Below are 140,278 nucleotides of genomic sequence, written 5' to 3'. Positions count from 1 at the left end.
CACTCTTCTGGGAAGGCTTGCCACTAGATGTTGGAACATTGCTGCAGGGACTTGCTTCCATTCAGCCACAAGAACATTAGTGAGGTCCGCCACTGATGTTGGGCAATTAGGCCTGGCTCGCAGTCAGCGTTCCAATTCATCCCAAAGGTGTTCGATGGGGTTGAGTTCAGGGCTCTGTGCAGGCCAGTCAAGTTCTTCCACACCGATCTCAACAAACCATTTCTGTATGGACCTCGATTTATGCACTTGGGCATTGTCATGCTGAAACAGGAAAGGGCCTTCCCCAAACTGTTGCCACAGAATTGTCTAGATGTAATTGTATGCTGTAGTGTTAAGATTTCCCTTCCCTGGAACTAAGGGGCCTAGCCCAAACCATGAAAAACAGCCCCAGACCATTATTCCTCCTCCACCAAACTTTACAGTTGGCACTATGCATTGGGGCAGGTAGCGTTCTCATGGCATCCGCAAAACCCAGATTAGTCTGTCGGATTGCCAGATGGTGAAGCGTGATTCATCACTCCAGAGAACGCGTTTCCACTGCTATAGATTCCAATGGTGGTGAGCTTTACACCACTCCAGCCAACGCTTGCCGTTGTGCATCAAGATCTAAGGCTTGTGTGCAGCTGCTCGGCAATGGAAACCCATTTCGTTAAGCTCCTAATGAACAGTTCTTGTGCTGACGTTGCTTCCAGAGGCAGTTTGGAACTCGGTAGTGAGTGTTGCAACCGAGGACAGACGATTTTCACTTGGCAGTACCGTTCTGTGAGCTTGTGTGGCCTACCACTTCGCGGGTGAGCCGTTGTTGCTTCTAGATGTTTCCACTTCACAATAACAGCACTTACAGTTGACCGGGGCAGCTCTAGCAGAGCAGAAATGTGACGAATTGACTTGTTGGAAAGGTGGCATCCTATGACGGTGCCACTTTGAAAGTCACTGAGCTCTTCAGTAAGGCCGTTCTACATATATATACTGTAATGGCCAGACAATCTATATAACAAAAAGTATTCAGATCTGAACATGATAAAGATCTGAGAAAGAGGAAGAATGCTGTAAAATGACTCACTCTCCAGTCTCCATTGACTTGCATTGGATTAGTTTATACTGCATTTACTCTATGGGTGTGTGTCGATTTCTTTAGATATTGTTTATATATAAATTGGTCCATCTATATACCAACAAATATTAAGATCTGATCATTTGAACATGTATTCAAATGTGTAAATGTGTCCAAAGACTAAATATAGTATGATACAGAAAGGGCTGTAGTTCACAAACAATGAGTTGAATCATATAGGTAACAACACTATATATTTTAAACAATTTAATTCTAAAATGTATCTCAAAATACATCTACTGAAGTAATTTGAATGATTCTTTAAAATGTTCTCAAAATCCCAACTTTGATTGACACTGGAAGTATGATATTTCAATATTCCAAGTTCCTTTCCATATGACCCTTTCCAATTTGATTTTAACATAAACATTGACAAAGCTGAAGTTATGAGCAGTTCATCAGCCCATCTCTGACTGTCATTGAGTGATTGTTTACCTTTTGTGAAAAATATAGTAGTAGCAATAGTAGTAGTGGCAGTAGGTTTCATTGGTTTCTCGCAGTCATAGACTGAATTGTACACCAATTTACAATCATAACATCAATCGTATATAATTATCAAATAGTAAAATCCTAAACCAGCAACACACTTAATATAATGTTAAAATATGCAATATATACAAAACAACAATACTACAGCGACAAGGTTTGGGTAGCAGCTTTAGAAAATACATATTTTAGAGTTCTTAGGGAAGCGTTTCTAAGGCTCCTGGGCTATACGGTGCGTACATTGATCAGTTTAGTGTGGAATGGGATGGGAGAGTTCTGATAGCTGCCTGTGCGTGTCATGGGAGGGTTCAGTTTGTGGCTGTCGCGGGTAATCTGTTATCTGGTTGGGGCGAGCCAGCCTGCAAATGTCAGGCAGATCTACTCCCGTCTGCTCTCCAAGGACATGATTAGGGTTTCCCGGTAGCTAGTGTATGACCTGTCCAGAATTATTCTGCAGGCTCTCTTCTGGACACGCTCCAGCTGAGCAGTCTGGGTTTGAGGCCAGGCAGGGACAGCATACTCCAGAGCTGGTTTTACGTAGCGGATGTAGATTAACAGTAGGCCTGCTGTGGCTACAGAGAAGCGCTCAATGTGCTTGAGGAGGAACAGCTTCCTGCTCGTAAAATAAAATAAAAGTAAGACTAGACCACCATCTAGTGGAAATGTGTGACATTCTGTAGATTTATTTCACCGCAACAGTTTCAAATACAATAGCCTATAGCTCTTTCAACAATTGCATTTATATTTATTTTGTATATAATGTTTATATTTGAATGTTATAATTCTTATTCATTCTAACAGTCAAACTTCATGTGATGAAATGCTGAAATAAATCATTAATTTCCCATTCTGTGATAATGTAAACATGGACTATATCTCACTGTTTATAAGTCCAAAGAATTTGAGGTTGGTAAAAGGGTCTTCAAAGTACAGACACCCTGAGCTTTTCCCATTGAGATAATATGGACTTCTCCCCAGATTGTTTCAAGCACATACCGGTATATGGTTTTAAATGGACCAGATAGTACATACAACATGCAGCAGGGGGCAGCATTACTCTGTGGAGGAAATTGTACATTCAACTTCGGAAAATTAAGTCTTATATAGTATAATAACTTGTAAGCATTGACCCTGTGCCTGAGGACCACTTTTACCAGCCTGAAATATGCAGGAAACGATTTCAGTGAGGGTATGACTAGCTTGTTCTAGTAAGAAGTAGATTGTTATTCTAGCACCAGATTCATGTGCAGCTAGATCCTTCTAATCAAAAGAGAATGCATTTTAAAGTCAAGACTGTGATGACACATGGATATTAAATGTGAAAGTGAGTCTATTTTCACTGTTTCATTCCCTCATCCCTCTATTTCCCATTCCTCTCACCAACAAACAGCATGTCATGTTCATCCTAAATAACCAGCTGCTCTCCATATTCCCTTTCTTGCTTTCCTTTTTATGTTCTTTGCAAAGCAGGGTCAAAGGGAATGTAGATTGATGTTCTCAAATGATTGAATGAAAGGTCACATATTTTCCCCTTCACTGTTATGACTAATGTACAGTAACCCTGTCACATAGTTTTGCATTATTTATCTTGTACATGTTCACTGACCTCCAAAAAGGAATTTAGTTGGAGAGACTTCCCTCGCATGGGATGTCCATTTCCTACCTGCCGTTCATGTCATTGTGGTGGTGGTGGTGGTACGCCGGCAGGTCATATACTGTAGGCTATGGCCAAACACCTATGTTTGTGCTTCGCCAAAGTGTAGTGGGTTCACCACATGTTGAAAATAAAATCTTCATGTGTTTTTATCATGGGAAAGTTATCACTGTTCTGTGAGGTGGTTAGAGTAAGACTGATTTAGAAGTAGTGAAGTGTACAGGGTACAAAAAGTAACACTATGTTATCACTCCCAGTCCCACCTCCTGCTTTTCCTACATGCCTTAAAACAGTCTCATCAGAGGCTTAAACAGCTGGAGCAACGACAACAGCCTGTAAAGAGAAACTGCGTTGGTACACTTTTGCAAAAAAAAATGATTGGGGTACTTCATTAAAAAACACCCAGAGACGACTCTTAGCTAATACCTGCACTAATCCAAGGTTATGAGACGGTTATAGGGATAGGAGAAGAGAGAGGGAGGACAGAGGACACAGAGAGAGGGAGAGAGAGACAAAGAGAGATGATCTGGCAATCTCTTTATTATCAATCACTAGCTCCTATTAGGATGTTGCATGTGGTTCCAGGACATTACCCATTTCCTCCCCTGTATATCAAAGCCTGCATCCCCTCTCCTCCCTCCCTCCTCCACCCTAATTCACTCCAGATGAGCACAAGGGGACATTTGATTTAGTGTGCAAAGACACATGTATACAGCTGTGTCTGCCTGTCTCAAACAGCTGGTGCCGAGCCCAAAATACAATGGCAGGCAAGCCCCAATCAGGCTTTTGTTTATGTAATTAAAACAGAGAAAATCTGAGCCAAAGAAAGATCTTTATTTTTTTCTCTTTCTGTTCTCATCAGCTGAGGACTGATCTGGTATTTCATTGGGGAAATAGTTATTGGCTTTGTTTGCCACTCATGTAGTGAGTGCTGAAAAGTACAGTTCATGGTCTAATGATATGCAGGAGATATAAGCCATGTGCTGCCATCAGAAGACATTCCAATAGCATATCAACAGTGTAGTCTTGAGCACTGACCCCTTCGTTCCACTTGGGCCCTGACAAGCTCAAACAACGTGTTATATACGTGGAGCAAGTTTATTATGTAGGTCCCATGTAGCTCAGTTGGTAGAGCATGGCGCTTGCAACGCCAGGGTTGTGGGTTCGATTCCCACGGGGGACCAGTAAGAAAAGATGTATGCACTCACTAACTGTAGGTCGCTCTGGATAAGAGTGTCTGCTAAATGACTGAAATGTAAAGGTGCAGCCATCTCTCCTCCAATAACAGAGCATTAATTATTTTGTTAGAAAATGTATTATACACCAAAAGCAAATACTTCCTGACTCCTTGAGTCATCGAGTCCTGAGCTCACCACAACATAGATTGGCTATACAGTGAAGGCTGCTTGTCAGTTGCCTCTATAGCTATGTCTTAGTCACACCAGGATTTCTCCAGCTCCACACAGTTGTACCTTTGTAATGCACTCCTCTCGTGAGTGTCAAGGATTTGATCCAGGGGATTTACAGTTTAGTGCCCCCTCTGCCACCCCTCGAATGGTCATGTCTGGGCACTCTGTCCCAGAACAGCGGGGTGCCCTTAGTCTGTATTTGTCTGGGAATGTTGATTTGAAAACCATAAGGTGTATCAAGGTTCGTGTCTATTCTGTTTCACTCACTGTACCAGATCTTCGTCCCATTGTGGGTTATGGCTGTCTGGCTGCAGAGAGAAAACGTGTGCTGCTGTTTTATGCTTCTATACAATGAACCCTGCATGGCTGCACTGTCTAGTGTCTGCAACATAAATGGTTGTAATTTCCCTTACACAGACTATTATGAGAGAGATAGAGCTAATGTACTTTTCAGAACAGAGGATGGCTCCAGAGTGCTCAGACGGTTGAACAAGCAGCTAATTTGGGAGAGATGGCCAATCTGCCTTTGAAGTGCTGCTTCAGAGTTATAGAGCTCAGAATCTTCCCTGGTATTTACAGGACATGAAAAGGATACTAGTCCTTTTTTTGACACTACTGACTGTCCTCAAGTCACCCAAGCGTTACATTTGTGTTGGTATGTGCAATGTTGTTTAGTAGCCTAATGAATGAAAGAAGGAAAAGATGATGATACTTGTGATGTTGTTTCTGTAGTGCCCTTTGTTTATTTTACCCAGAGAGAGAAAATAACTTGAAGTTGGTAATGAATTAAATAATATTTTCCTCTGAACAACCAACTCCAAATAGTTACAGTTTACAGGAGGACATTCAAGCTTGACATTAGAGGCAATGCAAAGATGCAGAGAGACCCAGTCTCAGCTATACAGTCTACTGCCGCATTTTGGAGACAGAGCAAAGATTATGGGAGGATAACACTGCATACAACATGGCCGTCTGAGCCAGATCAAAGCAGAGACAATGAAAGCCAGAGTGAGAGCTCCAGCCTCAGTAAGCTCCTTTAAATGTCTGCCTCCCCTACCCCACCCACACTGACTGTTACATCACTCTCTTCAACTGTTTCCATACCCAACTTTTCGACTTCTTGGAGAGAGGCTCACATACTCTTGGAGGCCCCTTTTGCATGAAAACTGGACATTGGACAGTGAGGGGCTCAGACATAAATCCTTCCAACGAATGAAAACACCCCAGTAAATGCTCTGCCGAACGGCAATGTCATAAAGCCTATGTAATGCTAATATAGATATGACATGACACCGGTCATAACCATTTATGATGGGATATATATGATGACAAATGGCTTTTCATTACTCATGCAAGGGGTTGAGATAGAAACTAAGCAAGATGTCGGCTCACAGGGTGTCTCTGACAAGAAGTTCAGCTGAAGAAATGTTACCCTGCCTGAGAACTCCACGTGGAATCTCAATAGCCTATCAGGAGCTGACAAATGACTTAATGAGCTCATAGTGTAGCAATTGCCTTTCCTTAACAGCATTAACTGTAAATGATCTGTTATGTGAATAATTTCCCTCCAAACAATTTCTTTCCTACTAATCTGAGGCTAGTGTTGCGATGTCTTGTGTGGGGGAGATTGGATCAGATTGTGGGCCTGAGGCCGTTATGACTAACAGAACACATGTTCGACACCCCTGTCTCAGGCCTTTGATTTCACCTCATTGACTATAATGAGGGCAGGTACAGTAGTATAACTAGTCCCTAGGTGTGGTCACCACTTCCTACTCCTTCCTGAGAGGACCAGATCAAAACAGGACCGTCCATGACACAGACACAGTGTTGCCTTCCCTGCCTGGACTTCTGGACGGACATACTGCGGCAGAACAAACCTGTGTGATTTCTCTTGGCGAGGGAGTCAGTAACGCTAATGATTGAGATCAAACCCCCCGTGACCCGACAACGCTTGTCACTTCCTACAGACAGCCGCTCTCCGAGCACTTATGATGTCTGTGGAGAGAGTGAGGATGAACCTCCTCAGGGGAGGAATCCTCACTTTGATGGTGCTACATTTCATCAAGCCTTTTGAAGCTTTTTTCTCTCTCCTTCTCTCTCGACCCCCCACTCCCCCCTTTCTCTTTCACAGTGGGCTAATGCTTGGTTTGCTAAAGCATTGGTTTTGTATGCAATTATATTAGGTCCTCAGTAGTCCCTACAGTCGATTATACACATGAATATAGAACATCTCCTCGTTATGAAAAAAAATCTGTATAGTCCTCTCTATCTATGCTATTGGATTAGAAGGTGTATGTATGGTTTGCTGCTGGTTTTAGAATTTTGCAAGAATGTGTGAAGCTGGGATGAAAATGGTGGTCTTCATAAGCACCACATACAGTAAATGCTTCACAAAGTATAGGTCATACTTATACTACTGTACTAAGGCAAGTGGAAGTGGCAGATAGGATATGCTGTCCTTAAGCAACATGGCTTACCTTTCTTTAACAACTGTCAGTGTTAATTGGAATGCTTTTGATGACTTACTTTTTATAACTGTTTCATAGGTACACAAAGGTACAGTGTTTTTCTGTAGAGTAAATAGATCCATTCAGCTCTGTCTCTCTTTCTCTCATTTTTATTTGTATTTTTCTCTCTCTCTCTCTCTCTCTCTCTCTCTCTCTCTCTCTCTCTCTCTCTCTCTCTCTCTCTCTCTCTCTCTCTCTCTCTCTCTCTCTCTCTTTCTCTCTTTCTGGATTTTGTTTCCTTCTGTCTGTCAATGTCATTTTTCCAATCACGGTCACCTCACGTCACATGTAGTTAGCCATTTCATACACTGAAAAAAAAGGTTATTCCTTAGCTCTTAAGGTTCCTTGGAGAACTTATGCCCAATAAAGAACCTGAACTTGAGTTAAGTGGGAGGTTCTTGACGTAGGATTTACGGTTTTCTTCAGAATTCTAAAAGGTTCTTGAAATGTATGGAAGCCTGCAGATGTGTCCCTTTCATAGCACATGGCAAATTGACCAGTGTTAATTAGTGTCGATTTTTCAGTGTAACATTTCTAGTGTTGATTTAGGAGTTAAATGAGCACTAATTGGTGTAAAATAAATCCCAGTGTTGGTGTTAATAACCAGAGTTGAACCAAAACCACGCCCACCATTATCATATTTTCCAACATGCTCTATTGCAGGTTGATTTTTTTTGTTACTGTTTGTTTCAATATCTATGTTTTTGGTTGTACATTGATTGATTAATTAATCTTATGCTACTCAAAAATAAATAACTATTCCAATCTGTTACTTGAACATAACTTATTGCACCTATTACTGAAATGGTTGTTCCAGTTTAGATGCTTTAGGTAGTCTCATACACTATATATACGAAAGTATGTGGACACCCCTTCAAATTAGTGGATTCGGCTATTTCAGCCACACCCGTTGCTGACAGGTGTATAAAATCGAGCACACAGCCATGCAATCTCCACAGACAAACATTGGCAGTAGAATGGCCTTACCGAAGAGCTCAGTGACTTTCACCGTGGCACCGTCATAGGATGCCACCTTTCCAACAAGTCAGTTAGTCAAATGTCTGCCCTGCTAGAGCTGCCCCGGTCAAATGTAAGTGTTGTTATTGTGAAGTGGAAATGTCTAGGAGCAACAACTGCTCAGACGCGAAGTGGTAGACCACACAAGCTCACAGAACAGGACCGCCGAGTGATGAAGATTGTAGTGCATACAAATCGTCTGTCCTCAGTTGCAACACTCACTACCGAGTTCCAAACTGCCTCTGGAAGCAACGTCAGCACAAGAACTGTTCGTCGGGAGCTTTATGAATATGGGTTTCCATGGCCGAACAGCCTAAGAACACCATGCGCATTGCCAAGCGTTGGCTGTAGTGGTGTAAAGCTCGCCGCCATTGGACCCTGGAGCAGTGGAAACGCATTCTCTGTAGTGATGAATCACGCTTCTGGCAGTCCGACGGACGAATCTGCATTTTGCGGATGCCAGGAGAACGCTACCTGCCCCAATGCATGGTGCCAACTGTAAAGTTTAGTGGAGGAGGAATAACGGTCTGGGGCTGTTTTTCATGGTTCGGGCTAGGCCCCTTAGTTCCAGTGAAGGGAAATCTTAACACTACAGCATACAATGACATTCTAGATGATTCTGTGCTTCCAACTGTGTGGCAACAGTTTGGAGAAGGCCCTTTCCTGTTTCAGCATGACAATGCCCAAGTGCACAAAGCGAGGCCCATACAGAAATGGTTTGTCGAGATCGGTGTGAAAGAACTTGATTGGTCTGCACAGAGCCCTGAACTCAACCCCATCAAACACCTTTGGGATTAATTGGATCGCCGACTGCAAGCCTGGCCTAATTGCCCAACATCAGTGTCCGACCTCACTAATGCTCTTGTGGCTGAATAGAAGCAAGTCCCCGCAGCAATGTTCCAACATCTAGTGGAAACCCTTCCCATAATAGTTGAGGCAGTTATAGCAGCAAAGGGGGGACCAACTCCATACTAATGCCCATGATTTTGGAATGAGATGTTCAATGAGCAGGTGTCCATACTTTTGATTATGTAGTGTATCTTAGTCTTCCCAACCCTGGCAGTCATTCTGAATCAGGTTGCGGGTGAATATAAATTCAAAATATTGGATATCCACACTGGCTGGATTCCAATAGGAATTACACATCCCTTTTCAAGCCAACATGATGTGACTTGCAGGCCTGATGTGGCCTGTTTACGATGAGTTTCAGGCCACTCTATTAGGGTAAAACTAGGCCCTCAAAATAAGGCCTCATGAAATATGAATTGTATGGTTTTAATGATAATATATTCACTTAGGATCTAATGGTGAAGACCACAGGACTGAAAATGAATGAATACAACAGCCATGTCTCTGTCACTAGCAAGCACAGTCATGAGTGGTATGGTAACTCTAAAATTCACTCTAAAGGATCCCTGGGAAATATGCAAATAAGGCTTAAAACCCTACAGCAGGGCTATTCAATTCCGGTCCTGGAGGGCCGAAAACATTTCTGGTTTGGGATTTTTGTATGGTTCTTCAAAGAACCATCCAATTTATTGTTCTACAGAGGCCCTAAAATGGTTCTCCTATGGCATTGCTCTCAAGAACCTTATTTGGTTCCAACTTGCACCTTTATTTTTAAGAGTGTTTGACAGCTGTAATTGCTGTTTCAATATACTGCTGTTCCACTGCTTGTGTCTCCTAGTTCTCAGCACATCCAGATCTCAGCATACTCTGGGAGAATCCTTAATTGGCGTCAGTGCGGCAGAGTGTGGTGGTGGACTGCAAGCAAATAAAACGACCACTGCCTCAGCCTCTGCTCTCAATATCTGGCCATTGTGATCAACGTTTCACTACACAAGATGTGACTGTGGACTGAACATTCACAAACACCACTCAGATTATCAGAGTTTTAAATGGTAAGAATGTTTTATGAGGTGTTGGAAAAAAATTACCTTTCTCTTTTTTTGTCTTTTGAGATGAGAGGCCAAAACTTTATTAGTGTAGCTGTGTTTGACAGAGAAAACACTGGTAACATTATAGAGTGCATGCGGAAGGCTACAGTATGGCTGACTGGCTGGCTCTCTTATAGATTCATTATTTTAGTCTCAGCACATTCCAGGAGTGTTTTCAATACCCTCTCTTTCTCTCTGAAAAGTATTATGGTCTGTCTCCAATGGACACCAGACAGACCATGACAGTAGGTGTCTCTGGCTTTTTGTTTTATTGCAACTCTGCCTCCTGTGCCTCCTGTGCCAAATGTATATTTTAAAAGTCCACACCGCTCTGCCTTTACCCATTGTAATTAAAAGAAAGTATTCAGAGACAGGAATCAGATGAAAGACCCAGAACGACGGCACCGCTGAGACCAGCCGAGGCAGAGCTCAGTTTCACCCTTAATTCATATTCCTTTTGTTCCCTTTCAGGTGCATAGAGGTGTTTTAAGCAGCCCCGAGGTGTGATGGGCCTAATGATAACTGAACAGGTATAATGTTTTCAACTATTTTCATTGTTACCAACTGGTCAGACAGAGCTAGATTCAAAGACCCCAACCCAGGGTTTTTATGTGAAATGAAACATGTATCATTCTACAGAGGGTATATCATATAGAGCCTTGGGTTATGAAGGACAGAACAGCATACCACTGCTCGCAATATATCTTCCCCATTAGCTTAGCCCACAGAACCACCTGGGGATATTATACTGTAACGCATTAAAGAATAATGTTCAGGCCATTTGTGAAAATGTACAAATCTACTGTAGGTACTGATAATGATGGAGGTTAATTGTAATGAGAATACTTTATATACAGTATTTTGAGCCATTTATATTTTTCCATCCTTCTTTTTCCTAGGGCCCTGGAGTTGGATTGGTAACCCAGGCAATGACAGTTGTATGAAAGAGTATGTTACACCTTTCTTCTCTCTCACTCAGGTTGTGTTGTGTGGGTCTTTTTTAATCTCTGTTTTAGCAGTCTGTTAGAAGTAGCTGTAATTCCAGAACAAACCATGTTGTGGCGCTCTTTACACTCTCGCTGTGACACATTACCCTTTGCGCTCTAGATGCCCTATCACTTGCTACCTCATTAAAATGAGTGATGATAATAAGTCCCAAAGAACCCATGATCGTGCAATGAAGTTGTCTCGAGTTACAGATACACATGCATCAGCTGAATATACATCCTATCAATCCTAGCCCTTATCTCTCCTCTGAAATGACGGCACTGGACTTAGTTACTTATTCCCCACACATTCGCATGCGCACGCACACACAGACGTACAGTCACATGTGCAAACACACACACACACAAACACACACGCAAACACGCACAGTCACATGTGCAAACACACACACACACCACGTTCATCAGTACTGACGTATCAATATTTTCTAAGAAGCCATATTTTACTGTTCTTTTTATACCTCTCATTTCCTAGGTGTGTGAAATGTATTCATTTGTTACTGATTTCAAATAATTAGAAATTGTTTAGAGTCATTTCAAAACCTTGGGCTGGATTCAATCCGTATCACAGAAGTATTGCTGAAGATCCACATTATAGCTCGATTGAAATTTAAAGACAATGTTCCCGCATTCACGGTAAACACTGCATTTTAATGTAAATCTTGCGCGATACTTCTGCGATACAGATTGAATCCAGCCCACGGTTTTCAAATTACTTGAATCCAGACCCTTGTTTTTACAGTCCAGCATCCTTGTAGGTGGTGCTCAGTAGATACACACTGTAGACAACACACCCTCACGGCATGGTTTTGACAAGAAATGCAGACATGCGTCCTTTGTCCTGATCTTGCCGGTTTACACTGATCTAAATAAAAATCTGTTCAGAATGCGTCTTTTCAAATAAATAAATAAATAATAATATTTGTCACATACACGTGTTTAGCAGATGTTATTGCGGGTGTAGCGAAATGATTGTGCTTCTATCTCCGACAGTGCAGTAATATCTAACAAGTAATATCTAACAATTACACAACATATACCCAATACACACAAATCTAAGTAAGGAATGGAATTATGAAAAAAAAATAAAAAATGTATGCACTCACTAACTGTAAGTCGTTCTGGATAAGAGCGTCTGCTAAATGACTAAAATGTAAAAATGTAAAATGAATTAAGAATATATACACATATGGACGAGCAATGACAGAGCGCAATGGACTAAGATACAGTAGAATATTAATCGTCTACACCTGTCAAAAAATGTGGGCACAATCATAATGTGGACAAGTTCAGGACAAAGGACGCATGTTAGAACCAGGTATAAACAGGGCTAAGAAAACACATGTTTAATCAACCAAGGTTAGAGCATTGAAATAGATGGGTTACAGAGCGTTGCTTTGCTATGTTGTTCGAGGAGGTTTAGCAAGAAAGACACATCTGTATTCTCCTCAGATGGCTTGTGTTAGTAGAATCATGCAGATATGGGGCTTTTTCCTCTCCAAATTAAAACCCAGATGTCATGCTAACGGACACACATCTCCTCACAGCAATAAAATATTATTTATGATTCTGCAGTCAGCATGACTAATGCTTCACACACAGTACTGTACTCACTCACTGTGAAAAATGTAAAAAAATGTTTTTGATTTTGGAATTTGATGGCAGTAATCAATTCCTCCCCATATACCAAACTAACTCTGCACCACAAGCCCCCACCTACAATGTTCTGCGTGACAGATTTATGGCACTAGGCCCCATCTTGTTGAACTCATGTTTTGTATGTGGGAGGCCAGCGATGTGTACTAAAATATGCATTGTGCTAATTATTTAAATTTATTGAGTTGAATGTAGCGATAATAATATTATTGTCTAATATAAACCACCCATGCCAAGACTTGCTGCACAACACAAGAATAGGTTTATGTAACGTTACCATCCTCAGAATTGCTCCAGGGTCACCGTTGATAAGTGTCTGGAACTCTATTGAAGGGATTCGACACCATTCTTCTACGAGAAATTCAATCATTTGGTGTTTCGTTGATGGTGGTGGAAAACGCTATCTCAGGCACCGCTCCAGAATCTCCCATAAGTGTTCAATTGGGTTGAGATCTGGTGACTGAGAAGACCATGGCATATGGTTTACATCGTTTTCATGCTTTTCAAACCATTCAGTGACCACTCGTGCCCTGTGGTTGGGAGCATTGTCATCCTATGGGGGCATAGCCATGGTAGCCAATATATTGGGCAACTAGGCCTGCATAGCATTTTTATACATGACCCTAAGCATGATTGGATGTTAATTGCTTAATTAACTCAGGAACCACACCTGTGTGGAAGCGCCTGCTTTCAATATAATTTGTATCTCTCATTTACTCAAGTGTTATTAACCACAAATTAAAGATGAAATAATAATTGATACCTAATTTAAACACTATGTCAATAGAATGAGTGGCTCCTGAGTGGCGCAGTGGTCTAAGGCACTGCATCGCAGTGCTAACTGTGCCACTAGAGATCCTGGTTCGAATCCAGGCTCTGTCGCAGCCGGCCGCGACCGGGAGACTCATGGGCGGCGCACAATTGGCCCAGCGTCGTCCAGGGTAGGGGAGGGAATGGCCGGAAGGGATGTAGCTCAGTTGATAGAGCATGGCGTTTGCAACGCCAGGGTTGTGGGTTCGATTCCCACGGGGGGCCAGTATATTTAAAAAATATATATGTATTCACTAACTGTAAGTCGCTCTGGATAAGAGCGTCTGCTAAATGACGTAAATGTAAATGTAATGAAATCAACATTTTATCACAATTTCATTACACTAGGAAACATGTTTTTAGCATTGCACTTTATCAAGATGAAGTAAGGCAATAAAAAAGGAAATATTGACATGCATTTCCATGGCATAGAGACATCCATAATAACCTTGAGTTAAAATGCATGTATGCACAACCTCATAGAGTATGTATATTTGTTGATGAATTGGACAATATGACATCTCCATGCATTGTGTAGGCTAGTGGCATATTTCCTGTATCCATCCTGAAGTGCCAATTAACAGAGTTGGATATGAAACGGCTGCGGAGAGGAACATTGCCCTTTTTAACATAGAGAACAAAAGCTTTTGATGTCCCCAATGAATTATGCCGCAAAATAACAGTGCCTCAACAGATGTGATAACATATACACATGGAACGCATGAAAAATACATAAGTGATATGACAGTTGTATTTCAAACATAAATGTTTGATTATGCTAATAAGTCAAACAAAGAAGAAGGCCTGTAAAGGAAGCCAGGAAGCCACAGTAAAGCACAAGTAATGTATTTGTGGTGTGGCACAGTTCTTCTGGAGACAAAGGATTGGTAACCATGAAAACATGGCAACAGAAATATGATTTCTACTCTTGAAGAAGGTGATGAAATTGCAAAGCTGTGCCTGGTGATGATGTCAACAAATATAAAACCTGGGTTCAAATAGTTTTTGTTTTCTTTTGAAATACTTGAGGTGTGCTTGATTGAGCTTGTTTGGTGCAATTGAACCAATGGAATAGTCCCAAATGTTCAAACTGAGCCCATCTGGCACTCGCAGGCTCAATCTAATGCCCAAAGTGTTTGGGAAAATTATAATATTTGAACCAACAGGTCTGACAAATACTGCTAACATTTTAACTGGAACTTATGTAGGTTGAAGAAGTGGGAGAATTGTATAGCCTATCCTCACAGGCTACAGAATAAGAAGGCGTGACCCAGTTGTAGCCTCCAGCACATGGATGCCCTTGTTGACAGTGTTTGTCATGTCACAGTTTATGTGCCAAAAACACACAATGTTTCCAGGAACTAGCTAAGCGAAATCTCCTTATTTTTTCACCTTACCTTGTTATTACATCCCCGGCGCTGTCTGTCGTTACGATTACTTACAGCGGAAAAGCATTCTGACTCCATGCCAGCTCACTATGCATAGAATGGAAGACAGAGTTAAATGGAGACATACCTGAAGTGACATAAACTTGGCAGGGCTGAAATAGTTTCCAGATAGTTAATTAAACTTAGCGACTGCCACAGCAGTCCAGGTTGGCCCAGTCAGTCTCAATGAGTGCCTGGATAAATACTAGCATTCATGATGACATGTCACAGTCCATACATGTCATCTGTGTACTGGCCCCCTTAGTTTGCACTTTGTTTAGAGGTGAGCTCACAGGGTATTTTCATCAAGAAAAAAAAAACTAGAACTATGTAAGTGAACTTGGTGTGTTGCCATAATGTTGTGCAAACATACTAAAAGCCATTTGTATAATTAGGTCAAACAAGACTGTATTGTATGCTCAAGATTCCTCAACAATATTTGAGCAGGATGTTGATGGTATGCCATAAATGTATTGGTGACATTACATTATTTAATCTATTTGAAAGGGCTACAATGTAGTGTAATGTATTCACTCTTAAACACTAATCTCATTATTTTATATTCCAATGTTTTACTAGTGTTGTCTTTTGTACAGTAAGTTCTTTATAGGGAGTATCAGTTCAGTTATTTGGCCACAGAGATGGAGGAGGCAGAGGTGGGGGAGGAGGAGGAGGAGGAGTTGGGATACACAATATACACAATAACTCATGTTTCTTTTGAACACTAAATCAAGACCCAGGAGGTGGAAAAAGAGCCACCCATGTTGGTGTATTAGTGGCTTGTAATCTGGTTATAGTACAAAACAGTTCCAGTTCTATATAGTTGCAGATGTAGAAGCATCCAGAATGTAGTAGGACTAAAAGGCAGTGGTCGCTCTGGTAGCCAGTCTTATGTGGGACGTTCTCCTGGTTCTGAACACTTCCGCATTTCCCCCAACATCATTTTACGTTGCGACTCTCTGACAACATCATTAGAAGATACATCTCAAAATCTCAAAACCAAAACGGCGCTGTGAAAGGAGTGAAGACGAAACATCTGGTGGATAACTCCTTTCCTGGGGTAAAAAAAGTAATTACGCTCAAAAGAAAGAGATTGCGTGTGTCATAAAATTAGATATAAGCAATGGTGGAATTGAACCCAAACTGAAAACGGGGTGGAATGTGACACTTGGAGGAGTGTGATTACACAAATGAATAGAAAACAGGTGAAGTCGTCTTTCACACTGGGAGACGATACATGTTAGTAACATTAATCCCTTACAGGTATTTTCGCAGCCATCTTTCAGTACAGCGAAGAAAGTTTCATGTTGGGATTGGCGAAGAAGAGAATCCACCTTAGTTGGAATTTACATTGACCTTCTCAGCCAACAACCTTCTATACTGGGTTCCCAGCTAGTTGTGGTCCGTGGCACTGGGCCACTGGCACATGCAGGTCCGACCATAGAACCCATGCTGCGAAGCATTAAACCCTATTTATCAAGTCTACTGGCTAGGCTCCAGTATGTTTGACAGTGAAGAATCGAGGTGGAAAGTTCAACACCACAGCACTGTCCAAATCCATAAATGGAGTTCTGAGAATTTTGCAAAAAGACAAACAAAACGACTACAAAATTATGTTAACAATTTGTTAGGAAAACGGTTTGGAAAGTTATATTAGCATGACGCTCGATGCCGAAGCCAATCAAGGCTTGACAGGTCCCCACCCTCCAGTGGACGTCATCCTCCATGCCCATTGTCTGCCTTGTAACTGTCAGAACAGCCTCTGGTATTCTGTTTTACTGGTGCTGAGGTGATTTAAGGAACCCTAACAGAAAAATACATGCAGTTCGTATTCTCATGGCTGTCTTGGCCTAAACACATCCAGATTTTTATAAAAGGGTTGTACAGGGGGGTGATTTGCTGACATTATTTACATGGGGAAAGTTTTGTAGCCTTCCTGTCGGCCAGCAGATCAGGATTTTTTTTTGCAGTGACGTCCATCTAGATTTGTGTGCTGTGCTAGCCCCCCCCCCCCCCCCCCCCCCCCCCCGAAGGGAGCCCCATTAAGAACCAATGCCTGAAACGCATTCAGAAGCAGCACTTCCTCAGTCAGGAACACCAACACCCCCAACCCACAACATTCTAAATGTATGCCCTTCAACGTTTCTATCACGTCTATCTTTGGAGGAGAACTCTGCAGACGCTTCCTGTATCCCCTATGAAAAGAGTGGTGCAACGGTGAAGAGCCAGCAGTCCAACAGATTGGGTTCTCTCTTCAGCAGCCATATGGGACCACAGAGAGCCCAGTCTGGTTTTCATCCTCAGTCAAGTCAGTCAGCTGCCCTGCCCTAGCTCTGTACACAATGGATTGGGAGCAGGCCCGTGACTTTGACTTTTAACTCACTTTGCAGATTCCATGCTCTGCCGCCAGTCTGGCCCAATATGCTATGCAGAACCTCCCTTGATGTGTCAGCCAGAGCAGCTTTGAATCCAATCATAAGGCCATAGGTTCCCCTGTAATAGTCCATCCCTGTTCCTGGAGAGGGGACACCAGGGAATTGCGTTTATGGTCAGCAATGTGGAAAAAGACAGATTGATTTTTCGCCACAAATCACAGGTCCCTCAGTGATGTATTTCAGCAGAGAAAGACGGATAAATAATCCAGTAAATCTATACGGTAGTTAATCTGGGGAGATAACAATTTACTCCTGCTCGCACACTATATGGCTGACGGTCGTTTATCACGACCTTTGTGAATGTTTCTTATCGGTTAAAAAGCACTGAATCTAATATGGTGATGGAATAACGCTATTATAATATATTCCCGCACAATTCCTGCCAAGTATATATCTTTCAGTCGAACACTCAAACTCATGGTACAAACTCATAAGAAAGAAGAGGGTCCATTTTGTGCATTTTCTTATCAGTTCAAAAGCACTAAATCTAACATGGTGATTGAATATATATTGCTGTACGATACAGCAAAGTATACTGTATATCTTCCAGAATGCACAATCAAACTCATGCTGCTACTCACGCTACTTCCCAGACAGTTATAGGGAATCAAGAGAGTCCATGTGAATTTTCTTATCAGTTAAAAAGCAATTAATCTAACATAATGATAAAATAATGCCATATCATGTAGGCTATTGCTATAGTGCCAAACATATTCCACAATCAAACTCATGTTACTACTCAAGCTACTGAACAGACTGTTATAACTAAGAAATCGAGAGAGTGAATTTTGTGCTCGTTGGGAATATGATTGAACGAGTTAATGAAAGAAATCTGGACTGAATTGAATGAGTCAGTCTGTCTGTCTGTAAAGCAGGTTGTCAGTCTGTCAAGGTTTTCAAACACCATTTAGCAGGCTGAGCGTCTCAGCAGTCTGTTTTGAGTGGTTTCCCCCGGCCTTCGTATCCGTCACACAAACAGAGGCAGCCGCCAGGTCTAGTCTATCCCTCATCCTTCTCTCCCATATTAGGCTCGGAGCGAAGGAGAGAGAGGGCTTTCAGGCTGTAATTAAATTCCAATCCCAGCTCTCAGTTCTCCACTGGCCGTCCCCGGCTCTCTCGGTGGGAGGTTGAGAAGTTGGGATTGCCGCCTGTTGTGGTTTGTTTGAAAGCTCTCTGGAAGAGTTCTCTGGAAACCCCTGCTATAACGATGGAATTCGCACATGTGGTGCAACAGCAGTGGGAGCCTCCATGCTCAGTCAGTACAGGCGGAATCATAGAATCATAGAATAGAATCATGTATGGTGTTCTCTGTCCTGCTCATTCAAGTGGGCCAAGTCAAGAGCCTCACTGCTTATTGTGTGTGTGTGACCCACGTCGCTCCGTCTCTCTCTGGGGGAATGGTACTCGTGTTCACTGTCACGTCATCTGTCATCGTCTGTTATGAAAAGCCACGATAGCCTGCTTATGATATCACGATTATGATAGCTTGCCGACATATACGCATGATGACACATACCTCGAGTGCTGCATCACTCCATTCTCCACTCTCTTCCACTTTTTCTTCCTAGTACTGCACTCCCAGCTCACTGCCACACTGCCACAGACAACGCCAGATCATTGGCATCGATCCATGTGTACAAACTGGAATCAGCTGCAGCAGCAGGGTGTCAGGCACTGCCCCCTGACAGCGATATGAGGGCTAGACTGCACAAGTCCAGTTGGGCAGGCACGGACTAGTGCTGTAGGAGAGACAGGCAGAGTTCTGCACCACTGATCCACAGTGACAGTGATGGACAGGTTCTGAGAGGAGAGCTGATGGCCGGGCTTTTTCACCGCTCTGGACAGTTCTTTGAAAGGATGGACAAGACAGTGTCAAGGCTTCAAAGTCAGCAGGCGTTTTGTCTAGTGTGTGTGTGTGTGTGTGTGTGTGTGTGTGTGTGCGTGCTTGCGTGCGTGTGTGTGTGCGCAATGGCAAACGGTCAAGCAGAACAATAAATGTTAGAGAGGAGGAACACTTGAATTATTGATTTTGTTGGATTTTTACCCCTTACAAATGTCCATACAAGACATACAAGATTCCATTAGCCTATGTTACTATGATGATTTAGTGACGAAAACTAATTTATAATGTAATTTGGGGTATTATCAACAGTAACATACTGTGAAAGCATTATACTGCACTGAAAAAAAATGTCAAAACTTATTAGATCAAGTCAAGTTAGCAAAAAACAATGTGTTTACTCAACTTAGAAATGTACAACCATGAAGTCAAAACAACTGAAGCAACATAACAGTTGTGTTAACAAAAAACGTCACGTTTATATAACTACAACTTATCAAATTGTCTTAACTTATGAAATCAAGTTGAATCACCTAAGAACTATGTGTTTACTCAACTTATAAATTCACAACCATGTAGTCAAATCTACTGAAGCAACATAACAGTTGTGTTGACATAAAATGTCAAGTTGAGATGACTTCAACTTGTCTAATTGTCTATTAATATATCTAAGTTGAATCAACAAAGATCAACGTGTTTACTCAACATAGAAATTCACAACCAAAAAGTAAAATCAATTGAAACAACATAGCAGCTGTATTGACTAAAAATGTCAAGTTCAGATGACTTCAACTTATTTTTTTGGGGCAGAGCTTATTTGAATAATACCCAGAATGCTTTGCAATCATTAATTGTTACGTTTACATTTTGGTAATTTAGCTGATGCATTTATCCAGAGCGACTTCAATTAGTCAGTGCGTAAAACGTTACAATAAAAACGTTTCTGTAACAGTACTGAGAATGTCATTGTAGTTAAAGTGGTATGTTGGTTGGTTGACATCACTGGTGCGCTGCCAGTTTTGAAACTGGTGAAAAAGCTCACATGAGCAAGAGACAGATGGGAGCATAAAGTTCCCTAATGAAATCTCTATTATATCATTGTTATACTGTAAATATATATATATATTTTTTAGAGTAACTTACAGGTAACTAGCTGCCAGTAAGTTACCGTAAAAAAAAGCATGATTATTTTTACAGTTTAGGTTTGTTTAGTGTACAAAATATTAGGAACACCTTCCTAATGTTGAGTTGCACCCCCCTTTGCCCTCAGAACAGCCTCAATTCGTCGGGCATGGACTCTACAAGGTGTCAAAGCGTTCCACAGGAATGCTTGCCCATGTTGACTTCAATGCCTTCCACAGTTGTGTCAAGTTGGCTGGATGTCCTTTGGGTGGTGGAACATTCTTGATACACACGGGAAACTGTTGAGCGTGAAAAACCCAGCAGCGTTGCAGTTCTTGACACACTCAAACCGTTGCGCCTGGCACCTACTAACATACCCCGTTCAAAGGCACTTACATCTTTTGTCTTGCCTATTTACGCTCTGAATGGCATACATACACAATCCATGTCTCAATTGTCTCAAGGCTTAAAAATCCTTCTTTCACTTGTCTCCTCCGCTTCATCTAAAATAAAAATGAAAATATGCCATTTAGCAGACGCTTTTATCCAAAGCGACTTACAGTCATGCGTGCATACATTTTTTTTGTGTATGGGTGGTCCCGGGGATCGAACCCACTACCTTGGCGTTACAAGCGCCGTGCTCTACCAGCTGAGCTACAGAGGACCACATCTACACTGATTAAGTGGATTTAACAAGTGACATCAATAAGGGATCAAAGCTTTCAACTGGATTCACCTGGTCAGTCTATGTCATGGAAAGAGCAGGTGTTCCTAATGTTTTGTACACTTAGTGTATATATAGTCTACTTAACTTGATAGTAAGTTAGATTAATTGAAAATATGGAGTAATTTCTAAATGGAGGCTAGTTATCTGTACTAACACCTAAATTGATTCAACTATAAATAGTTGGTTATACGGACAAGCTGTAAAGTTGACTTGACTTTCTTTTATTAGTCAAAGTAAATTTGGTGTAAATTACGATAGCTTGAAATTTTAAGTTGATAGAGTTTGAAAAAGTCCATGCAACATTATGACTAGTGGGTGCATACGTTGAACAACAAATATTTTTTTTACAGTGTGCAGCATTGTGGTAAAATGTTGTGGGCGGGGAAAGAATTGCTGTATTTGAAATAGTACTGTAAATCCACCCCTCAGAATACAGTACCGTACCCCATTTTTGGAGCTTTTGGCCACTAGTGGGTGCATGGTATTGTTGTTTCAGGCTCATTAACTTATTTTGATGTTCCTTCTAAAAGGCTATAGTTGTTGCACCCGTTAGTGCTGTAGCAATTTCACTCATATGTGGTTATAATGCCCCATCAATTTAAAATGTATAGGTGCAGCAAGTCTTTAACCTTTAATGGTTGAGTGTTTTGCCATGTCCATTTGGTCTGTTTTGCCCTGTAGTTTCTGCCAGTTTGGAAGCCTTTGTTAAGGCCTCTAGAAGTGCAAGTGATCTAAAACACAAACTATTCATTGATATGCTGTAATGTGTAAGCACATTAACTAGAAGCTAACCTGCTTGCACCAATCCCATGTAATTACGGTAAAATACTGTTAAATGCCCCCCCAATGAATTCATTCATTCATTCATTCATTACGATTACGGGAACGTTCACTTTTTTTTTTACAGTACAATACAGTCAATTTTACAGTATTGTACTGTGTGTCATTACACAGTACTTGCTTTCATTCTATATTAAGATTACAATAGGTGTACTGCAATATGAAATACAGTACAATACAATTACTTTCCAATTTGCTGCCTGTAAATTACTGTCGCATTCATGGCAAGTTTAAAGCTTTGACATTTTAAGTTTACACTTTAACATTTTAAGTTGACACTTTTACATTTTAAGTTTGCATCTGCAGTGCTTACACAGTCAGAAACAAGTCCTATCATGCTATGAACAGGAGTTATGTGTCACAGAAAATGTTCCTCTGCTCCTACCAGCTAATCCAGTGTTCAGGTTCCCTGCTAACTCATTAATTCAAGATTAAACGTCCCCAAGGGCAGAAATTAATGCTAAACTTATTAGACAATATGCTTCCCCTGGGGCCACAGTCTAATCTGGATGGTAGGGCCCCGGGTTGTGTCACTTACCCAGCTGTCAGCTTTGATGACTAACACATACACAAACACTGACGCACGCACGCATGCACGCAAAAACACACGCACACATACACACACACACACACACACACACACACACACACAGACACACACACAGACACACGCACAGAGAGACAGCAAAGTCCCAAAAGTGTTTGTGTTTGTATATGTTTGTCTATGTTAGTTTGTGTGTTTATGTGTGTGTGCGCGTCCGTGCTTGTGTCTGCGTGTGTCTCTGTTTACTGAGTGTGTCTGGGTGAGAGGATCTATAGTGTATAGGATGTACAGTATGTGAGTGTGCATAAGCCTATGTGTGTGTGTGCATGTGCATATTTCTGCGTCTATCTCAAGGACAACTATGACAACCTCCTCAAAAGACACACATTTTACAAACAGGCACACATCTGCGGAGAGCAGACTCGCAGAGGAGAGCTGTATGTCCCCTTTATGACAAAATGAATCTTCTCTGAATATTTATGACTACTTCTTTAAGATTTGTTCTTCCTGTGGAAAATATATAGGTCTATGCCCAAAACATGTAGGACAATTGATGTCTTTTTTTAAATGCCGCACTATGTGTCATCATTGATGCTACAATACCGTAGAAAGGGGCCACATCTTACACATGCTATCCATTGCTGTCCTCAACTACTGGACACCGTGTTGCTGGAGCGCAACTTTTCACCGAGTAGTCCCCTGACTCAAGCCCTTCTATTATGATCTAATTTACGTTTTTAGATGTTGCCTCGATCAATAATTAATGAGACACAATTTACGACAAATAACGACTAGTCTACTGCAAGCACTGGGAATCCTCAGGGGGTTAAGAAGATGGATGTGTGCGTGTGTGTGTGTGTGTGCGTGCGTGTGTTTGTGTGTTTGCGTGCGGTGGTCAGAGACTCAGAGACAGCCCCAGTTTTAGGGGCTTTTGTGAGGTTGTTAAACATGTTCCTGTTCACTTTTCCAGCTGCACCTCTTAAATGGCGCTTTAAACTCCGGTAAACCCTAAAAGTCACCTGGGAAAACATGAAATGCTCTTTGAGCATCAAGTGGGGTCAAGGACAATCCTGTTGCTCTATTCTCTTTTTTCGTATGTGTCATTTTTTAGGGGTACATAGATCGATACTAATAGATCACAAATAGTCATATATCACATAAAAATAAAAGAATGCTTTTTTATTCACTTATGCAAAATAGTTACATCATAGAAATATTGGATCCTTTAATTAAATAAATTGGAAGCCACTAAACTCCATGTTATAATTTTCTATGTGAATCCATAATAGCATACTGCAGAATGGTAAATTCAACATGTTTCAAATATGTTTGTTTTCTGCTATTAGTTGATGTGAGTCATCATGAAGATGAGTCATTGTAATTCTATGCGATATTGTATTATATAATGAATGTATTATACTAAACTTATGTACTGTAATTTCCCCTGCCCCAGACAGATTAGCTGCTACAGGACCCACTGTGTACCAGACGGATAAGGCTAATCAAGCAGACGTGGTTTTAGTGCTAGATGTTACATCTGGTCATATTGTGTTTGGAAGCCTATGACAGATACTGGACCGATAAAGCCTATTGCTCTGAGAGCACTGAAACACGGCTAGTCTACCTTTACACTGTCACGGCCACAATAACACAGCTCCCTCTTATATGTATGAAGAACCCTGACTACCTATTCAATGTAGGCTACAGCTTGGAATGATGCACTTAGCTTTTCATTTTAAGATGAGAATGAACATCATAAAGGGCTATTCAGACCTGTTTTTCAATACATATTGCAATGTTAATACTACGCACAGCCTTGAATCAATACATTTCTGCCCTATAGGAGACACTGACTAACAAAAAGAACACTGAACAGCAAAATGCGAGAAAAAAAAACATTGTGGGGATAATAATGTAACATTGAAATAGGATGTCTTATTCTGTAAAATGAAGGTGACTGTATTATGGAAAAGGTTCACTCAACTGCATTTAGCATTCATATACACAAAATGAGGTGCAGTCAACAGTTTTATCAAAGCATAGTCTAGTAGTTTGCTTGGTTATTAGGGAAACCCTTTATAGGCTGATGGTTTTTCTTCCTTCTTTTCTTACACAAGAAAAACAGATTACTGGAGTTCACACTGACTCTCCTCTTAATGAAAATAGCACGTCTCTTCACCTCCCCTGCTGTTCCCTGCCTCCATTTTTATTTCCCTTCTTTTTTTTTCATGGCAGGTAGTTGCCACGGAAATATGACTTGACCAATATCCTGCACAAAGGCAGTGAGACACAGGGCATTATCATGGTACCAGCTGTCATTTTGAATGTTACATAATTCTCCACATTATGTTAGATATGAATTGCAAAATATTGTCCATAAGGGAAATAAATATAGATGTTCAATTAAACACTTGGTTTCATAAGGTTTCATTGGATACACGATATAGGATAGTCCTTTTTCCAGAAAGCCCACCAGATACTGTATAACCTGGCATTATGTGACTGAGCGATGAGGAGAAACTGAAATGTTTTGTCCATTGTGTATTTCCGTTTGCTGAATTTTTTTATAAAGCCTGGAATAAAAGAAAAAGGGTGACTTATAATTAAATTATACAAATATTTAGCTACATATATATAGCAAAGTGCACATATGTATATATATATAGTGTGTGTAGGCCTCTTTGTGCCAGACAGGGTTTAAATGCCTTCGGTTTTATTTTTATTATATTTACTGCTCTAGGTTTATTATTATTGCTTGGATAACCTCATCTACTATTATGTATTGATTTATTTTCGCACTGTACAGAACACTGGAAGAATTATCACTGAATTATCACTGGTAATCATTGTAATATGTGTCAATTAATCCCTGTAAGGGATGGTGTTGCTAACTGGCGATTTGACAAAAAAAGTATAATCATTCATTCATTTAATTTGTTCATAAGGTTTTGAAGTACCAAAACACTGTCATTGATGTGTTGTTTTTTCACTAAAGCTCTCAACAGTGCTATTCTAAATTTCACAGTTGAAATAATCTCAAATACGCCTACATTTCTACCATTGTAAACACTGTCTGAATAGAATATGGAGGACCCGGCTATCATCTGTGATGTACAGTGGGGAAAATAAGTATTTAGTCAGCCACCAATTGTGCAAGTTCTCCCACTTAAAAAGATGAGAGAGGCCTGTAATTTTCATCATAGGTACACGTCAACTATGACGGACAAAATGAGAAAAAAAAATCCTGAAAATCACATTGTAGGATTTTTTATGAATTTATTTGCAAATTATGGTGGAAAATAAGTATTTGGTCAATAACAAAAGTTTCTCAATACTTTGTTACATACCCTTTGTTGGCAAAGACACAGGTCAAACGTTTTCTGTAAGTCTTCACAAGGTTTTCACACACTGTTGCTGGTATTTTGGCCCATTCCTCCATGCAGATCTCCTCTAGAGCATTGATGTTTTGGGGCTGTCGCTGGGCAACACAGACTTTCAACTCCCTTCAAAGATTTGCTATGGGATTGAGATCTGGAGACTGGCTAGGCCACTCCAGGACCTTGAAATGCTTCTTACGAAGCCACTCCTTCGTTGCCCGGGCGGTGTGTTTGGGATCATTGTCATGCTGAAAGACACAGCCACGTTTCAACTTCAATGCCCTTGCTGATGGAAGGAGGTTTTCACTCAAAATCTCACGATACATGGCCCCATTCATTCTTTCCTTTACACGGATCAGTCGTCCTGGTCCCTTTGCAGTAAAACAGCCCCAAAGCATGATGTTTCCACCCCCATGCTTCACAGTAGGTATGGTGTTCTTTGGATGCAACTCAGCATTCTTTGTCCTCTAAACACGACGAGTTGAGTTTTTACCAACAAGTTATATTTTGGTTTCATCTGACCATATGACATTCTCCCAATCCTCTTCTGGATCATCCAAATGCCCTCTAGCAAACTTCAGACGGGCCTGGACATGTACTGGCTTAAGCAGGGGGACACGTCTTGCACTGCAGGATTTGAGTCCCTGGCGGCGTAGTGTGTTACTGATGGTAGGCTTTGTTACTTTGGTCCCAGCTCTCTGCAGGTCATTCACTAGGTCCCCCCGTGTGGTTCTGGGATTTTTGCTCAACGTTCTTGTGATCATTTTGACCCCACGGGGTGAGATCTTGCGTGGGGCCCCAGATCGAGGGAGATTATCAGTGGTCTTGTATGTCTTCCATTTCCTAATAATTGCTCCCACAGTTGATTTCTTCAAACCAAGCTGCTTACCTATTGCAGATTCAGTCTTCCCAGCCTGGTGCAGGTCTACAATTTTGTTTCTGGTGTCCTTTGACAGCTCTTTGGGCTTGGCCATAGTGGAGTTTGGAGTGTGACTGTTTGAGGTTGTGGACAGGTGTCTTTTATGCTGATAACAAGTTCAAACAGGTGCCATTAATACAGGTAACGAGTGGAGGACAGAGGAGCCTCTTAAAGAAGAAGTTACAGGTCTGTGAGAGCCAGACATCTTGCTTGTTTGTAGGTGACCAAATACTTATTTTTCACCATAATTTGCAAATAAATTCATTAAAAATCCTACAATGTGATTTTCAGGAAAAAAATTGCTCAATTTGTCTGTCATAGTTGACGTGTACCTATGATGAAAATTACAGGCCTCTCTCATCTTTTTTAGTGGGAGAACTTGCACAATTGGTGGCTGACTAAATACTTTTTTTCCCCACTGTATATAAAGTGTAATATTGGGATGCAAACTCTAAATTGAACTAAAAATTGAACTCTATAATTCAAATTTATCTGATATACAGTGCATTCGGAAAGTATTCAGACCCCTTGACTTTTTCCATATTTTGTTACATTGCAGCCTTATTCTAAAATGAATTTTAAAATGTTCCCCCTCATCAATCTACACCCAATACCCCATAATAACAAAGTGAAAACGTAGCAATTTTTTGGCAAATGTATTACAAATAAAAAACAGAAATACCTTATGTACATAAGTATTCAGACTCTTTGCTATGAGACTCGAAATTGAGCTCAGGTGCATCCTGTTTCCATTGATCACCTTTAAATATTTCTACAACTTGATTGGAGTCCACCTGTGGTAAATTCAATTGATTAGACATGATTTGGAAAGGCACACAACTGTCTATATAAGGTCCCACAGTTGATAGTGCATATCAGAGCAAAAACCATGCCATGAGGTCGAAGGAATTGTCCGTAGAGCTCAGAGACAGGATTGTGTCAAGGCACAGATCTGGGGAAGGGTACCAAAAAATATCTGCAGCATTGAAGGTCCCCAAGAACACAGTGGCCTCCATCATTCATGAATTGAAGAAGTTTGGAACCACCAAGACTCTTCCTAGAGCTGGCCACCTGGCCAAACTGAGCAATCGGGGGAGAGGGGCCTTGGTCAGGGAGGTGACCAAGAACCCGATGTTCACTCTGACAGAGCTCCAGAGTTCCTCTGTGGAGATGGGGGAACCTTCCAGAAGGACAACCATCTCTGCAGCACTCCACCGATCAGGCGTTTATGGTAGAGTGGCCAGACGGAAGCCACTCCTCAGTAAAAGGCACATGACAGCCCGCTTGGAGTTTGCCAAAAGGCACCTAAAGACTCTCAGACCATGACAAACAAGATTCTCTGGTCTGATGAAACCAAAATTGAATTTTTGGCCTGAATGCCAAGCTTCACATCTGGAGGAAACCTGGCACCATCCCTACGGTGAAGCATGGTGGTGGCAGCGTCATGCTGTGGGGATGTTTTTCAGTGGCAGGGACTGGGAGCCTAGTCAGGATCGAGGGAAAGATTAACAGAGCAAAGTACTGAGAGATCCTTGATGAAAACCTGCTCCAGAGCACTCAGGACCTCAGACTGGGGCAAAGGTTCACCTTCCAACAGGACAATGACATTTTTAAATTTTTTACATTTTACGTCATTTAGCAGACGCTCTTATCCAGTGCGACTTACAGTTAGTGAGTGCATACATAATTTTTTTATACCCCCCGCGGGAATCGAACCCACAACCCTGGCGTTGCAAATGCCATGCTCTACCAACTGAGCTACATCATTCCCTCCCCTACCCTGGACGACGCTGGGCCAATTGTGCGCCGCCCCATGGGTCTGCCGGTCGCGGCCGGCTACGACAGAGCCTGGATTCGAACCTTAGACCACTGCGCCACTCAGGAGTCATTGTTACTAGCCATCTGACCATTCAGAATCATAACAACGCACGCCTTCCAGCCACGTCGATGTGTGTGCATCATTTACGTGATGTCAGCCAACCCATCTATTGGTCTATTAACCAATTTAGCCAGGCAGGCTAAAATTCCATCCCACCAAAACAGCCTGTCTTTTCAAACAGCTCTTACACTAAAAAGGGCATTATAATTTTCATAGTTTCACAGTATTATTCCAACCTCAGTGTAGAAATATACACTGAGTATACCAAACAGTAGGAGCACCTTCCAAATAGAGTTGCGACCCCCCCCTTTAGCCCTAAGAACAGCCTCAATTCATCAGGTCATGGACTCTACAAGGTGTCGAAAGCGTTCGACAGGGATGCTGGCTCATGTTGACTCCAAGGCTTCCCACAGTTGTGTCAAGTTGGCTAGATGTCCTTTGAGTGGTGGACCATTCTTGATACACACGGGAAACTGTTGAGCATGAAAGTCCCAGCAGCGTTGCAGTTCTTCACACAAACCGGTGCACCTGGCACCTACTACCATACCCCATTCAAAGGGACTTAAAACTTTTGTCTTTCCTATTCACCCTCTGAATAGCACACATACTCAATCATCTCAAGGCTTAAAAACAGTGGAGGCTGCTGAGGGGAGGACATCTCATAATGGCTGGAATGACGCTAATGGAATGGCATCAAACATGGTTTCTACCATTCCACTTACTCCACTCCAGCCATTACCACGAGCCCGTCCTCCCCAATTAAGGTGCCACCAACCTCCTGTGTTTGAAAATCCTTCATTAACTCTTCTCCTCCCCTTCATCTACACTGATTGAAGTGGATTTAACAAGTGACATCAATAAGCGATCATAGCTTTCACCTGGATTCACCTGGTCAGTCTGTCATGGAACGAAGGTGTTCTTAATGTTTTGTATACTCAGTGTATACAAAACACAGGAAAATCACATTTGACTGCACTGGGCCTTTAAGTAAATTACTCAAACTAAATCACAGAATTTTAATGACCCTAAGCCCACTAAGTATTGTGTGTAGATTGTGTGTAGATTGATGAGGGAAAAAAACTATTTAATCAATTTAATCAATTTTAGAATGAGGCTGTAACGTAACAAAATGTGGAAAAAGTCAAGGGGTCTGAATACTTTCCGAATGCATTGTAGTACAGGTCTCTTCTTTTTTCTAAGGCCATAACCATGTGTGTGAGGTGTATACTCTGGTTTCAAAGTAGAGTACCAAGAAACACTCTGTGTAAAACAGATTTAGCCCACTGCTGCAAAGGTTTAATTCTCCATACTGTCCAATGATTATAATGGCGATTCTGATCCAACCATAAATTCATACATTGTGCCCCTAGGCTGAGAGTCAGCAGCACACTCACACACACACAAATCAGAAGCATGGACAGTGACATCATATTTAGCTTACGCTGAATGGACTAAATTGTTTTTGGTATCTTTTAGTTGTCACTGTATTATACTAAGTATAGGTGATTTGATGATGTTGAAATGTTCAAGTTGAAATGGTGCTGGAGTAGTGGAGGCAGCTCCTGTTTTCTTTGCGACTTGCGTTAACTCTCCGTGGTTCTAAATCAATAGTTATTTAGTAATCCGAAAATGTCGGAAACATTTAGTTAATTGATCATAATTTAGGTAATGTAACTGTTTGTTACATGCAATATGCTTTGTGAACTTCACCGGACAGAGGTGGCTCTCCGGTTTTGTGATAAAACAAAGGTGTGGTTGAATTTATTCTGCCACTGTGTCCTCTTATTTTCTCGGCGTTAGGCCTATATATCACGGTCACAAGGCATATGAACTAACAGGTTATAGAGCAAACAACGTAATTATCACAACACATAGATTGTAATATGGCATTTTTTCTGTCTTGGCTTCCCCAGTGTTTTTACCGTCGCACCGCTATTGGGTACTACAAAATTAGAGCAAGCAGGTATGCTTTTCTCTTTCGTTTTGAGCCCACGGAAAGGCACCAGAGCCTGCCGTGATAATCGTTTCACTCTAGATAACACAGCCACAAAGTCTGTGAAGAGCATGCTGCATGGCCGCACGTTCCCCATCTGCTTCTTGTTTACATCACACTTCATGTGATTGGTGGATTGTAGCTCACCACCGCCAACACTTGGTCTGGAATGTAATTAAATGCTAGCATGGCTAGTGAATAATGTTAGCCAGCTTGAGATAGCTACCGTGCTAGCATACGAACTCGGTAGCAGAGTAGAGAAATAGTGCATTCTGGGTAGTTTAGAAGAAATCCCGAAATAAGTTAATAAATATGTAATAACCCCAAAACATAACTATGTTTGTACTTATAGGTAACCAGATCGTGACTTAACTAAGTTACTAAGTCTATGACCACGCTGTGTTGTTACATTGGTGAGTAAACCCTACCCTTTAGCTATCCGGCAGCTATATTCAAAACAAAGTGGATTGTGTAGGCTGACATACACAGGTTTAACGTCTATATGTATGTTTGTATACACACATGTATGTTGTGCATTAATGTAGGCTACTGAATCTGTTAGTGTATAGAACAGATATAGAAGCATGTAGAGCATAATGTACCATACAAAAGCCAATCCTCCTAACCTCATGAAGGTTTGTTGTCGTGCTACAGTATAGTATAATAAAATACAGCTGATGTTGGCTATACTGTCCAGGGTCAAATTACAGTGGCATATCCTACTGCTTGAACAGTGACTGCCTTTATAGCCTGCCACCGTGATCTCGAAACCCCTGTGATTCAATAAGGGAACATTGTTGGGAGTCGGCCTAGGCTTGGAAAGCAACAGTTCCTCACCAGAACATTGATTTCCCAAGCTTGGCGATTATCTCCACATGGTTTTGACTGTACTGTACTTTATTTGTCAAAAGTTGCGGCGCACACTCTCAGTAAATTAGTTGTGAATAAGTCCCTGTAAAAAGTGGAGAATGACTCAGAGGTATTACGCTGCTAAGGGGCTGTGAACTCTTTTCATTTTCTCCAACAGTGGAGTCTAAGAAAATATATAAAAAAGAGGCAAGACAGCACTGTCAGAAGCCGAATATCTACTGTATAACATTTGATTTCATACCACATTTTGAACAATTTATTTTGATTTCATTAGATAGGGTCTTTTTGCAAAAGTCATTGTTGATTAAAAAAGATTAACAGAATTACTGTGCACCTTTTAATGTGCTTATTAATGTAATGGAAACAGGCTGAACCAGGTGTGTGGACTGGACACACACACGCACACACACACACACACACACACACACACACACACACACACACACACACACACACACACACACACACACACACACACAGATTTGTCCTGTTTTTGAATTTTTCAGGTGTTAAATTAATTACTAAACTTCATTTTTAAGCCCACCTTTTATCATAATTATTTATAAAAAGATATGTCAGCTGTATTTTGCGGAGGGGGCACTGACCGTCTGGCCACTCTACCATAAAGGCCTGATTGGTGGAGTGCTGCAGAGACGGTTGTCCTTCTAGAAGGTTCTCCTATCTCCAGAGAGGAACTCTGGAACTCTGAGTGACCATCGGGTCAGTTTGGCTGGGCGTCCAGCTCTAGGAAGAGTCTTGGTGGTTCCAAACTTTTTCAATTTAAGAATTTTGGAGGCCACTGTGTTCTTGGGGACCTTCAATGCTGCAGACATTTTTTGGCACCCTTCCCCAAATCTGTGCCTGGACACAATCCTGTCTCGGAGCTCTACGGACAATTCCTTCGACCTCATGGCATGGTTTTTGCTCTGACATGCATTGTCAACCGTGGGGTATTGTGTGTAGATTGATGAGGGGAAAAAAATAATTTAATCCATTTTAGAATAAGTCTGTAACGTAACAAAATGTGGAAAGAGTGAAGGGGTCTGAATACTTTCCGAATGCACTGTAGACTACTGTACATCAGAATCATGAGTTAGTGTTAGAGTTAGCCCGGGTTAGGGTTAGCCCTAATCCTAACCCTGAAAATCAACCATAAATAACCATGAGAAAGAAGTCCATCATAAATATGAACTAACCAATTTTAATTGACTCAAATATAAAACAACTTGACATCTTGGTGGACAACTCAGGTGTTATAAGCTAAAATGTAAAATGCATCCTTCATATGTCAAAGAACCGTTTACTCCTCAGTTATACGTTTGACAACCACACATCTTCCGAGATGTCATTTTTTAGTGCTGTGCTGTGAACTGAGAATAAAATTAGTCATATTTAAACTTCAAATGTGTTTTTCATATAAGTTTGAAGTCACTTCACATCGTCGAGGCTCTTCTTATCAAATATTTTCCTACAATATTCCACATATTACAGCAGAAGCAGGAGATTTTTGCCAGTGTGTTTATCATGTTGTGCTTCACAATTTTTTTTGCCATGCACTTGATAATATTTCATTAGTAATACAACAATTTAGTTAACATTTTCTTCTCAGTTTCAAACAGAAATAGAGTAAATATTTTCTCCTTTTCAGGGTTGCATATTTTGGAGTCCAATTGCTCACATTTCAGAAAATAAATACTTCACAGTTGGCCTTGCCTGTAAGACGGCTGCTGGTTTGACTGTATTAGCTTTGGTCTAATAGGTGTAATGTGCTGTCACGTCCTTGGCTCAGGGGAATGCATTTCCTCCAACATACAGCAGGGGGAAAGCCCAACAAAAACACAGACACACGGACACACACACACGCGCGCACGCAAACGTAGTGTGGGGAGAGCCTAACGAAAACACACACCCCAGTGCAGTGTTTACAGAGTAATCAGTTTGACAGGTAACTGTAGACCTGTTTCTAAGTCAGTGGAAGTGTTTCATATGAGGACTGACAGTTTTACAATTGTATTTTGCTCAAACTAGGATGGTTTATGACAGATGACACAATGCACAAGCAGGCACACACATACAGTGCCTTCAGAAAGTATTCAAACCCCTTGAATTATTCCACATTTTGTTATGTTACAGCCTGAATTCAAAATGGATTAAATGGATTATTTTCTCACACATCTACACACAATGTTTTTAGACATCTTTGCTAATTTAATCCAGATATATTTGTATTTAATTATCAATAAATCGGAAAAAATTGGAATAAGTCAAGGGGTATGAAAGTAAGTCTTTCTGGGTAAGTCTCTAGGAGATTTGCACACCTGGATTGTACAATATTTGCACAATATTCATTTTTTAATTCTTCAAGCTCTGTCAAGTTGGTTGTTGACCATTGCTAGACTGCCATTTTCAAGTCTTACCATAGATTTTCAAGCTGATTTAAGTCAAAACTGTAACTAGGCCACTCAGGAACATTGAATGTCGTCTTGGTAAGCAACTCCAGTGTATATTTGGCCTTGTGTTTTAGGTATTTGTCCTACTGAAAGGTGAATTTGTCTCCCAGTGTCTGTTGGAAAGTAGACTGAACCAGGTTTTCCTCTAGGATTTTGCCTGTGCTTAGCTCTATTCCATTTATTTTTGTATTTAAAAAAACTCCCTAGTCCTTGCTGATTACATGCATACCCATAACATGATGCAGCAAGCACCATGCCTGAAAATATGAAGAGTGGTACTCAGTAATGTATGGTGTTGTATACAATACAAACATAATGCTTTGTATTCAGGACTTAAGGTTAATTTCTTTGCCACATTTTTTGAAGTTGTACTTTAGTGCCTTATTGCAAACAGGATGCATGTATTCTGTACAGGCTTCCTTCTTTTCACTCTGTCATTTAGGTTAGTATTGTGGAGTAACTACAATGTTGTTGATCCATCCTCAGTTTTCTCCTATCACAGCCATTAAACTCTGTAACTGTTTTAAAGTCACCATTGGCCTCATGGTGAAATCCCTGAGCGGTTTCCTTCCTCTCCGGCAACTGAGTTAGGAAGGACGCCTGCATCTTTGTAGTGACTGGGTTTATTGATACACCATCCAAAGTGTAATTAATAACTTCACCATGCTCAAAGGGATATTCAATGTCTGCTTTTTTTATTTTCACCCATCTACCAATAGGTGCCCTTCTTTGCAAGGCATTGGAAAACCTCCCTGGACTTTGTGGTTGAAATGAAATTCACTGCTCGACTGAGGAACCTTACAGAAAATTGTATGTGTGGGGTACAGAGATGAGGTAGTCATAAAAAAATAATGTTAACCACTATTATTGCACACAGAGTGAGTCCATGCAACTTATTATGTGACTTGTTAAGCACATTTTTACTCCTGAACTTGTTTAGGCTTGCCATAACAAAGGGGTTGAATATTTATTGACTCAAGACATTCCTGCTTTTCATTTTTAATTAATTTGTTAAAAATTCTAAAACATAATTCTACTTTGACATTATGGGTTATTGTGTGTAGGCCAGTGACACACACTCTAAATGTAATCCATTTTAAATTCAGGCTGTAACAAAACAAAATGTGGAAAAAGTCAAGGAGTGTGAATACTTTCTGGAGGCACTGTATATACGCAGCAAACCGGGAACATCCCCAGAACATTAGCTTAGATTCCCATTAAGTTCTAGATAGGGTTTTATCTAATATTAGGATGATAACATCCCAAAAACATTTGATGACAAAATATTTGATGACAAAATATATTTATATATATATATATTTTTTTAATGTTTTAAATGAAATATCCTTTGAATGTTCTACTAACATTCACTAAAATATTGTGCACAACATTTGTAACAACCACCACAGAACATTCCCAAAAGTTCTCATTAGGTTTCCAGGTAATGTTTTCCAAGAAAAATCCCAGAACATTTGCTAGATTACGGCAAATGTTATCATAACACAAAAACTGTCCAGTCGTGCTGATGATTAAACAATATTTGTATAAAACATTTGCATGACGATGCAAGAACGTTCCCAGAACACATTTTGTCTATTCTTTAAAGGTTCCCAGAATGTCTCATTAGGTTGTGGGAACAGTTTGGTGTGAACATTGTGGGGGACATCAGAAAATATATGCTCCCAAAACACAAAAAACTTTCCAGTTGTGCAGATGATTACACAATGTTTCTTTTAGGGTGCATAAAACATTCACCTGATGTTACAACAACGTTCCCAGAACAGATTTTTCTGTTCTTTAAAGGTTCCCAGAATGTTTCATTAGGCTGTGGGAACAGTCTGGTGGGAACATTGTGTGGATATGACAGGAGATAGGTTCCGAAAACACAAAAACTGTCCAGTTGTACTGACATTCAGATAATGTTTGTATCAGGATGCACAAAAAAATCCTTTGATGTTGCAAGAATCTTGACGTAACAGCCTTTGAGTTTCCCAGAACATTTAAATTAGGTTGTAGGAACAGTGTCGGTACATTACAAGAGATAAGGTCCCAAAACACAAAATATGCTCAGTTGACATTCATACAATGTTTAAGTTAGGTTGCACAGGACATTCCCTTAATGTTGTAAGAATGTTGACAGAACATCTGGTCTAAGTTCTTTAAAGGTTCCCAGAACATTTAATTAAGTTATGGGAGTTGTCTGGGATGTTGCAAGAATATTCTTGTGATATTCACAAAGGTTGCACAGAACATTCCCACAATGTTGCACATTGTAAATATCCAAATAATTATGTTTTTATGACATTCATAGCATATTTGTCTTAGGTTTAAAATAATATATCATTGATGTTTACGCAATATATATTTTACCTTGTCTTAGAGGTCCTCAGAACATTTCAAGAACATTTAGAAAATGTTATATTTAAGTTTGACCTAATATTAAGACAACTTTCTCAGCATGCAAATATGTAGCTCCTTAAAGCAGAGGGTAGTGCGTACGGCCCAGTACATCACTGGGGCCAAGCTTCCTGCCATCCAGGACCTCTATACCAGGCGGTGTCAGAGGAAGGCCCTCAAAATTGTCAAAGACTCCAGCCACCCTAGTCATAGACTGTTCTCTCTGCTACCGCACGGCAAGCGGTACCGGAGTGCCAAGTCTAGGTCCAAAAGACTTCTCAACAGCTTCTACCCCCAAGCCATAAGACTCCTGAACAGCTAATCATGGCTACCCGGACTATTTGCACTATCCCCCCACCCCATCCTTTTTACGCTGCTGCTACTCTGTTAATTATTTATGCATAGTCACTTTAACTCTACCCACATGTACAGTGAGGGAAAAAAGTATTTGATCCCCTGCTGATTTTGTAAGTTTGCCCACTGACAAAGACATGATCAGTCTATAATTTTAATGGTAGGTTTATTTGAACAGTGAGAGACAGAATAACAACTAAAAAATCCAGAAAAACGCATGTCAAAACATTTATGAATTGATTTGCATTTTAATGAGGGAAATAAGTATTTGACCCCTCTGCAAAACATGACTTAGTACTTGGTGGCAAACCCTTGTTGGCAATCACAGAGGTCAGATGTTTCTTGTAGTTGGCCACCAGGTTTGCACACATCTCAGGAGGGATTTTGTTCCACTCCTCTTTGCAGATCTTCTCCAAATCATTAAGGTTTGGAGGCTGACATTTGGCAACTCAAACCTTCAGCTCTCTCCACAGATTTACTATGGGATTAAGGTCTGGAGACTGGCTAGGCCACTCCAGGACCTTAATGTGCTTCTTCTTGAGACACTCCTTTGTTGCCTTGGCCGTGTGTTTTGGGTCATTGTCATGCTGGAATACCCATCCACGACCCATTTTCAATGCCCTGGCTGAGGTTCTCACCCAAGATTTGACGGTACATGGCCCCGTCCATCGTCCCTTTGATGCGGTGAAGTTGTCCTGTCCCCTTAGCAGAAAAACACCCCCAAAGCATAATGTTTCCACCTCCATGTTTGACGGTGGGGATGGTGTTCTTGGGGTCATAGGCAGCATTCCTCCTCCTCCAAACACAGCGAGTTGAGTTGATTCCAAAGAGCTCAATTTTGGTCTCATCTGACCACAACACTTTCACCCAGTTCTCCTCTGAATCATTCAGATGTTCATTGGCAAACTTCAGACGGCCCTGTATATGTGCTTTCTTGAGCAGGGGGACCTTGCGGGCGCTGCAGGATTTCAGTCCTTCACGGCGTAGTGTGTTACCAATTGTTTTCTTGGTGACTATGGTCCCAGCTGCCTTGAGATCATTGACAAGATCCTCCCGTGTAGTTCTGGGCTGATTCCTCACCGTTCTCATGATCATTGCAACTCCACGAGGTGAGATCTTGCATGGAGCCCCAGGCCGAGGGAGATTGACAGTTCTTTTGTGTTTCTTCCATTTGCGAATAATCGCACCAACTGTTGTCACCTTCTCACCAAGCTGCTTGGCGATTGTCTTGTTGCCCATTCCAGCCTTGTGTAGGTCTACAATCTTGTCCCTGACATCCTTGGAGAGCTCTTTGGTCTTGGCCATGGTGGAGAGTTTGGAATCTGATTGATTGATTGCTTCTGTGGACAGGTGTCTTTTATACAGGTAACAAGTTGAGATTAGGAGCACTCCCTTTAAGAGTGTGCTCCTAATCTCAGTTTGTTACCTGTATAAAAGACACATGGGAACCAGAAATCTTTCTGATTGAGAGGGGGTCAAATACTTATTTCCCTCATTAAAATGCAAATCAATTTATAACATTTTTGACATGTGTTTTTCTGGATTTTGTTGTTGTTATTCTGTCTCTCACTGTTCAAATAAACCTACCATTAAAACAATAGACTGATCATTTCTTTGTCAGTGGGCAAATGTACAAAATCAGCAGGGGATCAAATACTTTTTTCCCTCACTGTACATCTTACCTCAACTACCTCAACTAGCCGGTGCCCCCGCACATTGACTCTGCAACGGTACCCCCCTGTATATATAGCCTCCCTACTGTTATTTTATTTTACTTCTGCTCTTTTTTTTCTCAACACTTTTTTTGTTGTTGTTTTATTTTTACTTTTTTTGTTAAAAATAAATGCACTGTTGGTTAAGGGCTGTAAGTAAGCATTTCACTGTAATGTCTGCACCTGTTGTATTCGGCGCATGTGACCAATACAATTTGATTTGATTTGATTTGATTTGAACAAAGAAGATTGTAGTATGTTTATCTCCAGATTTACTGGCAATTCACATTTGAGGACTGCATTGTAGGCCCACTAGAAAGTGATATAGACACACAGCATTTTAATTTCATTCATAGGACATTTGAACAGTATTCATCATACAAACACAACCATATTTTTTAGACTTTATATGTTGACAACCTGCAATGTTTGGTTCCCAAGCCACTAGGGAAGCTCTCTTATATCTTATTTTTTCTGTAAATAGCCATGGCAGTATGGTCAATCAGGAATTCCATGCTTCCTTTTTATCCTTCTTAAACATAACAAACCCAGTGAAATACTGGTAACTGGGTTATTCACCATCAGATGTGTACTTCTGGGCCCATATTTACAAGGTATCCAAGACTATGAGTGATGATCTAGGATCACTTTTGCTTTTCAGATCATGAAAAATAAGACAGGGGGGAACCATATAGAGCGTCTCAAAGTAGGAATTATATTGGGTGCTTAAATAAATAATGGAACAATACATTTGTACACAATGTTGTTTTTTTTACAGTTAGTCTGTAAAAAACACATCCTCTCTTTTAGTAATTTGCCTCAATTTCACAGTTTTATTTTTATTTTTAAGAAACACGGTTATAGATGTGGGATTGAACCTACAATCTTCAGGCAGATCATTAACCCTCTGTGCCACCAGGGAATATCCATGGTATTGCAGGTTTTTTTTTAATTCTAAAATGTTGAATCATAGCACAGAACACAATTTCTGTGTTTTGGATAATGGCGCCGGAGGGGATGGCTGCCATTTTATGGACTCTTAACCAACCGTGCTATTTTGTGTTTTTTCGCGTTGTTTGTAACTTATTTTGTACATAATGTTGCTGCTACCGTCTCTTATGACCGAAAAGAGCTTCTGGACATCAGAACAGCGATTACTCACCTTGAACTGGACAAATAATTTTTCTTTAATGAGTCGGATGAGAGGGATTTGCTCCAGACACCCGACAGGGCCCACATCCCTGTCATTCGCAGTAGAAAGAAAAGGAGATATCGCGGAAGGAGATCGGGGTGCCTCGTAAGGAGCCGGCAACGAGTGGCTAATCTGCCTTTGCCATCGATACTATTGGACAACTTACAATCACTTGATAATAAAGTGGACGAACTACAGGCATGTATACACAAGTTTTTGAGCCGTTTCCGCTCTACTTCCTGAACTCCTCCCGTCGATGCAATCCACTTCCGTTCTGCCGGGCTGGGTTTGTTTTGCTAGCTAGCTCCGTTGTGCCGACAAAGCACTGATATCGCAGTGACAAAGAGGATATAAAAATTACAATTACAACATGAAGAAAAGTGGTTCGGGAACGACGTGTGCGGTAGTTGGTTGCAAAAACTCGAGAAAGCACCTGAACGAGTGGTTAGATAGAGAGTGCTACGACCACAAACCAGCTACGAAGAGGCAATGTCCATGCGCTCCATTGTTTACAATTTTTCGCAAGCCTGATACCGACTCGGAATCAAGGACCTGGCTGAAGGCATTTAATCTAAAGAAACCACCCCTCAACGTTTTTGTATGTTCCTATCACTTTGTTGACCAAAAACCTACCAAGGATAATCCTTTCCCAGAGTTGTGGTTGGGATACAATCGCCCTCCCCAGCCAAAGAGGCGTCAACTCACCCAGCGGACCACTGCCTCCCCCCAGATAAAGAAACGCAGACTTGAATCTGAGGGTAAGTTCAGCAACTTTAGCTATGAAGCTGACAATACTGTTAATTATGAAGAAGTTGTCATACATTAACATTGCTACCGGTATTTTGCTAAGGCAGTTGATTGTTTTGGAGATGGGACAAACAATGCCCACGATAGCTACATCATTAATTGTGTGTGTGTGTGTGTGTGTGTGTGTGTGTGTGTGTGTGTGTGTGTGTGTGCCTGCCTGCGTGTGCCTTAGTCTACATCATAAATGCTGCTATAGCATAACAGTGCTCATCATGGTTTAGGAGATGGAGGTGTGGACATGGTGTTGGCTCGGTGATGGAGGAGGTATTAGCATTAAAGCAGAGCTGCAGGAGGCTATTCCCAGGGCAATTGAAAAGTGCTGCCATTGGTGAGGCAAGTGCGTTCTTCCTCCACTCTTCATGAGTCCTAAAGAGTGTCACCTCCTGTGCCGGTTCTGGAGTGGTAGAGGATGGCGGTGAAGTTGGTGGCGGCTGGTAGAGATCCTTCCTGTTGCGTCGTTTGAAGCGGACATACTTCATCTTCCTCTGACCAGCATTTCTTTTAGACCCAGCATTCCACTGGTTCTGTCCGTCTGTGCAGGCACGTCCGGTTTTCCCCTGTCTCACAGCATTTTCTAGTAAAAACAGTGCATAGATATTATAATGGGTTCACTGCACACATGTCATATGATGTAACACGAATATGAAGAAAATGCGTTATTATCATAATTCAATTCAATTATGAGCGCGCTTATCTAAACGGCACCTAAAAGCTGTCTCAAAGAACCAGCAAAAGTAATGATTATGAATATGTAAAATATTGCAATGAGACATTTTAATTGTTTATTCATAAACAAGTGTTCGGTTCATGCATAAGCTCCAGTTCAGGCCGGAGCCTTATGTTGTCATTATCTATTGTCTGTCTGCTATATTTATTTTTTATTTATTAAATCCAGGAATTTGGTTAATGAAAAATTTATTAAAATTAAGATACAATTAATACAAAACGAAATTCGCTTTAAAGGCTTTGTTCTTTCTGTTTTGAGGTGTCTGTGAAAGTTTGAAAGTCTTTAGTGCCGCTTTCAGAGCGCTCACGTCCGTAATGGAGAACTGTCGTAGGCCTAACATTGTTTTTTCCTCATAAATGCAAACACGAAAATTAAAACACAAAATAGTTTTTTTTTAAATAACATATTGATGGATTTATAGCGTTTTGAAAAGAAGACATAGGCCTAGGCTACAATGGTCAAATAATTACCTTCCACAGGATCGCAGCTGAGTGGGAACAAGATCTCCCTGGTCCAGCAACACACGTACATCCCGCAGTTTTGACTTCTCCAGCTTCAGTTACCAGCACCCAAGCATTATGCCATGCATTGTTCAAACACTGGCTAGGCTCTACATTTGCTTTCAGATAAACAAAACGATCATGTTTGTATGACATGACACAACCGACTTTGTTGCTGTGCAGATATTGATATGCCTCGGAGGCTTTCAGATTGTCCATTGCTTTTCCATCTATTGCCATGGATTGCACGAAGTAGGAGCAAATCTTGCTGTACGTTATGTTGGGCCACGTCGTCATGTTATCCTCCCAGTTCTGCACTGAATTCGGGTGGAGGAGAGTAGCGCCATCTCCAGTCAAAGTAGTAGAACCGTGTTCCCAAGCTAGCGTCAACATCGCTGTGTTTACACCGGCAGACGTTGTGCAAACAACTTCCGGCGGAAATGAAATGCATTTGTGTAGAGTTATGGCGCCACCCGGGATACAGCGCGTAAACTTGTGTATATCCTACCAACGGGACATTAAAAACTGTAATATCTTATGTTTCACAGAGTCGTGGCTGAACGAAGACATTAATCACATACAGCTGGCGGGTTATACACTGTATCGGCAGGATAGAACAGCAGCCTCTGGTAAGACAAGGAGTGGCGGTCTATGTATATTTGTAAACAACAGCTGGTGCACGATATCTAAGGAAGTCTCGAGGTTTTGCTCGCCAGAGGTAGAGTATCTCATGATAAGCTGTAGACCACACTATCTACCAAGAGAGTTTTCATCTATATTCTTCGTAGCTGTCTATTTACCACCACAAACCGATGCTGGCACTAAGACCGCACTCAATGAACTGTATACGGCCATAAGCAAACAGGAAAACGCTCATCCAGAGGCGGCGCTCTTGGTGGACAGGGATTGTAATGCAGGGAAACTGAAATCCGTTTTACCTCATTTTTACCAGCATGTTAAATGTGCAACCATAAAAACTCTAGACCACCTTTACTCCACAGACAGAGACGCATACAAAGCTCTCCCTCGCCCTCCATTTGGCAAATCTGATCATAATTATATCCTCCTGATGCCTGCTTACAAGCAAAAACTAAAGCAGGAAGCACCAGTGACTCGGTCAATAAAGAAAGTGGTCAGATGAAGCAGATGCTAAGACTGTTTTGCTAGCACAGATTGGAATATGTTCCGGGATTTTTCCGATGGCATTGAGGAGTACACCACATCAGTCACTGGCTTCATCAATAAGTGCATTGATGACGTCGTCCCCACAGTGTCTGTACGTACATACCCCAAGCAGAAGCCATGGATTACAGGCTACATCTGCACTAATCTAAAGGGTAGAGCTGCCGCTTTCAAGGAGCGGGACTCTAACTCAGAAGCTAATAAGAAATCCCGCTATGCCCTCCGACGAACCATCAAACAGGCAAAGCGTCAATACAGGACTAAGATTGAATCGTACTACACTGGCTCCGACGCTCGTCGGATGTGGCAGCGCTTGCAAACTATTACAGACTACAAAGGGAAGCACAGCCGCGAGCTGCGCAGTGACACGAGCCTACCAGACGAGCTAAATTAATTATATGCTCGCTTCGAGGCAAGTAACACTGAAACATGCATGAGAGCATTAGCTGTTCCGGACGACTGTGTGATCACACTCTCCGTAGCCGATGTGAGGAAGACCTTTAGACAGGTCAACATTCACAAGGCCGCAGGGCCAGACGGATTACCAGGACGTGTACTCCGTGTATGCGCTGACCAACTGGCAAGTGTCTTCACTGACATTTTCATCCTCTCCCTGTCTGAGTCTGTAATACCAACATGTTTCAAGCAGACCACCATAGTCCCTGTGCCCAAGAACACTAAGGTAACCTACCCGTAGCACTCACGTCTGTAGCCATGAAGTGCTTTGAAAGGCTGGTCATGGCTCACATCAACACCATTATCCCAGAAAACCGAGTCCCACTCCAATTTGCATACCGCCCAACAGATCCACAGATGACGCAATCGCTATTGCGCTCCACACTGCCCTTTCACACCTGGACAAAAGGAACACCAATGTGAGAATGCTATTCATTGACTACAGCTTAGCGTTCAACACCATAGTGTCCTCAAAGCTCATCACTAAGCTAAGGATTGTTTTAAATTAAAATGTTCAAAAAGAAACAAAAATAGCTTCTTAGTAAAGAACAATTTCTCATGCAAGAATTTAGCTAGGACTGTCTGGGAGTGGTCTGAGTGGGGAGAGGAAAACTGAAAACTAGCTGATATTGGCAGAGAGATTTGGAACTCTCTTTCTTATTGGCCTATTAACTAATTGACTGCCTGGTGATGTTACCAGGCAGGCTAAAACTCCATCCCACCAAAACAGGCAAACATTTCAGGCAGTCTTTTCAAACAGCTCTTACACTAATAATAAATAATAATAATATTGGGATTTAAAGCGCCTTTCAAAAAACCCAAGGACACTGTACATCAAAGAGAATAAAACAAACAAGAACAAACAATATAATTTAAAAAAGAAACAAAGCTACTTAGCTTAGCTAAAGCTGAATAAGGGCTGAGCTAAGCTAAGGGGAAAGCCAGACTGAACAGGTCGATGTTTAGTCTGTTTTTGAAGGTGGTGATGGAGTCTGGATTCTGGTGGCTAGGGGGAGAGAGTTCCAGAGTTTGGGGGCAGCGGTGCTGAAAGCCCAGTCCTCCATGGTGCACAGTCTTGTTTTGGGGATGCTGAGTAGTCCAGAGTCAGAGGAGCGGAGACTGCGGGAGGGGGTGTGTGTGTGGAGGATGTCAGAGAGGTATGAGGGGGCAAGGCCATGGAGGGCCTTGTAGGTGAGGAGCAGGATCTTGTAGTTAATGCGGAATTTGACTGGGAGACAGTGAAGGTGGTGCAGAGTGGGGGTGATGTGTTCCCAGGATTTGGTGCACCTGAAGACACTGGCAGCGGCGTTCTGGATATACTGGAGCCTATCCAGGGCTTTGCCGGACACCCTGAATAGGACTCCATTGCAGTAGTGCAGATTAGGGCTGTGGCGGTCATAACATTTTGTCAGCTAGCTTTTGTCATGCAAAAGACTGCCGATCTCATGGTAATTGACCATTAATTAACACACTGTATGTTATCTGGCTATGTGCCATGCCATAGGCTGTAGGCTTGTTCATTTAGCAGACAAGATATGCTTATAGGTCCCGTGCCATTATTTTAGATTATATGATTTTATAGTAAGAAGACGTATAATTGAACTTAGCTGAATAAAATAGAAAGGATATTTTTCCCATATGCGAGTGCGCATATGAACTGGGTATGTCGAGCGTAAAAGTGATCATTTGAAACAGGTAATATACGCTAGATTTAGAGTTATTTGGCAATTTTTACTTGTGAATGATACAAACCTTAGAATACCTTAGAAATCAAAAGATATATGGACTGCATCATGCGACTATCGGCTATTGATGATTTGAGAAAGTCGCAAAAAAGTAGCCTCAGGCTGCACATGCTATTCTCTCTTCAAGTGATCATATTTTCACCCATCAGACTATTCGCAATTTAATCTTGTCTTTACTAATATGTAAAATTAGTTTTGATTTAGAATGGCCTATTATCAAATGGGCAGGAACAAGGGCAGGGGAAAAAATACATATCATCCATATGCATTGGAATAGCGAATGGATGCCACTTTTTTTCACTCCTGTTGGATAGGCTACTCCGGTTATTTCACTCCATGAATCAACTACTGTTTGAGGAGCATGTAGCCTCTCACCATGCGACAGGTTATATTCCGCCCAAACTCCAACCCTGTTCCTGCAGCTACCTAGTGCTTAATTTGGGAAACCAAGTGAAATCTGTTCGGGAACATCGATAGTAACATGTTTCCACAGCTAAACATATTTCATTAAAATGCCCTATTACTAGGCTATTCAAAATCAAATACAAATTCACTATAATTGTAGGCTAACTGAATTGGTTTAATTTAGGCTACCAATTATGTATCAAAGATATTAAAATCGTTTTTTAAATGTTTTTCTGCAGTGCATGATATGTGTAGGCTATTTATTGTAGAATGGCACAATCATTGTTTTAATTATTTTGGGCTTGGGCTCATATATAGGCCTATGCTTATGCTCACCTTAGAAAGCACTGTCCATTTCGTTGTGTTAGGCTTCGAAACAATACCCACAAAGACCATGTTTTTCACTGTTTCAACCTGTTGTTGAACTTTCTTCAAATTGATCAATCACAGTGAGGTGAGTTTTAAAAGCACATACTGTTTTGATGATAAGTGTTTGATGCGATTTTCGATTGCATTTGCATTGATGTCAGAGTGGTTAAAGGGACAATAGAGCCCTGAGTACCAGGCCATTAGCGACCTGATGATCGTTATCGAGTTGGGTGCTACTAACGCATGTCCAGAGTGCATAAGAGGAGATTACTGTGACTCAACGGTCACGTAGAATTTTACTGCGGTCATGACTAATGACTACCGGTGTGGCGGTAATATGGTCACTGCAACAGCCCTAGTCCATACATGATGTTACAAAAGCATGTATGAGGGTCTTCGCTACCAGGTCCGTGACAGATGGTCGAGTCCGGAGATGTTACGGAGGAGAAAGAAGGCGGATTTGGTGATGGACTTGATGTGGGGCTTGAAGGAAAGAGTGTGGTCCAGGGTGACACCCAGATTTTTGACCTTGGATGATGGGCAGATGGTGCAGCTGTCAATGGACATCACAAAGTCACCCACTATCTTGAGGAGAGCCTTGGGAGTCCTGGAGACGGACAGTTGATCAGAGACGGAGGAGGGAGTTGAGAGGGGTTTGGTGTGCATGTAAACCTGGGTGTCATCCGCATAGCGGTGGAAGTTGACACCATGGCGGCAGATGATCTGGCCCAGGGGAAGCATGTAGATTATGGACAGCAGGGGTCCAAGCACGGAACCTTGAGTGGCCTATGAAGTCCCCAGACCTCAAACCAATAGAGCATCTTTGGGATGAGATGGAACGGGCTGCTAGCAGCATGAATGTACCGTCAGCATGGACCAACATCCCTGTGGAACGTTTCCGACCCCTTGTAGAATGTCCTGAAGAATTCAGGCTGTTCGGGAGTGTATATAAAACACAGGAAAATTATGTTTTAGACTGCACTGGGCCTTTAATAACTCTGTAATCATGTTCTGTGTCCTGATTGACCACAATTAGACTGAAAACCCCCTGCAATACCACAACTATCCCCTGGTGGCAGTTGCCTGGACCATATTGAATAAAACTCAGGACCACGTTGTGTCATGAGAAAAGTAAAGGGAGATTTAATATAGCTTCTTACATGGCCCTCAGGCTGAAAATAACAAACAAACCATGGTCCGGGTGGCAGTACAGTAGGGCTCCTCACTGAGACACCCTCTCATGTTCTCACAGGTCCAGAACCCAGGAGACTTGAAGCCCCACCCCATAGCACCCAAATAAATACACTTCCCCTCTGTCACAGGTGCAGCTTATCACCTGTGATCAGAGATAGAGGGAAGTGAGAGAGAGGGAACAAAGAGAGAACAACATGATAGTATAACAAAATACATAACATTCACACAACTACTTAAGAATAACGGATCAGGGTGCAATTATGAAAGTATGCATATAACTGTAAGTTGATGAAATATGGATTATAACACTGGCCAGTATATGAAAGGATAAACACAACACATCCATACTTCCACTTTCTCATACTTAGCCCTCCCATCTAGACAGAGGTAGCAGGCACCCAGTGAAGGCCTCCCTTTACAGTTTATGATCTGGCTGCATGTTTCTTTAGAGAAAAAAACCCGGTGAAATTGAGGCTCAGATCAAATCTACTAAAAGAGAGGATGTCTTTATTATTGTCCAGATTTATAAATCCAGTCTGAAATCCAGAATTCAGACTAACTGTAAAAAATAAACCATTGTGTAAAAATATATAATGGGGAGAACAAGTATTTGATACACTGCCGATTTTGCAGGTTTTCCTACTTACAAAGCATGTAGAGGTCTGTAATTTTTATCATAGGTACACTTCAACTGTGAGAGACGGAATCTAAAACAAAAATCCAGAAAATCACATTGTATGATTTTTAAATAATTAATTTGCATTTTATTGCATGACATAAGTATTTGATCACCTACCAACCAGTAAGAATTCCGGCTCTCACAGACCTGTTAGTTTTTCTTTAAGAAGCCCTCCTGTTCTCCACTCATTACCTGTATTAACTGCACCTGTTTGAACTGGTTACCTGTATAAAGGACACCTGTCCACACACTCAATCAAACAGACTCCAACCTCTCCACAATGGCCAAGACCAGAGAGCTGTATAAGGACATCAGGGATAAAATTGTAGACCTGCACAAGGCTGGGATGGGCTTTTTGGTCTAAACTCCACTCGCCGTGTTTGGAGGAAGAAGAAGGATGAGTACAACCCCAAGAACACCATCCCATCCGTGAAGCATGGAGGTGGAAACATCATTCTTTGGGGATGCTTTTCTGCAAAGGGGACTGGACGACTGCACCGTATTGAGGGGAGGATGGATGGGGCCATGTATCGCGAGATCTTGGCCAACAACCTCCTTCCCTCAGTAAGAGCATTGAAGATGGGTCGTGGCTGGGTCTTCCAGCATGACAACGACCCGAAACACACAGCCAGGGCAACTAAGGAGTGGCTCCGTAAGAAGCATCTCAAGGTCCTGGAGTGGCCTAGCCAGTCTCCAGACCTGAACCCAATAGAAAATCTTTGGAGGGAGCTGAAAGTCTGTATTGCCCAGCGACAGCCCCGAAACCTGAAGGATCTGGAGAAGGTCTGTATGAAGGAGTGGGCCAAAATCCCTGCTGCAGTGTGTGCAAACCTGGTCAAGACCTACAGGAAACGTATGATCTCTGTAATTGCAAACAAAGGTTTCTGTACCAAATATTAAGTTCTGCTTTGCTGATATATCAAATACATATGTCATGCAATAAAATGCAAATTAATTACTTAAAAATCATACAATGTGATTTTCTGGATTTTTGTTTTAGATTCTTTCTCTCACAGTTGAAGTGTACCTATGATAAAAATTACAGACCTCTACATGCTTTGTAAGTAGGAAAACCTGCAAAATCGGCAGTGTATCAAATACTTGTTCTCCCCACTGTAGATTAACAAGAAATTAAGCTTTCTGCCCATATAAGACATGTCTATGTCCTGGAAAGTTTATCACATTAGCGCACGTTAGTTCAACCGTCCCGTACAAGGGACACCGATCCCGTAGACGTTAAAGAACAGACAAAATGTATTTTGGAAACGTTCTTGTAACATCAGGTGAATGTTTTTTGCACCCTAAAATAAACATTTTAGAATCATCACAAAATATATGTTCCCAAAACACAAAAATGTGCCAGTTTTGCGGATGATTCTACAATGTTTATTTTAGGGTGTTATAGGAACGTTCTTGCAACATTAGGCGAATGCTTTATACAAACATTCTATAGTCATCAATATGGCTGGAGAGTTTTTGTGTAATGAGAACATGTGCCGCGACCTAATGAATGTTCTGGAAACTTTCGCAGAACAAATTTTGGTTTGCTGGGTACACACTCACTCAAAATTATATCTGTGGACTTGAGGGGGCCTCTTGTGTACTATGTCCTAAGACCTAAGCCACAATGACCATAATCTCCTATAATAGGCTTCCGCGTGGAAGTCCTGTTCTATCTACCCTCTCTCTCTCTCTCTCTCTCTCTCTCATGTTTTTCTCTCTCTGTCTCTGTTTCTCTGTACCTCTGTCTCTCTCTATTTTAGAGGGTCAAGCTTTGGTCACAGTATTCTTGAAGCAGCAAAATACAATTCAAATGAATAAAAGATACTTGATATAAGCTATGCATTAGCGAAACATTAAATAACACAAAGACTCAACATAATATTCACATAACTCAACATTATTATTAGGTTACCAGGCAGAGAAACAGGCTGGAATTGATTCAATAAGGTTATTGTTACTTAATGACGTTTACTTTAATCATTGAGACTGAGCTTGGGAGCAGCGGGTTTCCTCCAGACTATGCATTTTTCTTTTGTTCAATCAGATACAATTAAGGCTTACAAATACAATGCAATACCCATAATACATATAGAAGTCATAACCACAATAGAAATGAGAACAAATTAAATGTCCATGTGTTTTACTGTTTGTGTTACGTATAAATTATTTGTATTCAAAGAAGCCTACATTTTGGGTTGTATAAATGTAGAAGACACCACATGCAGAACGCAGTGGCGTAGTAGGAGAGTGATGGCAGGGAGGGAATGACGCAGAGAGCCACATTCAGATGTTATTTATCTTTTTGCTGCAGAGTGAAATGTAGAGGAATGTAAGCTGTGCATTTACAGGGGCCCTGAGGTAATATAATACTCCTTCTGCTTTGTGTCTGCACTAATGTAATTATGCATAGTTCCCGCTTTGGCTAAAGATTGCTATCCCTCACTAACATAAACATTTGTCCGCAAGAACGCCTTTTTCATTCTAATATGACCGTTTCTTTGTGTGTGTGTGTTTTTCTCCCAGCAAGACCAAGGTGAAATGGTAAAATATTTTTTTTTAATGTTGGCATAGACAGAATGTTCATTTCATTTATATCACGTTTAGGATGCACACACACCATGAAGGGTCTGTGATCTGAGTTTGAATGAAGCATCTTGTTTGATGTCTTTTGAAGATGGACATGAAATAATGTCCAAATCACCAGCGGGAGCAACATCAAACGGACCCAAATGAAAACACCATGTCTGTTCGGACTCTGGCTTATTGCGCCTTCCTTTGCGACCGGGCCCTGTGGAAACTAAGCTCCAGGATTGTCTGATTATAGATTAAAGATGGGTTGATTAGTAAAGTTCTTTCATCTCTACCAAACTTCGACAACTTCTCATTTGCTTCACGAATAGTGTGTCATCACTGATATGCTGTATCATAGTCTAATCCAAGGTAATACCTGGTTGGAAAGCTGGAAAGATTGATGGCTATGAGGGTGAATGGTGACATCATTGAGGGTCACTGTGTCCCAATAGAGAATGGAGCTGCTCCCTACCTCTCCCCCTCCTGGTAGTGCATAAGTGTATATTACAGCATTACCCATGCTCCCCTCAAAAGCCCTCCTCCCACTCAACATGGGAAAATAACATGATCACCAGTATATTGGTTGATATTACAAAGCACTTGTCTTGAAGGTGATAAGGTGAGAAAGCTAATATATCAGACAGATTACTTAGAGATAATGAACCAATATATATGCAAAAAAACAACCCCTAAAGCCTTTTGAGAGAAGGGAGGCACAGATTTTTCATTCATCATTATTTTGCCTGAGCTGGGAACACACAGATAGATGGGGGATTCAGACACAAAAATGACACCGTCACGTCTTGTACCCTGTTGTGTTGTTAGTGTCAGAAAGGGGGATTTGATTTTGAACCACTCTGATTTAACGGTTTATGATAAAGCTGCCTTTATAGACAAGACATGGTCCAAATGAACTGCCTGACTGTACTACTGTATGCATGGTCCTGGTCATCAGCTTTGCATTTCATCTGATTTATAAGTGAACGTGAAGCCAAGTTTCCATATAATATAACAGACCTGTTCAGTGTCTCCCGGCCCCGGGCCTGTTGGATCTGGATGGCTCTGTGTAAATGCAGAGGCTGACATTCAAACACCGCGGCAGGGAGCCCTGGTGGACTTAGCAGCTCAGCTCTGCTCTACTCTGCTCTGCCTTGGCCTCGGGCCTCGCTCCCTCCAACGTCTGACAGAGAATTGGCATCTCACATGGTCTAATGAAGTGTATGTCACAGTTAAATGCTGAACTGAGCAGACGTACGTCGTCTACTAACAATAACTGGGTGGTCAGTTTTAACCTGGACCTACCTACATGCTGTAAGACCTTACTAGGCAATAATATTTGAATTAAAGTTATTGAGCAGGATAAATCTGATAACTATCTATTTGCCATTTCTCTCCATGGCTACAGGTCTAAACAGAAGCTTACAGTTATCATCATGAGCCATGTCTGGAGTTGAAATTAAGAATAGTCAGACATTTGCAAACAAGAAAAAATCTCACATTTATTTGATACCAAACAAGAGTTTTTATATCAGCTGACAATGGGATCTTACAAAATAAATGATATGAACCTAAACAGTGCTGAAACAAGACACACTTCCCAACCATTTTACTTTGTCAAATGTTCAATAACTGTTAATAAATTAATTAGTGTCAAACGCTGAAATATGCTTGTAAAACTTGAAATATCGCATTGACACGTAAATATTTTTGAAACCTGACAATTTTTTCAAGTAAAATAAATTACACAACGACCAAATTCACGCCAAATTTGTGATTGGCATGGTGTTAACACAAAATATTACTGGCAAAACTCTTAATTCATGAAAGCAAAAAGCACTTCACAAGCGGAGATGTGAGTATGGTTTCATATGGGATTTTCAGATTATTTTTTTATTTTTTTGTTCAAACATACTACAATGAGTCAAGTGAGAGGAAAAAACACATTTGAGCAACCTGCTTTGAGAATAATCTTCTCAACATTGAAATGTTGTATAATTGGTTGCCATAACATTTTTTCATATTTATTTTTTTACACTTGTGGTACAGCAAAATATATTTTCTTTAGCTATTACTCTGACAACAGTTAAATGTGCAATAGAGAAAATATAAGGCCTGAGTCTGAATTAGTGGTTCTTTGTTTGACAGTCCTCACTGTGTAGTGGAATGACTCTAGAACGTTCTAGAGTCCAGGACCCAACAGATACTCATCCTCATTAATTCTGGAATCCCCTCCAGGAACACTTCACCAGGGTTCCAAAAGTTCTAAACCTGGAGTTTTAAACCTAGTTTTTTTTCTTCTTCAATATAATACAAATGCAGGCTGGACAGGAATGGCGCCAGACAGACTTCTCTCTGACACTTGGAGTGGTCTGTGCATTTACCTCTCTGTAGTCCCACAGCAGAGCAGAGCAGTTCAAGTCCACAGACAGACGGTTTCAGAGGATATTTGTGTGTGTGACCGAGTTTATGTGTGAAAAAGTAATCCATCTCCTTCCTCCCTACCACTTACAAACATTTCACTTCCTGCTCTGATGGGTCATTAGGAGTGCAGAGGTGGAGGACTGGGAGGACCGGTGAGGGCTGGCAATAGTCTTGACATCAACCAAAGCCCACACACATACATATGTTCAAACCTGTGCAAAAACACCAGAGGTGGTTCCTCTCCTTCCTCCATCCACCTGCTCAGAGGCTAGTAATGAGCTGCATCTGTCTGTCCTGGGGGCCCTCTCCCTCGGGTACACAGTCCTCAGCGCTGGGGGGTACGATGCACCCATTGCTGGTGCCCCGGTTTATGTGGTAGTAGGACAGGGGCTGGGGCCCGTCGCCCAGCTCAGGCATGCTTTTATGGTACAGGTCCTCCCCCTCGGTCCTGGGGGAAGGGGACAGGTCATCATCTTCATCGGGGGGGTAGGGTGAGGCTGAGGCTGAGGGGGAGGCTGAGGGAGAGTCTCTCAGGTTGGGCATGCTGGTGTACAGGGAGTCCCTGTTGTTGTTGGGTGACTGGGAATCCCCGTCCCCTGTCGCCCCCACTGTCTCTGAGCCGTGGCACCCAGGGCCCTCCACAGCCCTCCTGGGGGCCTTGTGGGCGCTGTAGAGCAGGGAATGAGTCCTCTGGGGCAGGAGCGGGGCCTCTAATGCCTCCTTATGGTGGGGGTGCAGCAGCAACTCCAGGGTGGGGTGACCTCCACCTACTCCTCCTCCTACTACCCCGACTATACTACCTCTCTGGGGGGACGAAGCCTCAGCGTGGTCCACCACTATGGCATCATCTTCGCTGCCGCTTCCACCCCCACAACCCCTATCCCTGTCCACAATCACCCTGGTCTGGGGAGGGGCCTGGTCCTTGTCCCTCTCCCTGCTATCGCTATGGGGGTTGTGGCCCTTGGGGGCCCCGCGGGGCCTCAGGTTGTTGTGGACCAGCTCAGAGATGATCATCTTCTCGAAGGCGGCGTCATCCAGGCTGAGGCCCCCCAGGTCCCCCGGGCCGTGGACCACACCCCCAACCACGCCCACAATGTCCTCATAGTCGTCTTCATGGTCACGCAGGGAGTAGCTGTTAAAGTTTCCGTTGAGGGGGAGGGTGTCCATGGCACTGATGTCCCTGCTGCGGGTCAGAGAATGCTGCCCTGCAACGAGAAGCACAATACCTGGATTAGATATCACTGTTAAGAATCAATATCAAATCACAACTCAAGACAATACAGTTTGATACTGGTCAGGACACCTCACTGTTAAGTGTTTGCAACCTTTGCTATCTGGATATTTTACATTGATATATTTATATCATATTTATATAAAATATACAATTAAAGAGGTTTAAGTACAGTGAGTTCCAAAAGTATTGGGACAGTGACATTTTTATTGGTTTTGACTCTGTACTCCAGGACTTTGAATTTGAAATTATACAATGACTATGAGGTTAAAGTGCAGACTGTCAGCTTTAATTTAAGGGTATTTTCATTAATATCAGGTGAACCGTTTAGAAATGACAGCACTTCTTGTACATTGTCCCCCCATTTTAGGGGACCAAAAGTATTGGGACAAATTCACTTATGTGTATTATGTGTAAGTGTATTAAAGTAGTAAAAGGTTTAGTATTTGGTCCCATATTCCTAGCACATAATGCCTACATCAAGCTTGTGACTCTACAAACTTGTTGGATGCATTTGCTGTTTGTTTTGGTTGTGTGTCAGATTACTTTGTGCCCAATGGAAATGTATGGTAAATAATGTATTGTGTCATTTTGGAGTCACTTTTATTGTAAATAAGAATAGAATATGTTTCTAAACACTTCTACATTAATGTGGATGCTACCATGATTACGGATAGTCCTGAAAGAATCGTGAATAATGATGAGTGAGAAAGCTACAGAGACATAAATATCATACCCCTAAAAAACTGCTAACCTCCCATGTTATTGTAATGGTGAGAGGTTTGCATGTCTTGGGGGTATGATATTTGTGCATCTAACTTTCTCACCATTATTCACAATTCATGGGCGGCAGGTAGCTTAGTGGTTAAGAGCGTTGTGCCAGTAACCGAAAGGTCGCTGGTTCTAATCCCCAAGTCGACTAGGTGAAAAATCTGTCGATGTGCCCTTGAGCAAGGCACTTAACCCTAATTGCTCCTGTAAGTCGCTCTGGATAAGAGCGTCTGCTAAATGACTAAAATGTAAATGTAAATGACTATCCGTAATCATGGTAGCATCCACATTAATGTAGACGAGATTATACAAAAATATTATATTCTTATTTACAATAAAAGTGACTCCAAAATGACACAATACATTATTTACCATACATTATCGTCACTGTCCCAATACTTTGACGCTTACTGTACTTCAAATTTGAACCTCTTTAATTGTATAGTTTTCTATCATGTGTCTCCATTTAGCATCATCATGTCTGAACATTATCATAAACAATACAGAAGATATCCTGAACAATATTTCACAAATGAGAAAGGAAAAACCAAAAAGAAACATTCCACATCCAGCAACAACACACAGATAATGTAGCTAGCCAGGTAACAACGACATAGCAAGATCAACATAACATCATAACACAGAAGTTATGACAGAAAAAAAGCTGTGGGGGAGGTGGAGGTAGAAAAGTGACAATGAATAAAACATTCATTCCACTCTTAAAAGAAAGAAAGAAGGAATAAATGTCGAACAAAGACGTACGGCCACCTCGTTCACCACTGGAGCCACACAAGCACAGCCCCCCACACCACCACGACACATAGGCACGGTGCAACGACTCACTTTACCACCACTCACATCAAGTGTGTCTGCTCAGGCTATCTGGCCTAAGAACTGCTGATATGCAAAAAAAAGTAAAACATATGCTTTTTTATTGCGGCATAAAAAAATAGAAAATCACTGAAATAAGACAAAAGAGGAAGGAGGAGGAGGCTTCAAAAATCAGGCCTGGATTCAGTCGGTCTGTCTCAGATTTGGGTCCCCTCAAAAAGTGACTGATTTATTCGAGTACAACTCTCATTTACAGATTAATTTGAAATCATTTGAAAACGTTTGAGAAAGCTATAGACAACAAATCCTGTGAACAACTGAATCCAGGACTTGGCAGGTGGAGGGGTTTCAGCAGCAAGCAATCACAGCCTCTTAACAAAGTGTAAAATGGCAGGTACACTATCATATCATTACTTTCTCTCTCTCTGCTTAAAATGTGATTGAAGGATGATTTGATTTAACAGGTTTCTATCTACTTCTCCCAGATGGGAAATAAATACTTTGTACACAATAGATCACACTGATAACCTCTTGTGAAGACCAAAGACTGGCTAGAAGAAAGTCGGCAGAAGATGAAGAAGAGAGGGAATAGGAGGATGAGCCTAAATGAGCGAAGGAAGAGGATGAAAAAAAGGCAAAGGCGTATTTTGTTGGTTAGTTACTGCTTCGCTTCAAGCCCCACAAAAAGGGGGAGATTTCAGTTTTAGATTTCAGTTAAATGAGTCTGAATAGACCTGACTGGGAGATGGAGGAATACAATTGGAGCTGGGCTATGACACACACTGCCGTGGAGATAAGGATCTCTTTACCTCTTTGGTAAAAACAGACATCAAAGAATTTTGAAAAAGAGCGAAAGGAGGGAACACGGAGGGAGGGATGGGGGAGAAGTTTGAGGGCAAAGAAAGAGAGAAGGAAAAAATATGGAAATAGCGTGAAAAGCCCCATTGCAGGATTTGCATTTGTTTATGCATGGGCAGTCATTTTAATGCAGACAGGTACACTGTAAATTTGGCAGTTTATTTTTACTATTTTCTACATTGTAGAATAATAGTGAAGACATCAAAACTATGAAATAACACATATGGAATCATGTAGTAACCAAAAAAGTGTTAAACAAATCAAAATATATTGATGACATCTTTGCACACTCTTGGCATTCTCTCAACCAGCTTCATGAGGTAGTCACCTGGAATGCATTTCAATTAACAGGTGTGCATTCTTAAAAGTTAATTTGTGGAATTTCTTTCCTTAATGCATTTGAGCCAATCAGTTGTGTTGTGACAAGGTAGGGGGGGTATACAGAAGATAGCCCTATTTGGTACAAGACCAAGTCCATATTATGACAAGAACAGCTCAAATAAGCAAAGAGAAATGACAGTCCATCATTACTTTAAGACATGAAGGTCAGTCATTACGGAGAATTTCAAGAATTTCAAGTTTCTTCAAGTGCAGTCGCAAAAAACATCAAGCGCTATGATGAAACTGGCTCTCATGAGGACCGCCACATGAATGGAAGACCCAGAGTTACCTCTGCTGCAGAGGATACGTTTATTAGAGTTACCAGCCTCAGAAATTGCAGCCCAAATAAATGCTTCACAGAGTTCAAGTAACAGACACATCTCAACATCAACTGTTCAGAGGAGACTGTGAATCAGGCCTTCATGGTCGACTTGCTGCAAAGAAACCACTACTAAAGGACACCAATAAGAAGAAGAGACTTGCTTGGGCCAAGAAACACGAGCAATGGACATTACACCGGTGGAAATTTGTCCTTTGGTCTGGAGAACAAAATGGAGATTTTTGGTTCCAACCGCCGTGTCTTTGTGAGACGTGGTGTGGGTGAACGGATGATCTCTGCATGTGTATTTCCCACCGTAAAGCATGGAGGAGGAGGTGTTATGGTGTGGGGGTGCTTTGCTGTTGACACTGTCTGTGATTTATTTAGAATTCAAGGCACACTTAACCAGCATGGCTACCACAGCATTCTGCAGCGATACACCATCCCATCTGATTTGGGCTTAGTGGGACTATCATTTGTTTTTCAACAGGATAATAACCCAACACACCTCCAGGCTGTATAAGGGCTATTTTACCAAGAAGGAGAGTGATGGAGTGCTGCATCAGATGACCTGGCCTCCACAATCCCCAGACCTCAACCAAATTGAGATGGTTTGGGATGGGTCTGACTGCAGAGTGAAGGAAAAGCAGCCAACAAGTGCTCAGCATATGTGGGAACTCCTTCAAGACTGTTGGAAAAGCATTCCAGGTGAAGTTGGTTGAGAGAATGCCAAGAGTGTGCAAAGCTGTCATCAAGGCAAAGGGTGGCTATTTGAAGAACCTCAAATATAACCTATATTTTGATTTGTTTAACACTTTTTTGGTTACTACATGATTCCATATGTGTTATTTCATAGTTTTGATGTCTTCACTGTCATTCTAAAATGTAGAAAATAGTAAAAATAAAGAAAAACCTTTGAATGAGTAGGTGTTCTAAAACTTTTGACCGGTAGTGTATGTTTGAGCTTCTTGCGGTCAATTTGCATTCTACAAACTACTTGTAATTATGTTCCGGTCCCCTGACCATTCGCTCAAGAAAAAAATCAGCCTGCGGGTGAATCTTGTTGATGATCTCTTGTGTAAAGCCTCATTTGCATATTTCCCATGGTGCCTTTTCTTTGAGTTAATTGTAGAGTTATCACCCATGACTATTTGTTAGTGACAGAGACATGGTTGTCTTCAACTTTTCATGTTCTTCAATTAGTTATTAATAATGTTTGAGTGCTTTCATGTTCTTCAACTGTGAGTCGTTAACGATAGTATCTGTAATGTTTGAGGATGCAGGTATGCGGAGTATGTCCCTCATGGCTGTGTGTGTCTCATGTATTTCCACATGACTAATCTGCCTGTAGGGAGGACTGACTGACTGATGATGTGTCTCAGCAGGTTAAGGGATGATGACAGTGATGCATTACAATAACCTGTTAATTTGACTGTCCCTTCATTTATCACCGCCACTTAACTAAAATAAGTTAGCTTATACTGTAACTACCCTATGATGAAAGCATTGTTTGCTTGCTATATAGCAGGGGTATTTGTAGATTGTACTTACATTTGTGGTGTTTTGATCATGCTGGTATTTCATTGGTATCATGATTGTAATTAAATCGTAATGATATCATGAAATGTCTTTGATTTCTGTGACAATCGGTTTATGTTAGGTTCCGAACTCTTTCCAACCTCTTCCAGAACAAAAGGCAGAAAATTTGACTTAAAAGTGTTCTCAGTGTTCTCATTGTGAAGCGAGCAAACTTGGAGACCTGCCAAATCAGAGCGAGCGACTGCAGTTTCTGTATGTTCTCCTGTATCCTTCTTCCCCCCCTCCCTCCCTCCACACATTCATCCTGGCACTGCTTCCTTTCCTTCCATCCTCTGCTCTTTCATCATCAAATGCCTCTGCATATCTGAGGGGTATAATTCTGCCTGCATTGCGTCATGTGCTCCTGTGTTTTTTTGTTCCTTTGCTTGGCTTTCTCCTTTTAGTCTGACAGAGAGGGTATCTGGGTCACGCTACACAGACAATGACAGCATTCAAATAAATGGGGATTCAGGTTTGTAGTCAAGAAAAAAAAAAAATGCTATTGAACCTGCTCTAAAAGGTATAATTGACGGGTGAAGGAGGAGAATGGTAAATAATAGGATATAATATATAAACTCAGAATAAATTAATCTTGATTTCCTATGAATGAATGTTGGAGTAGTCTAGATAAGATAGCACTGACCATTCACAACCTTATCTCATGCTGTGTTAGAAAGCACAGCTTTCATACTAGCTAAATAAAGATTAAATAAAGAGAAGTGGTAATGAGAGAGAGAGAGAGAGAGAGAGAGAGAAAGGACAACTCTAAAACGTAGAGTAAGGCTTCTCAACACTTCATGCTGTGTAGGGGCCACAACCCCACAAAGTACTGCTATCTCAATTAGCTTCAAACACACACTAAAACAAAACAAACGTGTGTCCAAATGGCACCCTATTCCCTATATAGTGCACTAGTCGAGTCAAATTAGTCAAGGTAATGCACTACATAGGGAATATGGTGCCATTTCAGACACAGACAAACACAGATCTACATAGAAAGGTTAGAGGTCACCATGCACCTGGTGAGTGAAAGGCTGGAGGGGAGGGGGTGTTGCACACCACCGTCTCAGCCAGCAGGTTGTTATAGGGGTTGTTAGGGTCGTGGGCTCGGAGCAGAGGGTTAGTTAGGAGGTAGTTGCCAGTCATGCCTGTGAGAGAGAAGGAAAGAGTGAGGGAGGAAAGAAAGAAAGGCAGGAGAGTGTTACTTAGGAGGTAGTTGTCAGTCAATCCTGCAAGAAACAGTGAGAGAGAGAGAGAGAAAAGAGAAAGACTATTATATTATATATTATCATATTATTATTATAGAAAGATGAGGCAGGAGAGTAAAGAAGGGAAGAAGGAGAAAAGAGCAAAAGAGACCTGAGGAAAAAGTGACATGTGTATAGGAGTTGCAGCAGTGTGCTTCTTCAGTAAATACGATGTGCCGGTTAGTTGAGTAGTTGATGTTTAAATAATGTCTACACACCGCATTCTCCAGACTTAATTTCACAGAACAGCAAGCAATAAATAACGTCCGCAACAAGTGCGTCGGCCGTCTGTTGTAAACAAAGCCACTTGCTTTGCCACCAGATAGTGCCAAGCACTCCTGTACAATACTCACAACATTGCCAAATACTTTCTCTGTTAAACAAATATTTGACTAATAAATAAACACAACAGTAGGTTATAAAGTGTGAGTCAAATTATTCAGTATGATTAGCCATACATGGTCAAAATATTCAGTATGATTACAGTAGCCATATAAAACAAGTACTTTTAAGTATCCACTCTGCAGTCAGCAGACAGAATATAGTCAATACAATCACACTGATGATGTGGGGACTACACATCGGTATCTATTGACATCACTGTGCTCCCATTTTATATAGTATACATAATACATAAGTATTCCATAAGTATAGACACCTGCTGGAATGTATTTTTAACCAATCAGCATTCAGGATTAGACCCACCCATTGTATAAAAATATAAAATAGCAATGTCCAGTCATTGAAAACGAATCTCTCATATCTCATCTCTTATCAGGAGCGATTAGGAGTTATCTTAATGCTGAGGGCAGACACTGATAAGGAGAATAGAAGTTGAAAAAAACTCTAAGCTGAGTAGTGTTAAATCTCTCTCGTCTCTCTCTCTCTCACTCCCCATCTCTCTCGCACTCCCCGTCTCTCTTGCATTCCCCGTCTCTCTCGCACTCCCCCGTCTCTCTCCCTCTCTCTCGCTTTCTCTCCATATCTCTCTATTTATTCCCAGTCTCTCTCTCTCTCCTCATCAGGATCAGGCCAGGGTGAGGATGAGTCAGTGCACAGACAGCACAGCTCCTGTAGCCAGCCAGTCAAGGTCTCCCAGAGTTGAACACACATGCAGAGACACCAGCTTCTCATCACTAACACTTGAAACCAGACTAAATGGCTATGTAATACTTCTCCCATCCAACAAGTAGCAGCTGTGCAGATCGACCATCAAAAGACACGTTGACGTGAACTTTGACTCATTTAAAAACATTTTTTTTGCGTGTATTTATTTGATTTGTTTTTCATGGTTTATTTGAATCAGGACAGACACAAGCACTAGACCATATTGAGTAAACAACTATCCTTTTTTCAAAAAGCTGCCTCTTTGAATGTAGATCATCATCATTGACTGGTTAAATAAAAGTTAAATACATAAAAATTAAATCTGCATCTGCCAGATTTATTCAGGCACTTGTCTATTCAAGGTCCCATAACAGAGAGAATACAGCATGTGTAAATAGAGACAGTGTGGACAGAGGGGACAGTGTCTTACCCTGGTTCAGGGTGGAGGTGCTGTTGATGTCTCCGGAGATGAAGGAGGATTCGGACTGCTTCCTCACCGTGTCGTTCCACATCCTCCTGATACGACTCTGTGGAGGAGGTAAACAACACACACATTGTATTACAATAACTTTTAACACCGATGTCAGTTCCCTTTACATGCAACAGAAAAAGAACACAAGAAAAAGAGCATAACTCTGTGGAGGCAGCAAGCAAAAACAATGGATTACAAGAACCACCTCCAAGATTGACGCAGGAAACAAAATGGATGCATCCGAAACGACACACACTATTCACTTTATCTTTTACAAAAGTAGTGCACTATATATGGAATAGAGTGCCATTTCAGACGCAGCCACAATGTATTGGAATAACCTTCAACACTGATGTCGTTCCCTGTTCCCTCTACATGCTAGCATGCAACAGAAGAACAAGGCGTAGGCACTCCCTTTCACTCTCAGGGGAAAGAAAGAAGGCTATTTCACACAAGGAGATTGGAATGTCCACCTTCAACTCAACACTAACACTCTTCCCTCTATGTTAGCATGCAACAGAAAAAAAAGACCACAACTCGCCTTTCCTTTCTATGCCGCAATCCAATCTCCCCCTGGGACTATAAAGCTATACTGAAGTATACTACAGTACTGCTCTCAATGCTCGACGTACTAGCATGCAACAGGAGAAAGAAAAATAGTAAAAGAACTCTCCTTTCCCTCTCCAAAGAAAGAAAAGACAGAAAAAAAGGTATATATAATCCAACTTCCCGCTGCTGTACTGTACCTAGTATGTACTGTACCTGTGTGGCGGAGGAGTAGCGTGCGGTGGATCGGGATGTGGTTGTCTTGGCCGAGCTGTGGGACCCTTCAGAAGGCAGACCTCCGCAGCACTGGGACTGATGGAAACATTTGCTGTACTCTTTACGGACCTGCAGCGGGCACAAGATCAGGGCAGAGCAACAGAGACACAGTGAACTCAGAGACACTGCAACAGTGACAGGCTCCTCCAGAGAGAAAAAGAGAGGAAGCTTCTTCTATCATCCTGTAACAAAAAGCCACAAAATAAATATCTGTATCAAATGCCACCAGCCGACAGCAGCAGTTCAAATGGCGTGTCTCTGGAGATAGGCCTATCACGTCTGCCACGATGACACATTAAAATACCATAAGGAGGGGGATTTTGTAGGGGGACAAATATGACACAGAGGTGTTGCTTATATCAGAGATAGTCTTAAATGTCAAGAGACAGCAGACAGTGGACTGAAAAGTATATATTTTCCATTGGACTTAAGTATACATAGATACTTTGTTATCTTATTTCTTTGGGAAACTAGACATTAAAAAGAAGGTTATTTCCCAACTCTGGTGAGGAAAACTTATATTCAAACATTGATGTACAAAATGTTGTAGCATTATCTTCATATAGGTCATACAGTGCCTTCGGAAAGTATTCAGACCCCTTGACTTTTTCCACATTTTGTTACGTTACAGCCTTATTCTAAAATGGATTAAATATTACAATACCCCATAATGACAAAGTGAAAGGTTTATTTATAAAAAATTAAAATAAACTGAAATACCTTATTTACATAAGTATTCTGACCCTTTGCTATGAGACTCGAAATTGAGCTCATGTGCATCCTGTTTCCATTGATCATCCTTGAGATGTTTCTACAACTTGATTGGAGTCCACCTGTGGTAAATTCAATTGATTGGGCATGATTTGGAAAGGCACACACCTGTCTATATAAGGTCCCACAGTCGACAGTGCATGTCAGAGCACAAACCAAGCCATGAGGTCGAAGGAATTGTCCGTAGAGCTCAGAGACAGGATTGTGTCAAGGAACAGACCTGGGAAAGGGTACCAAAACATTTCTGCAGCATTGAAGGTCCCCAAGAACACAGTGGACTCTTAAATGGAAGAAGTTTGAAACCACCAAGACTCTTCCTAGAGCTGGCCACCCGGCCAAACTGAGCAATCGGGGGAGAAGGGCCTTGGTCAGGGAGGTGACCAAGAACCCGATGGTCACTCTGACAGAGCTCTAGAAATCCTCTGTGGAGATCGGAGAACCTTCCAGAAGGACAACCATTTCTGCAGCACTCCACCAATCAGGCCTTTATGGTAGAGTGGCCAGACGGAAGCCACTCCTCAGTAAAAGGCACATGACAGCCCACTTGGAGTTTGTCAAAAGGCACCTAAAGCCTCTCAGACCATGAGAAACAAGATTCTCTGGTCTGATGAAACCAAGATTGAACTATTTGCCAAGCGTCACGTCTGGAGGAAACCTGGCACCATCCCTACGGTGAAGCATGGTGGGGGCAGCATCATGCTGTGGAGGTGTTTTCAGTGGCAGGGACTGGGAGACTAGTCAGGATCGAGGCAAAGATGAACGGAGCAAAGTACAGAGAGATCCTTGATGAAAACCTGCTCCTGAGCGCTCAGGACCTCAGACTGGGGCGAAGGTTCACCTTCCAACAGGACAACAACCCTAAGCACACAGCCAAGACAACGCAGGAGTGGCTTCGGGACAAGTCTCTGAATGTCCTTGAGTGGCCCAGCCAGAGCCCGGACTTGAACCCGATCAAACATCTCTGGAGAGACCTGAAAATAGCTGTGTAGCAACGCTCCCCATCCAACCTGACAGAGCTTGAGAGGATCTGCAGAGAACAATGGGAGAAACTCACCAAATACAGGTGTGCCAAGCTTGTAGCTTCATACCCAAGAACACTCGATGCTGTAATCCCTGCCAAAGGTGCTTCAAAAAGTACTGAGTAAATGGTCTGAATACTTATGTAAATGTGATATTTCCGTTTTTTATTTTTAATAAATTAGCAACAATTTCTAAAAACCTGTTTTCACTTTGTCATCAAGGGGTATTGTGTGTAGATTGATGAGGGGAAAAACAATTTAATACATTTTAGAATAAGGCTGTAACGTAACAAAATGTGGAAAAGGTCAAGGGGTCTGAATACTTTCCCAAAGGCACTGTATGTATTAAATCCTTACCTTTTTCTGGAGGAGACAGTGGAAGATAAAGATGAACATCCCTTGCAGAGTGTTGAAGATGGTGAAGAGGTACGCCATGACGACGGAGGATTCGTTGAGGAAGAACAGGCCAAACGACCAGGTCAGACCCAGGAGAAAGAGCAGGGCAAATGCTCCAAGCACCCAGGATCTGAAACACACACACAATATTGTTCACAATCATTAATAATAACCTAAGTAACTGCTCTCTGTTCGGTTCCTACGGATTCGTTATGTGGGGAAAGAAGGAGGCTGTGTTACCATCCCTCTCTATTTCTCCTTCTGGACGTGTTTATACAGTATATACAGTCCAACTCTGACAGAGTCTAACTAACTAGTTTCCTTGGCCTTCCTCAGGGTTGGCTGGCTAAACAGAAACAGCAAACACAGCAGGTTTCTCACAGGAGTTTTCAGGAAAGCCTAGAGGAAATCATATAACCAATGGTAAGTTCCAATGGCGACGGCTGGCAAAAGGAGCCATCGATACACAGGAGAAAAAGAGTGAGCAACCCTGGATGAGAAAAGAGGAGACCAGTGAAAACCAGCCACCATTGTACCACGTCTGAGTTTCAGAGAAATCCAAGGACAGAAGAGAATACAAACCTAAAGAGGGAGAGATGCTACAGATTAGTCGTGCTTTTGTGTCACATTGTGTACATTGTTCATTATTTGATATATTTTGTGCGTGGGTACGCTGGCTCTTTATGCTTGTTAAAACTCAACTAACTGATAATTTCAAAGTCTTGTGGAAAGTTACCAAATCTAACTTTGTAGGAGTAAATAAGTGGTTGATTAGAGGTGGACTCCAATTAATTATGGTTAATGAGTTTTGGGTCTTTTGAATAAATTATTTGTTTGAATTGGCCGCTATCTTTGAAAGCAGGCTCTCTTTAAATTACATTTTTAACCAGGATAGCACGGTTCAGAAGTCATTAAAATGATTTTGCTGGTATTAAAACCTGAAAAACATAGATTTTATTACAAAAAGACCAATTACAAAACAGGAATGGCATATGTCATTCTGTCTTTTAGTTATTGTTTGACAAGTATTTTAGGACAGAAACTGTCTAGGGACTTTTCTTTTATCCAATTTGCTGGATTGACTGGATGTTTGAATAAAGATGTGTGCACATCTCCTGTTCCTCCACCCCACCCTTAAATCTAATATCTTTGAGCTAGGGTTCCAGAGGAACCTGGAAATGATGCCAACAAAGGAGCAACTAATACAAGAGGTCAGGGATGCAGTTATGAATAAATAAAGGAGGCATAATAACCCATGTATAACGCAAACACTGCCCTCATAAACACCAACCAAAAAGGCAACACCTGAGGATAGAAATAAAATTTGAAATAAATATATTTGTCCACTCCAGTTATGGGTTATTGAGATGTAATTCTAAGGTCAAATACACCAAATGCACCCTTTAATATTGCACAAGCAAGACCGTGGCAGGGAATAGGACAGCACACAATGCTTTGTTTTCTCACTTAAAACTGAGCTGACAAAACCAGTAATAGCAGCCCCCTCTCACCTGATACCGCCCAGCCGGGTCGAGTCGGGTTTCATGGAAGTGGAGTGCTTCACCATCTTGTACATGGTCACAATCAGGATGATGAGATTGAGCTGTCAAAACAGAGGCACAGCAAGGTTAACACATCACGCTGGAGCATGGCATTCATTTCATGGTATGAGCAGCAATGCATGTCGCCTACATTTCGTGGCAACTTAAACCACAAAAAGGGTGGTTTGCACACAGAAACAGGACAAACTCTCCTAAATGTAACTAGCAGCATGTCACCTGCATGTTTTAGTGACTTTCTGAGATCATACATGGTAATAATGCTTAACCTGTAGTGATTTTGGCACAATCGCAAGCGTCAACATTAGTATGTCTTACCAAGAGGGATATGAAACTTTCAAGCTTCAGTGCAAATGGTCTCCCAAAAGTGAGAATAGAGAGGTTGTAGCTTAGCTTTGGTCTCCAGCTCCACTAACACTGGCTATGATAAAGTGCCTTGGATGCCCCTTCCCACTCCTATGGCTGATGTAACGCACAACCTCAGGCCTTACTTAGCCAAGCAGGCTGGTGCCAAACGCAGAGTGTTATTCCTCATCGAGAGAGAGAGCAAGGGAATGTAAATCTAATACAGCCAGAACAGAACAGAGTGAGTGGAAAAGACACAGCAGAGCGCCATATTTTAGAAACAAACATCTAGAGCCAGGAAAAACATCTCCATATATTAAGCTATACATTCAGAAAGGTTTCCATGACTTCAGGATGTTTTTCTGTAAGCACAGGGGGGAAGGAGGGGATTCTTCAATTTGGCTCAGTCACTACCACATTAAAACCTCACCAAAAACAACTATTCAGTAAATATTCAGTAAATATTATATATATTTTTTAATACTTCTATAAAAGAAAACATATCTTGCATTTTAAGTTATTAAAATCTTCTCCACCATAATCTGCCCCCCAGCCTATTTATTCAGAAACCTGACCAATCTTTATGAAAGAAAATAAATGACAAAAACTGCCTGGGTTTGCGAGAACACAAAGCAATACTGATCAAGTAGAGATACTGTCCCAAGATTATTAAATACAATATATTTGTGGGCTGAATTTTATGAATGCTGTTCAGTATATGATCTCATTCTAAAACATGAATACACCAGACCAGTAGAGCCGTAGCTATGTACATCCCTTTAAAAGAATAAACCAATAACGTGGGGAGAAAGACAGAAAGAGGGCAGAGCTGGAGAGAGGGAGAGAGGGAGAGGAGAAAAGACGAATAAGGGGTTTTAGATCAGAGATTAGAGTGATGTGGAGTTTTGTCTCCTAGCCACTAGGGCCGATTTAGGTCTGCATGAGTTGAGTGGTTGGAGATGCATTGAACACAGCCGCCAGTGTCGACACAGATCTGATGAGACAGGCAGGCAGGTAGACAGGCATAGAGGCAGGCACCGAACTGTACATGTCCTTGATTCCCCCCGCACCCCACTCTCTATGGACCCTCTCATCTCCTCAAAACACACCAACGAAACCAGAATGCCCTTTTTCTTGGGTATCTATGCACAGTATGTGCTGTATAAACACAGTGTGTACACATTTACACGCGTGTCTTCTGTGTGAATAATACAAATGTATGTGCATGTGTGTGTGTGTGGTGTGTGCGTGTCTCAGGGGGACTTAGGATATGCAACAAAAAAACATTTCTAAATCACACATACGTATAATACACACTTGTACATTTGTGAAATAGGACAAATATAAGTACCCACCAAATTATAATAATAATTATTATTATTATGTATGAGTGTGTGTGTGTGGGTGTGTGTGTGTGTGTACTACATGCAGCCTGCATGAAATATTAAGAGGTGAAGACGGAGATGTCTGTGCAATGGGATTGGCTGGAGATACGTCATGATCCTCGGCAGGGCCAGGGGGTTGTGGGTAATGGCTGTCTGGCCCACCCACTCATTACTTCCATGTTCATCCGTCTCTCCCCATCTCCCTCAACCCCCTCTTTGTCTAACTGAGCAAATGACCTTCATGCCTGAGATTGTCTCTTATCCTCCTCCTCCTCAGACGACTGAGTGTGTGAAAGGGAGGAATGCTTCCACAATGCGCAAATCTTTCCACCAAAAAAACAGCTAAGCTGTTGACTGCTGCGCACTTGACTAGACTGATTTCATAGGATTTTACAACTGAATGACTGCTGATGTCCTCAGGTCAGCTATAATGGACCACTTTCCTTTCATGCAAATTGATCAGCGAAAGCAAGAGCTAAGTGACCAGACGAGGACAAAATAACAGAAAAATACATGTATTTTTTCCCTCTTCACAGAGGCACAGACATAGGCACACACAAGCATACTGTATGTATTATACACACATACCTGATTTACATTCCAGCACAGAATAATGTGGCTTACCATGATAATGAAGGTGACAGGTCCTATGAAGCTCCAAATGAAGTGGTTATCCACCCTCAGCCAGCAGCTGCAATGGAACATGTCATGTGATCAGGTGATAGGCATCCCTCAAGAGCAAATGAGCTATTCTGGCTCTCCCACTGTGACTGTAAAATCTCTGCAATTATATTCTAAGAACACAGCAGCAGTTGTTACATCGTTCCCTACTGATCACTAACCAGCCTGGCTTCTAGACTAGATAGATGACATGATTATATAGCTTCTACAGCAATAGAATAGTGATTTATTTACCTTCTTGACCAAAGTAGAGAGAGAACCTGACCTTGAACACATTCTGGCTGCGAGCCATACAACAGCACTGGTATTGGATTCACGACTTTAGAGGGTACCAATGTCTACAATTGAGAGAGCAGTCTGGCTATACTTTAGACTAAACAGTCAAAACGTGGTCACAAATAGTTCCAACAATATTTGTTGTGCTGAAGCTACTGTATGTATTATCAGAGAATATGTTCATTCAAATTCAGGGACCGTTGCACTACAGCCACAAAATGTTAAAACACCCAATTTAAAGGAAGGCTTATGACAAATCATAAGGCTTGTTTCTTGGATAAAGGCCACTGAAGAATAAAAAAGTTTGAAGACGTAAAGCTCAGAGAAAATACCAGACCAGCAAAACCAGCCAGCCAGAGAATTCATTAATGTAGTGGTTTTGCTCACAGCTTTTCTCTTTCCTCTCTGACAGGGTATACATTTGCCAGGAGGCAGAGGGAGAGGGAGACTAGGGTCTGTGATGTAGCTCTCATTAGCACTGTGGGGAAGAAAGGGAGTCTTGATATGGAGTTGGCTGTTCTGGGAGACCTGATGCTCTCTGCACCAAGAAAGGAAGATAGATACTGTTGAATGCTCCCGCAGTTTTACTGTGCAACGTTTCCATCCCAAGGTCTTTTTCTGACGTAACTTTTCGTACCCTGCACCTGAAGGTTACTGGATGTGCGTAAACTAGGGCTGTCAGAGTAAATCAGTTAACTCAAGATAACTTTTTGTAATTTTAGTGCACAATTATTTATTTTATTAATCGTGTTGTCTGAAAGCATTAAAAATACACTGAAAACATCCAAAATACATAATTTATACAGCTAAACACAACAATGCGATGTCAAAACAAGTTGACATTGAGATTAAAGAAAGTGTGCTTTATCAATTTACTTGATTTTGCTTACCATTACATTGGACAAAATCAAGACGTCAATATTCTTGTAATGCTTTTGTATAAAAAAAATCTTAAATTACAGCGTAATTCGAGCAAATTCAGAATTTACGATTAATCGCAGCAAATCCTGCGATTAACTCAATAAAATGTTTTTAGCGTTTGACAGACCTAGCGTAAACATATTATAAACTACTGCATTCTGAGTCAAGCAAGATCACAAAGGCCCTGTCTAAAGATGAGCTCTAGTGTTACTTACGCCTTCTGTGTCCCGTAGCTGCGGTAGTCGATGGCGACAGAGATTCCCACCACCACGGCGGGAAAGAGGTATCCGGAGACGTAATAGTACTTCCTGCGGGAGAACTCGCTTTCAAACACCTCAACCAGCATGAGGTAGAGCTGTACGCCCTCCAGGCACATCCAGGCAAACGCCGCCAGAAAGAAGAAATGAAGAACGCCCGCGATGATGGAGCACACCAGCTGGGAGGGGGACACATTTAAAGGTTACACATACAGAGGTAAAGGGACAGTGGCATTGAAACTGTATTGAAACACAGGGGAAGTCAATGGAAGAGTAGGAATAGAAAACTGGAACATATTCCATGGGAACAAAATAATTGTGCATCTAAGCCCACTCTGATCCGTGTGTATACTCGAGGGGGGCCCATACTCCTTACCTTGGGTTCAGTCATGTTGATGCCCACGAGGAAAACGAGCTCGGCGATAAAGAGGTTGAGGCAGAGGTTCTTGTGGATGGTGTTGCGGTCGCTCTGCAGGCCCCTGAAGAAGCAGAAGGTGAACAGGCTGATGGCCAGACACACCAGAGACACAGCGATGCCCATCCGCGTTATCACCGTCAGCAGCAGCTCATGGACGCTCCCCTCCACCTGGTGGACAGGACAGAGAGACACAGAGGGGGTTAGAACCAAGAACCTGCCGAATCTAGGACCTAACATGACATAAACACAGGGGGTTAGACCCAAACAGCTTTTTTGTTGTGATCACCTTATTCTTTTATTCAAATGGTCAGGGAATAAAATGAGTAGGAAGACAGAGACAACAGTATCTAGTACAGTACAACCGACAACTTCCTGGCTCAGGCCACTTTGTACAAATGCCGTTCCCAACATTTATCAGTATGCGTTATATAATCTTAAGTAAACCCAATAACCTGGAGCTAATATGACATAAGCAGAGATTTATACAGAGATTTAACTCAACATCAGTGAACCAATGAGAAACACACAGCAATACAGCAGGGAGGATTTACACCCAATAACCTGTCGGAAAACATAAAACATGACAGACTTCATGTCCCCATCAATGAACCTTGACATAATATGATGTCCTGACTCACTAAGGGATTTCACTCAACATCTACTGTAGGAAACAGATGACATGTCTTTAGATCCTTGTACATGTGCCGGGCCAATGTAAGGTCATTAGTAAGCTGTCACAAAGCTCTGTATCACCAAGGCGCGACATGTTATAACATATAGTGTGGGATCACTGGGTGAAGGGCTGATTATAGTGTGTGTCACAACCCAGGAAAATGAACACATTACAATATGGACATGTAGGCTATAAGACCATATGCAAAAACAGAAGCCTTCACCATACAGAATATCACTCAGGGATAGTGGTCTGAACATGAGGTAATCCGTTCCGTGAGATGACACATTTTATTAAGGGCAGGCCAGGAGGAGTTGTAGTTGAGGTGAGTAGTAGGGTTGGTGTGACTGAGGGATGGCTTAAACCTCTGGTTTCTCCTCGTGGTGAAGAGTTTTAAGGTTTGGGGTTTGCGAGGGGAAGACGTGGGAAGACTTCATGAGTCGGGACATGTTATTATATACACCACAAACTTATGTTCCACGTTTATTACTGGTAGATGCTCACAGCACATTATATTTATCATGTAATTGGATTGTAATTGCATTTTGCTTGCGAATGGATCTCACCCACTTCATGTCATCGAGTGGAAATGGAAAATGAAGAAGCGTGACACCGGGCTGCCGTGTACATTTCCCCGTGTAGGATATGCGTGTGCGCGAAGGTTATTAGTCACGGAACATAAGTAAAATGTAATTTATTTCCAATAATGGTAGAGCTAACTTTTACTATCTTGTACCTGCAATCTCTTGATGTTTTACTCCCGGCAAAGTAAGTGACAGCCTCCTTCCGTTTCTCTCCACATACATTAACTAACAGCATTCCTCTCCTCAACCCCCATCCCCTCAACCCACCACCTCAAATCTAATCAGCCTCAGAGTTGTCAATCTTACTCTAGCCATATTTACGTACATAAAGTACATACAATGAGGGGGGATGGGGGCAGTCAGTACGAGTGTCCGCAACATTGTTACAATTCCACAGAGGACAAGAATTGGGGAAAATCTACCATATTTCTTACACATATCCAATCATCTCCAATCTACACAAGTGTCTAGAGGGTTAGGGGCTGCTAGGGGTTGATTTGGGATTCAGAGTTTAAATGAGAACCACCCACTCACCATGTTCCCTAGACGTACATATTACATACATCCAGTAGAGTCCAACCACACAACATGAGAAAAACCCACTGAAGGCCACTCACCACATTTCCTCGATGGGCCATGAGGATGGCGAAGTTGGTCAGGTGACTACAGGAACAGGTGGTGTGGCTCTTGTTTGTGTCAAGGAGCTTACAGCCCTGAGTGGACCAGTAGCCCATCATACTCCTCTCAGAGTAGTTCCAGAAGGAGCAGTTGGGGTTGTAGAAGTGCTCCTTCTACAAAGCAGAAAAGTAACAAAATAACAAAAACATGAACATTGTTTAAAACAACTAGCTAAAAGTTAGGGTTGTAGTAGTTCTCAATAAGCAAAAAAACAAGGAAACCTCAAATACCACAAACAACAACATTATAAGCATTGTTTAAAACAACTAACACATTACTTTAGAGTACATATGCTTCCTACCTATATATACTGTATGTATATGTCATTTTCCATCAAGGGTCAATAACAGCAGGCAGACAAGCCTGCCATGGCAAATTTACATTTACATTTAAGTCATTTAGCAGACGCTCTTATCCAGAGCGACTTACAGTTAGTGCATACATTTTCATACTGGCCCCCCGTGGGAAATGAACCCACAACCCTGGCGTTGCAAGCGCCATGCTCTGCCAACTGAGCTACAGGGGACTACAGTAGCAAAAAGCTAAGTACTGGAAAACACAAGAAAGCACTCAAGTTAGCCTGCTTCGGCCTATGGATGGATCCAACTTGTCTGCCGTGTCAAGTGCAATTATAAACATTTACAGTATATTGACATACATCATCACATGACAAACATGGTAGCTTTTCTATGTAAACTAACAGAAGTGTATAACCGTGGGAGTTCCAGATCTGACATGTACTTATATTTTACAGCCATGGTAGCCGTGCAGCTGTATCCTACGAAATTGGCATTTATCCTCCAACTACTAAAGACCACACTGCCATTTCTCTTCCACACTATTTCCCCCTGCACTGAACCACACCGCGGCCTGACTCTAGAGTTCTGGAGCTCCCGGGTTTTCTCAGGGGAATGGGGACTCACGTCGAGGTGCTCCAGGGTGAAGATGACGGGGTCGGACACAAACACGCGGCTGGACTCCTTGGTGATGGAGGCGGCCAGGATGTGTGAGTTGACGGTCAGGTCTGAGAGGTTACGTCCTCCGCCGCCTCCTCCTCCCCGGAGCGTGGCGTTCTCTGTACTGAGGAACCGGCCCAGGTGCTTATAGAGGACAAACACCAGCTTGGCCACACCTGGGAAAAAAACACATTAGAATAAGATTTATGGTGGCATTGTGAACGTATAGAATTGCTACTCATCTCTATCCATCAGCCACACTCAGTGCAGGGCAATGCTCCTTCAGCATGATCACATTAATTCATTCATTTTTTGTTTTTACCGTTTTTACTGTTGACTTTGACTGTGTTTGCAGATAGTTGAATGGAGGCTCCACCCTTGCTGGTCTGGGGGAACCTGAAGTCCTGCACCTGGCCATCAGTACTGAGCACATACACATCCAGCACTAAAAGAGGATAAGGAGAGGGGGAGGTAGAGGGGGAGGAGCAGAAGGAGACAGAGAGAGGGGGGAGGAGGAGAGGGGAAAGAGGGGAATGGTAGTGGTATACATTACTGATAGGTCACGTTTCAATAGCAACACACAGTGTTTAATAGAGCTCCGATATAAAGGTGGTGAAGGGTGAAAGAAGGGAGGAACCAGATCAAGTGTTCCAGCTAGAGAATCCAATCTCATTGTCAATATCCCATCCAGCGCTATTTACTATAGAAAATAACTGAGCTGCTCCCTGTAACCCTGGCCTACAGAGCTCCTCATGGAGAGAGAGGGAGAGAGAGAACACACCACCACACAACCTGCTGAAGCATGAATGTCAAATATTCATAAGATCAAAAATATCATTGGGCTTTTCTTCCCCCTGTGGGTTCAGATAACTCTGGCCTCGCCAGCGAGCAAATCTCTGAAAAGCCTGCTAGATTCCTGCAGCAAACCTCCTGCCCTCTCTCTCGCTCTCTCTATCCCTCTCCCTCTCCTCTGTGCCAGCTGCGGGATGGCTCTCTCTCACTCTCTTTGATGTGTGGAATTACGGAGGGGTCAGGAGGACGCACGTATCAGCACACTCCCTCCTGTCAGAACCAGCCTCAACTTCCTCACCACAGATCGCTTTTGACACACAGAGATGAGGCATTGTTCTCCCTCTGACGATTTTCTCCTTTCCTTCGCTTCCTTCCTTCTTTCTCTCTATCCCTCTATCCTAAACTTACCCCTTACCCCTCCCTTTTCTCTCCTCCTGCCCTTGACGTTCGTCTCAAGGTGCCATTTGTGTTTCAGCCTGAATCAGGAAACTATGTTAGTGAGGATCATTTTGGGCTTCTCTTCTCCTGCGCATCAGGCGAGCTGCAGAGAAGACTGTCCCTGAGCCTGGCTGGGGCCTCAGTCCTCACATAGCATTGTCAGAGGAGATTGGGATAGTTCTACTAGCTATATTACTACTAGTAGAAATCTGTTGTTGAGGCCCTGTGTGCTAAAAGCACATAAACAAAGTGTGTCAATTGCGCCGGAGGGGATGGCTGCCGTTTTATGGGCTCTTAACCAACCGTGCTATTTTGTTAGTTTTTTCGCATTGTTTGTAACTTATTTTGTACATAATATTGCTGCTACCGTCTCTTATGACCGAAAAGAGCTTCTGGACATCAGAACAGCGATTACTCACCTTGAACTGGACGAATAATTTTTCTTTAATGAGGGATTTGCTCCAGACACCCGACAGGGCCCTCATCCCTGTCATTCGCAGTAGAAAGAAAAGGAGATATCGCGGAAGGAGATCGGGGTGCCTGGTAAGGAGCCGGCGACGAGTGCTAATCTGCCTTTGCCATCGGTACTATTGGCCAATGTATAATCATTTACATTTACATTTGAGTCATTTAGCAGACGCTCTTATCCAGAGCGACTTACAGTTAGTGAGTGCATACATAATTTTTTTATTTTTCATACTGGCCCCCCGTGGGAATCGAACCCACAACCCTGCCGTTGCAAACGCCATGCTCTACCAACTGAGCTACATCCCTGCCGGCCATTCCCTCCCCTACCCTGGACGACGCTGGGCCAATTGTGCGCCGCCCCATGGGTCTCCCGGTCGCGGCCGGCTACGACAGAGCCTGGATTCAAACCAGGATCTCTAGTGGCACAGCTAGCACTTGATAATAAAGTGGACGAACTACAAGCACGTATATCCTACCAACGGGACATAAAAAACTGTAATGTTTCACAGAGTCGTAGCTGAACGACGACATGAATAACATACAACTGGCGGGTTATACACTGTATTGGCAGGATAGAACAGCAGCCTCTGGTAAGACAAGGGGTGGCGGTCTATGTATATTTGTAAACAACAGCTGGTGCACGATATCTAAGGAAGTCTCGAGGTTTTGCTCGCCAGAGGTAGAGTATCTCATGATAAGCTGTAGACCACACTATCTACCAAGAGAGATTTCATCTATATTCTTCGTAGCTGTCTATTTACCAACATAAACCGATGCTGGCACTAAGACCGCACTTAATGAGCTGTACACAGCCATTAGCAAACAGGAAAACGCTCATCCAGAGGCGGCGCTCCTAGTGGCCCGGGACTTTAATGCAGGGAAACTTAAATCCGTTTTACCTCATTTCTACCAGCATGTTAAATGTGCTACCAGAGGGAAAAAAATATATAGACCACCTTTACTCAACACACAGAGACGCGTACAAAGCTCTCCCTCGCCCTCCATTTGGCAAATCTGACCAAAATTCTATCCTGCTGATTCCTGCTTACAAGCACAAACTAAAGCAGGAAGCACCAGTGACTGGGTCAATAAAAAAGTGTCAGATGAAGCAGATGCTAAGCTACAGGACTGTTTTGCTAGCACAGACTGGAAAATTTTCCGGGATTCTTCCGATGGCATTGAGGAGTACACCACATCAGTCACTGGCTTCATCAATAAGTGCATCGATGACATCGTCCCCACAGTGGCCGCACGTACATACCCCAACCAGAAGCCATGGATTACAGGCAACATCCGCACTGAGCTATAGGGTAGAGCTGCCGCTTTCAAGGAGCGGGACTCTAACTCAGAAGCTTATAAAAAATCCTGCTATGCCCTTCGACGAACCATCAAACAGGCAAAGCGTCAATACAGGACTAAGATCGAATCGTACTACACCGGCTCCGACACTCGTCGGATGTGGCAGGGCTTGCAAACTATTACAGACTACAAAGGGAAGCACAGCCGTGAGCTGCCCAGTGTCACAAGCCTACCAGACGAGCAAAATTACTTCTATGCTCGCTTCGAGGCAAATAACACTAAAACATGCATGACAGCATCAGCTGTTCCGGACGACTGTGTGATCACGCTCTCCGTAGCCGATGTGAGTAAGACCTTTAAACAGGTCAACATTCACAAGGCCAGACGGATTACCAGGATGTGTCCTACAAGCATGCGCTGACCAACTGGCAAGTGTCTTCACTGACATTTTCAACCTCTCCCTGTCTGAGTCTATAATACCAACATGTTTCAAGCAGACCACCATAGTCCCTTTGCCCAAGAACACTAAGGTAACCTGCCTAAATGACTACCGACCCATAGCACTTACATCTGTAGCCATGAAGTGCTTTGAAAGGCTGGTCATGGCTCACATCAACATCATTATCCCAGAAACTCTAGACCCACTCAATTTGCATGATGCCCCTACAGATCTACAGATGATGCAATCTCTATTGCGCTCCACACTGCCCTTTCACACCTATGTGAGAATGCTATTCATTGACTACAGCTCAGCGTTCAACACCATAGTGCCCTCAAAGCTCATCACTAAGCTAAGGACCCTGGGACTAAACACCTCCCTCTGCAACTGGATCCTGGACTTCCTGACGGGCCGCCCCCAGGTGGTAAGGGTAGGTCTCAACACGGGGGCCCCTCAGGGGTGCATGCTCAGTCCTCTCCTGTACTCCCTGTTCACCCATGACTGCATGGTTAGGCACGACTCCAACACCATCATTAAGTTTGCCAATGACACAACAGTGGTAGGCCTGATCACCGACAATGACGAGACAGTCTATAGCAGGCGCTGTCAGAGGAAGGCCCTACAAACTGTCAAAGACTCCAGCCACCCTAGTCATAGACTGTTCTCTCTGCTACCGCACAGCAAGCGGTAAGGGATCACCTTGTCTAGGTCCAAGAGGCTTCAAACAGCTTGTACCCCAAAGCCATAAGACTCCTGAACATCTAATCAAATGGCTACCCAGACTATTTGCATTGCATTTAATAACTCTACCTACATGTACAGTGAGGGAAAAAAGTATTTGATCCCCTGCTGATTTTCTACATTTACCCACTGACAAAGAAATGATCAGTCTATAATTTTAATGGTAGGTTTATTTGAACAGTGAGAGACAGAATAACAACAATAAAATCCAGAAAAACGCATGTCAAAAATGTTATAAATTGATTTGCATTTTAATGAGGGAAATAAGTATTTTACCCCCTCTCAATCAGAAAGATTTCTGGCTCCCAGGTGTCTTTTATACAGGTAACGAGCTGAGATTAGGAGCACACTCTTAAAGGGAGTGCTCGTAAACTCAGCTTGTTACCTGTATAAAAGACACCTGTCCACAGAAGCTATCAATAATCAGATTCCAAACTCTCCACCATGGCCAAGACCAAAGAGCTCTCCAAGGATGTCAGGGACAAGATTGTAGACCTACACAAGGCTGGAATGGGCTACAAGACCATCACCAAGCAGATGTGACAACAGTTGGTGCGATTATTCGCAAATGGAAGAAACACAAAAGAACTGTCAATCTCCCTCGGCCTGGGGCTCCATGCAAGATCTCACCTCATGGAGTTGCAATGATCATGAGAACGGTGAGGAACCAGCCCAGAACTACACGGGAGGATCTTGTCAATGATCTCAAGGCAGCTGGGACCATAGTCACCAAGAAAACAATTGGTAACACACTACGCCGTGAAGGACTGAAATCCTGCAGCGCCCGCAAGGTCCCCCTGCTCAAGAAAGCACATATACAGGGCCGTCTGAAGTTTGCCAATGAACATCTGAATGATTCAGAGGAGAACTGGGTGAAAGTGTTGTGGTCAGATGAGACCAAAATGGAGCTCTTTGGCATCAACTCAACTCGCCGTGTTTGGAGGAGGAGGCACCTAAAGGTGGAAACATTATGCTCTGGGGATGTTTTTCTGCTAAGGGGACAAGACAACTTCACCGCATCAAAGGGACGATGGACGGGGCCATGTACTGTCAAATCTTGGGTGAGAACCTCCTTCCTTCAGCCAGGGCATTGAAAATGGGTCGTGGATGGGTATTCCAGCATGACAATGACCCAAAACACACGGCCAAGGCAACAAAGGAGTGGCTCAAGAAGAAGCACATTAAGGTCCTGGAGTGGCCTAGCCAGTCTCCAGACCTTAATCCCATAGAAAATCTGTGGAGGGAGCTGAAGGTTCGAGTTGCCAAACGTCAGCCTCAAAACCTTAATGACTTGGAGAAGATCTGCAAAGAGGAGTGGGACAAAATCCCTCCTGAGATGTGTGCAAACCTGGTGGCCAACTACAAGAAACGTCTGACCTCTGTGATTGCCAACAAGGGTTTTGCCACCAAGTACTAAGTCATGTTTTGCAGAGGGGTCAAATACTTATTTCCCTCATTAAAATGCTAATCAATTTATAAAATTTTTGACATGCATTTGTCTGGATTTTTGTTGTTGTTATTCTGTCTCTCACTGTTCAAATAAACCTACTATTAAAATTATAGACTGATCATGTCTTTGTCAGTGGGCAAACGTACAAAATCAGCAGGGGATCAAATATTTTTTCCCTCACTGCACATACTACCTCAATTACCTTGACTAACCGGTGCCCCCGCACATTGACTCGGTACCGGTACCCCTTGTATTCAGTCTCGCTATTGTTATTTTACTGCTACTCTTTAATTATTTGTTACTTTTATTTATTTTTAGCTATTCTTTCTTAAAACTGCATTGTTGGTTAAGGGCTTGTAAGTAAGCATTTCACTGTACAGTCGTGGTCAAAGGTTTTGAGAATGACACAAGTATTGGTCTTGACAAAGTTTGTAGCTTCAGTATGTTTAGATATTTTTGTCAGATGTTACTATGGTATACTGAAGTATAATTACAAGCATTCCATAAGTGTCAAAGGCTTTTATTGACAATTACATTAAGTTTATGCAAAGAGTCAATATTTCCAGTGTTGACCCTTCTTTTTCAAGACCTCTGCAATCCGCCCTGGCATGCTGTCAATTAACTTCTGGGCCACATCCTGACTCATGGCAGCGCATTCTTGCATAATCAATGCTTGGAGTTTGTCAGGATTTGTGGGTTTTTGTTTGTCCACCCGCCTCTTGAGGATCGACCACAAGTTCTCAATGGGATTAAGGTCTGGGGAGTTTCCTGGCCATGGACCCAAAATGTCAATGTTTTGTTCCCAGAGCCACTTAGTTATCACTTTTGCCTTATGGCAAGGTGTTCCATTATGCTGGAAAAGGCATTGGTCGTCACCAAACTGTTCTTGGATGGTTGGGAGAAGTTGCTCTCGGAGGATGTGTTGGTACCATTCTTTATTCATGGCTGTGTTCTTAGGCAAAATTGTGAGTGAGCCCACTCCCTTGGCTGAGAAGCAACCCCACACATGAATGGTCTCAGGATGCTTTAGTGTTGGCATGACACAGGACTGATGGTAGCGCTCACCTTGTCTTCTCCGGACAAGGTGTTTTCCGGATGCTCCAAACAATCGGAAAGGGGATTCATCAGAGAAAATGACTTTACCCCAGTCCTCAGCAGACCAATCCCTGTACCTTTTGCAGAATATCAGTCTGTCCCTGATGTTTTTCTTGGAGAGAAGTGGCTTCTTTGCTGCCCTACTTGACACTAGGCCATCCTCCAAAAGTCTACGCCTCACTGTGCGTGCAGATGCACTCACACCTGCCTGCTGCCATTCCTGAGCAAGCTCTGCACTGGTGGTGCCCCGATCCCGCAGCTCAATCAACTTTAGGAGACGGTCCTGGCGCTTGCTGGACTTTCTTGGGCGCCCTGACGCCTTCTTCACAACAATTGAACCTCTCTCCTTGAAGTTCTTGATGATCCGATAAATGGTTGATTTAGGTGCAATCTTACTAGCAGCAATATCCTTGCCTGGAAAGCCCTTTTTGTGCAAAGCAATGATGATGGCAGGTGTTTCCTTGCAGGTGACCATGGTTAACAGGAAGAACAATGATTTCAAGCACCACCCTCCTTTTAAAGCTTCCAGTCTGTTATTCTAACTCAATCAGCATGACAGAGTGATCTCCAGCCTTGTCCTCGTCAACACTCTCACCTGTGTTAACGAGAGAATCACTGACATGATGGCAGCTGGTCCTTTTGTGGCAGGGCTGAAATGCAGTGGAAATGTTTTTTGGGGATTAAGTTCATTTTCATGGCAAAGAGGGACTTTACAATTAATTGCAATTCATCTGATCACTCTTCATGACATTCTGGAGTATATGCAAATTGCCATCATCAAAACTGAGGCAGCAGACTTTGTGAAAATTAGTATTTGTGTCATTCTCAAAACTTTTGACCACGACTGTGTATGGTCTACACCTGTTGTATTAGGCGCATGTGACAAATAAAATTTTATTTGATTTAATATGATTTGTTTGCAACGATTAACTATACATGGCGTGTATAGGCAAACAATTTAATTTTGCATTAGCGGGCTGCAGTGCATCTGGTTTTTCTTATCTGCTTGTAATGACCATTTACTGACAAAGGGTTAAGGCAGGGTTAGAGGATATAGCTACCGTATAGAAAATACTATATATGCAAAAGTATGTGGACACCCCTTCAAATTAGTGGATTCGGCTATTTCAGCCACACCCGTTGCTGACAGGTTTATCAAATCGAGCACACAGCCATGCAATCTCCATAGACAAACATTGGCAGTAGAATGGCCTTACTGAAGATCTCATTGACTTTCAACGTCATAGGATGCCACCTTTCCAGCAAGTCAGTTTGTAAAATTTCTGCCCTGCTAGAGCTGCCCTGGTCAACTGTAATTGCTGTTTTTGTGAAGTGGAAACGTCTAGGAGCAACAATGGCTCAGCCGCGAAGCGGTAGGCCACACAAGCTCACAGAACGGGACCGGCGAGTGCTGAAGCTTGTAGCGTGTAAAAATCATCTGTTCTCGGTTGCAACACTCACTACCAAGTTCCAAACTCCCTCTGGAAGCAACGTCAGCACAATAACTGTTTGTCGGGAGCTTAATATAATCGGTTTCTATGGCCGAGCTGCCGCACACAAGCCTAAGATCACCATGCGCAATGCCAAGCGTCGTCTGGAGTGGTGTACAGCTCGCCGCCATTGGGCTCTGGAGCAGTGGAAACGCGTTCTCTGGAGTGATTAATCACGCTTCACCATTTGACAGTCCGACGGACAAATCTGGGTTTGGTGGATGCCAGGAGAACGCTACCTGCCCCAATGCATAGTGCCAACTGTAAAGTTTGGTGGAGGAAGAATAATGGTCTGGGGCTGTTTTTCATGGTACGGCTAGGCCCCTTAGTTCCAGTGAAGGGAAATCTTAACATTACAGTATACAATGACATTCTAGATGATTCCGTGCTTCCTACTTTGTGGAAACAGTTTGGGAAAGGCCCTTTCCTGTTTCAGCATGACAATGCCCCCGTGCACAAAGCGAGGTCCATACAGAAATGGATTGTCGAGATCGGTGTGGAAGAACTTGACTGGCCTGCACAGAGCCCTGACCTCAACCCCATCGAACACCTTTGGGATTAATTGGAAATGCCGACTGCGAGCCAGGCCTAATCGCCCAACATCAGTGCCCGACCTCGCTAACGCTCTTGTGGCTGATTGGAAGCAAGTCCACGCAGCAATGTTCCAACATCTAGTGGCTGTTATAGCAGCAAAGGGGGGACCAACTCCATATTAATGGCCATGATTTTGGAATTAGATGTTCGATGAGCAGATGTCCACATACTTTTGGTCATGTAGTGTATGAAATGATTCAATTGATTTATTCGATCTTCCATGAGAAGACCAGACAGTTCATCTTGCAGAACAAATTCAATGCCCCTACTTAACTATGCAAGAAAAAGGCAGTGGGGAACTCATAACCATGGCAACAAAGAGGCTTGTGTAGGGAAAATGACAGTTCACTGCACAAAGCTGACTTAAATGAATGAGATCACATTGCTAATAAACTGCCTGTGAGAACATATTAGCTTGCCTGGCGCTGAGCGAGACATCAAACCTCCTACTGTGACTTCAACTAAATTTGGTCTTTCTAAAAACCACTTTGCCTCTCTCCTGGAGGAATAGCTGTCCAGGTTCTTGTCTAGAATGAATAAGCCCATGGAACAGAAGCCCTGGGGCCTAGCAGAAGTATGTTTCTACAGAATGGTTGTGAATGTTAACTTCCACTTCCTTGAACATAACAAACTGTAGAAAAAAAGCCAATTTTAGTACTGAGGTTAAAGTAATTTTCTTCCAAGACAGGGGGGAGATAATCCAAATGAAAATAATCATTAAAACTGTGGATTGTAACTGGCAGACGTGTCTGTCTAGTTTTTCATTTTTATGAGTGATGGGCAGGGTGGGTAGAGAGAGAAAAAAAAACGTACTTATGTTGTCTGCAGGCACTTTGACTACAGCGGGCTCAATCAGGTTGTCGGCAAGGACGAAGGCTCCTTCCTCCAGGGTATCCAGTAACATGGTGGCTGCGTGCGTTTGCTCCGTGGAATTCATGTCTTCCCAGGACTTCAGGGCTTCCGGCCTCAGGAGGTTGTCAACCGTATCCACTATGGCCTGTATCCGTGGACACAAGTAAAATGTCAGACCTTTGTTGCTTTTTATTTATACCTCATAACTTCTACTAATGTCTGCAGCATACAGGTGGAAAAGGGGCAAGGAAGGCATATGATGCTGATGGCAAGTAAGGACAAGCAACAACCAAGAAATTCAACAAATAAGGTCACAGGAATTAAAGGATGATATGAAGATACATTCAAATTAAAACATCACTTAAAGATGGCATGGTGGTCACAGAATATAAACTACAGGAAGTTGTCTCCCCACTTCGCTGGTTTAGACCGATTTCTTTTCTTTTGAATAACAAAACTGTGCCAGAGGGGAAGTTCAAACACAAACCAAATGTTTTTCAAATGAATGGAGAAGTTTTTCCACAATACTACTCTCTCAGTTCCTGTTCTTTAACATCTTATTTTTCCCAAAGAACAATTATCTTCCTCTTCGCTAACAAAAAATATATTCCATAACAGAATCTGGTCATAATGGCCTTGCAATGTGCAGCTTTTCCTTCCTAGAGGGGAAAATGTTATAAAGAAAATTAATCAATTTGTTTCATGGGTAGCAGTCTAAGTAAAGAAGGGTATAATTCTGCTTGTTTTCAATGACAATCCTTTCATTTCCTGCTTGGCTGATAAGCAGTAAGTAAGCAAAACATTCCAAACGCTCAAGAAAAAGTATCAAATGTTGATCAAAATGGAGGTCACTGTGACCCTGTGCAGGAGAGTTCAACTCCCATGTAGCTTAGCATTTCTATCTATATCCATAGCCACACAGCAGCGCTAACGCTAGCCCCATTGATGACTCCCATGTAGCTTATCTATAGTGCATTCGGAAAGTAAACAGACCCCTTCCCTTTTCCCACATTTTGTTACGTTACAGCCTTATTCTAAAATGGATTAAATATTATTTTTTTCTCATTAATCTACACACAATACCCCATAATGACAAAGCGAAAATAGATTTCTAGAAAAATGTGCACATTTATTAAAGGTAAAAAACAGAAATACCTTATTTACGTAAGTATTCAGACCCTTTGCTATGAGACTCGAAATTTAGCTCAGGTGCATCCTGTTTCCATTGATCATCCTTGAGATGTTTCTTCAACTTGATTGGAGTCCACCTGTGGTAAATTCAATTGATTGATCCTCTGTGGAGATGGGAGAACCTTCCAGAAGGACAACCATCTCTGCAGCACTCCACCAATCAGGCCTTTATGGTAGAGTGGCCAGACGGAAGCCACTCCTCAGTAAAAGGCACATCACAGCCCGCTTGGAGTTTGCCAAAAGGCACCTAAATGACTCTCAGACCATGAGAAACAAGATTCTCTGGTCTGATGAAACCAAGATTTAACTCTTTGGCCTGAATGTCAAGCGTCACGTCTGGAGGAAACCTGGCACCATCCCTACGGTGAAGCATGGTGGTGGCAGCATCATGCTGTGGGGATGTTTTTCAGAGGCAGGGACTCGAAGACTAGTCAGGATTGAGGGAAAGATGAACGGAGCAAAGTACAGAGAGATCCTTGATGAAAACCTGCTCCAGAGTGCTATCGACCTCAGACTGGGGCAAAGGTTCACCTTCCAACAGGACAACGACCCTAAGCACACAGCCAAAACAACGCTGGAGTGGCTTTGGGACAAGTGTCTGAATGTCCTTGAGTGGCCCAGCCAGAGCCCGGACTTGAACCCGATCGAACATCTCTGGAGAGACCTGAAAATAACTGTGCAGTGACGCTCCCCATCCAACCTGACAGAGCTTGAAAGGATCTGCAGAGAAGAATGGGAGAAACTCCCTAAATACAGGTGTGCCAAGCTTGTAGCGTCATACCCAAGAAGACTCAAGACCGTAATCGCTACCAAAGCTGCTTCAACAAAGTACTGAGTAAAAGGTCTGAATACGTATGTAAATGTGATATTTCTGTTTTTTATATACATTTACAAAAAATTATAAAAACCGGTTTTTGCTCTGTCATTATGGGGTATTGTGGTTAGATTGATTAGGGGGGGAAAGGTTGACTACTTTCCGAATGCACTGTATATCCACAACCACACAGCAATGTAAACGCTAGCCCCACTCATGACTCCCATGTAGCTTATATCCATATCCACACAGCAGCGCTACCAAACATATCCATCAGCATAATTACCCCACAAATCCATATCAACCCATGACCCGATAAACTAGTGACAATTTAACCACAGGTGACATTAACCACAGCAGAGGCCCAGGCTACACTATAGTGGTAATTAGCCAATAACAACAGTCACTCAATGTACCAATTAGTGCAAAGCTGTGATTATCATCCACACACACTAATTGACCATAGGCACAATTACCCTGTTGTCTGGATTAACCAGTGGGACGATTAAACACTGTAGTCCCTCGCCATCAAACCAGACTGATGATTAACCAATCACCAAAACATGTAAACCAACCACACGGCTGGCTACCATTATTACCTAGAGCTATGATAGGCGTACAGCCCAGTCAGTGTCGGAGAGGATAGGATAGGAAGAGAGGGGAGGAGGGGAGGCGTCACAGTAGTGATTTCAGGGCTAGGACCATTACACCCCAGACAAACAAAGAAACACTCAATGGTCCTCCCTCCTGGTGAGTACCCGCTTCCTTGTAGGCATGAAGAATGAGGAACACAAAAAAAAGATTTACAAAATTTCAATGTCTTTAATTTGTGGCAGCGTTAGAAGAAAGAAAAAACCTCTCTGTTCTGATTGAGTCCTCTTTAATTAATATAATTCTCGCCTGGGTGGAGGTCCCACCACACACCAATCACAAGATGCCCCACAGCGAGCAGGAAATGCTTGGGTGGTGGTGGTGCTGACTTCACTTACATTGCCTATTGATGAATGGTGATGCATAAAGAAAACAGACTTAAATCAAGTTGACGGAGAAATACAGTGTATCCCTATTTCTCACAGTAAACGAGACCTCAGTAAAAAACAGCCCTAACTCATGGTGAAGAATGCTCCCACCAGTTATACAGAGACTGAAGAGAGAGACACAGAGGTCTGAGAAGGCTGGTTTGTTTTGTGCAAGGCAGGCCCACTGTGAGTTTACGCCAGAACCGCTTCTTTCAACAGGACCTGCTCTCAGATTATAAACTCAGAGGAAAGGAAAATGACATTAAGAGAGAAAGGAATGAAAATAACCTACTAATCCTATATGAACACAAACACATTAATGGGACTGAAAATGAATCCATCAAACAAACACAAAATTGTGCACTTTTGTCAGCGAGAGGAGGAACAAGGAGAGGCTGGAAATGGTAAAACACAAGCAAGTGAAAAACTGAGTACACTGCCACTTTGATCAAACTTCTGGCTGACAGGGAGCTACAATTACGGCCGTGGGAAGGCAATTACTCATACAACGCACAAAGAGCAGACAGGAGAGAGGGGAATAGAGAGAGAGATAAGAGATAGAAGGAGAGATATTGACAGACAGACAGACATACAGACAGGCAGGCAGGCAGGCAGACGCATTGTGCATACAGACAAGCCAGCAGATAATCACAGACAGACACCAATGCTTCATGCTACTGAGCATATTGTGGATACTTTAAGAGGGAAAGGTGTCTATGTGGAACCAGCAGATATACAGTACCTTCATATATGCCCTGCAAGTCCGCTCTCTCTTTTGAAGCTTTTTAACACAAAGAACAAGAAAAAAAGGAGGTTAGTCTATGTCTTTAGAAAACACAGATATCTTAAAATACACCACTTACCCAACTTGAATAAGGATGGAAATTATAATATATAAACCTTATGAAATAAGAAGCTCACTGTATATTATGCAGCACATTCTAAATGTGTTTCGGAAGCTGTATCTAGCTTACATAACTACAAGGGGCCAAGACAGAGCTGCACAGCATAGCGTTGTAGATGGGGAATTGCTGAGGTAAACTTCCTACTCTTTGCATTTACGATGCTTTATAAAGCATTGAGACAATAAACCAAGCAGGAGATGGTCATTTGGAATCTATGGCACTGTGGTTATAACAGTATGCCGGCTTTTATTGTAGAGCCTTTTGTTGGTTGGTCTCCGTCTCAGTCAAAAGAGACTGCTTCATTATTCCCACTGCTAGCTAAATTGTGGCTGCAGGAGTATAGCACTGTGCAGTTTTAAGAGAGTACAGCCAGAACATAGACAGAAAGATTCAGTCTAGGATTTGCTAACCCAAAAGTAACAAAGACAACACTACCCAGGTGTCTTTTGGTCCAAATCCTTTCACTTTTACGTTCTGAATAGTACTGTAATACTGTAATTAATTTATCCATATGACTGTGGCCTTAACATTCCTCCTTGGGCCCTTCACTCAGAGATACAGTTGAAGTCGGGGAAGTTTACATACACCTTAGCCAAATACATTTAAACTCTGTTTTTCACAATTCCTGACATTTAATCCTAGTAAAAATTCATTGTTTTAGGTCAGTTAGGATCACCACTTTATTTTAAGAACTTGAAATGTCAGAATAATAGTAGAGAGAAAGAAATAAAAGCAGAAATAAATCATTCATCACATTCCCAGTGGGTCAGAAGTTTACATACACTCAATTAGTATTTGGTAGCATTGCCTTTAAATTGTTTAACTTGGGTCAAACATTTCGGGTAGCCTTCCACAAGCTTCCCACAATAAGTTGGGTGAATTTTGGCCCATTCCTCCTGACAGAGCTGGTGTAACTGAGTCAGGTTTGTGTATGGAGCGAGACTGCTTTGCTCACAGTTTTCCGTAGAGGGCTGCGCAAAGACGTACAGACTGAGTTGGCTTGTCGAGGAGATATCACTACGCTACATGAGTTTATCAAAATTGCCATCTCTATTGATAATCTTATAGTGCAACACCAGGCATCCACAGTTCGGGAGCCCTCGATCACTGGTCCTATGCAAGCGACAGAGCGGAGGAGAGAATCTGAGGAGGAACCTATGCAACTGGGACGGTCACCTCTACAAGGGTCGGTGAGACAACAACGTCGGCAAGACGGACTATGCCTGTATTGTGGTCAGTTGGGTCATTTCGTGCGTCAATGTCCGGTACGACCTAACCGTACCTCAGGATATCGCCTCGGAACTGCCAAACCGGTGAGTGAGACTCCCGTTTTGAACATTACAGCTAAACAAATGTATGTACCTGTTACCTTATCTGTCGGAGAGAAAGTGCGCAGGTTGGAAGGACTTATTGATTCCGGAGCGGCGGCCAGCTTTCTGGATATGGGTCTTGCTGAGGAGTTGGGAGTTCAACTTATTCCTATTCAACCTCCCCTGCGAGTCAACGCGCTAGACGGTGAGCCCATGGGCACTGGGTTCATTACGCACCGTACCGGGGAGATCAAGTTACAAGTGGGCGCCATACACCAGGATAACTTTTTTTTTTCCGTCATCTCCGCTCCACGGGAGCCACTAGTTCTCGGCCACCCCTGGCTCGTCCTCCATGATCCGGTCATCTCCTGGAAATCTGGCGATATCACAGCTTGGAGTGAGGTATGTAGGGCAGAGTGCCTCAATTTACCGTGCAAGACGTCTACTGTGGAGGATGCGCAGGGTGCGGTGTCTACTGTGGTCCCTACAGAATACCAGGATTACGCGCAGGTGTTCTCCAAGGAGAGGGCTACCGTGTTACCACCTCATCGGGCCTGGGACTGCGGGATTGATCTACTATCCGGAGCTACACCTCCTCGTGGAAGAATCTACCCGTTGTCACAGCCTGAACGAGAAGCGATGAGTCAGTATGTTGATGAGGCGCTACATCAAGGGGCCATTCGCCCATCGACGTCTCCCGCCGCATCCAGTTTTTTCTTTGTGAAGAAAAAGGACGGCGGACTGCGTCCTTGTATCGACTATCGAGGGTTGAACGATATAACCATAAAATATCGTTACCCCCTTCCTTTGATTCCAGCCGCCCTTGAACAGGTGGGACAGGCCTCCATGTACAGTAAACTGGACCTCAGGAGTGCGTACAATCTGGTGCGTATTAGAGAGGGGGATGAATGGAAGACCGCCTTCATCACACATCGAGGACACTACGAATATTGTGTCATGCCCTATGGACTTACCAACGCGCCCTCAGTATTTCAGGCGTTCATGAATGACATTTTCAGAGACATGATTGATCGATTTGTCATAGTATACATTGATGACATCCTCATATATTCTAACTCGCTGAGTGAACATGTGTCCCATGTACGACAGGTTCTGGATCGGCTCCTACAACATTCTCTGTTTGTGCGAATTCCACGTCACTACGATTTCCTTCCTTGGGGCCATACTCACCCCCGACGGTGTTAAACTGGATGAATCTAAGGTGCAAGCGGTACAAGACTGGCCTCAACCCAAGACGGTGAAGGAGCTCCAGAGGTTCTTAGGGTTTGCCAATTACTATAGACGGTTCGTGCGTAATTTCAGCACAACCGCAGCGCCTCTGTCGGCGATGACCAGCTACAAGGGTCGCGGTCTGAACTGGACGGAGGGGGCAGTGCGTGCGTTTGAGACGCTGAAGCAACGTTTTACCACCGCTCCTATTCTATGTCAGCCGGACCCTACCTTACCGTTTATCGTGGAAGTGGACGCTTCGGAGGTTGGAGTTGGAGCCGTGTTATCCCAACGCCAAGGTGAGCCGCCTAAATCACGACCCTGTGCTTTCTTTTCCCGGAAATTGAATGCTGCCGAGCAGAACTATGACGTGGGTAATCGGGAATTACTGGCGGTGAAGTTAGCCCTGGAGGAGTGGAGACATTGGTTGGAGGGAGCAGAGCATCCGTTCCAGGTGCTCACGGACCACCGCAACCTGGAGTATCTTCACAGCGCCAAACGACTGAACTCCCGACAGGCCAGGTGGTCTTTATTCTTCAACCGGTTCCGATTCACTGTGTCTTATATCCCCGGGTCCAAGAATGGTAAGGCGGATGCGCTTTCCCGACGGTTCGAGCGCACGGAAAGACCCGTGGAGCCAGAAACTATTCTCCCCATGAGTTACCGTGCTGGACCGGTGAGGTGGGCTATTGATGACACGATTCAGGAGAGCTTACAAGCGGAACCAGCCCCTCCAGAAACCCCGGAGTCTAAGGTGTTTGTGCCAGCTTCTCTTCGCCCTCAACTGATGGAATGGTGCCACACGTCGCTGGGATCTGGTCATCCTGGAATCACTCGAACTACACGACTCATCAGCCGAAAATACTGGTGGGATTCCCTCGCAGATGACGTCAGAGACTATGTCTTATCCTGTCCAGTATGTGCCCAGTCCAAGGTACCTCGTGCACTACCGGAGGGTAAGCTGATGCCATTGCCAACTCCTCAACGACCATGGTCGCACATTGCTATGGACTTTATTACTGACCTACCTGAATCAGAGGGCCATACTGTAATTCTCGTTGTCATCGATCGTTTCTCCAAGATGTGTCGGTTAGTACCTATGACCCGTTTGCCTAACGCCACTCAGATGGCTGAGACTATGTTTACCCAGGTGTTCCGGCAGTTTGGTGTCCCGGAGGATATTGTTTCCGACCGGGGACCCCAGTTTGTATCCCGGGTATGGAAGGCGTTCTGCGAACGCTTGGGCATTTCGGTTAGCCTAACCTCCGGATATCATCCCCAGGCCAATGGGCAGACAGAACGGCTCAACCAGGAAATTGGGAAATATCTACGGCAACAATGTTCGCGGCAACCGCAAGAGTGGAGTCGATTCCTTCCTTGGGTAGAGTATGCTCAGAACTCACTCATTCACACCTCCCTACGTTTAACGCCCTTCCAGTGTGTTCTAGGGTATCAACCTCCCCTGTTTCCGTGGGATACCGCATCAGGGATGGTACCGGCGGTGGACGAGTGGTTCCGTCGGAGTGCGCAGGTCTGGGAGACGGCCCATCAACATCTCAGCCAAGCCTCACAACAACAAAAGACCTACGCCGACCGACGCCGGAGACCTACTCCCATTTATCAACCCGGGCAACGAGTGTGGCTGTCTACCCGAGACCTGCGGTTCCGACGGAGCTGCAAGAAGCTCCAACCCAGGTACATTGGTCCCTTCAAAGTACAGAGGCGTATTAACCCTGTCACCTACCGTCTGTTCCTCCCTCGACACTACAGGATAAACCCTACGTTCCACGTCTCCCTGCTGAAACCTGTCCATTATAGCCCGATGTATCCACCAATCGCTCAACAACCTACTACACCACCTTTGGAGGATGAACAGGACACCATCTATACAGTCCACGAGATACTGGAGTCAAGACGGAGACGAGGGGGCATCGAATATCTCGTGGACTGGGAGGGATATGGACCTGAGGAACGGTCCTGGGTTCCGGCTAAGGATATACTGGATCCCGCTCTCAAGGCCACTTTCCACGCTGAGCACCCAGATCATCCAGGACCCCGACCCAGAGGAAGACCACCCGGTAGAGGTAGAAGGCCGTCAGGAGCCGGCCCTGGGGAGGGGGATACTGTAAGGGATCGGGGTTTGGCAGGATCTAGACAGAGTCTGACACTTCCCCGATCTACTGAGAGGGGGAGTCATCAGACTCGATCTGATTCACCTGAGTTCTGAGCACACCTGTCAGTAATTAGTATAGGATTTAAGGTGTGCTCAGAAGCTCAGTCGGCGCGAGGTATTGTTCCATTGTGACTTGCTAAGCGTTTTGTTCCGAGTGAGAGAGAGAGAGAGTTTGTTGTTTTGATTACCCGTGTATCCGACCAGTGCCTTGTTAGTTGACTCCCCGTATTGCTTAATCCTCTACTTGTCTACCCCAGTGATTACCGTTCTCGGATCCTGTGCCTGTGACCTCGACTACGACTAAGCCCGCTCCTTTGGTACCTCTGCCTGTCTATGCCTGGCCCGGTTTTGACCACAGCCCGCCCGACCACGATTAAGCCTTTCCCTTGTCTGTACTTTAATAAAGCATCGCTATTCTGCGATTGGATCTTACCACTCTGTCCGAGTATTCATTACAGTTTGTAGGCCTCCTTGCTCGCACAAGCCTTTTCAGTTCTGCCCACACATTTTCTATAGGATTGAGGTCAGGGCTTTGTGATGGCCACTCCAATACCTTGACTTTGTTGTCCTTAAGCCATTTTGCCACAACTTTGGAAGTATGCTTGGGGTCATTGTCCATTTGGAAGACCCATTTGCGACCAACCTTTAACTTCCTGACTGATATCTTGAGATGTTGCTTCAATATATCCACATAATTTTCCTTCCTCATGATGCCATCTATTTTGTTAAGTGCACCAGTCCCTCCTGCAGCAAAGCACCCCCACAGCATGATGCTGCCACCCCCGTGCTTCACGGTTGGGATGGTGTTCTTCGGCTTGCAAGCATTCCCCTTTTTTCTCCAAACATAACGATGGTCATTATGGGCAAACAGTTCTATTTTTGTTTCATCAAACCAAAGGACATTTCTCCAAAAAGTACAATCTTTGTCCCCATGTGCAGTTGCAAACCATAGGCTTGTTTATGGCGGTTTTGGAGCAGTTGCTGAGCGGCCTTTCAGGTTATGTCGATATAGATTTTACTGTGGATAAAGATACTTTTGTACCTGTTTCCTACAGCATCTTCACAAGGTCCTTTGCTGTTGTTCTGGGATTGATTTGCACTTTTCGCACCAAAGTAAGTTCATCTCTAGGAGACAGAACGTGTCTCCTTCCTGGGCGGTATGTTGGCTGCGTGGTCCCATGGTGTTTATACTTGCGTACTATTGTTTGTACAGATGAACGTGGTACCTTCAGGCGTTTGGAAATTGCTCCCAAGGATTAACCAGACTTGTGGAGGTCTACAATTTTTATTCTGAAGTCTTGGCTGATTTCTTTTGATTTTCCCATGATGTCAAGCAAAGTGGCACAGAGTTTGAAGGTAGGCCTTGAAATACACAGGTACACCTCCAATTGACTCAAATGATGTCAATTAGCCTATCAGAAGCTTCTAAAGCCATGACATCATTTTCTGGAATTTACCAAGCTGTTTAAAGGCACCGTCAACTTAGTGTATGTAAACCTCTGACCCACTGGAATTGTGATACAGTGAATTATAAGTGAAATAATCTGTCTGTAAACAATTGTTGGAAAAATTACTTGTGTCATGCCCAAAGTAGATGTCCTAACCGACTACCCTGGCGTTATAAGCGCCATGCTCTACCAATTGAGCTACAGAGGACCACCTACTTGCCTGGCTAGTGGTGGAGAGGAGAGTTATTCTTTGTGTTGGCTAACGGGGGGCTGATATCCGTTAGCTCTTTAAGTCAGAGCTGTCAGGTGAGAAGGCTGCGTTTCAGAACCCATTAATTACTAAGACTAGGTGGGGCTGGAAGAATGAGCTCCCCCCCTCTCCGCAGCCACAGCTCCCCCTTAAGGCTGGGCCAGCCTCTCCACCCCCCCCACCCCCTCCCCTCCCTAATCTCACCTGGAAGGAGACTGTGTGGGGGAGGGGGAGGGCTAATGAGTGGCTTAACCTGTGTAGAGTCAAAGGTGGAGCAGAGGGGGGAGGGGGGGGGGGCAGGGAGTGCAGGAAATACTACCCACCCAGAGATATACGTATGTTTATACAGTGTATGGCTCTCGTTCCTACTAGCCTACCTGGGGTCACATATACTCAGATTTATGCACTCGAATCGTCTGCTAAATGACATATATTATTTTATATTACCTTGTTGAAGCTGTGCCCGGCCGAGTCCTTTTCGCTAGGCCGTAGCTCCTGGAGCTGAGCGTCCAGGATGTCCACCAGCTGCTCCATGAGACGCACTGATGAGCTGATGTCACCGGCGAACACTGGACCCTGCGTGTGGCGGGCCAGCTCATTGGCTAGGTTAGCTGCATTCTCCCCACTACGGATCTGGAGTTGGAGGAAAAACGGCAATATTAAAAGGTCCTGTTCAAGCTTTTAATTACTTGTTTCCTACTAAATACGGTACCTGGTATGTGGTATGTTAACTATGTGCTAACAACGGATACTACTGATTTAATGTGGATGAAAACAGCACAGCAGGAAAAGGCTCAGGGTCATTGGTGCAACGTCTTTGAAAGATCGGCATCACAGTGTCAGGTAATGTACAGGTAATGTATCACATACTGATTTAAACTCAAATCAATATTAATGCTGCTAGCTATAGGCCACAGAGAGCAAGAAAAATGTCAACAAATGTGCATTGAATGTGTATTTTGTTTACATCTATAAGTAATTCAGTGGAATACAGTATGTATGTATGTATGTATGGGCAAACCCCTTATTTAGTGTTGCAACCAACAAGATGCCCTAAAATTACAGATACACTGTGCCCTTTCAGATAAAGCAGTAGAGGAAAGTTGACGTGTTGTTTTGTTCCTTCCCTCGCTGTCACCAGAGCCATGGGGGGACATTGTTGACCAACCTTTTGTGCCACTTGAGAGACCCAGTGGGAAGTACAGTTGCTGAGGTCGGGTCCCTTTGGGTTCCAGGTCCCCCCTGCCACCGTGCAGAGGTAGGAGGCAATGCCTGGAGAAACGCACAACAAAGACAACAGTTACACAACCCTATTGTCTGTTTTTCATGTGAAATGGTATGTATTGTATGTGTGCATTTATTTGTGTACATTTTTGTAATGTTGCTGACCACTGCCATCTTGAACAGGTCTCTCTTGCAAAATATATTGCATCACAATGAGTATAGCCTGTTTAAATAAAGGTTAAATACATTTGTATTTAACAGAGGTTAGGCCAACTCTTCACCCTCCTACCACTCCTGTCCTCCACTCAACAAGTCTCTCAGGAAAAACAAACGACTGAGGTCAGCCATGGTCAAAAAAAGCAATGATGCGAAACGTGGCTGTCCAGTAGGAACCATGAAGGTTGCCAGCTTTGTATTGTCTAACAGTGGACACTGAACAGTGAGATATTCTCATACAGTTCAGCTTTATACTGTAGGAATCATTGTCTTCTTATAGTCTAATTCAGTGGTATTCAAAGTCGGGGTCGCGACGGGGGAACTGCAGTGAGGTCACCCCAACAAAATAAAAAACACAACAAAAAAACACATTTTTATTGAGTAAATGTATTTATGGCTTTCTTTTCATTTTGATAAGAGATGAAAATGCAAAGAATTTAAGTTTATTAGTTGATGTAAAAATCTACATTCACAGATTTTAAGGTTGTGTCATTAGATTCTGAGTTGGGTGTGGTCGCAAGAAATTATTGGGAAAAAATGGGGTCCCCATTGAAAAAGTTTGAATACCACTGGTCTAATTGCTGGTTGTCAATTAATATAGTTGCCATTAGCTCCTCTGTACCAGTGGAGGCTCCTCAGAGGAGGAAGGGGAGGACCATCCTCCTCAGTGAATTTTATAAAATAAAAAAAGTAAAACATTAAAAAAGTTATACTTTTTAGATAAAACGATACTAAATATAATCACATCACCAAATAATGTATTACAACCCACTATTCTGCAATGAAGGTCTACAGTAGCTTCGACAGCACTCTATAGGGTAGCACCATGGTGTAGCCAGAGGACAGCTAGCTTCCATCCTCCTCTGGGTACATTGACTTCAATACAAATCCTAGGAGGCTCATGGCTCTCAACCCCTTCCATATACATACACAGTAATTATGACAACTTCCGGAAGACGTTCTCCAACCTATCAGAGCTCTTGCAGCATGAACTGACATGTTGTCCACCCAATCAAAGGATCAGAGAATGAATCTAGTACTGAAAGCTACAGCTAGCTAGCACTGCAGTGCATAAAATGTGGTGAGTAGTTGAGTCAAAGAGAGAGAAAGACAATACTTGAACAGTTTTGAACAAATTCCTTTCTTCCAAAATGAAGGAGAAGCAAGAGAGAGAGTAATTTTTTTCACTTTCAGTTCACTTACAGTTGAAGTCGGAAGTTTACATACACCTTAGCCAAATGCATTTAAACTCAGTTTTTCACAATTCCTGACATTTAATCCTATTTAGGATCACCACTTTATTTTAAGAATGTGAAATGTCAGAATAATAGTAGAGAGAATGATTTATTTCAGCTTTTATTTCTTTCATCACATTCCTAGTGGGTCAGAAGTTTACATACACTCAATTAGTATTTGGTAGCATTGCCTTTAAATTGTTTAACGTGGGTCAAACGTTTCGGGTAGCCTTCCACAAGCCACTCCAATACCTTGCGCCTTTGTGGTCCTTAAGCCATTTTGCCACAACTTTGGAAGTATGCTTGGGGTCATTGTCCATTTGGAAGACCCATTTGCGACCAAGCTTTAACTTCCTGACTGATGTCTTGAGATGTTGCTTCAATATATCCACATCATTTTCCTTCCTCATGATGCCATCTATTTTGTGAAGTGCACCAGTCCCTCCTGCAGCAAAGCACCCCCACAGCATGATGCTGCCATGCCCGTGCTTCACGGTTGGGATGGTGTTATTTGGCTTGCAAGCGCCCCCTTTTTTCTCCAAACATAACAATGGTCATTATAGCCAAACAGTTCTATTTTTGTTTTATCAGACCAGAGGACATTTCTCCAAAAAGTACGATCTTTGTCCCCATGTGCAGTTGCAAACCGTAGTCTGGCTTTTTTATGGCGGTTTTGGAGCAGTGACTTCTTCCTTGCTAAGTGGCCTTTCAGGTTATGTCGATATAGGACTCGTTTTACTGTGGATATAGATATTTTTGTACCTGTTTCCTCCAGCATCTTCACAAGGTCCTTTGCTGTTGTTCTGGGATTGATTTGCACTTTTCGCACCAAAGTAAGTTCATCTCTAGGAGACAGAACGCGTCTCCTTCCTGAGTGGTATGACGGCTGCGTGGTCCCATGGTGTTTATACTTGCGTACTATTGTTTGTACAGATGAACGTGGTACCTTCAGGCGTTTGGAAATTGGTCCCAAGGATGAACCAGACTTGTGGAGGTCTACAATTTTTATTCTGAGGTCTTGGCTGATTTATTTTGATTTTCCCATGATGTCAAGCAAAGAGGCACTGAGTTTGAAGGTAGGCCTTGAAATATACAGGTGCACCTCCAATTGACTCAAATGATGTCAATTAGCCTATCAGAAGCTTCTAAAGCCATGACATCATTTTCTGGAATTTTCCAAGCTGTTTAAAGGCACAGTCAACTTCTGACCCACTGGAATTGTGATACAGTGAATTATATGTGAAATAATCTGTCTGTAAACAATTGTTGGAAAAATTACTTGTGTCATGCACAAAGTAGATGTCCTAACCGACTTGCCAAAACTATAGTTTGTTAACAAGAAATATGTGGAGTGGTTGAAAAATGAGTTTTAATGACTCCAACCTAAGTGTATGTAAACTTCCGACTTCAACTGTACTTAGCTAGCAAATGCAGCTAGCTAGTTTAGCCTACTCAAACACCCTGCTCAAACAGAGGGATGCTATGTTAGCTAGCTGGCTATGACTATCCAACACAAAACTGGAACTCTTCCAAGTCAAAGTAAGCTTTTGGTTTTACTAATTTATTGCCACCAGGGCCCGCCGGTGTAAGTGCTAAACTGCTTGTAACGTTACTGCACAATTGTAGTGGGTTTACTAACACGTTAGTTCTATTAGCTATGTTGACTATGACGTTACTTTAGCTAATATGGTGACAACGATGTAGGCTGTGTGAAGCGGTTATGATATGGCTTGGAAAGGTTTTTTCGCCTGGTCACATACAGCTGATCATGTGTTGTGCATTGAAGTCCACAAGCGAAGGGGAAAGGTGCGAGAAGGAATACAACGTGGCTGCTATGAAAGTGAACTGTGTTTACGCGTGATCAGGGATGTATTCATTCTGCCAATTCTGTTGAAAAACGTTTCTTAAAATGGAAGGAAACTGAACAAAATGGGGATAAACATACCTGAATTTGTCCAATAGAAACACTAATTTGCAACTGTTGGGCTACTGATTACACCCTATATCAGCTAGATGCAGGCAAGAGTGTGATGGGTATAGGGAACATTCAGTATCACGTAGTAGCCTAAACCTATCGCTGTTACATTGAACTGCTCATAAAAAATTAAAAACGTCCTCCCTCATCTTAAACTGCATTGACCGCCACTGCTCTGTACCGTATATATTACTGAATTCTTGTCAATTAACAGTGTTGCCATAATGTTAGCTACCTATTTGTAACCCTTGATGTCCTACATGTCTGCTTTCCATATTATTGAAATAACAATGATAATATACATCCCCTTAAGCCACCACAATGTACATTCTCTTACTGTTTATTTTATCTTCCTATATTGTCTGTTTGGCACCACTAGCATATTGTAGGTAATGAATATCACATCTTGGCACCTTGTCTAATGTAAAATAGGTGAAAGACAATATCTAAACACACTAATAAGCACTAACACGTTCATACACAGAGGAATACTCACACACACACATGCCCTCACGCACATACCTCACACACACACACACACCTTCCCTCCATCCCCACCCTCCCTCTTGGTTCCTGATAGTACCTCTGGTTCCTTTGGGGCAGGGTCTCTCCACGGTGACTCCAGTGTGTGTCTGGGGCCAGGAGATGCCTCTCTTCATTGTTCCCTCACAGAAGCGCCTGGGGGTTGGGGGGATCTCTGGGGCGGTGGGGTCAGCCGTTCCATGGGAGTCATCCGCTGGGTTACCCGCCTCTCTCTCTCTCCCATCCCTGGGGTCGGCTGGAATCGTGGTGTTAACTGAGCCTTTGACTGTGGACGTGGTGGTGGTGATGAGAGTGGTGGTTTCAGGCAGGGCTGATGAGAGGGAGACATCTTCTGTAGTTGGCACTAGGAGAGGAAGAGAAGAGAGAAGAATGGTGGTTATAGCTTTCATAAAACCCAGGCTTACCTTGAACTCCCTTCATACATTTCAGATATACATCAGATAGATCAGTCAGCAGGGAAAGTTCAAGGTAGTTTCACTGTTTAAGTTCCACACTGCTAGAAGGGATGGCTGCTCTACTCTACACATCAACTGGAGACGCCCATCAATTCCTGGAGACTAAGTCTACTGCAGCACCCAGGTATTACTCCACCTCTCTCAGTTCTGTTTCTGCTCCAGCACAGAAAGCACAAAGTTAGGAGAAGGAAACCTGCAAACACTACACCAAGGTTTCCCAAACTCGGTCCTGGGGCCCCGCCTGGGTGCACGTTTTGTTTTTTTCCCTAGCACTATACAACTGATTCAAATAAACTTGTCATCAAGCTTTGGTTATTTGAATCAGCAGTGTAGCGCTAGGTCAAAAACCAAAACGTGCACCCAGGGGGTACCCCAGGACCGAGTTTTGGAAACCCTGCACTAAACTATCTCAGCTATTTTTACCTTTACCCAATCCCCAAAATAACGAGAGGTCAGGTAGTGTAGCAGCATCCGCCTGGCTCTGCCTGGGAGTGGCTGATTAAATGTCAACAGGGAAGACAAAGCCTGCCTGCATTTTACTTTTTTCTCGTCCGTTTCATCTCTCTCTTTGATAAAGCCGGCGTGAGGAAACTAAACTGCAATGCTCTGGGCAAAAACCATACCTCAGCGATAATGCTCTGCTGCTGTATTCAATGCACAGCTATAAAGAAAATCTGTGTAGGTGTGTGTGTTAACCAAGAAGGTGTAGTCTCTAGGCCTTTTTTACAGTGTCTACCCATTTGTTTGAGCACAGATATGTGAATGTACAGTAGATGTATGCTTGAATGAAAGAGGCAAATAGGAAAATAGATATAAAAGAGTACAGAGAAAACAGTTTATTGTGCATGCTTGGTGTGCTTGCAGCCCGCGTATGTGAGACAGTGACTGTTTGCATGACTACACTGGTTGCCTCTTGCCTTACTGATCTTATATTATATCCATGGCCACACGATCGCTGGCACTGATAAGAGGCGGCTTCCCAGAATGAGGTCTGCTACTGTGAAAGTCCTGCAGTGCCGTCTTCAGAGGCCGATGGTGCTTCAGGGAAAAGGCAATATCATGCTATCTGACACCCCATCATCAGACACATATCTCCATTTCCTCCCGACCTGAATGGTGAGAATGCCCACATTTAGTGTCTGAGCTCTGGAGCTAATCAGACCATCAGGAGACTGGTCGTCTTTGTTTTGGGTTTCCATTTCAGTGAAATCTGGAAGTTCATTACAAAGCCCTGTCTGTGTCTGTGTTTGTCTGTGTTTAGGACGGGCTTTTCAAAAAAGACCTCAAAGTGCATAAACAACAATGCATTAAATCTAGCCAGACACCGCGGTTCTCAGAAAAAAAGGGGAGGGGAAAAAATGTCCCAGACAGCGACACATTTCGGATTTAAAAATGGCAGCCAGGATCAACCAGCCTTGTTGCAGTGTTGTTGTGTTATGACATTTAATTAAATGACCTTTTCTCCCCTGGCAGGAGCAGTGTTTATTTGGGCCGTACTCATTCCTTCATTGTGCGTCCATCTGTCGGTCAGCCACTCCCTCACTCGCTCACATGTTTCTGTGCACTGAGCGTGGATGCAAATGAGTGTCTGACATATGTCCAGTTTATTGTTGTGTGAACAGATGTTGAGAGGAGGTCTCTTATGAATATTTGACATTCATGCTGCAGCAGGTTGTGTGGTGGTGTTCTCCCTCTCTCCCTCCCTCCCTCTCTCCCTATGAACAGGCAAGAGGCTGTGAGAGAATAAAGACTTAAAGGGAATCTACAAAACACCATACTGAGAAAAACACTCATACCACAGAGTCACTATTCTAAGGAGACTATCATAGCTATTGATGAGCACTGGAATTCTGGTCTAGTTGTAGTTTAGTAGTGCCTGAGCTTGACCTCCCGACCGCTTCCTCTCTAAAGCGACAGATAGATAAATAAATAAACAGATAAATATACAGAATCTAAACCACTTGTCAAAGATTACCATCTTCCCGTTACATTTCTCTTGATGTCTGCATCCACCGCCCTCCCGCACTCTATAATTTTCTTTTGATTATGATGAGTCATTTCACAGATGGTGGTTGAAAGCTGTGTGTCCTCTGCTAGCACTCAGGCCAGAGAGGGGCCACCTCAATTAGCTGTCATTTCACTCAAGAGCCAGTTAAAGTCCCTCTTGGTGGGGAGGCAGACGGGTAGGACACTCTGGGTGGCATATGTTGAGTGATGTCTGTTATAAATAACCTGAGGTGCTCAGAGGTTGAGTAGCACTCGGAAAAATGCACGGTGTCTGAATTTCTGAACTTTTGAAAACTGAATAGAATGAACTAGATATAATGGAATCGAGAGCAGTGGAATGGGGGCCACTGAGAAAGCAAAATAAAGGTTAGGCAACACAGTCCACAAAAAAATGTATGTCGGAAATTGTAAAAACTAAATAGAATGAACTATACACAATCGACAGCAAGTAATGGGACACTTCAAGGGAGTGAGGAAAGGGTTAAGGAAAAGCAATACTCTCCACTAATTCAAGATGATAAACAAAGATAAAGTTAGCGTTCCATATTTTAACATCACTGCAGGGCACTTTGCTTACTTTCCAAAAATGAAATAATAATGAAATGAACCATGATAAGATGATCAGAGACATAGCTACAGTATGCTGTTTGTCTAAGCTAGCCCTTTCTGTTTAAGGCCTAGTCCCCCCTCATGGCTCTGGAGAAGACACGTTTGCCGTTATCTCTGAAGAATTGAGAAAACGATGTGAAGGTTATTTAAGAAAGTTTGACAGGGTAACAACATAATAATGGGCCATCAGTGTGTCTGTGATCTGGAAAAATCCGATGTCTTCTGACTTCTCTCTGCAGAAAGAAGCTATTTAAGTCTTTACGACAATTCAAGGTTTGTTTTGAAATCAATGATTGTTGAAATGAAAGGGTTGATTAAATAGTCGACCAACTGAATGAAAATGTCAAATACTAAGTGCCACTACGTCGCCGTAATAATAGATTCAATAATTAAGCAAAGTCTCAATGAACTTCCAAATGTCCGAATCCTCCAAACTTCGTGGTGGTGTTACATTCCCTTAATTCACACAGTGTTTTTCAAAGTGTGAATTTGGCCACCTATGAGGACTGCAATAAGAGGCCAAAACAGCCTGTACCAAACTGTTGGACACGACACACCAACGCACCACCAGCCTACACTGCAATGCCATGAATAACGAATGGTGTGAGGGTGAGTGAGTGTGTGTGTGGGTGTGTGTCTGTGTGAATGTGTGTGTGTATGTGAGAGTGTGTGTGTGTGCGAGTGTGTGAGTGTAAATGTGTGTGTGTGCATCCATCCGTGCGTTTTAAGCTTAGCCATTTCCAGTCAGTCAGACAGTCTCCCTCCCTCTCTGAATATCTCACACTTAAAGGGGAGTAAACAGCAGTACTTGTGAGCCACAATTTTGGTGTTGCTTTTTTGAAGATCCCTACGCCAGACCAGTAGCTAATGATAGAGAGAAACAACAAAACCCAGAAGACATGAATATTACATTAGCTTGTTTTTTGCAGTCTCATCCTGCTCTGCTTGAGCCTATGTGACGCGCTGATGTGAACATCAGTTCTGTGTAGCTAGTAGCTCCGGTAATGGGTCTAAGCGAACCCTCAGGTCAAATAGCCCTTTCATACTGCCCTGGGAAGACAGGGGTTTCCTGGCTTTGCCTTTAGTACAATTTGGAATAACTCATGGGTCTTTCTGGCAGAAAAAGGCAGAAACCACTGCCATCACACAGTGGATGAAGTAAATAACTGAAAAAGTGTAGGTTGTTTTCTTCCTAATGTGTACTTATTACCTGTATTTACTGGACTAGGGCGATTACCACATCAAGCATCGCTGTGGCATTGCTGTGTGCGTTATTGACAGTTGTTCTTAAAGATCAAGAGACAGAAAAAGCCCTGCCACTGCCAGCCAGACAAGATTTTGATCTATGTGATCTGATTTACGAGAGCTGAAACTGAAGACTGGGGCCACCTCATACTTACGGTAGGGACACCAGACCATGGAGCCACTTTGAGAGAGAAAAGGTAGCTAGCACAAAATATACTGTACAGCTATCAACACCCTCTCTTCCAGTTCTTTAAATGTCCACTTGAACAAGTCACATATTCCAATCCACCAATCAAGAAGTCCGACTCATGAAGTCTTGTGCCATGGCAACAAGAGGAACAAATGGAGTTGTTCCAACCATCCGCCTGGCACTTTGACCTCTGACCCAAACACACACACAGGAACACACACACACACCCTTGACTCTGGTCTGCATGACTCTCCTTGCTGATGTGTTAATTCCTCCTGATCCTCTAAGTGGCAAGGACCAACCCACGTGATCCGGGTAAATATTCCCTTTGTTTCTCTGCTTCAAAGAGTATAAAGCCCAATCCCCAAAGCCTCACTGTGTGTCAGTCACGATACAATTCTTTAAATGAGCCCAGCAAATGCTTCTTCATCATGCCACACATCGATGCAAAGTTTAAAAAACATACAAATAAATATGCATAACTGAGTTTTATAAGCAGCCAAATTGAATGAGCAGAACGTCGATAGAGCAAGGCAAGGCAAGCCGCTTTATGACATTAGCAAGCTTTGTGAGGCAGAAGAAGATCTAGTCCATTAGAATCTCACTAACTAGCCTATTCTATGTATGCAGCGGCACGGTCGGCGACTCAGCTGTGCCTTCCTTCTCCTTGTGTTGTTGGATCTCTTCATGTGGCTAAACCATACAGTTCTCCATTGGCCCTGTTCCTCTCTGTGAAGCCATTAACTTAACACTCCTCTTTTTCACTCCTCAGATCAATGCTACCTCAAAGGCAAATACATTTTCTCCCTTCTCCCCTCGTTACTTTGAAATGCTCCTGGCAATTATTGGCTCCCCTGATTAGTCTTTTGAATTAATTAGACAGAGACCAGAGTCGATGTCCTTGAGACATCTCAGAAAATACCTTGTAAGTGTCCCTACAAATGTTGTAATGGGTGGCAGTTAGGGGCACATTTTATTGTCACGTCGGAGCAGTACGATCTCTTAAATAGTGGGTCTTCTTAGGAGGTGGACTATCAAAGTCTTGATCACTGGTGTCTGTGTGTTCAGAAAGCATTAGAGGAGTTTCAATCTCTCCAAAACATTTATGTGTTTTGAAACTCATACTCCTGTAGTAAATTCAAATGAATCCTTGGAGTTTTGAATATATCTGAGGAATTATACAGGTATCAAATACAGTTATATATACACAGAAAATATACATTTGGAAACATTCAGGTCCATTTGTTTTGGTTTCTTTCTCATCCCCTAAAACACCTTAATATAGACATATAAATCGGCTTTACCTGGCTCCCCTAGGATGAGCTTTTCAAAAGGGTGGATGTAAAGGCTGTTGGTATAGTAGGAGAAGACACAGTGGTGGTGTTGTACTGACTACAGATCTCTGTAAAAAGCAGAGAATCGTAGTGATTCGGTTACTGACCATTTTTACTGTGGTTCCCCATGAATCTTAATTAGGGCTGACCCCATTTAGTCGACTGGTCAATTATTTGGTCGATAGGCTGTCGACCAAGATGGTTTTTAGTCGAGCAGTAGCAAATATATATATATTATATATATGTTTTATGGCACACGAGACACCTGTCTTATTCGCGCCCATCTCAATGAACTAATCCATTGCGGAGGCCGTGGGGATGGCACAGTCCAATAAGAAGGGGAGTGTGGCTAAGATGCACAATGCACATCTCTCTCCAGGATACGCTCTCTCCTGCCAATTTGTGCAAATTCATTGTTTCATAACCTCATTGTGTGAATTGTTTGCGTTTGATTGTTAGTGTCTATCAGTTCCCCATTACATACACTACATGACCAAAAGTATGGGGATACCTGCTCGTCGAACATCTCATTCCAAAATCATGGGAATTAATATGGAGTTGGTCCCTCCTTTGCTGCTATAACAGCCTCCACTCTCCTGGCATCCGCCAAAACCAGACTCGTCTGTCGGACTGCCTGATGGTGAATCGTGATTAATCACTCCAGAGAACGCGTTTTCACTGCTCCAGAGTCCAATGACGGCAAGCTTTACACCACTCCAGCCTACGCTTGGCATGGTGATTTTAGGCTTGTGTGTGGCTGCTCGGCCAACCGAGAACCGATTTTTACACGCTTCAGCACTCCGCGGTCCCGTTCTGTGAGCTTGTGTGGCCTACCACTTCGCGGCTGAGCCGTTGTTGCTCCTAGACGTTTCCACTTCACAATAACAGCACTTACAGTTGACCGGGGCAGCTCTAGCAGGGCAGAAATTTGATGAAATGACTTGTTGGAAAGGTGGCATCCTACGACAGTGCCACGTTGAAAGTCACTGAGCTCTTCAGTAAGGCCATTCTACTGCCAATGTTTGTCTATGGAGATTGCATGGTGGTGTGCTCAATTTTATAAACCTGTCAGCAATGGGTGTGGCTGAAATAGCCAAATCCACTAATTTGAAGGGGTGTCCACATACTTTTGCATATATGGTGTATATCACCAGTAGTACATTTACCGTTAATTTATATAATTTATTTGTTTTCTTAAGGTAATTTCTGTTAATGCATTCAATAGCCTATATTCTCATTCAGTCTTTACCGTTCTCATTGTCGGAGTGGATACATTGTTTGCAGAGCGCACAACCTATGCTACACTTGTGAGAAAAAAGTTTTGGTTAATTTCATTCAATTTATGAATTTTGTAAGTACAGGCACCTGATTACACATAGAAGTAGGCCTATAGGCTACCTGTCCTGCGCACAAATGTAGGCATATACATGTGCTTATTTGGGGATCTGATAGTATTTCTGATTCGCTCGGTTGGGAACCGAGTGGTGCAGCAGTCTAAGGCACTGCATCGCCATGCTAGAGGCGTCACTACAGACCCGGGTTCGATCCCGGCCTGTATCACAACCGGACGTGATTGGGAGTCCCATAGGGCGGTGCACAATAGGCCCAATGTCGTCCGGGTTTGGGGAGGGTTTTGCCAGGGTATGCCGTCATTGTAAATAATAATTTGTTCTTAACTGACTTGCCTAGTTAAATAAGGGTTCAATAAAAAATTAAAATTACGCACCACCACTAATGAGCTGTGGAGCTTCTCAAAGTAAAGTTTTCACCTCAAACAGCAAGCAAACAAAGTTTGTTATTACATCCATTGAGAATGACAATAGTTCCTCAATGTATTTTATAACTCTTTCCAGCTCTCTCCCTTTCCATAACCACTCAGCGTGAAAGGGAAAAATGGCATGCTCTGATCCAGTGGAAACGTCCTAAAATAGGCCTACCTGATTACTACTTATCCCTTGCGCAAATAACCTACAGCTGTGTCTGTCCAGATTTCATTTGCGATGTAAACTGAGGGCCCAGAATATTTTATACAACGTTGCAAGTTTGCTAGAGCAAGCTTCAGACCAAAGCCAAGTTAATAGTTGATACAATGTTTCAAGTTCATTGCAGTACCGGTACCCCCTGTATATAGTCTTGCTATTGTTATTTTACTGCTGCTCTTTAATTATTTGTTATTTTTCAATTTGACTTCTTTTTTTCTTTTTCTATTTTTACTTATCTGTTTTTTACTTAACACTTATTTTTCTTAAAACTACATTGTTGGTTAAGGGCTTGAAAGTAAGCATTTCACTGTAAGGTCTACACCTGTTGTATTCGGCGCATGTGACAAATACAATTTGATTTGATTTTGATTTGATTTGAGACAGGCCATGCGTAGCCAATGTGATTTATAGGATATTTAGCCCTGCAGGCTGCAATGTTTTTATTTGTTGGTTTTATGTAGGCCATTTCTTACATAGTTGGCAATGGCAATAGAAGTTACTTTTAGGTTTGTATCATTTTCATTTAGATTTGGATCTATATTTTGATTAACCACATGACAATGATTCTGAGATACAAAAACATTCTTATAAATGAAATGAAACTTTTCCACTGAAATGTGCATAAGAAAACCATAACTGGCATGCAGATGAGGCGGCGCACAATTGGCCCAGCGTCGTCCAGGGTAGGGGAGGGAATGGCCGGCAGGGATGTAGCTCAGTTGGTAGAGCATGGCGTTTGCAACGCCAGGGTTGTGGGTTCGATTCCCACGGGGGAACAGTATGAAAAAATAAAAAAATAATGTGTACACTCACTAACTGTAAGTCGCCCTGGATAAGAGCGTCTGCTAAATGACTAAAATGATAAACTGGCATTCCACATGAGAAAGGTGTAGCCTATTACCGGCAACTTCAGGAGAGTAACGGCAGAATCTGCAGGAGCGGGAGGAGAATGGTCGTGTCAGGTGAAGTTTTTTTCCCTTTGGTTATCTTGATTTCTGGCTCCCCCTTGAGTCATTTGTGTCTTATTTCATCAAACAAGCTCAATGCATATAGTTGATTTTATTAAAACACATAGGGTGTGTCTATATATGGAATGTGAATGTAATTTTGTTTTGTGCATCTCTGGGTGATGTTATATCAATTCCCAGGGTCATTTCATGTTTTCATGTGTATCTGAGCTATTGCCGTTCAAACAGGCAAAAATGCAGCTGGTTTGACGCACCATTACAATAAAGCTGCTCTTACTACACTGGAAGTTAATAGGAATACGACTTTTAAATCGCGAAAACGTCTATCATACTGGTGATGTCATTACGTGTGAGGTTGTCTTCTCTTGAATGAGCCATTGATCATATTTTTATGATATTCCTACCTTGAGAAATTTGTAATTTAACAGAGGGTCCACCACATTTCTCCTATTAGTCTGCCTCTTCAGTCCAGGGTGTATTGCATGGCCGTTGCGAATGTCAGACTTCACTCTGCGAGGCACATCGATCTGCAGGTTGAATATGGTGAGATTGTAGACTCCTAAATTGATAGTGCAGTTTGTTTAGGCGATTTTACAGCGAACTAGCTACTTCACATGCTGATATTGACTTTGGTATTATTGTGTGAAGCTACTTTTGCTAGGGCAGCAGGTTAAGCACAATAGGCCAATAACCGAAAGGTCACTGGTTCGAATACCCAAGCCAGGGTGGAACAATCTGCCGTTCTGCCCTCGAGCAAGGCAGTTAACCCCCAACAACTGCTCCCCGGGCGCCAATGACATCGATTAAGGCATGCCTCCCCCACCTCTCCGATTTAGAGGGGTTGGGTTAAATGTGGAGGACACATTTCGGTTGAATGCATTCAGTTGTGCAAGGTATCCCCTAGCTAGCAGGCCAGCCAATAGAAAGAGCATTGCATTGTGGGTTTTGTAGTTGACTTGAGCTGCAACTGATTTCCATAACAATCACATGTTGCTACCAACCTTATTATAACGACAAAATGAAACACTTGTTCACATAGTGTTATTTAACACTGTAAATTATAGTAATTTGTGGATTTTTCTTTAAATGGACACAATGAATGTTCTCTCTCTGCACCTAAAGTGTTTTTCGGTATCAGTGAGAGTGAGAGTCGTTCTTTTAGCACCATTAGATCACCCTGCAGAACAGGTTGTTTAATTCCTCTCCACTAAACATGAACCATTTACTTTCATGTGCCTGCCTGTGCCATTCACAAAATACCAGTGGAATCTTGCAGCTGGCATAGCCTTGCTTCTCTTTTTGCCTCCCTCTATGAGCAGTTAAATGTTTTCATAAAATGACACAATGATATGCAGAGGCCAGTTATGAATGCAAATACATTGCAACTGTACGCAGTTTCAAATCCAGTAGCAGAACTATAGCTCGAACAAGGGTTCTTAAACTAAAGGGTAAAATAATCAACAACTGTGTGGTTGTTCTCATCATTACGTCTATCGCATGCAGCTGAGCCAGTGAGTTTGTTTGGGTGTCTGGCTCTCCGGTCTTTGCGTTTGCTAAAGTATTAGCTGAGGTAGCAGAACACTGTAAAGCCCCTTGATTGGAAATGCACTGCCATGCCAACTCCTCTCCTCTCTTTTCCGTGTGGCTGTAAGACATTGAGGGTAGTTATGATAACTCACTTGTTAATTACATTTGACATACATCTTACCCTAAAGCATCCAGAACAGGCCGTTTGCATGTACATACATGCCCGTTCGGCAATGGAGAACAAACTCATTCAAATTCTAGTATCTAGTGTCTGTCTATTCTATTCTACATGGTCTACTTAATTGAGTGCTTTGGTTGGGTTGGGCACACAGAGAGACTCAACCTCTGAGACCTTCATGTCAAGAGCGGCAGGTAGCTTAGTGGTTAAGAGCGTTGTGCCAGTAACCGAAAGGTCGCTGGTTCTAATCCCAGAGCCGACTAGGTAAAAATCTGTTGATGTGCCCTTGAGCAAGGCACTTAACCCTAATTGCTCCTGTAAGTCGCTCTGGATAAGAGCGTCTGCTAAATGACTAATTTATTAAGAGCTCAAGGCCTCTGTCTGTCTGTCTGTCTGTCTGCTGGGCAGATATACATGTAGAGGGAGCAAGGGAAAACAAACAGACATGTTGACAAGTGGTCAGAATGCAGGAACATATGGTGTCCATGGGTATGTTGCCCTTGGAGACACAGGTCAGGGATCAGATTTCACAACCTTAACGTTAAGCTAGCCTGGACCCTCACTAACTGAATATCACTTCGTTTTCAATATCGTTTTACTCTAACTTGAACCCCCAATGTCAGCGTGGTAGCATGTTCCCCCACAGTGACTTACACAGTGCGTTAGCGGGGACTTAGCCTAGCTCTCAGGGATAAGGAGGAGGCTGCACCCCAACGTCACGGCAGCATGGTATAGAGTTGATAGTTCCTTGTCAAGTGCAGTGCGTTAGTGGGGACTTAGCCTAGTTTTTAGGGATAAGGAGGCTACAGGCAGGTAATTATGCCCATTATCATACAACGTGATGTAAGAGCCCTGTCTGATGACACGCACGTCTGTCTCTCCTCAGACACTTCACAGATTAATTTAAAACCCTACACCGTCTGATAGGTCCATCCACCGTAATTGATATCTTTCTATTTAAAAAAAAATCTTCAACAGCGCTCAAGTCATTCTTCTAACCTTGTCATCTGGCCATGATTCACCGCCGTTACCGCCACACGGTACTTTGACTCTGGGTTTTAACACCGACCGCCACGCCACAAAATTATGGAGATTGTCTCAATCTAGGGTAAATGAGGGGCCGTCAACGAACAGTTGATAGGGTAGCCATGGCAACAGATATCTGAATCGGATCCAAAGGCAAGGAAAGGAAAGTGGGGATAGGATAACCTTCTGTCATACCGTGTGCAATATTTCAGAATCCCATTCCGGGGCATTAAAGGGAAGTTCACAAGGCCACTGCTCATAATGGATTGGGATAAGACCTGAGATTAGAGAATTTGATAGGGTCCAAGTGGAGAGGGAGTGCTTGAGCTTGCCTTATGGTAATAAAGGAAGCAAGGCTTTCCAGCTGATGCCTTGTGCCAGACGGCAAAGGCCCCTGAGGGAGTTATACCTCATTCCAAGGTGAATCTGTAATTTTCTGTTTACTAATGAGGCCTTTCCCCAAGACTAACAAAACCCACTATTCTCTGAATCACACCTGTATTGTGTTAAAACAAAAAAAAAAATCTGTCATCATGAGACTTACCACCCCCCCCCCCCCCCCACAAAGGAATATGTTCAGCCCCTGACACAAACACAACACAAAGGGCTGAATACTAACCTGAAATATGTGTTTGTAACTTTACAGAAATCATCTATTGATATTAATGGGAGGTTTGTGTGAAAATTCAATGTACACATACAGATCTCAAGTCAGGATTCATCTGAAAGAGGCCATACTATAACTGAGGCATACCTTCAGCAGGGTCTTTCTCCGCGTCAAACTCCAGGTCGTAGCGCAGGATGTAAAAGTTATTCCACACGTACAGCTGGTTATCTCTGGGGTTGTAATCCACAGCAGCGATGTACTGGTACTGGTTGGGGAACAGGATGTCTGTGTACTTTCCCTGGCTCAGCTTGGTGTTGTAGATGTAGTCGATGTGGCTCTTGGCCGCCTCGCTCTCGTTCTCCTCGTAGGTGGACCGCACCACGTGCAGCACGCCGCACACCATGAAGGCATTGGAGGCCGATCTCTTGTCGTACGCCGTCTCCCAGGTGGCCTCGAAGCGGAGAGTGTACGGGTTGAGCTGTGAGACCACGATGCGCCCGTTGTTCTGCTCCGTGGCGTAGATTACCCACAATCCCCGCTCATCGACAGCGAGGTCTATGTCCGTCTTGCCGCCCCAGCGGTACGGCGAAGTGTCGTGATAGTTGGCGTTGGCCACGATGGCCTCACCGCTCTTGATGCGTGTGCGGAGATCAAATTTCACGATGTTGCGCGTGCGCTCCTTGTTGAAGAAGATTGCTCCGTCGTAGGCCACGAAGCCGGTGCCGTCGACTCGATGTGGGAGTTTATAGGTGGTAGTCTGGCGGCCATTTTTTAAGTCCTCCAGGGAGGTGTACTCAATGAGAGTATCGGTGCGGTACGGTGTCCAGGGCATGAAGAACACCTTGTCTCCGGCCTGCAAGGGGTCTTTACACCACGACCCCGCCTGTTGCTCCGCCTCAAACACAAACGTGGGCTCCCCCACCTCCATCAGGGTCCCGGGACAAATGAAAACTAGTGCGGGAGAGGGAGACAGAAAGATGGGTTTAAGTAAAAAATAAGCAGAGTATCAACACAAATATTTCTTCAAGGTATGTAGTGTAATAGTGTATCGTTTTCGCTGCTGTCTGAGTAGAGTGTGGGACAAAGATGTGTGGCAATGTCATTTAACTAGCGCTGAGTGCTATTGCTTGTGAATAAAGGGAAAAATAAAAGGTGAAGCCAAGAGAATAAGAGCAGAAGTGAGTAAAGGACTTGCTTCGTTATAGAGTCTGTCTGTGTGTGACAAAAAAAATCCTAAAAGTTAAACAAAAGGAGGAAAAAACCTGTAAATGCAAGACATGTAAGGGATGGGAGAGGTAGCTAAGGCTGAAGTGTATACTGGAACTTGTTTTAATTCCAACTCCTACCTGGCATCAAACACTGTGACACTGACTGTGTAAATGGTGGAACTGCACATGCTTACTGAAAAAGCACACAGAAGACAAAATGATAAGGGATAAGACTTCACATCTTGTGGAGAGACCAAACAACATATTCTGGATGGAGGTGGCAGCAAAGCTGGGATAAAATTATGAGGGTGGAGATTTGGGAGAAGACAGGACAACAACAGTAGAGGCTGGAACTCTACGTCATAACAGACAAAGAAACCTTTGATGGGTGAGGGAGCCAATGGCAAGTGTCCCATTGGAATCCCATGGATTGGTTTTAGATGAGAAAGGCAGGTGACCATCACGTGCTATGGGTGCGGACAAAGGGTATATGCCAAGCAGAACAAGACTAAGCCAGAAGAAAATACTAAACTTTATTTTAAAAACGAATAATTTCCCTCATATAAGTAGGTAACTAGGGGTATCATCCCTAATGTAATCCACTTCATGAGTCAGTGATGATCGCTCTGATAAGATGGTATGTATTCATGTCTGGACCAGAAATATATTTCAAACCTCTAGACTTTGGCTTTGAAACCAACCCTCTAAAAAATTGGCTTTGAAATTCTAATTGTCTCCCAGATTCGCAATCAACACCCTATCGGGGTTTGGGGCGGGTGTTTGACTAGAGAGGCAATCAGAAGAGAGGAGACAAGAGGGGGGGTTGTATTGAACACCACATAACAGGGGGCTGGAGGGACGGGTGGGGCTGGGGGGACGGGGGGGTAGGACTGGACCACTCATTTACCTTTTTGTTCCACTTCTATTTTAGGCATTGGAAAAGAAAGAAAGCAAAAAAGAAAGAGTGCAAGAGGGAGAGAAAGGTTATCGTGAGTCAACTACCAGGTACACGAGTAGAGAAGGTTAGAGGATATGAGTGATAGAGGACCATGAGATGCCTGTTTTGGGGGAACAAGAAAAAGACTGAAAAAATATAAACTTTATCAGGCCCTATAATATGAAAAGCACGCAGGTTAGGGCTGGAGTCAAACACTGTTTAACCGATCACGATTCCATGCTTTTCTTGCCATCAAAATAATATGTTTTAGCCTAGTCACTGACCGCATCAGTAACAAACAGGCCACAGTACTTTTCAAATGAATTGTTTGACATAAAGAAACATTGTACCGTTTCTGAAATCGCTATTCAGTTTAAAATCAGATAACATTCTTAGAGAAACAGCAAAAGGGTTATTTTTGGCAGTATTGAATGGAGCAGTATTAACACAAAAACTTTATAGACACAAATCTAAACTCAATTCCAAAGTCTGCTTTGCCCACACACACAGAACATTACTTGTTGCTAATGTTACAGGCAAAATGTCCCTAATGAGCCAAAAAATACAATTGCAAGTGAACAATGGCTGATGATCAGCAACCCAATATTGAGTTCCTTCATTAAAGCAGTGAAGCAAGAAACGGAAGACGGAAAGATCCTAGTGAGACAACTGAGGAACAAGAATGACTGAAACTTAGAAGGAGAGAAAGCATAGAGGTTAATCTGGAAAAGATACAAGAGAGAAAGGAAAGTTAGATGAGAAATGAAGAAGAGGTAAAGCAAAAAGATTATTTCAGAAAATAAATCTCCAGTGAATTACATAACAGCAAACAGCCTGTTACAAGAGTCCGATTTTTAAAGAAAAATAAGTAAATATGATATATGTTTTGGTATCAACTTCATATTATTTAATAATAGGCTACAAACAACCTTTACACACAACATAACACATAGCCCCCCAACAGGACCCCACTAAATAAGCAATGGTTCTAATAAACCTAACAATACTTTGAATAAACATCATATAGTAGCACTGCATAATTAAAGAGGGAATACTTACTATATGGGACACACTCATACTGAACCTCTAGATACTTGTAGGTACCAGGGCAGGGGTCAGGGAACACATCAGAACCAGTCACAACCACACACTGGGTACGGTTATTGCACCTGGGGAAATATGGATCACAAACAATTCAGCAATGACACAAACTACTTTAACATCCCAGGAGTGGTATTAGGCTGAGAGAAACACGTGAATAATACATAGCCACTTCCCTCTTCCATCCACACACTTATTCAAATCAAGTTTGCAGCATTGCTGTGGTGAAGGATATGAAAATCATATTCATCAGAGTAGGGCCTTGATTCAATATGCTGTACTGTAGACGCCACCTTAACAAGTTGAGGGAGGAAGAGAAGAATGATTTGGGGAAATAAATAAGAGAGAAACAGTAAATAGATATAAAGAGAAACACGCACGTGCACACACACAGATATAAAATAAAGAGTGGAAGAACTTTGTGAAGACCTGAAGACAGGTCGGGAGTATATTATGCGATGTTGATGAGAATGTCACCTTATCAGAGCCATGTACCCACTGAGACCATTCACCCACACAGAGAACAATTTAAAATGTACACAACAGGCAGTTGCAAGGGGTAATTGGCTGTTTCAAGTGGGTCAACAGAAACACAGAATTCTCACCATTATTTGCTATGGGAGACTCCCAAGCCTTTGCTATGGGAGTTAGTTATTTGCCTCATAACTTGTGTTGACCTTGGCTCTGAAGTTGAATGTGCTATCCTTAAATTAAAACTGTTACAATTGTGTGTGTTTGTGTTTTGCGAGTGCAACGGAGTGAGAGAGCGTGATGGAGTGGGAAAGAGAGGGGAATAGAATAACTGATTTTGTATAAATATAGGATGAAATTGTCCCCACTTCAATCAAGCTCTCTTGAGACTGAAGGATTGAGAAGGCAGCCGCAGCAGCAGAAGCAAACAGTTATCCATGACAAGTAAAAAAATAAATAAAAAATAGCGACTTAACAATTTGCAGGCCGGTTTAGTGACAAATATTTTAGAAGGTCAAATGCAAAGTCTTGCAAGTTGGACAGATCTCTCACAGAATCACAGCCGAAGCAGTAAGCCTAGCTGTCCCTCAAAAGCCGAAGAGGACAGCTTTCAGTGTGACAGCCAAGTACAAATTAGGTTGTTATCAGACCTGCTACAAAACTTTGCCGTGAACCAGTAACCTTGTAGGAAATCCATGTGTAATACAATTACGTGCAGATAAGACACACATGCGTAAAATGCAGTGTTCATTAACCAGTCACTTGCTGCCTATTACAACCTGCTTATAAGTATGTGATCTGCATTTAAATATTGGACAATTACTTCCAACTAATGTATGGTCGGTAGGCTAATCATATTCTTTCTTCTATTTCTTCCCATTGCTTGTCCCTTGCATCATCTAATGTACAATATTAGCCGGCAGATCATCACCATCATCATCACCACTATTACAATGACTTTACAGGAGGTTGTCTGGGAGGCAGACAGTGGTGTCTTATGTGAGCTACACTCATCCACTTCCCTTCATCAGAAAATAATCATTAAGAAAAATGACCTTGTCTTACTCTGAGGCGAGAGATTAGCGCTGCATGGGGAAAGGGGGTGAAAAACTCTCCAGAACTTCCCCTTCGTTCCAAATCCTTGCAATGAATCTGTTAGCTAGCTACAGTCTTATGATTTTTACTCCAATGACACCAGAAATTATGAAACCAAAGAAGTTCATTTATAGAAAAATGACTCATTGCCTCCATATGTGTTAACACTAATTTCTGTCCACTGAAACAGTGATAATTTCACCAATCATAATTTTGTGTTAATCATATTTGTATGTTTTTCTGTTTATGACCAATTGGTTGATGGCATCTTTTAAATTATTTAAATACTTAGTAATCCCATGTAGCTCAGTTATCCCGTTTGGCTCAGTAGAGCATGGCGCTTGCAACACCAGGGTTGTGGGTTCGATTCCCACAGGGGACCAGTACGAAAATGTATGCACTCACTACTGTAAGTCGCTCTGGATAAGATTGTCTGCTACATTACAAACAAAAAAATACAAAGAAAACATGTAAACCCATAGTGACATCCATGGTCACAGACAAATCCACCACCCCATCTTTCTCATTTTATGCAGTGTATTTATCTCCATTGTTTACATTACATTACATTTTTGTCATTTAGCAGACACTCTTATCCAGAGCGACTTACAGTTAGTGAGTGCATACATTTTTCATACTGTAGTATGTAGTAGTCATGTAGTATAATATAGTCCAATGACCATATTCTTAGCATCCATTATAACCAGGCTTCAGACTACCGCATCATCAGGCTGGCTTAGGCCTGCTGCTGCCTGAACCACCCCAGGTTATTATATCAATACTAATTATTGTCATGTCTCATTTCCTCTGATCTACTACATTAGAATAACGCACACAAGCTACAGTAGGTTTAGTGGTGTAGAGCAGGATCGGGCTCTGGGCTCTTTAACACCTCCACTGACTCTCCTAAAGTCTTTCTTACCACATGAGTTTGAAGTGGAGTTCAGTGGGTTCTAGCCTAGGCAACAATGCAGACATGGGATAAAATACTATTTGATATCATTTCAAACACTTGATCTGGGCTTGATTGAGCTTGTCTGATGAAACAGAACCAATAGAATTGTTGCAAAACCACCCACCTGGAACTCAAAGCAGGCCAGAGAAAATGCTCAAAGTATTTGAAAGATTTCACATAGTATTTGAACCCAGGTCGGCTAAACCAGCACGTGACCACTAACAGACAAATCAAGGGACACGGTGAGCATTCTCTGTCTCTGTCTGGTCTGTGTGCAACTGCTGAGACAAACACTGCAGTAAATGTAGCGTGACAAGCTAAATATGGGACATCTTTATTATCTATTCAAGAGCTCATGGGAATTTTAGTGGATGCGGATGGATAAGGCAGCTTCTTGAGGTGGATGACTACATACACTCAGTAGTACACAGGGCAGGGCAGGGTAGTGGTGTGTTTTGGTAGGTGAGCCGGGGTTCTTGCTGACTTATGAAATGTTAATCTGGGGTCCTTTAAATACACACTGCCGGGCTGGGGCCGGCATAGCAGCCGATTTAATGTGATGCGTGCAGCCTAGCGGCAGTACTGCAGCTAAATGTCCTGGGAGAGTGTTACTAATATAAAAGGTATTATGAGGGGGGCAGAGGCATTGCACAGGGCTGGGTGCAGGGCTGTGTCAATGCAGTGCAAAAAACTAATGTTGGAAACAGAGGGATTAAGGAGGAGGTTCATGTGACTCTTTTGAGCCGGACAGGCTGGCTGGCTGGCTGGCTGATTGTGCAGCTGGAGTGGTACTGGTGCAGGGATGCATAGAGCATATGGTCTAGGGTTGCTACTAATGACACACTGTCCAGTTTTTACTTGTCTAGAGTTCCACAACAATACCCCAAAAAACATCTGATCATTAAAAAGACAAGGAAGTGTGGGTAAATTGTCTGTTTTTGGTCAGTTGAAAAGGTAACACGAATGCCAGTCTAGTAATATTAGGGTTACCAGTACACCCAAACCAAACCACTTGTTTTGATATAAAAGTTGTGGATCCAGAATCACTAGACTGGACTCTATAATCACATACCACACAACCCTAACTAACTCCAGGTTATATTTGTGTAATGAGACCTCTCTGCTCTATTACCTTTGAGATACAATCTTGTAGGCCTTGGGTGAGGTAGCAGTTAACTCTTACCTTTGTGATATGATCTTGTAGGCGTCGGGGAGGTAGCAGTTGACGTTCTCCATCTGGACCGGGTCTGCATCGCAGATCTTGTCGTCGGTGCGGCCGTAGTTCGCTGTCTCGATCATGATGACATCAGCACCGGGGCAGCGGAGATCGATGGCATATCCCTCGCAGGAGAGCTCTCTTCTGACCAGGCCAAACGGCAGGGCTGCACGACTGAACCCTGGGAGGGAGGGATAGAGATATGGGGGGGGGGGGGGGGGACAAAAGAGAGATATTAGGTAAAGTGCTGTACAAAACTGTAATAACATCCTGCATTCATAGGAAGGGGAGCCAAGAGGAGCCAAAAGTACACAATAACATGGAGTCATTTGATATCTTAGGAGGTAGTACAGACTGCAGAGCATCAAAAGACAATCCATTTAATTAGTAACTGCAGACCACTCGTCCAATGTTTACAACGGTTTAAAAACAGAAGACGAATAACATACAGTACAACAACGATGAGGAAAAAGACAGTTAAATTGAATTACCAATTTCTCTATGGTCTCTTTGTTCAGTGCAAAGACATCGAAGTTGTATAGTCATTGTATAAAAGTCCATGTAACAACCCAAGAAACAAATTCAAATACAAGTAAACACAATACTATAGAACACACAATATCTCTCTCAATTCCTCCTTCAGGACCATGGTTTGATTAAGTTTGAATGGTTAGTTTCGACAATGGGGTACAAGCTCCCTCATTTGTGTTTTGTTTTACTTGTTTTGCTTTTCTATCAGTAGAGCAAGAGGCAGAAAAGAGCCTGAATCTCCCAGCAGCAGCATGGAATGTAATTTAATCCATTTTCAGTGTCGATGATAGAAGAGGGGACTGTCTGGAGTCCACAGAAGAGGAGAAATCTATATGTGGAGCTCAGCAGATGTGAACACCAGCCAAATAGCTGTGCTTTGGGGAAAATTAACTCTTTCGATCAGTTTTTGTTCCTCCCATCAACAAATTATATTGGAAAGGTTGTTTTTTTACTCTCTTTTTTCCCTAAAAGCAATAAAACGTCAAGCCATAAATACCTTGGAAATACAGATATAGATATTAAAAGAAAGCAAAGAGGAGAGAGAAAGAAAGAAGAAACAGATAAAAATGAAAGAAAGAAAATAGAAGGAAAGAAAAAAAGAAAGAAAGACATTAACAATTTAATCCAGTCATCGTGGATTCAAATGTTGAAGCAAAGAAACTGTAACAGGTATGCAGTTTATTTCGAGACCAATCCCTAAGAAAACGCCTCAAGTGCCGGAAGTGTTCCGTTAAAGGACTAAGTGCAAGGCAGTAGCACTGCATGAGCTGTCAATAACCACTGTTGTCCGCGGCAACAGTCTGCCATTCTGAGGGGCCAGCTCAGCTGCCATTTGTGTTTTCTGCCACTGCACTACTCTGCTAATTAGTCTCTCTTTTCAGCCTGTTACCTTCTTAGCACTCCTATTGGCTCCTCTGCATTGTCAAGTAATAACACTAACCACCCCAGGTTTGCTTTGCACCCGCCTGCTAATTGCACCCACACACAATTTGACAGCTAGGGCATGACGCAATTAGCAATTGTTTGAATGAATGGCTCAAAGTTGAAGTGATTTTGGCTTGAAACTCCTACTACCCTGAGACCGTGACCTCGGCTCACACGTCTGTCTAACTGCTTGTCATTCTAGCCTGTAGTGGTACCATGCCTTGCTCTATTATAATGGAATTCTGTGTAGGTTCCACAAATGTCGCAGACAAACACTGACGAGTGTCGAGAAAGGTTTGCATACAAACTTGGATATAAAGCACCTGTAAGCCAAGAGATGAGAATTTCTGAGAATCGACTAGAAGCATGAGGCACCAAACAAGCTCTCAATAGGAAATGCTTTTTTAATGCATTAACCATTTTACAACATAATGCTATAAGACCACTTCAGATTACAATATATGTGCATTCATGAATATACTTAACAGCTTGATAAACATGCATGCTAATTGGTCTGTGGATTCTGCTTAGTTGAGATGTACGTGCCGTAGTCCAACTAACTGCTATAACTACTGCAACTACCCAGTGCAGTTTCAACTTCACCACAAAAACTAATGAACGGGTTTCATGGCCATTCCTCATGGAGGGAGTGACAGCTTTATCACACAGGCAGAGGCTACAGAAAGCAGACCGAAAGAATGCGTTTCATGGGGTTTTAAAGTTTCTCAATGGAAAAACCCTCCTTTAGAGTGGACTGTAGCTCACTGTAACTTCCCCTCCCTCCTTTCCCTTCTGTCCAACAGTTAGCCATGGGTCATCTATCAGGGAACTACAGTTTACTGTATGGTCTGATCACACACAGCTGCTGTCAACTGAGGCCTAGCAATTGATTAAGCCTGGGGCTCGCCTGCCTCCTCTTCCCCAGTACAGTATAGATCCATCTGGCCATAGGGCAATAGTATATCAATTATGGGGGAGTATCTTGACTGTACTGGGCACACACAAGGACAAATTGCCTGGTCTCTTCGCTCCCTTCAGATAGCATGGATCTCATTAATGACTCTCTTACCTCTCGGTAATTGGACACATTTCATGAAAAATCTATTTAAAACAAAGTTGTAATGTTTTGAGAAAATATAGTTTCCTTTGGGGGGAAATAATGGAATAAAAAAGTAATTTATTTCTGTTTGAAGACTGCACATTATGTTCTTTCAATCACCATTAGTTAGAAGCATTCTTAACTCTTTGGCTGCATTTACACAGGTAGCCCAATTCTGACATTTTTTCCACTAATTGGTCTTTTGACCAATCACATCAGCTCTTTTAACATCAGATATTTTTCAGAGCTGATCTGATTTGTCAAAAGACCAAATAGTGAAAAAAAATTATCAGTATTGGGCTGCCTGTGTAAATGCAGCCAATGAAGTGAACAGAATGGAAAACACTGGTACTTTACAATGTATCCACTTTGATTTTTTTTGGAACATCACTGTGAATCTTGGAGACTTTTATAAAAAGTTAAATGGGGCAGAGAAGTTTGCGCGGGTGGAGAAACATTTTTTTGTGTGCATGAGTGTCAATGTCTTGAGGAAGTGTGAAAAGCTTTTCATCTCATGGCTCCGTGTAACTTTGTTTGACTTCTCTGTTCCAACTTTGCAGTGGTAGGAAAATAACTGCCACAGGACACAAGCATGTCGGGCAGCCAGCTGCAGTTCAGAACAGTTCAGAAAACAGGAGGGAAAATCTATAGCACATTCTGTGTGTGTGTGTGTGTGTGTGTGTGTGTGTGTGTGTGTGTGTGTGTGTGTGTGTGTGTGTGTGTGTAAAAAAATGAAAAGAATGGAGCAAGGCTACCTCTCTCTTTATCGCTCCTTCAGACTAACATTAAATCATCCTACGTACGGCTGGCACAATAAACGCATAATCGCGTAACCAACAAGTATCTGCCCAAAGCATAGTTCTGAGATATTGAGCATTAAAGTTTTCACATCTCAGAACTGTTTTGTAGTGAATTCTTCTTCTGATAACCCATTTAGGTCCTCACCTTAAATGTAACTAAAGAGCAGAGTACCAAAATCCTAAGACCTTTGTAAATCCGTTTTTTAAGGGGTGCAATCACAGACCTTGTGGCTCTGAAATGTCAATCTGGGTTCAGCCATAAGGTTCTGTCTGGCACAGAATGTTAAAATTATTTAAATTTCAATAGAAAAGTACAGAAATGTAATGATTAAATAAAGAGAATAACCTTTCTTCTTTCTAATCACATCATCAAATATATGAATTCATGCTCATCACACATTTGTTAAAGCGCAAATGACAAATACACTATATCCTATGGATAACTAGCAACATTGCTAAAACTTAGCTCTGAATGAGTAAACAGATATATTTTTCTGGTCTCTGACACCCAAAGTATGTAAACTACTTGCTAGTCATCAATAAAAAGTAAATGTAAAATAACCCTTCCATGGAGTTTTCGTATTGATATAGAACTAGTCAAAAACAGCAATGCCTCTCTAAGGGCACCTGCATTTATTTATTAAAATCTAGTAATTGTAATAATTGTAAGTAATTTGATATAATATGATATGAATAATCAAGGACTTGGGACTACAAGGTGCTATCTGCAAAAAGTCCCAGATCTTAGAAGAGTTTTTGTGATGCCTTCCTCTTGACTCAATAAGTATATCACCTTCCATCCAATTATGTTTAATTGACAACCCATCATTGTGTGATTGGATTGCAGATAGAACCTTATAGCACCAAGTTAAAAGGTGTTTGTGCAGATAGAACGTTCAGATTACTATTTATTTTTTTTGTAAATTAACTTTATTTATTTTTATCTGACATATCTCGCATGTAAAGGACCACCTAAAGAGCAACTCTATGTTAGTGACACATGTGACCAAAATGTCAGATAGAACCTGCTAGTCCCAAGGTCACAAACTATTAACAAAAACTGTGAACCAAAAATATTTATCATCACCTTAATATGTTGATTTTAAGAGGATTCAACTTTATTTTCAAGTAGATATAGTTTACCCGATATCCATTTTTCATTTTTACATGAAAAGGGTAAAGTGCAATAATTTTACGAGCATGGTCGGAAGAAGCTTAATTTCCAAAAGTTCCAAGCAGCCAAACCAATTCATTTTTTAGATGAGGATGACACCAACGCTGTGTTGTATTCATTAGGTAGGTCGTAGCTATTTTTCAAAGATGCATTATGATACATTACAAGCTCAAAAAGTTTTAAAAAATACAATTATGACTGTAACTGTGGTCATTTACATGACAATTTATCGTTACCACAAATTCTATAAACGTCACAGTCCTAATCCTACGGCTGCATCCAGTAGGTCAGTAAATAATATACTAAATTAGAATGCTCAATTGAATCGCCATGGAAACCGCTGTGCACATCTTCTCTGTGCCATAATTGGCTGTGATCCCCTATTCCTGGCCCTGTTGACACGGCGACGCCTTATCAGGCATTCTGGTCAGTGACTGACTGGGGGAAAGAAAATAGGCTTTTCAGATTCCTCCCCCTGACCAGCCAACGGTAAGCCTGCTATTTGAGCTCAAATGAGCACAGAGTAGGCAGACGGGGGACAATACGGGCTCACAATGTGTTGTATTATGGAAGTGTGGAGTCTCTTCTCTTTTCGGTACGCAGCCTATAATTCACTGGCAACAATCCTTTCCATAATACATATTTTGTTTTCTATCAACACCCTTGCAATTGGAAGTGGCACCGCAGCTCAGATGGGTGCATCTGAAAAATACAGGCCCAGCTGGTGGCTCTCTGCCATCGTCTGATGCTTTTAAACCCCTGAGAAAAAAAAAGAGAGAGAAAAAAAGAAAAGACAATTGAGGTTTGATATAAAGCTATTGGCTTTGGCCAGAGCACCAGACCATGACACACAGTCGCAGTTATGTTTAGTCCCTCATCCTAACCCCTCATTTTCCCAGGATTGTTTTGTCCTTTAAGAGTCCTATCCTATACAACCTTTAACCCCCAAAACTCCCCTCCTCTGCTCTCCATGAGGACTTCAGACTCAGACGGAGGAGCCGCAAGAGTACCGGAATGTTTGATCAGTCTGGCAAAAAGTGGGCCAGTTTTGGAGGGGTGGGGGGATACAGACAGAGTGGCGAGGGCCGCAAGAGCCTTCAGACAGACAGACAGAGAGCACAGCTAGGCGTTGGTTGACGCTTGTCATCCTCCATTAAGGCCTCTTTGATTGGTCTTTGTGGTCGTGGAAACGTCAAACAGCTGCATGCAAATGGGCCTGTTCCCGCAAGCTGGCCCCCATTGTTCTGGGCCAAGGCTTGACAGGGACGCTTTCTCCACAGGATAAAGGAGGGTGTAGCCCTTTATAAGAATAAGAGTGGCCCCACCGTTGACACAGTGTGAGTCCTTCAATATTGTTTGTCTTTTTTTGTCGTTTTATTCTTCAATATTACTGGTAGCCTACGTCTCGGGAAGAAAGAGCAAATCTTCCATAGTCAAGCATTCCTCCCCAACTGCGCTGGATGCCTCCATAATCTAATATCCGGAGCGAGAGGATAGAGCAAGCGGGCATACAGTATGTTTTCGAAAGATGAAGTCAAGATTTTCCAAAGGGAATTAAGAAAACGGGAAAAAAAATCTAAAGCATATTTGAATACCTAACAATTGAGAACAAAGTGGCAACAAGGTTTTTCAATTTTTTTTCTGCTCTCTTTGTACTTCTCTGCAGTATTTCTAATCTGTTCAATGGAAGTTGTTAATTGCAGGCCAAGGAAGTAATTAAAAAACAATAGGCTGGATTCATTTTGAAAATAATTTACTTTTATGCAGAAAATCACGGTGGCTTCTAAAGGGTACTTGCAATTAACCCCTTCTTTATTAAATAATACTAGTCTCAAATTGTACACACAGCATTCTTAAGCTGCCAGAAAAGTATTATATTTTGTATAAATATTTCATACAAGTCTCTTTTCATATCTCTCAGTAGCATACAATAAATTATATAGCTGCTGGTGTCTGGTAGCATTCAATAAATAGCATAGCTGCTGGTGTCTGCCATTTGCTATCTGTGATACAATCTCACAAATGCTATCCAAAGTGAAGACACACATTAAAACACATGGGAGTGAGTTGAGAGATGAGGAAGGAGATTTGGGGAGATGCAAAATAACATCTGCTTGAAAAACACAGGCGATACTCTGTACAGGCTTGACCACACTACAACAGGCCCGTATTTCATTACAACCACCAAAACTGCAATAATACAATCGACAAGGACATACGGCACCCATGACACTCACCCCCTCTCTCTCTTTCCGTCTCTGTTCTAGCTTGCTGGCAATCGTTTCTAAAGACGCTACTTTCCGAGACAAACAACCGCTATCAAACACCTCCAGGTTCCGATATACCATAAGCATTCTAAAATAGAACCGGATAAGTCACTCAGTCCATTTGTGGTGAAAGCCATGCTCTCAGTAATACATTTTTTCTCTCTTTAATATGGCTGAAATACAATGGTGGTGCTTCAGGTTCCAAAAATCACTCTTGGTATTCATGACCGTGGCCGTTCATCTCCTAGACTGTGTTTTCTGTATTTTTTCCATCTAAAAACAGTGGGTGGGCATTGCAGGAAAGCAGGAGAGCATTACATGCATGGCATGTTGATGCGTGTCTCCTTCTGGAGAACTAAAGGGGAAGGATTTGTCATATCACTGGGACTAAAGCATGATAGAGTCAGGCCCCCCCGGAGGCATCTCTTAAGCGCTTGGAGATATTGGAGATATTGTGTGGGCGTGCGTACACATGTGTGTGACTGAGACCCTGTCACGGCAGACACTCAGGTGGCATTTCTCATCCCCATTTCTCCTCTTTTCCCCTCACCCCTATTTTCTCTCTCCTGCTCATAAACCCAGGTGCTCCTGGCATGCTAACGTGCAAGCCTCCTTTAAAACACAACCTAAACCTCAAATCCACTTCAAAAGTGACGCAAGGGGGAGTGATGTTCCCATTGTCCTTATTTTTACACCAAGCGCCCTTTAGTGCATAACCTTTAGTTGTTGTCTTCAAGGTCAGCAATGGCAAAACCTGTTTATAAATTCAATGTAGCATCTAGGTGAAAGACTGTTTTGGTTCTTCAAAGACAGCAGCAGGCTCAACTCAAGCTAAAGACATCCCTAGATGACATCCGATTTTCCATGGTAGTGAGTTGGGCGATCAAGCTCTGAGGGACAGCCCATAAGCGATAGAGTATAACCATAGAACTAGAATGACTAGAATGGGTATTCCCAATCAAGCCAATGGGTCTGTGATGGGTGAAATTATATTACTATGTTTATACCTAACTATCTAACATGCCGTTTAAACTGAGGTCATCTTCTCTGTCAATGGAACTGTCCTGACCTCTGACCTTTAAGACACACATCAAAAGGAAGCCATTTAAGAACGGGGAGCAACATCATTACATGGCTAATGCATTTAATCCTCTGAGGCCAACGCAGGTTTAACCATTTATTTAGCTCTTCATGACAGGGATGACACCATGTTAAAAACATGTCATAGAAAAATTTCGATTTTTGTCCATCTTTATTCAAACCAAACGCCTGTTGGATTATTAGAGCTTGGCAAATCAAACAACTTTTTTTTGTAAAGTAAATAGAAATGGCTTCCTTTGCAAATGGGCAAAATTCCACATCTCAGCGTCCAAAGACACAAATATGGTCACAGGCGTTAAACATTAAAATCACAAAATACTTTCGTTGAGAGTTTATGAAAAGCCTATATACACATGGGAGAGAATCAAGAATTTGTTCACTGCTGCAAGATTGCCTAGCATATTATTGCACTTTTGTTCCACAGGAGTTGATGAAACACACAGAAAGAGGAGAATATAGAAGGAAAATCTCCCCAGTGTATAGCAAGGGCGTAGTTTCTTCAACTCCCCTGAATGATTGTGCTGCATCCTTAAACGTCCTCAAAGCCAAAGCCCCGTTCCTAACCCCTCACATTTAAACCCCAGCTGGGCTTTTATGCTTCAAGTCCCGGAACCAGTCAGGAGCTTCCCTAAGGGGGGTCCCCTCCTCATCACATGGCCATGCATGCGTGTGTGTGCGTACGTGTGCGTGTGCGTGTGTTCTGAGCCCGGCCCAGGAGGCTCCCTCAGTACGGCACATTGACAGAGTATGTCAGGAGGAACTGTGACTGGAACAGGGATTAAATCGGTTCTTAATAATGAGGCTGAAACAGTAGGGCTGACTGGGGACTAACCAGCACCAGGGGACTACAAGCGGTTAAGAGCGCTGGGCCAGTAACCGGAAGGTCGCTGGTACGAATCCCAGAGCCAACTAGGTGAAAAATCTGTCGATGTGCCCTTGAGCAAGGCACCTAACCCACTTCTGTGAGTCTCTCGCTGGATAAGGAAAAGACACAGTTGATAGGGGAACACTCACACACACGCCGCAAGCACACGCTCACACAAATACGCCACATGCACATACACACAAAAACACAGCCGTGAAAGCCGTACGCAATATATTAATGATAACAAATACTAATGTGTTACGATATCATTACAGTGAAGGTTCAATTCAACTCCTGACATACATTACAATCATGTTACATTCAACTCCTGACAGAGTACAATCATGTTATAGAAATCACATATCAAGATCCCATTTACGGTCGTTGTAGGTGACCCTTTTAGAGCTTGGTCAAGGAAGTGAATGACAAACAGAATCCAGACACATTCCAATGCAGTAGCCTAACCCGACAGGCTGACTATCTCTAGAACACTGTCTGACCGACCACTGATTGACTAGAGTGTGATGACTGTGATGACCTTGCCCCCTCCACTCCTCCACCGGTCAATACTAGCAACAAGCAGCCTGGCCACTGATAAGAGATTGGCCAGATGGGGAGACCTTGATGACAGACAGCTTCCTGGTTCCCTACCCCCTCCTTCTCTTCGATGAGGAGCCATTGCGGGCTGGCAGCCCTGCGTACTCAACGGAGGAATATGCTGATAACGTACCAGACAAACAAAAACGCTCTTTGTGCCTCTCTCTCGGTCTCTCTGTTTATCAGTCCCCTGTTTTGGGGGACTTTTTTCCATCACTAACCACACTTATTCAATTTCCTGCACAGCAGGAGAAGGGTTTCTTATCTTGGGCTGTTTATACCTGCAAATCGCCCAGCAGCCCTTTTGTTTGCAGGTGACCCACCCCGAGGTGACATTTAATTCCTGGACAGAAAATGTGGTCACGCTCCATGGCACAGCCTCCCTAGCCTTGGGGGATTTACTATTACAGTGCTGCTACAGAGTGGTGTTCATTCACCATCTAGAGTAGACGGACCTAGCAGACAGACAGAGGCACACAAGCAAAAGTGTTGCTGCTTATAAAACATAAATGGAAATAAACTCAGCCCACTGAGACACAAATACACACAAACAGTAATCAGTATGTAGACTAACCTATCCTGCACAGGTTATCACACAAATACACCACTGATAGAAATACACACACACACTCACCCTATCATAATTAATTTGAATGACTGCACTCCTTTTTATTTTTCCTTCGCCGATATCGTTTAAAAAACAATAATTAACATCTGGGGTGTATATCATATTCAACGCTGCCAAAAACTGAAAGATAAACTCCTGCAAAATCGACAGCTGAGTGTAAAAAGTATACGTCAGTGACAAATTCTTCTCTAAATAGGGATAATTTTCTTCACACTACGGATGCAATTTAATGATAGCCTACTTTCCCTTTGATATAGGAAGAAAGAAGATCTTGCCTCGAACAACTGCCTTAAGAGAATGTTCTTTTACAAACAGGATGTTTTCTGAACTAAACTCAAATCAAATTTGATTTGTCACATGCGCCAAATACAACAGGTGTAGACCTTACCGTGAAATGCTTACTTACAAGCCCTTAACCAACAACGCAGTTCAAGAAATAGAGTTAAGAAAATATTTACTAAATTAACTAAAGTCAAAAATAAAATAAAATGTAACACAATAAAATAACAATAACGAGGCTATATACAGGGGGTACTGGTACCGAGTCAATGAGCGGGAGTACAGGTTAGTCAAGGTAATTTGTACATGTACAGTTGAAGTCTGAAGTTTTTCAACCACTCCACAAATTTCTTGTTAACAAACTATAGTTTTGGCAAGTCGGTTAGGACATCTACTTTGTGCATGACACAAGTAATTTTTCCAACAATTGTTTACAGACAGATTATTTCACTGTATCACAATTCCAGTGGGTCAGAAGTTCACATACACTAAGTTGACTGTACCTTTAAACAGCTTGGAAAATTCCAGAAAATTATGTAATGGCTTTAAAACCTTATGATAGGCTAATTGAGTCAATAGGAGGTGTACCTGTGGATGTATTTCAATCAGCCAAGACCTCAGAAAAAAATGTGTAGACCTCCACAAGTCTGGTTCATCCTTGAGAGCAATTTCCAAACGCCTGAAGGTACCACGTTCATCTGTACAAACAATAGTATGCAAGTATAAACACCATAGGACCACGCAGCCGCCATACCGCTCAGGAAGGAGACACGTTATGTCTCCTAGAGATGAACAAACTTTGGTGCGAAAAGTGCAAATCAATCCCAGAACAACAGCAAAGGACCTTGTGAAGATGCTGGAGGAAACAGGTACAAAAGTATCTATATCCACAGTAAAACAAGTCCTATATCGACATAACCTGAAAGGCCACTAAGCAAGGAAGAAGCCACTGCTCCAAAACCGCCATAAGAAAGCCAGACTACGGTTTGCAACTGCACATGGGGACAAAGATCGTACTTTTTGGAGAAATGTCCTCTGGTCTGATGAAACAAAAACAGAACTGTTTGGCCATAATGACCATCGTTTTGTTTGGAGGAAAAAGGGGAAGCTTGCAAGCCGAAGAACACCATCCCAACCGTGAAGCACGGGGGTGGCAGCAACATGCTGTGGGGGTGCTTTGCTGCAGGAGGGACTGGTGCACTTCACAAAATAGATGGTATCATGAGGAAGGAAAATTATGTGGATATATTGAAGCAACATCTCAAGACATCACTCAGGAAGTTAAAGCTTGGTCGCAAATGGGTCTTCCAAATGGACAATGACCCCAAGCATACTTCCAAAGTTGTGGCAAAATGGCGTAAGGACAACAACGTCAAGGTATTGGAGTGGCCATCACAAAGCCCTGACCTCAATCCTATAGAAAATGTGTGGGCAGAACTGAAAAACCGTGCGCAAGCAAGGAGGCCTACAAACCTGACTCAGTTACACCAGCTCTGTCAGGAGGAATGGGCCAAAATGCACCCAACTTATTGTGGGAAGCTTGTGGAAGACTACCCGAAACGTTTGACCCAAGTTAAACAATTTAAAGGCTATGCTACCAAATACTAATTGAGTGTATGTAAACTTCTGACCCACTGGGAATGTGATGAAAGAAATAAAAGCTGAAATAAAATCATTCTTTCTACTATTATTCTGACATTTCACATTCTTAAAATAAAAAGGTGATCCTAACTGACCTAAGGACATTTTTACTAGGATTAAATGTCAGGAATTGTGAAAAACGTAGTTTAAATGTATTTGGCTAAGGTGTATGTAAACTTCCGACTTCAACTGTAGGTAGGGGTAAAGTGACTATGCATAGATAATAAACAGCGAGTAGCAGCAGTGTAAAAACAAAAGGAGGAAGGGGGGGTCCCGCTTGCCGTGCGGTAACAGAGAGAACAGTCTATGACTTGCGTGACTGGAGTCTGACAACTGTTTGGGCCTTCCTCTGACACCGCCTAGTATATAGGTCCTGGATGGCAGGAAGCCTGGCCCCAGTGATGTACTGGGCCGTACGCACTACCCTCTGTCCAGGACATATTAAAATGTATGTCACGATGAAGGAGAAAATGGCTGACGATGCCAAGTTAAAATATTCAATAGCACAGATAGAAATAGTCATGCCGCAATAGGACAGATCGCATTGTTTGTACTGATCATAGCTATTCTTGTCTTTGGTCTCACCTGTAATAATACTCCTTTGTTCTTATTTGTTATTTTGTGTATATTGTTGAAACAATGTGACATACTCTTGGTTTGAATTCATCTCTATGTAAATATTACCATATGAACAAGAAATAATTGCGTAATAATATCGGACATATTGCTATTAACTTCAATCGTCTTCCTTATTCTAAAGTCTCATACATGATTAATGCTGAATATATAAAAGACAGCCTACGTGTTGTTGCAGGCATGATCGTTTGATTAAATGCATTACTTTGGGAAGAAGTGACTCGTGAAAACCGACTCCAAGAATTTACACTCAGGCAGGGGTGTTCAATTAAACTGAAACTCCTCTCTACTGTATTGGGCCACAGGGAACAATATTAGTTTGTCACCACCATTATTTGAGTTGGGTTGTTTGAGTCTGAGGAACTTCCATTTACTTTAACTGTAGATCTCACGTCTGAGTGGAAAAAGTGAGGCAGGGAGTTTGTATCCAACTGAGACTTTGAGGGTGTGAATTGAGCTGGGTTGTGTCGCTGCCAGCAAACAAGATTTAGGGGCATGCTAAGCAAATGAAATCAACCTGTCAGGAGCCTTAGCTCCCACCCTATTAGATTGAGTGTCTATTCATCATCGGCCATATAACAAGGAGTTTTACAATCACATCTAAATACACAATAAAAGCAAGCTAGGCCTCTCCCAAAGGCCTGCGCTCTTAAATCCTAGCTGCACCTACGGACAGACGGGAACATTCTTGTTGCTGCTTCTGGTTTATCAAGACCCACTCAGGAAATCACTGCTAATCTACAGTACCAGTCAAAATTGTGGACACACCTGCTCATTCAAGGGTTTTTCTTTATTTTTACTATTTTCTACATTGTAAAATAATAGTGAAGACATCAAAACTATGAAATAACACATATGGAATAATGAAGTAACCAAAAAAGTGTTAAACAAATGTAAATATATTTTATATTTGAGATTCTTCAAATAAACACCCTTTGACTTGATGACAGCTTTGCACACTCTTGGCATTCTTTCAACCAGCTTCACCTGGAATGCTTTTCCAACAGTCTTGAAGGTGTTCCCACATATGCTAAGCACTTGTTGGCTGCTTTTCCTTCACTCTGCCGTCCGACTCATCTCAAACCATCTCAATTGGGTTGAGGTCGGGGGATTGTGGAGGCCAAGTCATCTGATGCAGCACTCCATCACTCTCCTTCTTGGTCAAATAGCCCTTACACTGCCTGGAGGTGTGTTGGGTCATTGTCCTGTTGAAAAACAAATGATAGTCCCACTAAGCCCAAACCAGATGGGATGGCGTATCGCTGCAGAATGCTGTGGTAGCCATGCTGGTTAAGTGTGCCTTGAATTCTAAATAAATCACAGTGTCACAGTGTCACCAGCAAAGCACCCCCACACCATAACATCTCCATGTTTACGGTGGGAACTACATATGCGGAGATCATCCGTTCACCCACACGCGTCTCACAAAGACATGGCGGTTGGAATCAAATATCTCACATTTGGACTCCAGACCAAAGGACAAATTTCCACCGGTCTAATGTCCATTGCTCGTGTTTCTTGACCCAAGCAAGTCTCTTCTTCTTATTGGTGTCCTTTAGTAGTGGTTTCTATGCAGCAATTCGACCATGAAGGCCTGATTCACACAGTCCCCTCTGAACAGTTCATGTTGAGATGTGTCTGTTACTTGAACTCTGTGAAGCATTTATGTGGGATGCAATTTCTGAGGCTGGTAACTCTAATGAACTTATCCTCTGCAGCAGAGATAACTCTGGGTCTTCCATTCCTGTGGCGGTCCTTATGAGAACCAGTTTCATTATAGCGCTTGATGGTTTTTGCGACTGCACTTCAAAGTTCTTGACATTTTCCATATTGACTGACCTTCATGTCTTAAAGTCATGATGGTCTGTCGTTTCTCTTTGCTTATTTGAGCTGTTCTTGCCATAATATGGACTTGGTATTTTACCAAATAGGGCTATCTTCTGTATATCCCCACCTACCTTGTCACAACACAACTGATTGGCTCAAATGAATTAAGAAGGAAAGTTGAGAGAATGCCAAGAGTGTGCAAAGCTGTCAAGGCAAAGGGTGGCTATTTGAAGTTTGAAGAATCTCAAATATAAAATATATTTGGATGTGTTTAACACTTTTTTAGTTACTACATGATTCCATATGTTTTATTTCATAGTTTTGATGTCTTCACTATCATTCTACAACGTAAAAATAAAGAAAAACCCTTGAATTAGTAGGTGTCTCCAAACTTTTGACTGGTAGTGTAAATCTAGGGTGACCATATCAAGGGTGATATTGCGTTTCGTTTTTGCAGAATGAAATGCTGAATCATGTGCTATTTGATGTAGCTTTTTCTCATTTTAATTCCATGTTTTAGTCGAATTATACCTACGTTTACCGGTTTCTCCTATTCATGGGAAATTCTGCAAGGTTACGTTCAAAAAGCTACATTTCATCTTAAAGATGAACATAGTGAGAAAGCATTTTGAGGGAAAGGATTGTTTGTGAAAGGATTGCTATATATGCTGTAGCCAATATTGACTGAATTATAATGATGACTGCAGTATAATAAACATATTAAGAATGTGAATGTGATGGTTAAGATCCGTCTCTCAGCGACACCCCCATGTGTCGGTCACGGCTAGATGACAGTCCAAACGATAAAATCCGTCTTGTTTCACGGAAGACTTCCATTTGGGCCAGAACGTGCCATGGGAAAGGGATAAATCAGAGGGCGTTCTGTGTACATGTTCACAACACGCAGTCTCGCCAGTCATCTGTGAATCTCCCAGGGCTCGACTGATAATTCATGATAGCCCTGCCATAGACCCGTACCGTTCAGATATGAATTATAAAAACACCAAACCAAGCATATCAGTCAGAGACAGACTGGACATTTATGGCTGGAGGCCAGTGTGGAGAATCGAGGCTCGATGCTTTCTTTCCATTCATTCCACTCTGACAAATGGGAAATACCAGTGTGGCACATGGGAGACCATTCCATCAATACACAGCCATGGCTTACCTATGGCTTGAGTCCAATCATTTTGATGAGTTGGGACTTATAGTTGACCCTTATAACCATCTTGATAGAATAAAATCACTCAAGTATGGGAGTTGATAGAATAATATAATAACTTTTAGGCAAGATCTGCTATTGAAAGCAATGCAGTCTAATGCATGTGACATTTCAAATGATGTGCAAATACTTTAAGTAAAAATGGCAGCCCTTCGTGTCTACTAAGAGTGAATAAGAGTGCCTACATTTTGGCAATTTTCCCTGACTGAAAAAGTTAGTCTATAATTCTCATTATGTACAAGGGTCATGTGAATAGACTCAAAAATAATTACACAACTGTCTGCTTTAGCCCCCTTAGGCACTTTTCGCAAAGGCTGGTATTTGATTAGACAAAACTTTGACACCTCAGTTTAATATGCTTGGCAAATATACATAACCTGGTGTAGAAACCACAACGGAAATACTGTATATCGCCTGCAATCCAAACACTTGTTGGGAAGAAAACAAACAGCGTTTCCTAACTTATACTTAATCCCCGTCTACACAAAGAGATGACACAGATAAAGATGAAGTAATTTATCTTCTTCTTCATGTTTTCTACATGTTTGGATGTTTCGGTTGAGGGGCCTATTCTACTCCTGGCATTAACAACAGAACAACGTCTACACAATGTCTACACAAAATAAACCGCAGAACATAATCCCACCCAAATCTTGGCTTCTTTTCTTTTGAAGTTCATAATAACGGCCATTGTGAGAGGAACTTGGCCCTACCTTTGTAGGGTTGGCTGCTTGGCTTGCTCTGAATCTGGTTGTCAACTTCTATCTTCAAATCTACAGGCTGGGCGGCCTAAAACCACCCTTGAGTAACATGATACCCACCCTGACCCAGTTTGCTGCTCCATGAATGATATACTTAGTCAATATATAGCCAGACAAGTTAGATAATTATTTGAAAAAGCAGCAGAAAGAAATAGGGTAAATACAGAACAGAAGTCATTACTATAATTTTTTTAAATTATTGCGCATAAATAAAGAGAGCGAAACAGAGATATATTTGAATATAAAAATCACATGCGTTGAACCATGGTTTCCAATGATGTGCATCCAATGATGTCCCTATTATGCTAATAAGAAAACCCACCAAATGGCATTTTTCATAAACGTTCATTAACTCGATGGAATGAGGGGACAGTCACGAGTATTTGTTCCGACTCCATTCCTCTTGTTACAACCCCCCCCCCCCCCCCAAAAAAAGAAAATCTGCTCAAGTATGTCAATAAAGATTTTGAAAGCACAAGGAATGTTTTTGGGTGTACATGGTCAAATCATGATACTAACTAGTTTTTAAGAGGGGGCCTTTTCGTGGGTTGGACATCCATGGAAATGTGGTTTATGCTTAAAACAACGTCACACACACACACACACACAGGGTGAAGGTGAGTGGCGTGTGGATGGATCCAACGTTGTTTTCAATGCGAAAACCCACACACATTCCTTCTTTGATGGATGGGCAAATATGCATTCATAGGCCTGAGAGCCCTCGGCTTCGTCAAGTGAAACCCAAAACCTTGACTTTCTGCATACCAAAGCAGGAACTCCCCCAAAAAGAAAATCACCGGGACCGTTCAGCCCAGACCATCTCGCAGCTCAAATCAGAGCCCCATTCTTCAAACGTTTCTGAGGTCGTTATTCTTTCCTGGGAAAAATACCTTGAGTTATTTAGTATCGTCTACAATTGCTTTAAATCTACAAAGTGAGTCTCTCCTTCTGAATGTTTGTGCCTGCTTCGACTGTTCCATACCCATCTCTCTTTAGTTAACAAATCAGTCGCAGTCAGATTTAATTATAAAACCAAAACACAAGTGAAATCTATGAGAGTGTGAAATACAAACATGACAAAGAGATATTTAATTCAGAAGAAACCTCCGGAGTTGATATGCTTTGACGTTTGGCTGTAATCAATGTTTGGCACGCTAGCATGTGATTTGAGTACAATGAGAGTAAAACCGAATAGACATGTAATGATTGTCATTAAGCAGAAATACCAACCAACCGATATCAATGCCTCCGATGGGTACATATCAGAGAGAATAGTTAGACAAACTTGTAATTACAGCCAAACATACTCATCTAAAGTAAGGCATGGAAATGAAACAACAAAAAAATCACGAGATACCTTTGGGTAGCTTAAAAGAACACAACCAAAAAACCCTAGTAGTTCATTCCAAAACTCTTCTGTTAGGCAATATGCCATCTCCTTCGATTGAAGGCTCCAGGTGCAAGAACTGAACAGAATCATCCAAATCAAGTTGCATATAAAAACGCATAGAGTTTTCTGAATCACAAAAGCCTGGGTGCACTGCACTCAGATATTCAGGTCTACAACTCAGTCCTCGTGCTATTGTGAACCTTCAATGATAAAATATATTGAAGTGAATTCACTATATAACAACACAACTCTTCACTCCCATTAGAAGACTGCAAACATACTTTCATGGAACACAATCGCATTCAGCGAATACACACACACACACACACACACACACACACACACACACGCCAACACACACATCATGTACCTGACTCAAATCGAGACATGTAAGGACTTACCTTCTGAACAATGGAGATTAATTAGAGTTAACAGTAGAGAATGGAGAACTAAACACCTCCACGCTGCAGGAGCCATTGTTGCTGGGTGTGGAGAGGTCTCCAGATGCCCGCTAGCTAACAACTGTGGTTTTAGGATATTGAATTGAAAAAGTAGAGGAGTCTTGGAGTAGTCAGCGATCTGTGGTTTTAGGAGAAGCCTCACCAGTCATCTTCTCATCTGAAAATACAGAGGAATAACGGGGTGAGAAGGAGGAAAAAACGGGTACTGCTGCAAATCGAGACATCATCATCACAAAGGCTGTCATCACTTCCGCCATCTTTCAAGATGGGTTTGAGAGATGCATTACCATAAATATTAAACATAACAGTACAAATGGTGAATATTCATGGCGAGACAAATGTTACTGAAAATGTGTGACAACTGTAAGTCACTTCAGATATATGCATCTGCCAAAATGTCCACAAACATACATCAGTCAAACCAATCAGATAGTGAGATATTCAGTACTCAGTCCATGCAGACAGGCAAATGGATAGGTTTGACAAAATACTGGAGCTATTCAGTCTATCAAGTCTACCGTTAGTGTTTATTTTTCGCTTCTGACAGGAAATACTCTTGGGTAGAAGCGAGGATGACAGAGCACTCATCCCTGGGCTACAGGCTCTTCTTTTCCATGTAGCGAATTAGTGTTTACACTGACTACCTTCACCCCGTTTATCCCTCCACACACTACCTCCCTCTACGCACCACCTCCTGCCTCCCTCTACTCACCACCTCCTGCCTCCCTCTACTCACAACCTCCTGCCTCCCTCTACTCACAACCTCCTGCCTCCCTCTACTCACCACCTCCTGCCTCCCTCTACGCACCACCTCCTGCCTCCCTCTACGCACCACCTCCTGCCTCCCTCTACGCACCACCTCCTGCCTCCCTCTACGCACCACCTCCTGCCTCCCTCTACGCACCACCTCCTGCCTCCCTCTACGCACCACCTCCTGCCTCCCTCTACTCACCACCTCCTGCCTCCCTCTACTCACCACCTCCTGCCTCCCTCTACTCACCACCTCCTGCCTCCCTCTACTCACCACCTCCTGCCTCCCTCTACTCACCACCTCCTGCCCCCCTCTACTCACCACCTCCTGCCTCCCTCTATGCACCACCTCCTGCCTCCCTCTACGCACCACCTCCTGCCCCCCTCTACGCACCACCTCCTGCCTCCCTCTATCTCCTCCCCAGAGTTCTGCTGCCTTATCCCCACAAGAGAGGACCCTGTTGCTCAGGCAACGCACTCACACAGACTCAGACAGGACACCTTTAGAGACGCAGCTTCTTTGTGAGGTACTTTTGTCTGCTTCTTCCTTATCTTGAGGGGAACCACAAACAGCCCAGTTAGCTTTGTCTGCCTCGGCTAAGGTTCAACTCCCAGAAGACACCCTCAACACACCAGAGAGAGAGACTTGTTAGAACACAAGTCAAATACTCCGGATGGAGGACTTGTCACATATACATGTTAGTACACAAGAACACACACACGCATGCAAGCAAATATACACCTTGACCTGCACAAAAACACCAAGGAGACTACTATCCGGTACACATGACTTAACCAAGTTCATGATGTGCTATCTATATTTAACTTCCAGAATGTGACCGTGTCCATATAGACATAATGTCATCATGAACACAGTATTTTACACTTTGATGTGTGGAGGACACCAAAAGAGGATAATTTGCGTTTCTGTGTTCTCCTCTCCAGAGACGCTCATCAACTACCCTGATTATTTTATAATGAACCTAAATTTGAGCAGCGCAGCACTTAGTTCTGATCGCTCTCTGGGCTCCACTAAAGTGCCGCTAAGATATATTTATGGCAGCACACACACACACACACAAAACATTGTGTTGGAAACTTCTATCTGCATTAGCATACAGAGTCATAATTTAAATCTCTATTATGGATTCATTCTTTAAATGGCTCTATGGGTGGCTGGAGAGTCCTGTTTTGAACAGGCTATCTAAACAGAGTGCACATAGCCTACAGGCCCAAGGGTAATTTATCTTGCTTTGAGGTCAAATTTGCCACAAAATGTTGTGCTGTGCGGCGCCAAGCTAACACACACGAGGCTATAATGATTTATCAGTTAGAAGTTAGGTGGTGCTTTCAGACACAGAGAGAGAGAGCTAGAGAGAGTGAGATGTGATTATTTGTCCGGAAATTACTTATCTAGCCACAGTAGGCCACCAGATCAGATAAAAACATAGTGGAGCGGCGGTGGAAACGCTACTCCTTCTCAGAGCGGCCCAAAACAACATGAGCCTTGCTAATAATCGCTGGTACTCTGGTGTCTGAATGACGTGTGAGGGCTGTCCGGTCACCCTGCAAATGCATTTTAGGCAGGAGACCAGAATTATTTTTTCCATTCAAATCCCCCCAAGGCCACACGTGACGTTGCCGCCCTCCCCTTGCGCTTTAGACATTTATCATCCCCAAATATGAGTCCTGGGGGCAGAAGGAAGGGGGGCTGTAATGGAGGATGCATGGTGGTTGACCGGTGGAGACTGGAGAGACAGGGGGTTTAGGGGGTAGAGAATACCCCCTCCCCAATACCCCCTACCCACTAACCCCTCTGTCCTGCTGGGCTGGCTCAGCCGCTGATCCCAACTAGACACTAGGGGGCGAGGGGCCTGCAGAGCCTGGGGTTCCCTCCCCACCTCCCGCACAGCCTGCCCCGGGGCCCCTTTCTCCTCCTGCTCAGTACTACTCAGACCCACCCGGACCGTCGCCCCGCTGAGTAACATGTTCCCTTTCTCCCTTAAGCTAGCGGAGGAGCTGGCCGCCGCGCTCATCTCATCCGCTCATACCCCCCTCCCCAACCAGCCGTTTTGTTTGGCGGGGTTTCTGGACTGGATTTGGTCAGACTTGAGATAAAAGGATTAGCCGATTAACATTAAGATGCTTTTCGCGAGTGCTGACAGACGTATCATAATTGTACATAGGGGAAGGAAGGAAATGGAGGAAGGGGAGATTGTGGTGTGGGGAGGGGGGTGGGCTCCTCAAGCAGAAAATGACTTAAAGAGGTAAGTGAGGCGTAGTTAACCCCTCGGAGATAGTGTGTTTATGTGGACAAATTATCTACAGCACAGCTCCTCCAAGCAGCAAGGGAATTATTGAGGTTACTTGTTACTCTACCAGGAAGGAATAATCACATCTCGTTCCAATACCATCGTCGCCGTGGCAGCAGCTATAGTAATAATTGTATACCAAACCCAGTTATGACTTACTGTCACCAGCTACATTAACCTTAACCGATTTATGGCTTGACAGTTTAATAATCCTGAAGTCTTCTAGAATCATTAAAAGTCATTAAGTCATCATCTGTACTTTTTGCTCAATGTTCCCCCATAAGGAACTATAGGAATGAATCTCCCCTCTTCCTGTATTTGCTCTATCTATTAACAGTATATCATCCCAGACACCCAAAATCCATCACAGGGGATGAAAAATTACATGCAAACATCTAGAACATCTGTTTTTCTTTCTCTCCCCACCCATAGACAGCAAGACAAGCGAGGAGACAAATGTATCATCAGTCTGGAGGATCGAGAAAAAAACACCACAGAGCAAACTCATTCTTCATGTTATCAGAGGAATGATAGAAAAAATAAGCACGCATTTCAAAGGGGAAGGCAAGCAATTAAAATGTAATTAGAATAAATGGATGGAAAGAGACAGGCCACATGTCCTAGCATGAAATACGAGGCTGTTTGGGGCAGCAGCAGGCTGAATGAATGTGAAGCTTCTTTGACAAAGCTTGTGGCTGTCTCAAGCTGGAGGCGACCGGCGAAAGAATAGACCAGAGAGAGAGAGAGAGAGAGAGAGAGAGAGAGAGAGGAGGGGGAGACTAGAGAGAGAGAGAGAGAGTGGGAGTCCAGGGTTTTCTAAGAAGGTAGTAACTGAATAGATGGGAGAGAGAGAGAGGGAGAGAATAATGGGAAGGGAGGAAAAAGAAAGGGGCGGGAGGGTCACTGGGAAGGATTGACAGCTTGTGAGTATGGCTTGACCTGCTGGGTTCGCCCCCCAGTATTCTCAACAGGCTTAGAGAAGGACAAAATAAAGCCGCAGGAATGTTAATTTATTTTCAATTGTTAGTGCCAGGGAAGGGGAGAGAAATAAAGTTGTGCATATATACATATCAAGTGAGACTGGGACACAGCTAGAGCAAGTAAGTAGTCCTGGACTGGTGTAAGCTACAAGTTGAAATAAAGATGTGGGCCTGTGTGTTCTGTCTGTGTTCCAGTCTGGACCTCACAGGCACAATTCTTCAGTCCTTTAGCCCTCTCTGACTAACTAATTTGGGGAACTGTCCACCCCACCCCCCAACAACAGCCTACATACCAAAACTTTGGTACTTTTTCTAAACAAGAACATGACAAATGGTGTGGTACTAGAATTTTTGTTACTTTCAGTACTTCAAATGTGTCTCACGTCGTCTATTGATTGAGAGAGGATCAAGTCTCACTGGGAGTCTGGGCTGCATCACCACTTACGCTGCACAGAAGT

The 140,278-nt window shown here is 42.6% G+C and overlaps 1 protein-coding gene across 1 annotated transcript; it reads right to left on the bottom strand.

Moving 5' to 3' along the window:
• Positions 1-51,798: 51,798 nt before the first annotated feature.
• Positions 51,799-135,794, bottom strand: LOC311147234 (adhesion G protein-coupled receptor L2-like; the record flags this gene model as incomplete). Its single annotated transcript, XM_084183896.1, has 22 exons — positions 51,799-53,942; positions 59,726-59,854; positions 61,491-61,587; positions 62,295-62,423; positions 64,502-64,670; positions 66,052-66,143; positions 68,454-68,520; positions 69,923-70,143; positions 70,341-70,550; positions 72,257-72,430; positions 73,241-73,449; positions 73,596-73,718; positions 82,893-83,076; positions 86,698-86,736; positions 93,719-93,904; positions 94,440-94,543; positions 98,505-98,807; positions 110,740-111,543; positions 112,708-112,722; positions 113,797-113,906; positions 117,543-117,756; positions 135,719-135,794. 22 exons carry the CDS (start codon positions 135,792-135,794, stop codon positions 52,999-53,001), a joined length of 4,599 nt encoding a protein of 1,532 aa, XP_084040022.1. The 3' UTR covers positions 51,799-52,998.
• Between the last annotated feature and the right edge of the window lie 4,484 nt (positions 135,795-140,278).

Source organism: Coregonus lavaretus (assembly GCF_964263955.1).
Source record: "Coregonus lavaretus genome assembly, chromosome: 19".
Classification (NCBI taxonomy): domain Eukaryota; kingdom Metazoa; phylum Chordata; class Actinopteri; order Salmoniformes; family Salmonidae; genus Coregonus; species Coregonus lavaretus.
Note: the sequence above shows the minus strand (reverse complement) of the source record. Positions and strands in the feature narration are given on the sequence as shown.